Here is a 144,179-nt window from a genome sequence, read left to right as displayed (position 1 = left end):
TATCTGTGAGCCGCCTTGGATCCCTTCTGGGAGACAGGTGGCATACAAATGAAACAAATATATACATGAATAAATTATTAGTCTTCAGGTATGGGAATAACAGGAGTGAATTATAGTGTGTGTGTGCACGCACACATGCATTCAAGTTGCCTGTTGACTCATGGGGACCCCATGAATTTCAGAGGGTTTTCTTAGGCAAGGAATACTTAGGCAAGTGGTGGTTTTGCCAGTTCCTTCCTCTGAAATATAGCCTACAGCACCTGATATGAAAGTAGAAGCCCATTATATTTTCATCAACTATAAACAGGTCATATCCAAGTGTATTTAACTTACCTCTTTTTCTACTGATTTAGCTTTAGTTTCCAGTAGCTGTTGACTGGTCAACAAGTTACTTCCACTTACACAAGTCATATTTTCATCCAATTTCTCTTGTGGTAAATCTTTTACCTTTGGAGACTTTAATCCAGATGCTGGATTTAACCCTATGTCCACAGGATTATTAAGTATTTTAAAGATCCTACCCAGAGGGAGTATACAAAGAAAAGTGGCACTCAGTTATGAAGCTAACAAATCTAATTCAGTAAAATGTCTGACAGATGTTTTGATTAGCATTTCAAGAAGATATTTTAATGAAAGGTGGGGAAAAGCTCTCAAAATGAACGTTTTGCTAAACCTACATTGAAAATAATCACAGGTGCCCAATTTTCAGTTCTTCAATGATTCATGACATATATATTCCAGAAGCAACTTTCAGTAGGTACACTGCGATGTGGAAAGCATGTACATCACATGCTTATCATAAGAGCACATAGCTTGACTGAGACTGTTCCTAACTTAGGACACTTCCCTCTCCTGAAGACCTATTAACATGCATACACACACACATCTAAAAACTCTCAGGCATTCCTGCTTAAAATCCTTATATAGTCTTGGGCCTTTATCACACTAGGGGAGATCCCGCAGGAAAATAGGAGTTAAACGCAATTATTCGGGGAGTTTATCACACCAGAGACTGCTCAAGTGAAATAATGCAAAGTTAATCCAAATGCAAAGCAGAGAAAACCGGCAGCTTTTGTACTGCCAGTTTTCTCTGCTTTGCATTCAGATTAACTTTGCGTTATTTCACATTAACTGCGACGTCGTGTGATAAACTTTGGGCATTTCCAGGTTTTCTTTGGTTAAAATCTAGTTTAACTGCCATTTTCCCACAGAATCTCGCTAGTGTGATAATCTCCTTGGGCCAAAGGATTTCTTGCCTCCTTGTGAATAGTATGAGGAAATAGCTGTGTGGGTCATCCAAGATGATGTGTGGGTCATCCAGGAGCCTGAATACATATGTCAAATGAATTAGTAAGCACTTATTCTCACAGTTCATAACTTCACTGAACACATACTACACACATTCCAGTAATATTTGAAACTCTGAATGTCATCTATTTAGGCTTCCTTGTTCTCAACCCCACTCAGCTATTTAAAATTACTCTCTATGATCTTTATCACACCACACCATTATACCATCATAGCAGTAGTTTGGTCTCGCTTTTGGCTGACCCTTATGATACATCATGGTTCTCCCAATGCTATTGTGCTATACAGTGATTGGGAAATGTGATTATTTTTCTTATACTGAAAATAATCCGTTATTGACTCTTTTTCTTGATATGATTCCATAACCAGTTTGAATATAATGTCTCTTTCTACTTCATTGTGAGGATGATCAATTAGTGGGTGCAGTGTGGATGTGGTCAGGTTGTCTTCCTTGGGGATGCCCAAGGAAATTTTCAACAGGCAAACCTCAAACTTCTAGTCCCTGAGCGACCTCCCAAGAGAATAGCTGTGGTTTCTGTGGTCTACACGCTTCAAGATCTTTTCAGATTTTTAATGTACATAGTTCGCTCCTATAGTGCAATAACATCTGCAATCCTGACCAATTAAGCTTTATAGATGCATGGGTGTATTTTCCAAAGATTTATCCACAGCTTTTCTGTAGTACCATACACCAGTGTTACCAGCACAGCATTACTTTTAATACATATATATAATATAATTAAAATAATAGCATAACAAAACTATGCCACCATGCTGTAATAGCATTATTAAGACTTAATGAGTACAAGTAAAGAGTTTTTTGAACCAAACAACCTGAAGCAATTGATTAGCATGATGAGCACTTTTGTTTTTCACAGGAGGAGATATCAAAAATGGAGGTGGGGTGTAGTCTGTTTCTCTTCCTGTGGCACCTCTCACAATGAGAGATTTGGGCAGTACTGGATGTGCCATAATGACATCACACCATAACAGTGTTATTATGGATATATATATATAAGCAAATCAATCACAAAGCACAAGGTGACGCCAATGAGATGGTGATCAGAGCACTGGTGCATATGAAAAAAAAAACTATCCAAATCACATTGTTACAGTGCAAGTGTAGCAAGGGTATGTTACACAGCATAACAGTCAGCTAGCGTGGCAAGTACAGCTGAAGCAGTTTTTGAATGGTGTAACTGGCATAACAGTGTAGTGTGATAAGAACCATTTTTAAGCTATGTTTCAAATATATTGGACAAATTACAATGTGTAGATCTTTTTAGAAGTTTAAAATGGGGGATGAAACTACAAAAATATGAATTTGCAGAGTGTTCTAGAGTTATAGAATTTAGATAGTTTAAATGGAAGAAACATTTACCGAGCAGCTTTTTTATGGAAACGACGCTGTCTTAAACTTTTGATATAATGTGCATAGTAATCCTTATTTGCTTGATTTTCCAGTTCTTCATATACTGTGTAAGAAAATTCTGGATCCACATAATTGTATCTGGGGACCTTTGTGAAAATAGTCCTAAATATGTAAAATGAAAAGCAATTTCATTAATTAATGGATTATTTAAGTATGCACTGAACATAGAAGACTTTACTGTTTTTCCTATATGAACAGATTTTTGTACCACTCTCCCCGCCCAGGTTAGACAAAACACTGACATGGATCAATTAAGATATTTAACATTATAGACAATTTACAGCTACAAGTTATACTTATATTACTACCTGTAATCCTTATGTAACTCAGCAGGTCTTATGCTGGCTGCACGATCATTAGGGAGAGCAATTATTGTGTTGCTCATGTTTCTACTGATTTGGTGAGCATGAATTTGGGTCCGATTCGATTTAAGTAGTGCTACTGGTGTGATATCACTGTGTTGATCCACCTTGTTAGCTATAAACACTCCTGTTGCATTGGAAATCAATGGCTTTAAACCTTGGTTAGGTTTTAAAAGGGGGAAAAACACATTACTGTTGTTATCATTTATTCCTTCAGATTATACAATACTTGATCCTTAATTACAACATTATTTTTAATAAGAAGGATAAATCAAATTCTAATGCTAGTTATATAGATATTTTACAGGCCAAGAAAGAATATTCCTCAAAAAAGGTGTTATTATGTGCCTTCAAGTTATTTCCTACTTGCGGTGTCCCTAAGGTGAACTTATCACAGGGGTTTCTTGGTCAAATTTGTTCAGAAGGGTTTTGCCTTTGCCTTTCTTTGGGCTGAGAGTGTGTGACTTGCCCAAGATCCCGAGTGAATGTCCATGGCTGAGCAGAGATTCAAACCCTGGTCTTCAGAGTCACAGTCCAATGTTGAAACTGCTATAGCACACTGGCTTCAAAAAACATGAGAATATATCAAAATGGATCCAGTCTTCAAAAATTTATATAGGAGACCAAATGAAACAAAAACAAAGATAAAAAACACCAAGAATGGAGTATATGAAACAAAATCTAAAAAACACCTGGGCAACCAAAATGCACAGGAAAACTAGATTAAAGTAAATGTAGCTATTATTGCTACAAAACTTGTTGTATTTTGTCTGTATTATAAATTTTATCCCATTTTAACCTCCCAAATAGGGCCCCAAACTACTTGTGGATGTAACATAACCAAGTTTTAATTATTTCATTAAACTGTTTTAAATATAAATTACTTTATATATTCATGTAAAAGTCTAGAAATTTTAGCCAAAAAATTGGCTCAAAAAATCTGAGTTGACTTATCCACGGGTCAATGTAAGTACAGTACCTTAACTCTTATTAAAATAGAAACCATCAACTGGTGAAATGTAATCTGGAAGCACTGACCCCTCTTTCATCCATCCATCCTTAAGTGTGAACACAAACAGTTCACACTTAAATTGCCTCCTGCAATTTATGTTCTTTGACACTGTCTTCCTTTGCTTCATCCTTCAGATCCTTTGTTATATGACCCTAAGTCTTACTCTTGACTTATCCACAGGTCATATCAAAATCCATCTTTTTGGACCCAAAACTTGCCCTCGACTTATATGTGCTAAAGCAGTAAGACCTTCACTTTTCCAAAATGTGCTCTAAATGTTGAGGATAGAGCAGATACTAATTATATTGAATCTACACAGCTCAAATTCCAGACAAAAATATTCAAAGTCTCAGAGCTAATATTAGGCATACCAAACTACAGTCGGGCCCCCAACTTTGCAGGGTTAGCACACAGCTTCCTCCCAACAAAAGTGAAAAAAACGTGAATAGAAATAAAGAGAAATAAAAATAATAAATACTATTTCTTTACCTCAGAGAACAAATGCTATTTCTTTACCTCAAATTGCACTAGAGGACCTAGAGATTCCTAGAGAGAACATATTAATCAACTCTGTGACGCATCAAATCTTGAAAGGGAAATCAGCAAATGTGGTTGGCCAAGTGCAAATATATTACACTGTACAATCTGTTTTCCTACCACAATCTATTCAATCTCAAGGGCTTAATTCTAGTTCCAAGCAAATATAAGCAACAATAAGTGTTTGTTGTTGGACTAGATGTATGTGTTGAACACTGAGAGACCAGGGTTCAAATCCCCCCCCTCAGCCATAGAAACCCACTCAGCCATGACTCTCAGCCTCAGAGGAAAGCACTGGTAAACTTCCTCTGAATAAATTCTACCAAGAAACCCCTGTGATAGGGTCGCCTTAGGGTTGTCATAATTCAGAAATGACTTAAAGTCATATAACAACAAACAACAACAAAATACACATGATCTCAACAGCAAAAATGAACTATGGAAGTAAGACCTTAATCACATCATGTAAAAAATACTTTAAAAAAACCAAGTTCTAATTAAATTGCTTTACCAATACTGAGTACAGTACAGTGCTCTACCTGGTTTAGATTAACTGAGATCCAAAAAAGCATTCTGTGTATACAAAAGCTTTTTCTTCTTAAATTAATTCACCATAACTACAAAATTATTTTTTAAGAGCATCCACATCCAAATTCAAGATACCATTTGGCAATTAAACATTAAAACTTTTCTAACAGGAAATCAGTATGCTGCCTCAGTCACTTGACTTATCTGTAAAACTGTAACATTAATTGCAAAATTCCTTTTTGAACTCAGATGTTCCAATCAAAGTTTGGGTGCTCTTTTCTTTTAAAAAGTGGATCAGAAAAAAAATAATATTAAAAAATGAGAAATAAATAAATATAGTGTGTATTTGTATGGAATATGTACGTGCATCTCTCTGAACACTGGACCAAATTTTACTTTTTGAACAAAAAATAATAATCACGCTCTTTTCAGCATGGATTGCATTCTAAGCTATAAAGGATAACTGAGACCCAAGTAGGGGTTATGCAGCCCTCCACATGTTGTCATGCTAAAACTCAAACAGCTCCAGTAATGCTGAAAACTGCAGAGCAACAACATCTAGAGGACCACAGCTTTACCACTTTTGACTTAGAGAAACTGTTAAATAAGTGAAAACATCACAATTATATATTTGTCCCAGTTACTGTTGTATACTCTATCATGAAACCATGAAAAGACAAGTTAATGTTTGCTGGAAAACCAACTTCAGCTGGAATCCTGTTGGTTAGTTTCAGTTAGAGTAACTCCATTCATTCTATTGTTGAGGTGAGTCAAATGCTGAGACTAATGCTGAGATGCATAATATGTAGGCCCCTTGTATCTCCAAACAGCTAGTGAACCTACCACTTTCTACCATTTTCTGACATCCAAGATAAACATTTTCCTTGGAAACAGACAAGTGGATGGACAGTCAGGGGGACTAGTTTCTCAAACAGTTCAACTGAACATTGAAAAATAAGTCCAAAACGCACTGCAGAAATAATCTAGTTTGAGGCCGCTTTGACTGCCCTGGCTCAATGCTTGGGAATTCTTGGAACTGTAGTTTTGTGAGACATTTAGCCTTCTCTGCCACAATAAACTACAGTTCCCAGGATTCCCTAGCACTGAGCCAAGGCAGTTAAAGTGGTTTCAAACTGGAATATTTCTGCAGTGTGTTTTGGACCTTTCTCTCAAGTGGTACTGATATCTCAGTCACTTACTCAAGGGCCCCAATTAATTTTTATGGTGAGTACAAGCTTATATCTGCAATTTCTCCCCAAAAAGATAAAAATATTGTTTCAGAGACATTAAACGTTTCTTTTTCTCAATAACTTACCAGGGTTGGTTTTGAGTACAACTTTATTAGCTATAGACTTGCAATGACCAAAAAAGGATAATTGTATCTGATGAAAAGGCTGCATTTTCAGAGTGAACAAGTTGTCTTTCATTACCACTGGACCAATGATATCTACCACCTGCTTTACTGAAAAGGGTCCTACGTGATGTGGGACAAATGAAAATATCACATCCTAAAAACAAAAACACAGAAATTCATTAAGATACTTCAGGCAAGGAAATGGAAGGCATTAACAGATTACTGACATTTTTAAAAGTGATATCATGCTTTTTCTGTTGTTTCTTTAAATCATCAGATGTGTAATTCCTATCTTTCAAATAATGGCTTTTATTTTAAGAAGTGAAAACCTACCATGTAGTTTAACCATTTACAATATGTAAGCAAATAACGTTATACATTTTAATCCCACTGTTCAGCCTCACAGGCTGCTGACTGTCATATACAATATATACAAATATGGACCCTTACAATTATAGTAAGGAGAAGCTAATATTGAAGACAATGATTACTCAGAAGTAATAGGAATAAGACGACAAAAATTCAGATGGCTGTAGGAATGGTAGACAGTGCTGCTTAGATGTTCAGTAAAAGCATTCTAAAAAGGTGGACTCTGGTGAAAGAAATCTACAGCACAATATATATATATAGAGAGAGAGAAAAATTCAGAGATGTGGGAAAGCAATGAAGAAAACATAATTGGGAAATGAGGGTGGTAGAAGATAAGCTGAATAGGACTGGAGGGAGAAGAAGAAATACAAACAGAAGCACTCAACTTTGTAAGCAACGTTTGATGTGAAGCTTAACAAGGAACAACATAAGGAAAAGAATAATGACCAGTACACCATAAACAAGTTATACTAGAGGTATTATCTTAATAAGTACTAATAAATATAGTAAAGGGTAGTCAGCACAGGTGTAAAAAAAGAATAAAATACTGCTCACTTATTGTGAATGTTCAGAAGACAAACCCACACAGCATGGATTTTCCTAAATACCCCTCAGAGAAAGACAGGAGTCACATGACCTAGCAGATTTCCCCCCCCTAAAGTCACCTTAGACCTTGGTTTCTGGTTCTTTAATGGCAGGACATAAGAACAAGATGCCTACAACTTATTGAGAATGTACAATGAAAGAAAAACACAGCAATGTCAGATCAAATGTAAAAATTCTCCAGCAATCACCTTCATGGGCAAATGTGGATTGCTCCTCTCTATCTTACAAGAACAGACATTAATGGCAAGTGACCAATATTCCATTCTCTGATTAATGCAAAAGACCAATCTACACAGATTGGATGTGTCCAATCCCAGAAACCTTATAGCTGAGATGGTTCCTATGCACTCAGTAATTACACCTTTCTTCCAAAAACTGTCTCTGCTGACTTCAACTTGTCTAATCTGTAACAACTGAGAAAGATGGCTAGGGTACTCCAGACCAGATCCCGACAGACCGAATGCAAAATGGCATTAGTTGAAAAAGTCACTGTAAATCCAGCCAAATGTTAATGCTGAGTGCCCTTGTAATTTTCACCTACCCCATGCCATCAAAATTCAGACACTAATTCATTGTGCCGATGCAGATTTTATTTAGTTGTTTCCTTTAATTAATTTTGTTTATAATTTTTCATATACATACATTATGTATGTGCCAATACAGATTTTGACAACAGCTTATCTAAAGAAACTGAAACAAGGACAGCATCTGAATGTCCAAACTCTCAAGTCCTTCTGTGCAAGACAGGAATAGGACAAAAGAAAATCAAACTACTATGAGAGAAGTGAAAAGGAGAAAAGACTTTAAGAAAAAACAACAAGTCTGACCTCAGCATCAAATGGTCTTTGAAGAAAATCCAAAGATTGCACCTAAGAAGCCAATCTCTCAGATAATCTTCTAGCAGAGGTTATTGTCTCTAAAATCTTAAATGTCAAAAATTTGAGAAGAAAGTATTTATAAGCTTAAAAGATTCCAAGAAGGAAGTCAATGCTGTCACAGGATTCAAAAGAAAGCCCTTCATAGAAAACACGTGATATGCTGATAGAAGGCGAAGGAAGCTTTTCTGGTACACAAAATCAACAAAAGAGCTACAGCCTGCCTCCTTAAGGTGTTGAGACACAGGAGATTATCACACCAAGGCCAATTCAGCAAAAAGTACTCAAATGAAAAGAAAAAGGAACAGCAGTGCTATAGCGCTCAATAGTTTCACACACTCTCACTTTTGCACGATTCTGAAACTTAAAAGCCAAAGAATAGCACAATTGCTTTTCGTGCATACTCATGAATGAATCATTAGTACACTGATGATTTTGCATATGCAGCCTTGCCTCCTGCAATCCATTTAATCCTGGTTTGCTTCCTGCAGTCCCTTTGAAGTTTAAAGATCTCAGGTTGCTTGTTTATTACCGTTCCTTTCTAACTGTGATAAACGTGTTGTAAACATGCTGCGTCTCAAAAATCAGCTTCACAAAAATCATCTTTTGCTTTTGCTTTAACAAATCTCCCCTTCCATTCCTCCCCCCACCTTCATTGCCCCCAGTCAAATAGAAGGGAAGGGGAGAAATCAAGGCAGTGGCAGAAAATATATAAGAGGAAAGACTGTAAATAAAAGGGACATTGTAACAAATTGTAACACTGCAACAAAAGAGGCATTTAAAAGTAAAAGTGAACAGTCACTTTAGTCTAAAGATCCCTGGTTGCTTCCTGCAGCCCATTTAAATTTTAAAGATTGCTTCCCCAATCGCACTTCAATCACACTAATGAGAAGCCATTCACAGGAATTCCCAATGAATGGTTTGTTGCTTGAGCATTGCTGGTTATTCCTGGGAGAAGCCTCGATTGAGCACATTGTCATCTGAAACTCTTTTGTGCGACTGTGCAATTATCACGGCATTTTGCCTTTTCCATCCCCTTTTTCCCCGTTGTGATAATCTCCAAAATCCCAAATCTGGTCCAGCCAAAAAGAAAAAGTAAAAAAAATAATAAAAATGAATCCCCTGAAGTGTACCAGTACTGCTATAAAATCTTGGAACAGACCATGGGAACTGAGGCAAGGACAAATGAAAGAACTCTGCACTGTAAATGCCTATTATTAATAGGTGCATCTCAGGGACCTTCAGAAGTTTGGAGATGTTAGAAAGTGGAGCTAAAAGATAAGCATCTGTTAAATGTGTTGAAGCTAAACTGTCATTCCGGTGGAGAGCCATTTGAACGTCATGAAGGGTTTCCATATGAAGATAGAACAAAAGCATTCAGGAAATAAAGATCTAGAATGGAATAAAAACCTCATGCATGTTCATAAACAATAAAAAAAGACTGAATAGACTACAAAGAATAGTTCTGGAGAGGCCAATATGTCAATGGATTAGATGAGCAGAAGGGGCTGTACTGCTTGCTCCACTATACTTTTCTTCACTTTTGACTTGGAGACTGAGGGGGAAAGAAATGTTTTGGTTGGTGCCTGACTATTTTAAATCATATACACATCAGTGAAAACCTGAAATACCCACTAATTTGTTGTTTTTGTGCTCCAGACACAAGCAAACAATACAGGCCCACGTCCCACAGATGGAGTCTCACTATCAATATTGTTACATGCCATGCCTTAAAGATTGACTGGGACCCCTTCTAACTGAAGGTAAATTGCATTGTCTATAATGGAACCTGGATCTATTTTGGATTAAATGATCTTAAATTTCTTGATATTCCAAATCCTTTTGATGAACAAAACAAAGAGGAAAGCAAGTCAAAGTGCTTGTTTTCTTTGCCTTCCTTTTTAATTGCCACTGACATGGTTGTCTTTTTATCCTTTGTTTCTACTAATATTTTTGCAAGGTATCATCCGTAAAGAAGAGACTACCCTTTAGGTGTGCTATAATCAGATTAGCCCTGGTGTTTTGTCCAGGTGTTTAGCTCATAAAGATCTGAGAACCACAGTGGATGCTGTTACAAAACAGGATAGAAGTGAAACAGAATCTTGAGTAACATCAGGTACAAACAACCAAGACGATTCAAAATGTTTTGGACGACAACAGCTCTAGCAAGGAACAATCATAGAATCATAGAGTTGGAAGAGACCACAAGGGCCATCCAGTCCAACCCCCTGCCATGCATACTGATGTTCCTGCACTAACTACCAAAGCTAAAGCTTCAAGAGACCTCTCAAAAAGTTTTCCAGCTTTCTGTTCTGAATCTCTACAAAAATGATCCTCCTCTCCTGTGACAAAGAATTATCCTCATCTTTTATTTACCACAAGAAACTTAAAGTCATCTGTGGTTTTTTGTTCAATGTATACAAAGCTCCTGCACAGCTATATGCAATTTTCCACCATGAAGGGGTTTGCCCATTCTGATGATAGCAACATTTGGATAATCGTAGGAAAAGATACCTCTTCAGTAGAGAACAGAGTTTTTCTGAAGACTAAAGGTTCTCTCTTACTGGCATCCTATAGAACTGAATCAGGCTGTTTGTAATCCTGCTTAAGCCTGGATGAGCAATAACTTTAGACAGAACAGGAACAAAATGACTATTATTAAATAGTCTATCAGAAGATGCATTCACATTTCCCAGAATCTAAGCCTTCATCCTCTTCTTTTTTTCTGGCTCAGAAGAGTGCAGAAGGCTATGCTGCCTTAACATTTCCCATCAGTATCCTCAGAGGAATTAATCCTCACAGACTTCCAAAAATAAGCAAGGGTGAAAGAGCTTTATGCTTCCTTTTCAATAAAAATAAAACCCTCTCCTGTATACTTCAACATTTTTAATTCAAAAACATACATTTTCACCATATCTTGAGGAGAAGCAGATGCCAAAAAATGAACATTAAATACCAAGGCTATCTCTTTTTGAATATTTAATACAAGTAAAGACTGCTGTTCTCCCTGCTACTGGGAGCCTTGCCCCATTTGTGATTAAAACTGTACTGCTAGTTCTGACACTATAGCCTCCTAAATGTTTTCTTTCAAAAAATCAACATCCATAGAACATTTATAAGCCAACTTGTCACGTATAATTGAGGGAAAATCTAGCAAACAAATTGCATGCAAATTGGTTAGGAACACCTGACCTTTGGGGCTGTCTAACTTATCATCCCATTTGGAGTTAGAACATACTGTATATTCAACGAAAAATGTTGAAAATTAGGTTATACGTAATTCATTAGGAACTAGGGGGAAAAGCCCTCTGTAAAACAACATTAACAAATTGTTTGTCATACCTGAATAGAATACAAATGTGTTGTTTGATGCAACCCTATTAGAAACCATTGTATTAGTTTGCTGAGACAGAAAGAATAGAAAAGGTAGAAATAGCAGATTGACTCTGTTCAAAATAGTATCTGTGCCAAAATCCTGAAGGAAATTCTAATGGTAGGTGTTATGCCCGCCAAGGAAACCAAGACTGCAAATTTGTCCTTTTTTGAGGAAGACTTAAGATGTATATACACTGCACAAATAATGTAGTTCAACACTTTAACTGTGATGGCTCCACCCTACAGAATCCTGGGATTTTGTGGTTTTGTGAGGCACCAGCATTCTTTGGCAGAGAAGGCTTAAAGACTCCATAAAACTACAATTCCCAGGATTCCACAGGATGGAGCTACAGCACTTAACATGGTGTCAAACTGCATTATTTCTACAGTGCAGATGCACCCCTAGGAGGAAGAAGGGAAGAGATCTGGATTACTGAAAACATGATACTTCTTTTTTTAGTTAAACTTTTCAGTAGTTTCATTTCTTATTCCAGCTCTTGCTCATACTACTGTTCGTTCCTTGACTCTACTGGATGTGTTGAATTTCCTCTGCTGTTATCACTGTTGCTAATGAAAATACTCTTTTTATTGCACCCACTTAAGATATAGGGAAGACTGCACAGGTGGACATTTGAATGCTTCTGAATGCTCATCACTAGTCTGACAATGAAACTGTAGAACTCATATCTTCTCAAGAGTAGAACCATTTGTTTTCACATTAGTCAACTGATCAGACTGACTTCTTTGCTTTAGTAGGATCATGCATTTGTTCTTACCCAGATCCAGAGTCAAAAAGAACAAGGAATAAAATGAGTGTACACAGTAAACCAAGTGGGGTATTTTAAACAATTGAAAAAATATCAGTGGAGCAAAGTATAGAGATAAGAACAGAAGGAAAACTACAACAGTAACAGCAGCAACTTGGGACTAGATAGATTTTTTTTAAAAAAGATCTGCATTCTGAGCAAGGAAAGAGATAAAAAACTGAAAAGCAGAGAAATTAGTCTTGCGGGAGAAGAAACAATCTGTCAGGTTGTGTGACTCCTACATGAGTTATTCAGGCTTTGGCTTATAGACCATACACTCTGACCCTGAACTACACATTATATTACTCTGAAAGAAAAGGAAAACACAAATGTGGCTAATGCTATGTGCATCTGTGACAGAAAATAAATTCTCAGTTATGAAGGGATGGATGGGTGAAGGAAAAACAATATTTAGAAACTGTCTTCATCACATTCTGCTTAAGACATGTAAGATATTTGTGCATTAAGAAACAAGATGCAAAGTATCCTGTACTGAGCAAAATAATTCTCTCCATTTTGTTTTTATAAGTGCCCCCCATTAATTCACTTTAACATTGTTATAGTAATATTACTTTAAATCAGTAGTTAATTTATAATATAACATTGCACAATTGTTCCTAAGTACCACATATACTGGTGTACAAGCTTAGACGTTTTAATCAAAAAACAACCCCAAAATACTGGGTCAATTTATCCATGAGTTAATGTAAGTACAGTAGGCTCACTGTATCCACAGGCTCAGGATTCCCAGATTTAATCAACCGCAGATTCAAGGCAGAGGCATCCCCACCTCAGCCTCTTCTTGTGTCTAGCATGGCTTGGTGAGTGCCTGTTCCCTTCCTCATGGGGAGCCTTTCTCTTTTTGGGTCCCTGCAGCTTAGAGGCGACAAACCCCTGCCCACTTCTGCCTTGCAATGGAATCAACATAAGCACTGCATCTGGGCGGCTGATACACTCCCCAGAGGTGAGGCAGAAATGGTGCCTCCCACCATCCCAGCACTGCTCTGCATTGCCTATGACAAAGGCAGCCCAGGTTCCCTCTTTGGGAAGGATTCAGCAGTCACAATGACAGCAAGGGATGTCTTTCCCCTCAACCCTGCTCAAGCTCTTAGAGTTCTCTGTTTGTTTTGTCGAGCAAACTGGATTTTAATTTTTTTTACCCTCCCCACACCCAAAAAGAGAAAGGCTTCTCAGGACGAGAGGAGCAGGTACCCACTAGGATGTTCCATTCCCAGTCTGCCTCCCCCCTGCACATTCTTTTCTCTGGTCACCCCCACTTTTGTTACATGCCTATAAGTTTAACTCTTGATTTATCCATGAGTTATGTCAAAATCTATCATTTTGGTCTGAAAACCTGCCCTTGGTTTATACATGAGGTCAACTTATACACGAGTGTATACAATAAGTATCTGACAAATTCTACATAGAATGGAAGAAAAATATATAGTACCTGGGTAGATTTTGGTTTTATTTTTCCCTTTTCAGGACAAATATTAAAATGTGCAATCTTACGGAAAATATATGACACTGGAAGAGCACCACATTCATTTTTGAGTGAACAAACAATATCTGTATGTTCACCCATGTAACACTCCATAAAATTAACAACAGGTCCTGGGATGAACGTCAGCATCACTGGAAGTCCTGAGCCTCTCAAACCCAATTCAATTTGATGAGGATTATTGGCTGCAAAAGAGATTGAGACAAAAGAATATTGTCATGTCCTATGGGAAGCATGTGACCATGTGTACACATTACTATATACATAGAAAATGATAGTCTGTATACATCTTTCCTCTTATAAATGATTATCTATACAGAGAGTACATTAATATAAGCCTGTTACTTCCAGAAGGCTTAAAGCAGATAACAATGAATTATAATTCATGATTGCACATAAAATCCCCAATTATGATTTTTTCATACAATAATGTTTTTGTAACACCCCAGCTGCTGGATCATAAGCATAAACCTAGCATCTAAAAATGATCCAGACAAACAGATAATATACCACATGCAAAAAGGAAATTGAGAAAAGTCCTCAAAAGGACTTCTAGCAGTGACCAAACATTAGAAATAGATGAAACTCTGGATAAAGGCATATTTTATTGCTGTTGTTGTTAAATGCCCTTGAGTTGACCTAGCCTCAAGACAACCCTGTGAATGAGACATCTCCAAGACCTTCTATCCTTGCAGGCTCAGACCTGTGGCCTCTCTAATTGAGTCTAACCATCTGACATGCAGTTTCCTTTCTTTCCACTGCCTTCCACCTTTCCTAGCATCATTGCCTTTTCTAAAGAGTCATGTTTTTGCATGATGTGGCCAAAGTACTACAGCCTCAATTTAGTCATCCTGGCTTCCAGGGAAGAGTTCAAGCTTGATCTGCTCTAGGACCCATTTGTTTATCTTTATGGTTATCCATGGCATCTTTAGCACTCTTCTCTAGCATCACATCTCAAATGAGTTGATTTTCTTTCTATTGACTTTCTTCACTGTCCAGCTCTCACATCCATATTAATATAGATATTAATATCAATAGACCCCAAATTCTCAGCCAAATACCTGCAGAATTATAAAACTTCCAGCCAGATTAGCCAGAAAATAGTGGCACAAAAAATAAGAAAGGGAGAAATTTACCATACTCTAGAAGTCTGCCTTGTCATTATGAGCATGACCAGAAGACCTTAGATATTAGAAAGAACCAACGATATCCGCAAAACATGCAGATATTAAGCTGCCACTCAGAATGGCATAAATTATGCTCTTTTAGTTATTTGTAAACAACCAAGGGGGAAGATACAATGGCTCTATTTACACATCACTTTAAACCAAGAAACCACAATGGGACTCTCCTCTTCTTTTCTTCCACTTGCAAGTAGCCAAAGCATGTACAAGGAACCACACGAACATCTGAAATGGGGATTACAGCTTACTGTACGAAAACAAGCAAAGATACCTGATTTAAATCTAATTTGTAACCCCAGTTTGTAAACCATAATCCTGGCTTCAGCAATAACACTAAATTATCCATACTTGATCTGTTTATCAGCATACATGTGTAAGCAGGATGTATTACACAGAATTTCTCATTTAAAGTGATGTAAAAATAGGGCCAGTACAAACAGCCTCATAATTGACACATTGGTCTAAAGTGTGCACACTGTAACTGCAGTTATGATATATAGGCATATCTTAGTTAACAAAGCATCTAAGAAAGATATTCCTTTTTACAAAGTGTTTTTATCCTTTCCCACCCCTCTCCCAGCTTTTTCCTTGTTGATACATTTGGGAGAATCATTAAAGAGGCCTGGAGAAACATAGCAGCATGTCCTCAGTAAACAATTCAATAAAGCTTGAGCTGAGAAAGAATGGGATTCTATTATAGTCAATGCTGCTGTTGGCTGTTTGCCTACCTACAACAGGCATGCAAACGGCAGGTGGCTCTGGAAGCCCTTACTGAATATGGGTGAACAGCAAAAACATAGAAAAGGGACAGCAGTTAAGCCTGCTTCACAAGCTACCCCGAGCAAGTTTAAAGGCACAGATCTGTAAATTTGGCAACCAAAATGGAAATCATAAAAAAGTGCAGGGTGCTGAAAGAAAGAAAAAGCAGCCAGGAATCATTGTTGCAGAAGATTTCAAGTGATCTCTAGAAGGTTTAAAATGTTTTTGTTTATTTATGCAAGACTTATATGATCTGGACTGGGTCCACATGAATCAGAATACTCTGGGAGCAGCACCACTGTCTGGAGTATTCTGGCCCCAGAACTGCCCTGACAATCCTCCATTACCTGGGGCTCTCTGTAACAGTGTCGGATGGCATAGCAGGACATGTGTGCAAATTGCCACCCAGTGCTAGAACTGCCTGGCTGGGCACCTTGTTTTGATCTCAGAGTGAGTGATTTGTTGCCACAGCTGCAACATCAGATGGCACAGTGAGGTGCATTATAAACAGCCTCCTGGCATCACAAGGGAGGGCTCTGAATCTTCCAGGATGATCCAGAGCAAAAGGTGAATTTTAAAAAAAAACATTATAAAGGTGACATAGAGCAAGTTTGATGCTGAACCAGTCAGACGTTGTGCAGACAGTTTGATCCAGAACCAGCATGCTGGCCTTGCATCATCTGGAATCATCAACACAGTGGGAACAGGGGGAGATTATTTTGTTTGCAGACAGGACCCTGGTTGTTTCATTTCACATGTTAGTTTTGGGGGGACAGGGGGAATTTTGCTGATAGATGTTAAATTGTTTTTCTTTGTCATGGTGTAGGAACCTATTCATAATCTCTCTGTGTTATTTCTGCTTCTGATATCAAATTTTCTGTTAAAGAAGTAACTCCCAGGAACACATCTACTTTGGAATGAAACAGAAAGGCAGGACAGAGCGGCCAGAAGCTGCTCCTGGCCAATTGCCCTGGGGCCACAGCAGCCACACACCATAGCCCCAAGGGCATCCACTGCCACTCGGGAAAGAAGCAGAAATCAGCCCCAAGGTGGTTTCAGCACAGTTTGCAGGCATGCGTAATCTAAGCACCACGCCCCCAAACCTTGCGGAAGGTGCCTTTTTTTGCCTGCCTGTTTTAGGCCTCAGTTACAACAGGTATACCTGTACTGACTAAGACTTGTACATCTGGCTATTTGTGTTTCTGTGCCACCACTCCAACTTTGGAGTAGAATTATTTAATTCAAAGACAACAATTTTATTTTATATGATTCCAGCAAATCTCAAAAATAGGGATATAAAACAGCTTCCCCAGTCATAATTTTTCACCTTTTAAAGTCTCTCCTACAAGACAGTGCTCTGTTTGTTTCTTTGGTCTGGCATAAATTTTCAGATTAATTGTTACTTCATACAAGTATTTGTGACTGAGGTGCACCTCCAAGGAGTTCAACAGGGAAAAGTAATAAGAATTAACTGTATGTATATGTCTTTTGTTAAAATATTTTTCAACTATATCAGAAGCCTAAGATTTTTGCCAAACTATAATCAGAAGTCTGCATTTTCCTATTATTGATATGTTCATAATATAGTGTTTTTATATACATCTTATTCAAATTTCATTATTTTTCCTTAAAAATTCAAAGGCAGTTGTAATATCTTTATTTTTATGTCATATTTAACAATACCATACCTTTAGTGGGTATATCTTCACTAGACACTGCTTTTAAGAAGTCATCTTTACTTCCCACCATTTCAAACCTCAGAAAGATAGCATAATCCTGTCTTGGTGGCACTCTCTCAATATCCTGCTCCCTTTTCAGCTGCCTGTAAAATTCACAATTTTATCTTCCTATGGGTGAAAATACTCACAGACATATACCTTAACAATGTCCAAGAAGTATAACATAAAAATGTTATAAAATGTCATAATTAAGGTTTCCACATCTATGAGTTTTTCTCATAGAATCATAGAGTTGGAAGAGACTTCAAGGGCCATCCAGTCCAACCCCCTGACATGCAGGAACTCACAATCAAAGCAACCCTGACAGATGGCCATGCAGCCTCTGTTTAAAAACCTCCAAAGGAGACTCCACCACACTCCTAGGAAGCGTGTTCCACTGTTGAACAGCCCTTAAGGTCAGGAAGTTCTTCCTAATACTGAGGTGGAATCTCTTTTCCTGCAGTTTGCATTCATTGCTCCGGGTTCTATTCTCTAGAGCAACAGAAAACAAGCTTTCTCCATCCTCAATATGACACCCCTTCAAATATTTAAACAGGGCTATCATATCACCTCTTAACCTTCTCTTCTCCATGCTAAACATAGCCAGCTCCCTAAATCTCTCTTCATAGAGCATGGTTACCAGATCCTTCACCATTTTGGTCGTCCTCCTCTGGACATGCTCATGTGTCAACACTACCTTTATTTATGAAACCATGAGCTCATATCTGGTTCTGCATAGTCATTTTTGTCATTCACTGGATACATTTCAAGTGTCTCCAAGTATAACAAAATCTGACCATCACACGGCTGCCAACGCTTTCTTTTTCTTTCTTACTTGCATTCTTTTAGGCTTTCCAGGCTAAAAACAGGCTATAAGGCTAGGACATTTTAGGCCCCTTCACATTTGCATCATGGAACATGAGCTACAGCTCAGGGGGGAAAGATCCATGCTGTGGCCCTCACAGCCAGCTGCTTAGCCTCTATTGTTGGATTACTGTAGGACTGGACACAAAGGCACAGTCAGACATTTAAGGATTTGACTCCTGGACATGGTGGGGTGACTCTAGACTGTACTGTTCTTTCTAGTCAGTTGTTATATGATCTGGCTCACAAACTGACCAAGTAACCACATGATAATGTCCCAGCTGGAGGATGTGGTATGGCTGGATCAGGCCCCAAGGGTTGTCTTTGAGAAGTGAGCCAGCAAAGAGTAAACACTGATGCAGTACCAGGCTCAGACACAGCAGGAGTAAGCTGCTGCTCCAGTATATCCATCCTGGTTTTAAAGGTAGCCTGATAGGATTCCTTTTTTGGGGCTGTATTTGCCTCCAAGGAAATGAAGTGACCTATTTGGCCAAAGTCTGACTGTCCAACCTTTACCCTATCAAGTTGCCCTATGAGTGATGGGCCTATCTCCTGTTTGATCTCTCTTCTATTATAGGGAGGGAGAAGGGCTGGTAAACTCCTCCAGGCTTTGGCTTGTCTGCTGCCTTTCCAGGCCTCCCAATCCTCTTCCCAGAGGCACTTAACTGCCTGGTGTTTGGGCTACAGTGGAAGAATCCTCATTAACTCCATTACCTAGTTGCACCACTGTCTATCACAACCCTTGAGTCTGCATGGTCCTCAGTATTTTTAACTGCAGCAGACATCATTTTGAGCTTACTAATAGCAGGCTCTGGCTTCAGCCAGGTAACCAAAGGAAACAGGGTTCTTCCTCTTCCTCTCTCCTCCTGTGGCTTGGGATGTATTGGAGGATGCTTGCCTATGCCATTAGTTTTTGAATACCAAATTTCCCTATAATCTTGAGAGAAATAACAAGTTCATTACAAAGGTTACTTTCTACGAAGATAACAAAAGCTGTTTTGAGGCATAAACCTTTAGGATTGTTTTAAAATAATTTATATCACATTTTATTACACTGATCATTGTAGCTGAATTTACATTATCCACTTACTTTGGACTAAAACAAAGAGTTACGACAATTTTTTGATAAGGTTGTAGTGTTCCTTCATTAGGAAAACAGGCAATCAAAGTGGAAATATCAACTCCGGATTTTCCATCAGTGCGATGCAAGTCTTTCAAAACAGCATCTGTACTTTTCTGAATATCTGTACCCTATAAGATATTATAAAATTTAAAATATGCTGAAATTTTGATATTTCACCCAAAGGTAAACAAACAAATGGAAACACAAATAAAGCTACAATTACGTTACATACAAAAACAGCAAACAAAGAATAAAAAAGATTCCAGTATTGAAAGAATGGCTAAAGACTATAAAAAAGTTAGATAAAACATGCCCCTACAACTAGACTCCATCTAGTCTTGTGTACTTTTAGGGTCATTTTAAAATAAGTCTTGTACTGGCATATCTATTTTAAAAAATAAGAACTTTCCACAGTATATTCCACAGCAAAGCATATCCAATGGGGAAACCCATGTACTGTATTACAAGAACCCAGGGGCTGAGGTTGCAATATGTGCCCTGTATACAGAGATGTATTAAGGCTTCCAATTGATTTTTGGTACAAGCCAGGCCACAAAACACCAAAGCAATGATCAGACTTTAGTTCCACCACAACTTTTTGCCCAGCTGTAAAGCTTCTTTTTCCTTCTACCAAGAGTGGATGCTATCTACTCACTTATTTGGGGGGAACAGAATTGCACTTGCACATTAGAGAGCTAAATATTCTCTCTAAATCTGTTCTGAGCTCAAACCCAGTAAAATCTGCACTTCAGGTTCAATTTCTGGTTCACACTAGAATGTGACAGAAAACTAGGGTGGCAGCTGGCATTTAGGCAGTAACTTAGTATGTGAACCCAATGGGGAAAATCCAAATATCTCTTTACTTTTGGACTACCCTCCAAGTATGCTATACATGAGGAAGGAAAACCCTTCTTATGGATAAATATGTATCAAAATGCAGGATTAAATTAAACAAATCCAATCAAAAATCCAGATTTTAAGATACAGTACTACAATATAGCCACAACAGGGGAATCCTAGAGAGTGAGCCAGTGGACTGGGACCTTCCTACTTGAGGTTTCAACCTCCAACAAAGGTAAAACGTTTTTGTCTTCTTAAATTTGGACTGGATTGGTATGTTTTACCTCAACACCACCTACAGTTTTCCTGATGCAAAAGCATGAAGGCTTCTTGAGAAATCAAGTGTCCTTTGCCTACAAAGGGGCCCATGGCCTCACAAAGGATGGAGACATATTAGATTGCAAAGGAAGTATCTTTTTTGAGTTGCAAATGAATGTTAAATTTCCTGGACTTTGATCTCCCAGTTGCCCCAAGGCCAGAAGGAGGGGGGTGCCAACCTACAAGATATGCCCCTCCATACCATCTTAACTAAGAAGAGAAAAAGCAAAATGCAGACCTATGACTATGGCCTAGAAACAGCAAAATGCAGGCCTATGACCCTCCTGTTTGGTTTGTAACACCTTGCGTGATGAAGAAAACAGTGAAGCTTCAAAAGTCTTCAACATGTATATTGTGCATTTTGGTTGGCCAATGAAAATATCACTGGTGGATTTTTGACTAGATTTGCTATATGGTGAACATGGCTACCCCTGGATGTTTTCTGGATATAAAGTAAACAGAGGTTTCCTTACCATCTCTGTGCCAACAGCATTATCCTGAAGAATGGCCACCCAGTCCATGGGCTCTGGGCTTTTATTGTGAAGAATAACTTCTTCAGTCTTGGAGGTTCCAAAATAGACATATCCAAAATCCACACAATGTATTGTGTCTGAATGAGGTACACCCAAAAGCTCAAGAATTTGCTCCACTATGTTAGCTTTAATCATTACTTCAACACTGGGTTGCCCCTGCAATTCCACACTTGGGTAAAAGCAAGGGATAAGACATTAGAGTACAGTAGTAAACGTACAGAATTCTGTGCTTCATTGCAGCACCTAAATGATAAACAAATGTCTAGCTGAAATTTATGAAAGTTGCCTACTTCAAGCATTCCACAGCAAGAATGAAAAAGAAAAATTATTAGTGAAGAAGCACACCAGTGGTCAGATGTGCCGTGTGTGTGTGTGTGTCTGTGACATTTAGGGTGTATCTGCACTTGTAGAAATAATGCAGTTTGACTCCAGTTTCAGTGCTCTAGCTCCATGCTACAAAATCCTGGGATTTATAATTTTACAAGGTTTTTAGCCATCTCTGCCAAAGAATACTTCTGTCTCACAAAACTAAAGTACAGGAGAAGTCCAGATCAGGTATGGGATGCCATGATAGGGTGCAAATTAGAAAGCTCCTTTTTGCCATTATTTCTCCCATACCACCATAAGCTCCTTGGTCCAATCAGTCAGTCTGTCCCAAAATGAGGCTACTCCAAGCCATAGAAGTTATGCCCCATGCCCAAGCCTCGCAAGAGTTTCCCAAACTCCACCGCTGCTACTACTACTACTACTACTACTACTACTACCAAAAGATGTAACTAAGGTAGCTAGGTCATGAGGGCAGGCAAAGAGCAGGAGACACCACCTCACAAAGTGTTCAGAAAAGTTGTGTGATGGTTTTAAGGGACCCTGAAAAGAAGATTTATGCAACCCTCATCCCCACCATGGTCCCAAAGGCCACTGGTTCCTCATGTCTTTTTTGCACACCAATACTTTGACTGAAAGCCCCCCCCCCCGCCACACTCTTTCCCCTTCACCACCCCCCTGCCACCCCTTTCTTCCTCACTGCCCCCTTGGATCTTTTCCTTGACCCACAGGGAGGGGTGTACTGCCCACTTTGGGAATCACTGATCTAGAATGATCAAGAAAGTAAATTTTAAAAATAATAATATGAAAACTAAATTGTAGAAACAATAGACTTACATGGCTGGTTGGTTAATTATTCTGGGTATATCTGTACAAATCTCCATTTTAACCACTTGTACTGCTTGAGGTTTCACCACTCCATTGGTTGGTTCTATAGTAATGGGAATGCTTCCTTTATAATTTATGGCAAATGTACCTTTAAAAGAAGACATTTGATGCACATCATAATTGAAACAACTAGTTCCAGCATTATCTCACATTCCACCCATGAGCAGCTCAAAGTCAAAGTTGCACAGCTCTTCTTCCAAGTAGGTCTGCTCCATAAGGACTCAATCCCCATCTGTCTTCTCGTAATGGAGTTTATCACACAGGAGGAATTCTTCTTAATTTCGAAGGAAAATAAAGTGGGGCCAGAACGCATTCATGTGAATTTGCTAGTTCAGTGAATTTACATGACTTCGAATTGCATTTGAACTGACTCCCCATTGTCCGAAAATAGCTTGTCATTGCCCGAAATTGTGTGTGGTAGGCTATCACACAATAACGTGAAACCCCATGATTGTGTTCAGATAGCCATTGGATTATACTTCCAATTTCCCTTGTCTGATAAACTCCAATGAAGGGTATTGTGAAGAAGGACGAGCCCTCCCTCCAATCCATCTGCCTTGGTCCAGGCCTTAGAGGGAGAGAAGAACCACTGGACCTCATCCCCTTTCTCTCCATCATTCCCTTCTCCTTTTGTTTCGTGTCTTTTAGATTGTAAGCCTGAGGGCAGGGAACTGTCTGATTAAAAATAATATTGGCCTGTTACAGACTGCCAAAATAAAGCTGCTTCGGGTCTCTTTGGAGGTGTGCTGTTTAAATGATGCATGCATCCTAAGAATCCAGAAGCTGCACAAAAGCTGCACTCCAGTGCTTAGGAATGGGGTGTGGCTTTGGCGCGACCTCCGGACTCTTAGGACCCATGCATCATTTAAATAGCATACCTCCAAAGAGACCCGAAGCAGCTTTATTTTGGCAGTCTGTAACAGGCCATTGTAAGCCGCCCTGAGAGCCATTAAGGCTGAAGGGCGGGATATAAATACCTAAATAAATAAATAAATATTTGAATACAGTGGTACCCCGGGATACGAATTACCCAGGTTACGAATTTTTCGGGTTACGAAAAAATCCCATAGGGATTTATTGTTTCGGCTTACGAAGGTTTCTTCGGGTTACGAAAAAACCTCGGCGCTATTTTCCGCCACCGGAGGGCAGCAGAGAGCTATTTTTCCATTAGCGCCTATGGCAATTCGGCTTACGAAGGTTTTTCGGGTTACGAAATTAGCCGCGGAACGAATTAATTTCGTAACCCGAGGTACCACTGTATTGCATATGTCAAAAATGAAGAGGAGGAAAGAAACATAGACTATTGTAGAAAGGTTGTCAATTCTAAACTAAAGGGCGGCTTCCAGCCACCCCTTTTTCAGCCAGATTGGGGCTGTGGCAACTACACGCCACGGCCCTGATCTGGAAATGGCACCGGGACCAGACCACATGGCCCTTACATAGGCCCTGGCCCCGGGCCAATCATGTGCTCCTTCTCCAAGGCAGCCCAGCCAATGGGCTGCCCTGGAGGACCAGAGTCATCGCCATAGAGCGGTCCTCCGCCCCCCTCCCAGAGCAGTGCGGAGCGGAAAGACTGCCCCTTCCTCTCTGCACCACCAATCAGGGTGGAGGGATCGCCCCAGCAGAGCGCACTGGGGCGAAATGTTTGTCGGGCTCCCGCCGGCAAAGCAGCTTGCCTGGTGAGGCGGGCGGCCGCTTGTTTTTGCAGCCTGGAAAGGGCGCAATAGCTACAGCTATTTAGCGCTCTTTCGGCGCTGTATTGTCCAGATGCAGCATGGAGGAGCACCATGACACTGCACACTGTGTGGCATGGTGCATGGTGTCATGGCACCCTGGGGGTGGAGCCAGGGCATGCATCGTGTAGACGCTACACCCCGACTCTATCCCCAGGCTGGTCCAAAGTGCCAGTCTTCACAGGACCTAACTGAGCACATATTTATTAAATTGATTCTCCATAGAATCATAGATTCATAGAGTTGGAAGAGACCGCAAGGGCCATCCAGTCCAACCCCCTGCCATGCAGGAAATCTAAATCAAAGCATTCCCGACAGATGGCCATCCAGCCTCTGCTTAAAGACCTCCAAGGAAGGAGACTCCACTACACTCCGAGGGAGTGTGTTCCACTGTCAAACAGCCCTTACTGTCTGGGAGTTCCTCCTAATGTTGAGGTGGAATCTCTTTTCCTATAGCTTGCATCCATTGCTCCGGGTCCTAGTCTCTGGAGCAGCAGAAAACAAGCTTGCTCCCTCCTCAATATGACATCCTTTCAAGTATTTAAACAGGGCTATCATATCACCTCTTAACCTTCTCTTCTCCAGGCTAAACATCCCCAGCTCCCTAAGTCGTTCCTCATAGGGCATGGTTTCCAGACCCTTCACCATTTTAGTTCCCCTCCTTTGGACACACTCCAGTTTTTCAACATCCTTTTTAAATTGTGGTGCCCAGAACTGGTCACAATATTCCACATGGAATAAAATATCAGAATTTTGTAAGTATGCTTTTTTTCCATTTGGTCATGAGAATTTAAAATCAATCTTTGACATTTCTGATACCATGTTCTTTCACATCCTCTGGCACTTGCCAAGCAAACATGGCCCCACACCAACAAAGATAATCAGAACACAACCCAGACTCCAACTGTACTTTCAAACATTATTGTTCGTTTCAATTTATTCTGTTTCTTTTTAATGTATTTGATAGTCTTTGTTATTACGTAAAAGTTGGCTTCTAAGGACTATGCCCTAAAAGTCAATCTTCAAATTCATAAATAAATTGGAAACAAGTAGGTAAGCAGCTTCAGAGTGCTCATCAAATCATGTGCATAGCCACAGACACATAGCATATTATTAAGGAATGGAGCATGTAGAAACACTCTAGGAAAAATGGTGTCATTTGACAGATGCAAAACTGCAAAGGGGGGGGGGGGACACACAGCTAATCCACTGCAGACAATTAAAAATGTAACAAATACAAGAAAGTGAGTTCAAGTCATTTCATAATAGGGAGGTCCAAGCTAGGAGAAAATGGCCATCTACAGAAATGTGAATTGTGTCCAGGGATAAAGACACATACTCACTTTTGGGTTTTTCCTTCCACAGTAAACATGCATATACAATTATACAATTCCCATATTTTGAAAGCTAGTATTGGGGGAAAAACATAGAGAGAGGAAATAACTGGTTTTGACTGCTGGTCAATGACCGAATAAAATTTTAAGATAAGATAACTGGTTTTGCTTTTCTTGCCTATCAATGTACAAAGCGAGGAAGGCCCAATAACCATAAGATAAATAAGAAGTTCATTACATATATAGCAATCACAAAATACATCAGTATACTAGATAAGTTTCAAATCAAATTCAGACTCATTCACTATGAGTTCTGACTATCATCACACAGGCCATTTACAGATGAATGCTTTACATATGTGCCAGAACAAATCAGGAAACAACAGTTAAGCATGGTTTCGCAAGGCCTGTGAACTATGGTTCCAACCAAGCTAAAACAGAAAGCCAGCTTTATGCCATTTTAAGTTAGCTTCCCAATCCAGGCTTAGCCATGAACCTTAGTTCTCAAGTTGCAACTGGTTAACTATAGCTTCTTGGCTTTTTCATGCATGTTAACTTAACAAAGGAGTGCAGCAGCAGCAGCAAAGGGGCAGAGTGTAGATCCACAGAACTCATGGTTTAGTAAATCAGGATTTTTCATTAAAACGTTTTATAAAAAACAAACTCTTGCTCAGTCAAAGCCAGCCAAGAAGCATCCTTGGCCTGTTACAGACTGCCAAAATAAAGCTGCTTGGGGTCTCTTTGGAGGTATGCTGTTTAAATGATGCATGCGTCCTATGAGTCTGGAAGCTGCACCAAAGCTGCACTCCAGTGCTTAGGAACGGAGTGTGGCTTTGCTGTGGCTTCTGGACTCTTAGGATGCATGTATCATTGAAATACCATACCTCCAAAGTGACTTGAAGCAGCTTTATTTTGGCCTGTCTGTATAGGGCCCTTGTGTAAGTATGACTAAAAAGGGACCACAGTTTCTCTTGGGCCCAAAAAAGAAGCTTCCTTCTCATCCAAACCAGGCCAATACTGTACATCAAAAAATTAAATCTCATATAACTAACCACATAGGGAGTATTTACCTGGAGATGATCCACAGTTAGTAATTTTAAACTCTGTATTAATTACTTTACTGTTAGCAATCACTGTGCCAAAATTTATCTCCGGTTCAACTTCTAGGCAGCAGCATGGGATTAGTCTATAATAAACCACAACTTTAATTAGTTTTATGTCATTTATTTTTGGATTTATTTATTTATAAATGTTTTAGATATGAAAAAAATGCTTCCCTCCTATTTTAAACAAATGCACAATTTAATTATGTAAGCTAATTTAGCAGGAACGTCTGCAAATGGAAGAGGTTTATTAAAATGTCACTATGTTTTTGTCATTATGGTAACTTAAGGACAATTTAATCACACTAGATTAAAAATCACATTGGACTATAACTATATTTTTAATTAGCTTGAAAAAAGTTTACATCAAAAATAAATTATTAAAATACAGCTGATCTACTTGTGCTCAAAGTTCAACACAACATTCAATACATGGTCAACATAATTTTATATAATATAAGCAAACTGGAATTTGCTTATATTATAATGGCCATTATACAACTTTCAATAAAATATTACTTCATGAGATCCAAGAAATTCTAAGTACAATACAGGCAGCTGCTATACTGCAGAAATAAAGCAGAGTACTATCACTTTAACATCCATGGCTCAATGCTATGGAATTCTTGGACTTGTAGTTTGGCAGAAAACTAGAGCTCTCTGACAGGGAAGGAAATATTTCACCAAACTACAAATCCTAGAATTCTATTGCATTGCATCATGGAAGTCAAAGTAGTGTTAAACTGGTTTATTTCTGCAGTGTGGATACACCCATAGTCAGGGTGAGACTACAGTTAAACCTCAAAATGATTTAGGCTACAGTCTAGTACAGTACACTGATGTGGAAACTGTGTGGCACTGCAGATTTTGCTGAACTTCAACACCCAGGAGCTTCATTTAACATCAGCTAAAGAACACTGGAGATGCAGTTCCACAACTCATGAGGGGCACTCAATTTCCATTCCACTGTTATACACATTTATCTGAGAGTAAGACCAACTATAAGATTGATTTCCTTCAGTGCATTTTAATCCTCAATGGAGCTTACCTCTAAGCACTTGCACTAAGTCCTAGAATGATAATCTAAGAACAAAACATCACTTTGAGGTACAGGTTTCTCCTCTAGCACAAACACCTTCCAACAGTTTAAGCCAGTTCCAACACTGGACTTTATCACACGAGGAAAATTGGGGCTTTAAACAATGATTATCCCATGAAAAGCCTACGATTACAATTAAGATTTTCACATGACTTCGCAATTAAAGAGCCATTATCCCAGGAATAAACAGGCAATAAACAGCAATAAATCAATCATGGGGAAATGCCGTGAATTATTTGTTGCTGTTTACTGCCTGTCCATTCCTGGAATAATGGCTCTTTAATTGCGATGTGTGTGAAAATCTTAATCGCGATTGTGAAATTTTCATGGGATATTCACTGTTTAGAGCCCCAATTTCCCCCCAATTTTCCTCATGTGATAAATTCTACTGTCTCTGTACCTCAAGGCAAATGGGCAGGGGACAAATTTTATCCCCATGACCCTCCTACCAGCTACACAGATGCAGCTGGGCACACCTGAAATCACTTCTGGTTGATTTTCTTGGCTAGTTTTGGGGCAAAAAAAAATGGTATGAAGTGATTTCAGCAAGGGAGGGCAAGCTAAGTGCTGCATTTGCTAGAGGTTTTATTGTTATGTGGAGATATTGGGGGGCAAAATATCACTCAAAGGTCAGCCTGATTTTTATATATATGCATGCACTATGTGTAGGGCTCCATTCAGAGGTTATACCTAGTTCAGAATATGGCTGCAGGACTGCTACCTGATCAAGCATTATGAGCATCTCATATTAATAATAAATAAAACGCTTTATTTCTAGCCCGCCTTTCCAAAGATCTAGGCGGGTTACAATGGTGGATTTTGCAATCCAACAACATACAATTTACAATAAAAACATTGTCAGAAATTTACAATTACATTATATAAAACATTATATAAAACAACAACAATAACAATTCCAAGCTAGCAACAATTGTAACAACGGTGAGGGGGAGAGGGATCACAACAGGGCTGTTGGGGGTATGCCTGTTTGAAAAGATACGTTTTCAGCCCTTTTTTAAATTGGGCTAGGGAGGGGGTCGGGTTCCAGAGCTTAGGGGCCGAGGTGGAAAAGGCCCTTTGTGTAGTGATGGCTCGTCTAGCATCTGGAACTCTTAGGAGACGTTTATCACCCGATCTGAGAGTGCGGGGCGGATTATATGGAGAGAGGCGGTCCTCTAAGTACCCTGGGCCTAAGCCATTTAGGGCTTTATAGGTGATAACCAACACCTTGTATTGTGCCCGGAAGCGAATAGGCAGCCAATGTAGATCTTTAAGTACCGGTGTTATATGGCTGGCCCTGGAAGATCCGGTGACCAGCCTTGCTGCCATATTCTGGACCAGTTGAAGCTTCCGGGTTTGGTACAAGGGTTGCCCCATGTAAAGCGCATTGCAGAAATCCAAACGAGAGGTTACCAGAGCATGTACCACTGTTTCAAGGTCCCCCCGGCCCAGGTAGGGTCGCAGCTGGCGTATCAACCGAAGCTGATAACAGGTACTCCTGACCGTCGCATCCACCTGAGATGTAAGGTGAAGCGACGAGTCCAGGAGCACCCCCCAAACTGCGAATAGAGTCCTTCAGGGGAAGCGTGACCCCGTCTAGGACAGGTGGACAAATCTCCAAACCTGGACCTGGGGAACCTATCACAAGTACTTCCGTTTTCTCTGGATTCAAACTGAGTCTGTTTTCCCTCATCCAGCCCATTACCGACTCTAGACAGGCATCCAGAAGAGAGATGCCATCCCTGGTCACTGCATCAGTCGGAGACACAGAGAAATATATTTGTGTGTCATCAGCGTACTGATAACACCGCGCCCCGTGTCTCCGGATGATCTCTCCCAGCGGTTTCATGTAAATGTTAAATAGCATGGGAGACAGAATGGCTCCTTGAGAGATACCAGATGTAAGTGCCCTCTTATCGGAGCACACGTCTCCCAGCTGCACCATCTGGAACCTGCCCGAGAGGTAGGAACGGAACCACTGGAGCGCAGTGCCCCCAATTCCTAACTCTCTCAGGCGTTCCAGAAGGATACCATGGTCGATGGTATCAAAAGCCGCTGAGATGTCCAAGAGCACACACACTATTGTGTGTGACCCAGAGGCACTCTGGGGAAATGACTATGGCAAATACATTTTGAATTATGTCTGGCTTTGTAAAATGTAAAGAAAGCAAAGGGAGAAATAAGGTGTCCCCATACCACATCCTAATGAGGCTAATGAGCAGGAAAAGAAATGTTTAGCCACCTTTTCTTTTTCTTTTAAAACTTTTACAGAGTCCTTATGCATATCCAACAGAGAAGAAATCTGGGCACCTATGAGCCAAGAATAGAGGGCAGGGAATGTGATGCTCTGGACTTATGTAAAATTTTGTTAGAGATATTAAGGTAAGGTATGGACATGTATGTGATATATAAATTAAATTAAAAAGGAAAAATCTGTTGGGAAGGGATGAGAGTATGGAATGTATGCAATCACTGGTGGATGGTTGAATAACCATAAAATGTCTTGTTTCAAATCAGGTCGGAACTCGTGCAGCCCTCCAGATGTTACTGGACTGCAGCTGCCAGTATTCCTCACCTTTGGCTGTACTACCTAGGACTACTGGGAGCTGCAGTCCAACAATATCTAGAGGCACATATGACTCCCACTCATTTTAAATCATAATACTATGTGATGCCTTTTCAATTCCTGCCTAGTCTTATAAGCCAATACTTCTTTTTTAAAAAGTATTATTATCAGTAGAGATGGCCAGAAGCAAACCAAGAAAATTATATCTTTCAGTGCCATACCCTGTTATAGGAATCTCAATTATCTTTTTTCCTACATGAAGAAGTAGCCTATCCTGAAGGTCTTCCTCACTGTCGGGATGATATTCCACCATGGCTGTTATGTGAAGACCAGAAGCGACAGGTTTCTTTGGATTTTCCACAATCAATTTGAACTACAAAACAGACAATGAACAAATCAAATCATTCAGTTCTCAGTTCAACAAACAAAATTCAGTTTCATTTAACGAGGATAACATCGACTGTGTGTCTGATCAATAACAAAGAGCTATGAACTTTGACGGACACTGCTGCTCTGCAACTCTGTAACTGTGGTAAATAATCATATTCTCTTAAAAGAAATAATTGTTTCAGGTGTAGAGTTTGGCCAACAAATGAAGAAGAAAAGGAAAGTGGAGGAAGAAGGAACTGCACTGGGATCACAACACCATGAAGAGTAATAACAGGAGAGATAGGCAAAATGGGGGCACTGCCTCTGCTAACAAGAATGCTGGACATCTGTGAAATTCTCCTTCAGTTTCTAAATTTCTAGCCCTGCAGTAACCTAGTATTTAGAAATTTAGTCCAGTATTTAGAAACACAATTTAGGCATTCAAAGAAAAGAGGCAGGCAAAATTACTAAGGAAATGCAAACACCACAAATGCAAGTGTTCTCGGTTTGAACAATTTTTCAGTGTCTCACTCTGTGGAATGCTAGAAATTTTGAGACTGAAGGAAAATTGTGGGGGAGGAGGTTCTTATTTAGAGGTAATGCCCTCACTTGGCCCTAAGTCTTTTTATTTTCCATCACCATGTACAGATGTGAGATCCAGACAGTGAAGAAAGTGGACAGAAAGAAAATCAGCCCATTGGAGATGATGATGATGATGATGATTTATTTATTTATTTATTTATTTATTTATGTATATCCCGTCTCTCCACCAAGATCGAGGCAGCTTACAGGAAAAGTAAAAATACAGCAATATAGAATAAAATCCATTATCCCTCCCACCAGCACAACAATTAAAATACCCTCATAAAAATAAAGTGGCATCCAATTTTTAAAACAATCATTTTTAAAAAAAGCTGTCAAGACTGGTAATGTTTCAGATCTCTGTATTACTGTATTTATACCCCACTCTTCAGATGGAAAGGCTCTCAGGCCGGCTGACAGATAGTTTATTAGACATTTCCTTTTGTAATCAATGTTTTAGCTTTGTCTTTTTTAAAATATTGTAACCTGCCTTGAATCCCATGGTGGAGAAATAAAGAAAATAAATGATTTATTTATTTCATTTTTATGCTGCTTTTCTCCCAAAAAAGGGACCCTAAGCGGCTCACAAGAAGGAAACACTTTTAAAACAAGTTTAGAAAAAACAATTAAAACAACCTAGTTAAAACAATATGAAATAAAGATTAAAACATACAAAAGTTTTTAAAAAACACCATAATCTAAAACGCGTCCTTCAATTAAAAGTCACCCTGTTGTGATTTTAAAAAGCCTGCCTGAATAAAAACACTTTTATATACCCATTCTAACATTTTATATACTCTTTCCAACATTTCAAGTATGAAAACTGAGATGTATGTTCTCCATTTTGACTAAGAAGCATGATTTTGCATGTACATGAGTGCTTTTAGCCTCGATTTGGTCACATCCTCCTTTTTCCTCGATTGTCCTCTGTTTTACGGTGCCTTGTCCTCTATTGTGGTTAGGAGGACCTCTGAGCACAGGGCACCCAAAGGGTGGCAAGGGTGTTAAGGAGCTTCTTTGGACACCTTAAAAGGTTAACAAGCCGCTCCTCAGTTCATCTGAACCATTTCATTTTATAGGGTTTTTTTGGGCCATGTGGCCATGTTCCAGAAGAGTCCCCCAGATGTGTGCTGGAGAGGACTGCTGAGGATACTATGGATGGCCAAAAAAGAAAAGCAAACGGATCCTTCATCAGATCAAGCCTGGATTCTCCCTGGAAGCCAAGATGACTGAATTGGGGCTGTCATACTCTGGCCACATCATGAGACGGCAGGACTCCTTAGAAAAGATGATAATGCTAGGAAATAGTTTCTGTGGGTTTTTCAGGCTATGTGGCCATGTTCTAGAAGAGTTCTTATAGAGCATGGCCACATAGCTCGGAAAACCCACAAAAAATTATGGACGCTGGCCATGAAAGCCTTCGACTTCACAATGCTAGGAAAGGTGGAAGGTAGTCAAAAGAGAGGAAGGTGGAACAGTGGCACACATTGCCTTACAAAGTTCTTTCCAACTTACGGCAACTCTAAAGCAACCGTATCATGGGGTTTTCTTGGCAAGATTTGTTCAGAGGAGTGTGCCTTTGCCTTCTTCCCGAGGCTGAGAGAGTGTGACTTCTTGCCCGCAGTCGCCCAGTGGGTTTCATGGCAGAGCAGGAACTCAAATCCTGGTCTCCAGAGTCATAGTCCAACACTGAAACCACTAGGTCAAGCTGGTTCTCACAGGCGCATCTACACTGTAGAAATAACAGCAACAGCAAGTACATAATAATGCAGTGTGACACCACTTTCAGTGCTGTGGCTCCATCCTATGGAATCCTGGGATTTGTTGTTTTACAAGGTCTTAGGCTGCATCCGCAGAGCAGAAATAACCCTGTTTGACGGGATCTGTAGTCTTGGGAGACATTTAGCCTTCTCCACCACAGAGCTCTGTCACCACAACAGACTACAGATCCCAGGATTCCACAGCATTCAGCCATGGCAGTTAAACCGGCGTTGAACTGGATTATCTCTGCAGTGTGTATGCAGCCTTAGCCTTCTCTATCAGAGAGAGCTCTAGTGATGTCACAAACTACAAATCCCAGAATACTCTAGCACCGAACTGGGGCAGTTAAATTGATGTCGAACCGGATTATCTCTCCAATGCGGATGCAGCCTTAGCCTTCTAATAATAATAATAATTTTTATTTATATCTGCCTCTCCCTGCAGATCGAGGCGGGTCACAAAGAGAGAGCTCCCACGAACTACAAATCCCAGAATTCCACAGCATTCAGCCACGGCAGTTAAAGCAGTATTGAAATGGATTATCTCTGCAGTGCAGATGCAGCCTTAGCCTTCTGTGTCAGAGGAGGAGACTACAAATCCCAGGATCCCATAGCACTGAGCCAGGCCAGTCCTCCTCCCACCTGAGGCCGCTGCGGGGGCGAAAGGTGGAGCCAGCAGCTGCGGGTCTGCAGGTTCTGGACGCTCAGCTGGGCCCGGTAGCAGCCCCCGGGCTCGGCGTCCACGAAGCGGAGCTGGGGAGGCGTGACTCGGACCCCGGCCACCTCCAAGGAGGACTCTGGGGTCTCCACTCCTCGCTCCTTCGTCCTCAGAGGGGAAGCCATGGCCCAGGACTAGCCTCAGCTGCAGCAGCAGCGTCCCCGTCGCCATGGAGACGCAGGCTCCTCCCCCTCCCGGGCACGGTCGCCAGGCAACGGAGCTTCCGGCCTCCTGATTGGAGGAGACGCTCCCCGCGAAGGGGACGTTCGGAGCGCGAGAGCGCAGCCTCTCTCTGCAGGGAGGAGCCTTCAGCCTTTTCTGTCCAGGAGGCATCCATCCCCAAAGGACCTTTGGACCAGGATGGCTAAGAAAAAATGTTACTATTATTTCTTTATATTATTATTGTTGTTGTTATTTTATTATGTTATTATTATGTTTATTTTATGTTATTATTTTATTATTATATTTGATTATTATTTTATGTTATTATTTTGTTATTATTTTTATTATCATTTTATTTTTATAATTTATTTTTATAATTTATTTTATTAAATAATAATAATAATAATAATTTTTATTATCATTATTTCTTCCCCAAAGGGACCCAAGGAGACTCACAACAACATATTGCAATTGAAAATAAAACAAAAGATCAACTAAAAACAATGCAACATTACAAATATTAAAACCACGAGACGAGGCCATAAGAAGCATTTATACAATACATGGATATTGAGCTTTAAAAAACAAAAGGACTTTTACAGTTGCTATTGGGGTCAGGCTAGAGAGCCCCATGAGACCCTAAACAAGTATTATTATTATTATTATTATTTTCTCTGGCTATCCTTCATCAGCTTAGAAATTGCAGTCTTGTGAAACTAGGAGGAAGGAGGGGAAACCGCTTCATGAATATGTGAAACCTTTTTTTAAAAAAAGCCTTCGGTATCTGAGACTCAGATTTGAAAAGTTTTTTTAAAAGTTATTTTCCTGCTGGTATTACTTTGCAATAAAGAAACTCATTTTCCGAGTCTGAGAGGTCTCTCTCATCCCCGATTTCTGCTACTACAACTTGAGTGTTTTAAGCTTTTTGTTTTGGAATGCCCCACATTTTTCTTACTCCTACGTTCAGGGTGACCCATTGTCCTCCTTTTCCAGGACGTGTCCTCCATCTCAGCCTTCTGTCCAAGGTCCTCCATTTTGAGCATGACTGAGAAGAAGCATGGGTTTACATCTATAGGTGTGTTTTCAAGCTTTTAGTTTGTCATGTCCTACTTTTTTCTCAAATGTCCTACGTTTTGCAGTGGCTCGTCCTCCTTTGCGGTTAGGACATCTGGTCACCCTGTTTGAAGAGGATACTTGCCTGGAGGTAAGCCCTATTGAATTCAGCAGGAATGCCTTGTAAGAAATATCCTAAAGGCACTAGATCTTGGAAGCCAAGCAGGGCCATGCCTGGTTAGTATTTGGATGGGAGTATCACCAAGGAATAACAGATGCTGTAGACTATATCTTGGAGGAAGCCAATGGCAAACTACCTCTGTGTATTCCTTACCTAAGGAAACCTTATCCAGTTCATGGGGTCAAGCTAAGTCAAGGCACCTACTACTAATACTTCTACTATTCCTACTAGATACATAAAGGATGGCTGAGAGAAGTAGACGTAGAAAGCCAGCATGGTATAGTGGTTTGAGCAACTCGAGTCAGGGTTCAAATCTCGACTTGGCTGTGTAAAGCACTCAGCTGACCTTAGGCCTCTCTCAGCCTCAGGGCACGGCAAGAAGAAACTTGCCAAGAGAACCCCATGACTGGGATCACCATAGGTCAGAAACGATTTGAAGGTACACCAATAACACCAGGCTACAACTGTTCTGCATTCTGCTCGTTCGATCTCCCCCATCTTAATTCTCACCTCCCTCACAAAAGCTTGAAGAAATCAAATGTCTGATCAAAACACTGTGCTGTGTGTGTTATAGCACCTGTACCTTTAACAGTTGTGTAGAAGAGGTTGTTTTGGCAGGTGTTGCTTCTTGTTACCTAGTTGCATGACAAGTAACACCTGCTGAAATTCCTTCTTCTACTCAACCATTAAAGATACAGGAGCTGTCTTCAGTTTTTACTCTAGCAACCATATCTGTTAGTAACAAAAACAGGCATGCTTGGAAGTATGATTTTTCTCCTTTTAAGAGAATATAATGCTGTGTTTAGGATTAAATCTGGATTTAGGATTAAATTTGTTCAAGCACAACTAATCTGACGGGGGCACCATGTTGTGAGAGATCTGCGTAATCCTGTGGTTCTCAACCTGTGGGTCGCAACCCCTTTGGAGGCAGAACAACCCTTTCACAGGGGCTGCCTAAGACCATTGGAAAACACATATTTCTGATGGTCTTAGAAACCAAGACAAAAATAATTTTGTGGTTGGGGTCACCACAACATGAGGAACTGTATTAAGGGGTCGCGGCATTAGGAAGGTTGAGAACCACTGCTTTTGGACCAAGGAGATACTCAACCCACCCTACTCCATGGGGTTATTGTAGTGGTAAAATACGTGGTGTGGTGGCTTGGACGTTGGACTATTGACTCTGGAGACCAGGATTTAGATCCCTGCTCTGCTATGGAAGTCCTTGGGCAAGTTACACTCTCTCAGCCTCAGGATGGCAGTGGAAAGCTCCCTCTGAAGAAACTTGCCAAGAAAACCCTATGATATGGCCTTAGGGTCACCTTAAGTAAAAAAAATGACTGGGAGACACACAACAACAAAATACGTTGCACCCGCCCCTTTCCCCGCTGGATTGGGGCTTGAGCTGCCAGAACGGCAGCCGCTGAGGCCCCGATCCGCCGCTTTTCAGGCTGCGGGGAAGCAGCAAAACACCGCTTCCCCGCAGCCTGAAAAGGGGTGTCCTTGGATTTCCCCCCCTCCTCAGTAATGTCTCCAAAGCCCCCTTTTCTTTAGAACTGAAGTTGCAGTGGTTTATTGGTTGGTATTATTTTGTTTAATTTATTGTTATTTTAACTAGTTATTGTGGTTTTAAATTAGATATGTTGTTTAGTAACTTTTTAAGAAGGGAGGGAAATATATTGTTTTTATGCTGTATGTTATTTTAATGTTGTAAACCGCCCGGATTGGTTCGCCACAGGGCGGTATATAAATAAAAATTTATTATTATTATTATTATTATTATATTGGGGCTTCAAGCCCCAAGGATACCCTGCGGCGGCGGGGAGGGGGAGAAAGGGGCCGCTTGGCCCCTTTCTCCCTTGCTTCGCTGGGCGCAGCTGTCTGAAGGCTGCGCCCAGCAAAGCAGAGCAGTGCCGCGGACCAGGAAGGAGCTCCGAAACGGAGCTCCTTCCTGGTCTGCGGAAGGGGCGCCCTAGGCGCCCTGCTGCGGATTGAGGACATCACATCCACGCCGCCCCATCTAGAGGTGGCGCGGCCGTCACGTCCTCACGGCAGCGGCCGTATGGAAGGGCCACCGCCGTTTAGTGCATGACGAGCACGTACTAGGGTTAGGGCGGTGCAGAAGCACCGCCCTTTTGTAACCCTAGTGCGTGCTCGTCACGCACTAAAGTGCCAGTGTGTAACCGGCCAAAGAAAAGGATATATGGCCCATAAAGCTTCTTGGTGGAACAAGGTAAAAAAAACAGTTTAGTGGTCTGAGTACTAGGACTTTGGGAGACAAGGGTTCACATTCCTGCTCAGCTCTGGAAACTCACTGGGCGACTGTGAGCAAGTCATATTCTGTAAGAGAAAGGCAATAACAAGCCTTCCCTGAATAAATCTTTTCAAGAAGAGTCAACTAAAAGGCACATAACAAGAACAAAAATGGATAATTGCTGGTTGCATTCAAGAAGAGTCATACTTCAATGGAAGAATGCATGTTCTGCAAGCAAAAAGGTCCAGGTTTAATGCTGCCAGTTCCGGACAGGTCTGGGAAAAATCCCTGGAGACCCTAGAGAGCTGCTGCCCATCAATGTAGGCCATGGGCCTATTCGCATTACAAAATAATAGTGCTATTGTTCCCCTTTAATTGCAGTGGTTCCATCCTTGGGAAACCTGGTGAGGCACTAGAGCCCTGTGGCTGAGAATTTTATGTACTTCAACTGTATATCCCAGGTTTCCAATGGACTGGAATAATATCACTTGAAGTGGAATGATAGCATTATGATTGTGTGGTGTGAATGGGCCCATGGCAGGGCAAAATACATCCCCTGTTTGTTTCCCTAGAGGTCCCAGGGTCCCACCGCCAGGACTGATTTTGTCATCAGGCCACTTTTTAAAAAAAAAATATTTCACATGTGCAGGGACTGCACATTTTGGTTTACAGAAGACTTGTGCAAAGCTGCACATACACCTTGCTTTAGCATGACATGCAGAGGAAGAAGGTTTAGGAGAAACCTGGTTGCTGACAGAAACTGATAGCTAGAGGTATGGTCTGCAGTGAGGATGTGAAGAGGGCTAACTTTGTCCCTGGACTTGTCAGAGTTGCCCTCTCCTACAAATGGACCAGCAATCTGATTTGTTGTAAGTCAGGTTCCCACAGTCATGCATTTTCATGTGAAAATATTCCTTTTGTTGTGTGGTTTCAGTCCCATATAGATGCGAAAGTATAAATCTACAAGGAGAAAAAGATGCAGAATGTGTGTATAACAGTGCCACCTGCTGACTTCTGTCTGTCATGCAATTGTTGTGTATTATGGCAGTGTGGGACTATAAACCGTTGATTCTCAGACAGTACCTCTGAAAAATTATTGGTTTCAGAGGTTTTAGAAATAGGTCTTTGCAAAGAATATTTTTCAACTGTATATAACAGGAAATGATCCTTCAAGCCCAAGAGAGAGTTGAACCATCTGAAGTAATTCATCTGGTTCACAATGAAACCTATATGGAAGATGCTGGCAAAGCATCAGGAAGAAACTCTTCTAGAACATGGCCACATAGCCTGGAAAACCTACAAAAAACAACAAAAGGATGCAGTTTTCAGGAGGAGCTGTACAGCTTATGGAAAACTGTTCAGTTTTGTGAGAAAGCTGCAGAGCTCTGGTGACATCTGTCGGGACTTGGACAAATTGAATTGTATCATCCCTAACACATACACATGCACAGATGATTTTGCATGTTTTAGTTTGTACCGGTTTTAATAATTAGTTAGCCAGCATGGTATAGTGGTCTGAGCATTGAACTATGATTCAAATCCTCAGTCAGCCATGCAAACCCATTAGGTAACGTTGGCTAGATCACACACTCTCAGCTTCAGAAGAAAGCAAAGGCACCCCTCCCCCCCCCCAAATAAATCTTGCCAAGAATCCTCCATGATAGTGTTGCCTTAGTGTCACCATAAGCTGGTAATGACTTGAAGGCACACAACAAGAAGTCTCTTTGAGTCCCAGAATTGGGGGAAAGGTGGGATAGAAATGATAAAATATAGTAATAATAGTAATAATAATGAGTATAGCATAATACCTAGCAGCTTAATGTCCTTACAGCTTCTCCTGGGATTTGTACCTATAGCCATCCTTAACCAAAGCATATGCAGGCACTGAGTGATTTTTACTAGTGAACAGAGATAGGTGAAATATAGAGCTAATTTGAGGAGCACCATGGCTTCTGTGTTAACTCATTGCAAAGCAATCAGCTGCAGGAATGGGCTACCTGGTCTTTGGCATTTCAGCAGAAGGAAAGATGGATTCATCCAAGTCTTGGGGGCTCAACAGACAGGCGGCCAAAAGCCGCCCCTTTTAGCCCTGGATCGTTGCCGCGGCAACTGCATGCCATGGCAATGATCTGTTCCCTCTTGGGACCAAAAAGAAGCTGCTCAAAGCAGCTTGCTGGAAGGGGTGCCATAATGGTGCTTGTGTGCCATAATGACACCCTTTCCGCAGAGCGCCATTTGGACGAGCACATGCCGACATGGCGCACAGATGGTGAAGGTAGGGCTGGGTGCATGTGGACGCCCAGCCGTGCCAGTCTGTTTAAGGTCTTTCTTTGTTTTTGCCAGTTGCATATATTGAGCTAGTATTCACTGCATGGAGAACTTTAAGTTTTCCTGTGGTACTATGATATATGCTCAGCCAGCCAAATGTTCAGAGTATGTTGAGGAATGCAAGTTTTGCACCACGAACCTGATATTCTGAAGATGAGATTTAGCACCAATCACAGAGAATCCCAGTGCAAACATAAATAATAATAATAACAACAACAACATGGTTAACAGATGTTGAGAGGAGATGTGGGGAAGAAAGCCTGATTCCTTGGCCTCATTCTCACTACCTTTTAAACTGGATCACAATTTAGTTCGAACTGGTTCAAACGTTCCTGGTTCCCACTTAAATCAATTTGCTGAAGCAATTCGGTGAGGAAGGCCATGCACCAGACCCATTTAACCTGTGTCTTTTTTGCTGACTTTTTCACCAAATTGATTCAACGCAAGTGTAAACCAGAAGCGGATCGGAATGGATTCAAATTTGCTCTTCGGCCGGCTGGAGCCAAATCATTTTGAATTGATTCATTTGTGAATGCAAACCACAAGTAGGTTATTTTGATGACAGAAAATGACAGAAAATGCGATCGGGGCAAGTGTAGTATAAACCACGATCTGATGTCGAATTCATCCACCGATTTGGATCACCCACCGATTTATCTGTAAGTGGGAATGAGGCCCTTGACTCACTCCTGATAGTTTAAATGTGGTTAGTAACTGGTTAGTGTTCCAGCTATGTTGTCCCATAGTCTGAGTGAAACAAGATTAAAATCCATAACTGAGCAACATACATATGAAGGAAGATAACAACCTTTTGGTGATGTTTATTGTGTAGGAGTTCTCCTTTGTTTACAGCCATATAATAGTCCGTTAGATTTAAATTTCATGTTTATGGGAACATCTGAATTAAAATGGTGATTAGCCATCTTATTTGGGCTGTAAAAGTGTAATGCCTCTATACCTAAACCAAAATAACTAGTTTGCCAGCTTCCATAGTGATTTTACCACATCATAATCTAATTTCTTTTTATTATTCAAATACTGTAAGCAGCTGTAATGAGCAGGTAGCACAGGAAGAGCCTTTATATATATGCATATGACATTTCCTAGTAGAGGATCTATTATTTTTATTTTTATTTCAGCAAGATTAAACTGTTTTTCATCTTTATTCAGCCCTTCTCATTTAAGGCCATGCTTCAGGGCAGTACTCTCTGAATACTAAACATGTAATGTTAGTTTCACCTTCCATTATCAGTCTCCAACACTTGTGGTCTATAGGATATATCCCTTAATTGACCATAAATCCTAAGGGAGTGAACTTAATCCTTGGGAGTATGTAATAGGCCATATATATATATATATATATATATATATATATATATATATATATTCTTGTAATAATGATTCATTCTCGCATGGGAAGATGCTGCTTAGTATAATAATTACCTGATGATTGGGAGATTAACCAATAATGGGAAAGCATCCAGAAAATACAAAAAATAAAACTGCAGAAATATGTAACATGCAGAATGGGTTCAAATTAATTTATGGGAGAGATTGTAAAATGAGTTGATGACAAGCTAGTGATTATGGAAAAGAATATAAATATTCCAGTTGCAACACAAACAAAGTGAGAGGAAAGAATAATCTTATAAGGTTCAACGGTAAAATCTTATGAATTTAACTAAGGTCCTAAATACACTGCAGAAATAATCCAGTCGGAGACTGCTTTAACTGCCCTGGCTCAATGCTAGGGAATTCTGTGAGCTGTAGTTTTGTGAGATATTTAGCCTTCTTTATCAGAGAGGTGTGATGCCACAATAAACCACAATTCCCAGTTTTCCCTAGCACTAAGCCAGGTCAGTTAAAGCTGTCTCAAACTATTTCTGCAGTGTGTTTTGGACCAAAGTTGACTTGGAACATGGGTATAAACACATCTACATTAGACTGATTAGTACAGTATGCTCAATACAACAATAAAAAGTGAATACCACAGATCTTCTGTGCATATGCTGTTGTTATAGGCATCTACAAAAACACAGAGAGATTTACGGAAACAAAGATATAGCAAAAAAGTAAGACATTTCACAATCATTGTTTTCAGAGCATAGTGTCATTTGCTTTAGAAATATGATGATCAAGATTACAAATGCCAAAATCCAGAAACACCCTCTTGGACCTCAAGTAGATTCCAACCCCAGAAAAAGCTACTTTTGAATTTTGGACCATTTTAACATATCTGAGGCCCGTTACAGACGGGCCTGAAAATACAGACTGGGTAAAATACAGACTGGGTCACTTCCTGACGCCCCTAACCCTAATATGGACCCAGTCCGTACAAAATGGTGGCGGCCGTTCCACACGGCTGCCGCCATCTTGACGTAGGGGACGCGCTGCGTCCGCACGTCACGCCCTGGAAATGACGCCACGAGTGCGTGCTTTGGCACTTGCGGCGTCTCTTCTGGGGTGCAAGAAGGAGTGCGATTTTCGCACTCCTTCTTTGCAGCGTTCGGGAACCACGCTGTTTGGCTGCTGCGGTTCCCGGATGTTGTAACCAGCGGCGGCAGCAGACCGCCGCTTTTCGGCAGTCTGTAACCCGCCTCAGTCAGAAAAATGAGCTTGACATCAGGAAGTTCTCTTTAAAAGGGAATATCTTAAAACAAAGAGTGACCATCTAGACTAACTGAGACATTAGTCAATACTTTGTTTGTTGTTATTGTTATTGTTGTGTGCCTTCAAATCATTTCTGACTTATGGTAACCCTAAGGCTTTTATTATGGGGTTTTCTTGACAAGATTTGTTCAGAGGAGGTTTGTCATTGCCTTTCCCTGAAGCTGGGAGTATGTGACTTGTCCAAGGTCACCCAGTGGGTTTCATGGCCAAACTGAGAATAGAATTTTGATCTCCAGAGTCATTGTCCAACATTCAAACCACTATGCCACACTATCTCAGACAACCACCCACTTAAGAATTGTTGAGGTGATCACCTTGCCCCACGTATGACATTCCTTATCCCATGTCCTGTTTGCACTGCATTGTTTTCCAACTTGAGGATAACATGCTGGGAAAGAAAGGCTGGGGCTATTCAATTGTTGTCCAGTAATTCAATCAGTAGTCTTGACACATTTGATGTTGCTAAATAATGGAGCCACTTTCTTTCTGAAATGTATGCAGGCTATAAGATGTGACTAGGTTTCTCAGCTAGCACTTTTCTATGCTTAACCAGACAATCAAAAGTGATTCTATTTTAGAACATGCACATGTACATCATGGCAGAGATGTTGTACAAATATGGCCATATCACAACAGTATGTACATGAAAATGTAATGTGTGTGAGTTCGAGCTCTGTAGTGGAGAGGATGGCCATTATAGCTTCCTGATAGAAGGTTTCTCATAGTCTTGGCCCTGTTCTCCACAGCAGAGCTTTTAAAATTCTTTTTCATTAAGGATCTACTACTGTGCCATTTTATTGTACTCACTCTCTCTCTCTCTCTCTCTCTCACACACACACACACACACACACACAATTGTTTGTGCATTTATAACTTAGATTGTTTGGTCTTAGAACTTCAGAAAAAGTATCAGTACAGTTATAAGACTGCAGGTGTAGTTGTTGTTTTCCCTAACTTCCAAATAGCAGTTTGCACTACCCGACAAACCTCTTTATAAATATGGTGGACCACTTTGGATACAACAGGTAAGCCAAGCTTGGAAAGTTACCCTTAAGAAGAATGAACATGATGATACCCTGAAAACAACCATATCAGAATAGTGGTGGGTGCTGCTCTGGACACAGTATATTATCCCACCAGTCCTCAGTTACAGATGGCATCACTATGTTGTTATATCCATTCTTCTTAATGGATTCTTAAATAATCATATATATATATATATATATATATATATATATATATATATTTCTTAAATAATCTTAAATAACACTCCAAACTCTGCAGAACGTTCTGCCACATCATGCAATGAGCCAGGTGCATTGAGGGGTACACAAGTCCATGGGATGTGCTTACAGGGGATTTCTGAATTGCAGCTAATATGATTATTTAAATGATTGTTTTCTGTATTTACACATTTTTGAAACACATAGCAGGTAAATGATTACTTATATGTATGCATAAATGGCATTAATATCATTTATTAATTGATTTTATCAAATAATAAATTTATCAAATTTATCAAATAAATACATAGAGATAATGTAAGTTTATTAATTAGTTTAATAAAGAATCACATGAATGCCTTCCATGTGCACACAGCCTGTTCTTGTTGGAATAGAATTTCTCATGTGATCCACAGACTTCCAATTTGTACAAGTGCCAAGTGGCTATTGACTGCAGCTCTTGCAACTAGATCTCTTAAGCTGGCTCATATAGAAGAAAATTCTAGTGATGGTTGGCTGCTAAATGCATTTAGTTCACCGTTTTATCAATCTTGCAGCAGCTTAGAATCTTATATTGGGCAGAAAGTCAACCCAGAGGTGACCTGAGAGGGTAAGCTGTACATTTTGGAGGCTACATGTACATCTTGTACTTCTGAAATTGTAGAGAGGTGTAATTTTTTTAAAAAAAACCCAAATCAGTCAAAGAGATCCTACTTTCTCTGAGTTAGCAACATGACATTTTACAGACCAAAATATTTCCAAAACAATGAAGCTGTATAGCTATTCAGATTATGAAAGATGATCCAAATATATTAAAATCAGTACAGTCAGCCCTCCATACCAGCGTGGGTTCAGTTTTAGACCCCCAGCCCCACCCTGTGGATGCCAAAGAATGTAGGACCTCCTGTCCCATTACCTTCAATGGATGAAATGTGCATGGCCATGTTGGCATGGTTGCGCGCATACACCACTGTTAACAATAATGAAGTGGATCAGTACAAGTCAAACAATATTCAATTCTATAGCACTGTATTCAGTTGAATTTACACCATATCTGCCACATGTTGTTCATGGCCTGCTTAATGAGGATCTAGTACAACCACATTAAAGCATCAGAATCCATGTACTGGCAAACTACAGCTGGGAATAATATATACCTTTAGCTCAAATGTTGTTGGACCCAAGCCACTTGTGATCACTATGCCGACATCTTTTAAGAGTTTCACAGATTTGTTGGAGTACTCTAGTGAAAGATAATCCCTGAGAATTTGTTTAGAGAACTGACAGTCTAATTAACTCAATTAATTTGGCAAGCTATGGCAATTCAAATTACTGTTGAGTTGAAACCACAGACCACCTTCAAAGGGGAAAATTATGTAATTAATTACTCACACATGATTTGGGTTCCTTGAAGTGAAATAGTCTGAAGGATGGATGTTGTTACATTCATGAACAAGTATTCCAATGTACGAAAGTCATAACCAAATTTAGCACTTACACTTATATGGAAGACCAGTGATGTCCCTAGGGTTTGTGTCACCTGGTGCAATCAGTCATGGCAGGAAACAGGACTTATGGGAATGGGACTTCCAGTGTGGGATTTACAGTGCGTGTGACAGCGCACATGCACAGACAGAGATCCCGCATGCACCCCCAGGGAGCAGCCGCACATCCCCAGGAAGGGCCATGGAAAAGGGCTGCAGATGCCCCACGCCCCCAGGAAAGTCTCGGGAGAAGGCACCAGGCCCTGGGGAGGGCTGCAGATGCCCTGCGCGATCATGGGAAAGGCTGGGGAAAAGGCACCGGGCCCCAGGGAGGGCAGGGGACTGACCAGGTGTCATCCTCCTCTTTTGGGGTGTTACCCCCTTCTGGGGTGTCACCTGGTGCAGTCTGAACCCCCTGCATCCTCCCACTGACACTACTGCAGAAGACCATTTTGAACTTAACTCAGTGATGTTGTATATGTCCATTGCCACATTTAAACTGGGCCATCATTCATTCATTCATTCATTCATTCATTCCCCATTTTCCCCCAAAATTGGGACTCAAATCAGCTTACAAATTAGTAAAGCTAGTAGAGAATTTGAAAAATATGAAAACATAAGTATATGTGTGTTTGTGTGTGTTTAAGTTATTTTAAAAAACAAACCATCTATAGAGTTAAAACCATTTAAAATGAATTATATGATATATAAAAAGTCAACAAAGTAGTATGCTATTAAACACGCATCCCAGTCATTTTCTAAAGGCTTGGTAGATTGGGAAAGTTTTCACTTGCCAGTAGAAGGAGAACAAGGTTGGAGCCTTGTCCCTACCAAATTTGCCTAGGTCTCTAGACATTATCACATGGGAGGAATGTCTCCCAATTTCGAAAGAAAAGCAAGTAGGGCCAATTCGGAAATGAACACAAGTATGGTGATGGTTATCACACCACAGAAGAACACAGCGTCCATCCCAAAGCCAAAGTAGTGCAAATGCAAAAGAAATTATCATATGAATACTTACCCTTCATAGTCTAGAATTCGAATTAGCATCCCTGCACATGCGCAGTGAGGGCAGAATCGGATTGTGACCTTTTTACACTTCCGGAAGGGCTTGCCTCCAGTTCCCGTTATTGTGTCTTTCTTCATTCATTACCCTTTATTTCACATTATTACGCAATTCACCAATTCAAAACCAGTCGAAAGCAATCTTGTACTTGGTTTGAGCATTGGAATATGGCTCTAGAAAGCAGGGATCAAATGCAACTGGGTGACCTGGTGCAAGTCACACTTTCTCAGCCTCCTCAGAAAATGGCAATGGCAAACCCCATCTGAATAAACCTGCCAAGAAAACCCAAAAAGTGGGGTGGGGTCTCCAGATGGTTGTGTGTGTGAGAGAGAGACTGTGTCTGTGCCTTGAGGTCCCAAGCTATGGGGGGAATGGGGGAGTGAAGGAGTCCCTCCCATTTGGAAGTGAGGTTGTGGGGGGCCTGGATCCTCTCTGTTTCTAACCTGGCCCCTTGGGAGTCCCATTGAAGGCAATGGCACTGCCTTGCCGTGAGTCGGAAGAAGGGAAAAGGGGAGGGGAAGCTGTGCAGGAACCAGAGCTGGAGACTAAGGCTACATCCACACTGGAGAAATAACCCAGTTTGGCACCCCTTTAACTCTTTGTGGCTCAAGGCTATGGAATTCTGGGAGTTGGAATTTGTTGTGAGCCCAGAGCGATGTCCCTTAGGGGAGGAAAAGAGATCCACATTCCCCAGGCTGCCCCACTCCATCCTCCCCCAAAAGAGGAGGAATGAGGGAAGAAGAAGAACTCTTTGGGGCTAATCAAAAGGGGGGGGGAGTTTTCTCTCTCTTTTTGAAGCCCCTTGGCCCTGGAGGAAGGAAAGAAGGAAGGCAAAAAGATCCCTGAGGGGCACAAGGGGCCAGGAGCAGGGCAAGCCCCAAGCCCTTCATTTTGGGCAGAGAGAGAGCTTGAAGGACGCCTAATGGAGAGCCTCCCCACCACCACCACCACTCTTTCATGTCAAAAACAGCTGCTTCTCCTCCCAGCTGCCGGGGAAGACCAAGGAGCCCCAGAAGCCAAAACAAAAACGGAGGATCATGGGAACTGATGCGGGGGAATACCACGGCCACAGCAGACATGCATATCACACCAAACAACACCACATTGAATGTGAAGTAGCCTGAGAATAGGATTTGTGAATTTGCTAGTTCACCGAATTTACTTAATTTTGGATTGATATGGAATTGTATTCAGAATGTGTTCCCATTGCCAGCAATTTCATGAGATACCCATGATTACGTTCAGGATGACATTGGATTATACTTCCAGATTCCATCATGTGATCATGACCTCTAAGACAGGGAGAAGGGCCTCTCCCAAAGATCTTAGGGCTTGAACTTTACACTGAATATATACAGTAATGTTAGCAGCTTCCCCCTTGGTCAAAGACAGAGAATATTGGAGCATCCAGATGTGCTGGGCTACAACTTTCATAATACTTTGCCATTGGCCATGATGTCTGAGACTTGAGAATTTGTCCAACATATCTGAAAGTCAAAAATTCCCCATCTAAGACCTATATTATGGGTAATAATAATAATAATAATAATAATAATAATAATAATAAACTGTTTATTTTTATACCGCTTTTCCTTGAGATCAATGCGGTGTACATCTACAAGAGCTATCACATACAATATAAAAACAGTTAAAAACATTTCAATAATAATCACAATTATTCAATAAAATTATCTAAAAACAGCTATAAAATATCGATTAATCTAATTGGGGAATAAGTTCTCTACAGTGAGTCGGGAGGGTATGCTTGCCAGAAGAGATAAGTTTTTAACACCTTTTTGAAGGCTTCCAGTGTACTGCTGAGGCGGATCTCTTCACGAAGTGCATTCCAAAGAGTAGGAGCTATCGCTGAGTAAGCTCTTTGATGGGTTGTTGCCAGTCGTACCTTAGGGTGTTCGAGTAGCAATTTCCCCGATGTTCTCAAAGTGTGGGGCAGACTGTGTAGGGAGAGGCGTTCCCTCAAGTAACTTGGGCCTAAGCCATGTAGGGCTTTAAACGTAATAACCAACACTTTGTACTGGGACCGGAAGAGAATTGGCAGCCAGTGGAGAGATTTTAATACGGGAGTTATATGATCTGATCTAGATGTGCCCGTGACCAGTCTGGCTGCAGCATTTTGAATCAGCTAAAGCTTCCGAACCTGGTACAAAGGTAGTCCCATGTAGAGCGCGTTACAGAAATCCAAACGAGAGGTTACCAATGCATGTACTACCGTTTCTAGGTCTTTTCGATCCAGTCAGGGTACCTGGTATATTAGACACTGAGTATATGCAGTTTCACATGTGGAAATTTCTAGTGCAGTTGCTCATTTAAATACCTTATGAAAAAGCTTAATTTGCTAGCCAGACTGCTATCTGGTGTGCACACAAATCATCAGTCTTTTGCCAATTGCACTACCTTTTGATCTCAATTTGAGGTGTTGATTTTGACCTACAAAGCTCTAAGGAGCTTGGGGACATGTTATCTAAAAGACTGTATCCTCTGATATGAGCCTTCCTAGGACTGAGATTCTCAATTAGAGGCCCTGTTGTATGTCCAACCAGCCCATGGGTCTATGTTTTTTCAGCTGCAAATGCAAGGCTTTTTGTCTACAGCATTTCAGCTGTAAAACTACCTGCCGGAGAAGTCAGGCTGCCCACATTACTACTGAGCTTCCCATAGACAACCAATGTTTCACAAAGTCTTTGGTCCTTAAAATCATAATTGCCTTTAGGGGACTGTTTTAATTGGGTTTTTCAAGCTTTTTTTGTGTTAATTATTTTTAAACACAATTCTTGCCTGTTTTTCTATATATCCTGCATTGGTTCAGGAGTCACGATGGGATGAGATGCAAATAATTGTAATTAATACTAATTAAATAATATGGTTCACTGTTTCCATTAAATATAGTTCTAAGTATTTATCAACTTTTTGCTTCAACAATATTTCTAGGTAATATTTTAACAGTGTGCTATATTCCTGCAATAAACAATCATGGAGGGTTTTTCTTCTATATTTGCTCACTGGGTAGCTCCAGTTTGTGTGGGGGCATACCATGCGTTACTAAAAAAGATAATTCATACCAGCATTTTGCTCAGTTTCTGCAAATGACTACTATTATTTTGGCTTTTTCCAATGCATATTCAGGACAGTTATTTTATCTGAAGATATGCCCTTGTTTGTCTCAGTATTTACATATGTGCTGGTAAACTGGCTTTTGGTTTCTTTTATTGCTGAGATACATAAGGTACATTAAAAAATGGTACAAAGAGGTACATAATAAAAATGGGAAGCTAATATTTAAAGGAGACTATCAAACAGGTGGTGGTAAATGAAATACTGAATGTTACAAAATAGGGTTCTGTTTGAGTATGACATTGTTCAAGAGGAGTTGAATTATGATTTTTGCATTCAGGGATGCAGAACCACTGTAAGTCTGTAGTATACGTGCTTCTCATGCACAACTTCTTCAGATACTGACTACAAATAATAATATATTGAAAACACTACACAAATATATAAAATCAGCTGAAATGTATAACAATAGTAGAGAAAACTCTATTTGCATCTTGTTGAACCCACTTCACCCACCCCACTCAGATACAGTGTCACTAAATGAATGGAGCTCAGAAACGATTATTAAGGGGTTGTTAAACTGAATAGCATTTAGCTCTCATTGTAATAGAGGCGAAGAAGGAAAGGCATGTGTGTCAAGTAACAGGAATATTGCTGGCTGGTTTAGTTGTCATGGTGATTCCTTTGAGACTAGGATAGTACAGTAAATGGTGTTCGCTTAAGCTGCAAACCTAAATGTGGATCTAAAGTTCCATTGAGTCCACTGGGACTTACTTCTGAGTACACATTCCAGTGGCCTGGATTACTAGAGAGTTGTGCTTTGGAGATAACAGCAACATGGAGCTATAACAAGCTGTGTGCTGTTGTGCAGCTGATGCTTTCTCTTTTCTATTTGCATCAGAAAGCTTTGCAGAAAACAGCATTTGGAGCCAAATCTTGTGTAAAATCTTCTATAATGGTTAGCTAGTGTTTGTGAAATTAAAAACTAAGGCTGTAATCCTATATGTTTGCAATCCTAGCTAACACTGCAGCATTCCTGCAGTTGTCCCTGAAATAAAGAAGAGATCAGAAAGCGGGGTGGGAGTCTTCAGATGGTCGTGTGTGTGTTTGATCTTGGATTTCCCCATACCTTTCCTTATAGATTACTCTCATTTCTCAGACCTCTGACCTCCAATAGTGTTAGAGAAGGGGGATATGAAGCTGTTGTGTGTCCAGAGCAGGGAAGAGGTCTGGATGTACCACACTGTTGTTGTTGTTGTTGTTGTTGTTGTTATATTTAAGTTATTTTGCAAAATTTGAAATTTCCTAGGGGAAAGGTGGGCAACTTGTGGCCTCCAGATGTTATTCGGTTGTAATTCCCATGAACTCTAGCAAACATGGTAAGTTGTGCCCAAGAACATATAGAGGGCCAAAATGATATTAAACACAAATCCATATATGATTAATTTTAAATAATTTATAATTATATGATACTAACGGGTCAGTAGCTTTTAAAGTACATGCCAGTTTATCAAGTGTAAAAAAAAATGTACTATAAAATATAGTTAAAATACTCCAATACATTTAAAATATTATACAATATGAACAGGTCTCTCTGGCCATAACATCATAAGAACAACATTAAATATGAATACCTTTCTTAATGTATAAAACACAGATTTTGCAAAGTGATCTATTCTTTTGAAATATTGTCTTGTCTTTTAAAAAAAATATTCTTCTTCTGGGCACCAACATCTGGGCACAATGAAAGTATACTACTTCAGGTGGAACATGTGCAAACATAAATAAGAATTTTTACATGCAAATTCTGTGCATTTTGATTACTTCAGCTTAATTTAATTCAGACACACTGACCTATGCTGAAGCTTTTGTGTAAATTCTAGTTGTGATCAACAGCAAAAAAATTAGCCCAATCTACCAGATATCTAAAGACTGAGGGTTTTTTAAAAAAAAAAAAAAAAAGAGGGGCAAATTTATTATAATTCTAATATTTTATTGAACTATGCTTGGAGTTAATTTGATTAGAAAAGAGCGATTTTACCTGTCAAAAACGGGCCACATGATCTACAGAGTATCTGCAGTGAAACTCTTCAATGTAAGCTAATTCTAAATGGCTGACATTGCTCAGGAGGGATTTAAAATACTTGCTAGCAAATATCTTGTAAGGAAATTAGACTCCTATATTGGACAGAATCAAAGGCCAGAGGGGGAGGGAGGGAGAGGAGAAGCAGCAGCAGCAGCACCACCACCACCACCACCACTGCCACCTTTTGCTTCCTTTGAACTTGTATCTACAGCACAGGAGTTGCAAACATTCCTTTTAAAAATTAAGTACATGTATAGTACAAAGCCCAAAACATAATTGGTTGCCATTATTATTTCCAGTTTCATAAACTAACTTTACTTTCCCATTTTTAAAAGGAACCAAGCTAGGTATTTTAGCTACTTTTTAAAAAAAAAAAATACTATAAATCGACTCTAAGGTGTGCCTGTGGCACAAAGCACACACACCATTGTCACCTCAGCCAGTGGTGTCTGTCCATGAGGTTGGTGTCACCTAGTGGCTGTGGAGAGCCATTTGGCCTCTGTTGCTTGAGGGGGCGGTACTATAGCCTCCAGAGGGCCGTTTGAAATCCACCGTGGCTACTTGGCAAGCAAGAAGAGGACAGGATGCCCCTTCTCATTCGCCCAACAATCACGCTAGTACTACTGGGTGAATCACTGGGGGTGTCACCCAGTGCGTTCTATATCCTCTGTATCCACTAGTCCACTGCATAATCCACTGCATTATCACTCCTGATAATCGACTATTACTAGGTAGTCTAGGGACAAATTTGCACTACACAATTATAGAGTTATTATGCCAGTTTAACTGTCATGGTTCCATTCTATAGACTCCTGGCACTGGCCATGCAGGCAACAGCATTTGCAATTCTCAGCAAGAGCTCCCCAGTGCCTTTCCAAACTACAAACCTCATGATTCCATAGGATTGAACCATGACCGTTAAAGTAGAATAATAATTCTAAAACTGTGTGGTGTGAATGGGCCCCAAATCACAGAGTGCTGGCTGAAGTCTCTGGAATCTTTATACTTCCCCAGGGTAGAAGGAGATGAAGCTCAGGACCAGTGGTATTGGATGAGGATAAAGACTGATTTTGGTCAGTGTTTTAAATCTTCAGCATGAATCTCACCTATTCTCAGCAGAGACCATTGTACTTTGACTCAGTGTAAAAGCTGTTTGTTTGTATGTTATGCTCAAACACACCTTGGTGCACCCAAAAACCAGAAGCAAGGAGAAGCAACGGGACAAAAAATTGGTGGTTGTCTGCATTTAGGTTAGTAGCAATAGCAATACCATTTACATTTCTATACCACTTAATAGTGAACTCAGCACACTCTAAGAGTTTACAAGTTGTAGGCCAATTATACTATTTGGAGCAAGGCAGAGAGTGGTGGGTCAAAATTCATGAATTTTCCTGTATGTACAAGATCTGGGAGCAGCATCAAACAGAGAGGAAAAATTATACTCCATGGACTGGCACTGAACCTTCCATTAAAGGGCCTAGAAAAACTATTCATCTTCCATGTATTTTGTAGGGTAAGTCTGTTTAGGATGCAAACCCTCAAGGGTCTGTTAACAACTGCTTGACCTTTTGGGTTGCCACATTGCCTGGTTATTTCCTAGATTCTCTGGGCTCATTTACCCAGATTCTCTTTGTTCCCATTTGCATGGTCAGCTGGCTCTGCTGCCAACTTTCTCAACTCTTACTTCTTAATTTCTGGACATCACAAAGTCCCAAAAGGGTCTCAAGGGCTGGGCCCAGAATTTAGGTGAATCCTCATGCAGGCGACCAGAGAAACCAACCCACAATAGAGTTTCAAGATGCAGCACAAGGCACAGCATGAACCAACAACTGAGCCATTAATTTTAAAAGTAAAATTATCCCTCATTAATTTACAGTCATCATGTAACCAGCATTAATAGAGAAATCAGTTGCAAGTAATGTGCTATCCATGACTTTTAACTTCCAAACTGTAATACAGCACCTCTTCTGCTTCTCTCTTCTCCTTATCTGTAGGCTTTGGCTGTGTAGGTATGCACTGTCTGATCTAAAGAGACCCTGTGTGTAAAGTTGCAATCTTATGTACATTTACTTTTCAGTAAACACCATTGAACATCATAGGAATGATGTCCAAGTCGATGTGAATAGGAGCAGATGGCACATCTTTCTTTTCTTGTGAAGTTAAGTTTTGACAGTGTCACTCTGTTAACATTTCATTGTCAAGCCATGTATTTGTAAAAATAATATCTAGCCTGAAACAGTCAGGTCAGGTTAACAGATAGTAGCCCTAGAAACTGAAATTATAATGACAACTGCAGCAAGAGCGGCAGGAGCAGAGTAACATAAAGCACTCAACCAATGTCCTTGAGCACAGTTTAAGAGGGATTATACTTAGGCAAGATAAGGTCAGGGTCAGCAGAGAAGGCTCTAGTGTCAGAAGTGGAGCAGCAAACTCCTCAGCTTCTCCCCCATCAGAAGGTATCTAAAGCCAGCCAGTGGCATGTGAAGCAAAAAACAAAACAAAAAAACATGCTCAAACCTCCATACCCACTTCACAATACAGTGACATGTTGGAATAGTAAGAATATGATGTGCCCTTTCATGACACTGAAATCCACTGTTCATATCACCTAGGAGCTGTTTACACAGACCAAAAAAAAATCAGCCTCACATCTAATTTTCCTGGCCTGCAACCACTCTGCAGCAACCCTCAATGCCACATACTGTCAAACACATTGAGGTGACATCAGGCATAAGCAGCCACACATTAGCTCCACTGCTGTTTTGCTTTTGCTCCAATGTTTTTTGCCTTTTCAATATGCATCAGCCTATTAACCAGCAGCTATTATTGCTTGCCTGTCAATCTAGATCACCTTACATTCTGATTGGACACTTCCCTTCCAAGCCCCTTTCCCCTTTTTTCCAGGGAGGGAATTTTAAACACACACACACACACACACACCACTATATTTTATTTATCTTTTATTTATAGAAATGTCCAGCCATGAGATCAGCAGTCAGAGATCATCTCCCTGCCACTCATGTGTCATATCTGTTTTTACTCTTTGTAGGGCCCATTCCCACTTACATTTAAACCAGTTTGCAAATCGTATTGACACCGGGTTGTGGATTTGATTGAGGCCAATACCTAGTTCCCACTATAGAAGTGAATTATTTCAATAATTCTTTGCATTTGTGTCTTTTTTGACATGCTTGTAGTTTACACCAGCTGGTCTTTATATGTCAATTATATGACACGCATGTACACGCCATCTGTGCCAACCTGGGCTGCTTCCTGGGGCTCCAGAGCTCCCAAGCCTCCTAGGGAGCAGGCAATCCAGACGCTCCATGATGGGGGGGGGCGATGCCCAACACCCCCAGTGGAGAGGAAGCTGAGGCAGTTTTTTTGGACAGTTTCCTCAGAGCAGACTTTGCCATTGCCGTTCTCCGAGGCTGAGAGAGTGGGTCTTGCCCAAGGTTACCCAGTGGTTTGCATGGCTCAGTGTGGGGATTCAAATTCTCTTTCCCCCAGGCATTCTCTAATTCCAGGGGGATTATACCACCACCACTGCCACCACCTCCCAGAGATTTTGGGGCTCTCCTCCCCTCCCCCACCTCCCCACCCCCACTATGCATGCACACCATCCCCCACCCCCACCTACCCGACGCAGGGAAGCCTGGCCAGGAGGTCACCCTTCCTCCTCCTTCTGTGATGCCTTCAGGAGTCTCCAGCCAGGGGAGGCTCAGCCATTGCCTCTTGGGGGAACCAAGCCTCCAACAGCAGTGGAAATTCAATGGCTCCAGGATAGGGTGGGGGCATGCCCAACATCCCTGATGGAGAGGAAGCCAGAATGGATGGCATTTTGGAATTCCTCCTGGAGTAAAAGTTGGAATGTAGGATGGGTCCCCAAAGACTTGTGAGGTATGGGATGCACCAGTGTACCAACCCACTGCCCCAGTAATCCCTCTCCTCTAGTTTGATGTGATTCAGGTCCATTGTTCCCACTTGCTTGCTAGTCGTTTCTTTTCAAAAGAACTGCCAAAAAACTAGTGTCAGGAAAGAGTGTGGTTTTTTTTTTTCATTTGTCTCGCTTCAAAGTGAGACAGAATGATTACAGTCGCATCTGAAACCATTTCCAATGGGAACGAGGCACAAATAAAGCAAACAGCCAGTCGACGTAAATCATTGTGGGAATGGCCCCATAGTCTTCCCCTCACTTTGATCCTCTCCCCAACTTATCAGCATTGTGTAGTCTTTGTTTTTACTTCAGAGATGGTGTGCATGCATTCCCTCCCTCTGATCATTCACTTGCTTGTTTGCTCATGCAGAGATCTCATGCACTCCTTTCCCCACACCTCCCATACATATATAGGGTTGCCATAATTCCGGACCTACAAAACGGGGAAAATGTAGGACAAAATTTTCAATTGTAGGACACCGAAAAATGTGTCCTACGTTTGAAAATTTTGCCCTACATTTTTCCGCGGAGGGGAGCGGAGGCCAAGCGGCGAGGGAAAGCCTCCACTTAAGGAGGCTTTTCCCTCCCCGTCCCTGGGCCCTGGGCTCGCCGCGATCGGGGCCTCTCTTCCTTCCCCAGCCTCCCAGAGGCCGCGGAGGAAGCGCGAGGCCGCGGGCGATCGCCGAGGCCTCCCTTCCTTTCCTGGCCTCCGCAGAGGCCGCGGAGGAAGGGCCAGGCCTCGCGCGATCGCGGGGCCTCCCTTCCTTCCCCGGCCTCCCGCAGAGGCCGCGGAGGAAGGGCCAGGCCTCGCGCGATCGCCGGGGCCTCCCTTCCTTCCCCGGCCTCCAAGAGGCTGAGGAGGAAGGCGCGAGGCTGCCGGTGATCGCCGGGGCCTCGCCTCTTCCTGCCTCCGCGGAGGCCAGGAAGGTGAGGAGGCCTCCGCGGAGGCCAGGAAGGAGTGAGGAGGCTGCAGGGAGACGGGGAGGTTGGCACGGCTTGCGCGCAGGAAGTGCCACCTCCCTGCAGCCTCCTCCGCCCCGGCCTTGCTGCCCTCCTCTTCCTCCGCGCACGGCCATGCGCGGTGGAGGAGGAGGAGGCAGCGAGACCCCCCGGGTTGCTCCGCAACCCCGCTGCAACCGGGCTTTTCCCGGTTTGGGCGGCACCCGTGCAGTGAACGGGCAGGTGCCGCCAAAACCGGGAAAAACCCGGTTGCAGCCGGTTATGGCAACCCTACTATAATGCAGATCTCCATATGTGTGAGCAAGCAATTGGGGGGGGTTGAGAATGCATGAGATCTCTGCACAAGTGAATGAGCAAATGATTAGGGAAGGCAGAAGGCATACACATGCTCCTTTCACAAATAAAAACTCGATGCTGATCGCATGGGGGATGGATTGGAGTGAGGGAAGATTACAAAGAATAAAAGCCAACTTGACCCTTGGGCAGGGGGGAGAGAGGAAGGGGTAGCCTGATCTAGACCCTCACCATTAATGTCATGGCTGAACAGGCATTAAGGCAGAAAAACATGGCAGCACATATCAGGTTTGCCAGACCCAACCAGTCCCTTCCACAAAACCCCCTCCCAACCCGGTCTCCCTACTGAAGCTGCCTTGGAGCACCAGCCACAAACAGGAAAATCTGGATTTTTAGAAGTAGTAGTTCAGAGTAAAAGGTGACTTTTTAGAAACTGGATTAAAGCCACATTCCCTGCAAATTCACTTCCCTGTGAATCATCGAGAACATTGTGTGCTCATCTTGTGGCCACTGCAAAGTTTGTCAGGTTTTTTCACCTGTGTAGACAAGCCCTAAGTCCTCATCTATCTGCAGTACATCTACAAATATCAAAATGCTAACCTGTGAAAGTTAATAGGTCATTTGCCATTGACTCCAGTATCTGTTGTGACAAAGCTGCCTTGCTGAGATTGCCCAGGATGGTAAGCAAGCCAGAGCCGCTGTCTTCTTTGCATTCACGTTCCCCCTATATCCTATATTTCAACCTTCATGCCAGGAAGAATTTCAAAACATCCTCAGTTTGGAACCTGGCTAATAAACATGAATTTCTATTTCTGTTTTTAGCTTTTTTGTTTGTTTGTTTGGTAATGTCTCCATTTTTGCTTGCCCTGCTTCAATGGCCATGGCTCAATGCTACAGAATTCTGGGAGTTGTAGTTTGTTGGGGCACCAGAGCCTCTCTGATATCTCACAAATCCACAAATCCTAAGGATCATTTGCATGACGCGCCATAATGTGAATCATTGCATTCATGCATTCTGGGTTTGTTATTCACACTGTGGAACTGCATCTATGTGCATCTCTGCAAATTCGATTGTTCACATGTGCAAGCATTCGCATAAAGATGGAGCTGATTATATGAATGCATTCAGAACCCCTTTTTTGGTATGCAGCATTTTATCCTGGGTCTATTCAGGTCTATTTGTATCTGTTTTTCACACTAGTGTTATTATTATTATTAACCTTTATTTATAAAGCGCTGTAAATTTACTAATGATGCTGATCTTTTTTAAAAACTCGAAAATCCCAGTATCGATTATCCCAGATTAAGTGGTTTTTTTGGCAGCTCTCCCCCCCCCCCCATAACTTAATTGTGTGCATTTGGGATGTGTGTGAACAGAGATTTAATCTGGATTTATCCTGGATTATTTTCCCAGTGTGAACGATTCTGGTATTGAGTCATGGTTCAAAACACACTGCAGAAACAATCCAGTTTGAGACTAGTTTAACTGCCCTGGCTCAGTGCTAGGCAATCCTAGGAATGGCAGTTTACTGTGGCACCAGAACAGAGGAAGAAAGCTAAATGCCTCACAAAACCACAAACCCCAGAATTCCATTGCATTGAGCCAGGGCAGTTAAAGTAGTGGCAAAAGTGGAATTCTTTCTGCAGTGCGGATGCAGCTTGGATGGTCACAATAATGAGTGGCATAACCATTTTTTAGGCTCTCCATTCCTGAGAATAGTACACTTGCCCCTCTGCATTTGCTGAAGTTAGGGGCACAGGACCCCCATGAATGTAGGAAAACTGCAAACAACAAAAATACTGTGTTTTTACCTGAGAGAACAGCTTTCTAGGCATCTCTAGGTGCTCCAATGCCTCTCTGTGGTCAATATCTGCCAGAGCCTGACCATCGAATTGCCCTGGAGGGGCTCAAAAGGCCTAGTAGAGTGGTGTCTCTAGGACTCTCTAGGTCCTTGAGTGTGACTTTTGGCTCAAGTTGGCCCCAGAGCTGCTCTGGAGGAGCTAGAGATTCCTAAAGAGAATAAAGTAATCAAATCTGTGTGAAGCAGCAAATGTGGAGGAGGCAGGAGCAAACACACACAGGCTGCTGGCCTCTTCTTAGGAGGAGGAGGAGGCCTGAGGGCTGGAAAGGAGGAGTCCCCCAGCTTTGTGGGGCGGCGCCTTCCTTTCCTGCTGAGCTTGGGCATTCCACTCCCGCCTTCCCTTCCCTCTGTTTTGGGTTTCCCTCCCCTCCAGCTTTCAGGAATCACAGGAGGAGGAGGAGGAGGAGGGACGGGGAGGCAAGGCAAGGCAAGCGCAGCGCCTGCGTAAAAGCGCGCGGCAGGGAGTGCGGCGGCGGCGGCGGCAGACTGGCGCTAGACTGCAGGAGCCAGGGCCAGGTAAGGCAAGCTCCGGGGGTGCTCTAGTTGGCCTTCTTTATCCACGGGTTCAAGCATCCACGGCATGGAAATGTTTTTTAAAAGCTCCCAACCAACAAAGCTTGCTTTGGGCGTTTTATCGAAGGGACGGCGCGGGGCTCGTGCAGCCACAGATTTGGAGGGTCCTGGAAAGGGGTGGGTGGGAGCCCAGCAAGTCCTCCTTTTCCAGGGCCCGCCCTACATTTCCGCTCCCTGCCCAGGAAGGGCTTTCCGAATGGTCCTCCATTTGGAGCCTGACTAAAAGAAGGAGGGTTTGGAGGTTTGAGTGAGGCAGGCGTCTCCTGTAGTCTTTGGGGAGGGCCTCCGCTTGCTGCTGTTGTTTTTTCTGGGGGCTGGTCCTCTGGATGGGAGGGAGTCGCCCGGAGTGGAAGAAGGGGAGGGGGTCTCCCCTTCAGTGCAGAACTCAAGCGGACCTTGGCCCTGCTGCTGGGGCTTCTAGCTTGCAGACTCTTGGGCTGGGGAGTTTCGGGGTTGGAGGGCTGGACTGTTCGATGAAACTCATGAAGCCCACTGGGTGCACCTTGGGCAAGGCTCAGGCTCTCTGGGGAGGGGAATAGACCTCAGATAAATAAATCTTAAATAAATACACCCCCCCCCTTGAATCAGTCTTGCCAAGGACCCTGTGAGGTTGTCCAAGTCACACTCTCTCAGCCTCAGAGAAAGAAAAGTGACAAGACAACCCCGTGATAGGTTCGCCTCAGGGGCGCCATAAGTCAGAAAGGACCAGCAGGCACACAACAACAATGAGGCCCCAAAGCTCTTTGACAGACTTTGAAGCAAACTACAAACCCCATGCCCAAACTGCCCACTCTGGGCCCCACAACAAACTCCAACCCCCAGAATTCCATGGCCTTGAGCCAGGGCAGCTGTGGATGCAGGATTCCCAGGGGAGACTGATCAGGAACCCTTTTCCTGTGGCTGCCACATTGTTAGCTGTGGAAGAGAAAGAATGTATCTGGAGCCGATGCTGCCACTTGGCTCCCTCTGCTTGGGATGGAGCCTGGGCACCCAAGGAATGCCAATGATATTGAAATGAACCCAGAAATGGCAAGGTTTAAGGCAGACACTTGTCTTGAGTCCCAATTTTGGTACAAATAACTATGAAATAATAGTAATTGGCTTTAGTTCATTTTCTAATCTTTCCACTGGAAGGACTCCTCTGAAAGAAGTGACTTTAAAGCAAGCCCTGTTCTTTCCTGGACTTTCACAATGTTGAGAAGGACTCTCCTTGCAAAAGCCCAGCCCTGTTGAGTTTACCAGGAAATTGGCCTCCATTGTGTCTGGTACTTGGAGCCTTGACCTCTTCCAGCCCTTTCTGTGTGTTGTCTTTGCCCTGAGCCCTCCCAGGGGGAAAAAAGAAGGCATTGTACTTCTGTGTTTGCTGCAGAAAACATTTCCCTTGCCAAGTGGCAGCGGCGTTCAATTACTTAGTGTCTGATATATCTCTCTGCTGACGATGCCTGGGCAAAATCAAGTCTGCTTTTCAAATGCTTTCAGCAGCCACCATGAGATTTCTTATTTGACGTGTGGAGGCACCTCGACGTATTTGTGTGAACATCAGAAAACAGATTAATCCACCGCATCAGACAGTAAAGGCATGTATTTACATTCCTTCCTCATAAAAAAATACACAAAAGTATGCAGTTTGAGCTGGTTAGCACATTTATTTATTTCCAGGATTTATATCCCACCTTTCCCCCACAATGGGATTCATATTTTAGCTTCAGATGGGGCTGAAATAAACAGATAATGTCTGTGACATGTACACAGCTCTAGGTATGTTACTGTCGTGTGCCTTCAAGGTGTTTCCAACTTATGGTGACCCTAAGGTGACCCTATTGGGGTTTTCTTGGCAAGATTTGTTCAGAGGAGGTTTGCCATTGTCTTCTCTTGGGGGTGAGAGTATGTGACTTGCCAAGGACGCCCAGTGGGTTTCATGACTGAGCAGGGAATCAGACCCTGGTCTCCAAAGTTGTAGTCCAACACTCAAACCACTATGGTTTTCATGCAAGTACACAAATACTTGTGTACCAACCCTCATATCAGATGCAACTGCCAAAAATGTGTCTGAATGAATTTGAGTAAGACCTGTTTTTATAATGGTGTAGTTCTTTTTTTAAAAAGTAGTGACTCCTATGATTAACTGATGTGATAACCCAATCCATATCACTGATGTGATAACCAGAACCATATCAGTGGTGTTCTTAGGTTTTCTCTTATAAATCCCAGTGGGGAAGGGGCTTTCAGAAAAGGTAGTTGAAAACTGAGACATTCCTTCACCTGACTAAACCTGCTGCAGTGCCCCCCTGAACAGGTAACCTGGCTGTGCACTTGGCGTTCTTAGGCCTTTCAAGCTATTCAGAGATAATATACCTCTCAAAAATATTTTTAGATATTTTAAATATTTTTAAAATAATTTAAAAAAAAGGTAAGATAATAAAACCCGTTTACAGATTACTAGAAGATCAGGACATCTGAGCAGCTATGTCACTGTAAGAATTTCAGTAGTAGCAGTAAAAGGTGAGCACACTGCCTCTTCAGCATCATCTCTGTTTTGTTTTTGCAAATGAAAATTCTCAGCTAACACAACACGCAATCTACTTATCCAGACAACATATAGATCTCTGAACATATTGAAAAATACATTGGAATCTTCTAAAACATACATTGTTGTTGTTGTGTGCCTTCAAGTCATTTCCAGTTGATGAGATTTTTTTGGCCAGATTTGTTCAGAGGAATCAAAGGCTTTCATGGCTTTTTGTGAGTTTTTCAGGCTATGTGGCCATGTTCTAGAAGAGTTTCTTCCTGACATTTCACCAGCATCTGTGGCTGGCATCTTCAGAGAATGCTTGCCTGGAAAGGACTTGGGCATGTATATTGTGTAACCTGGAAAGGCAGGAGTGATTTGCATGTGTATAGTTTTGTTGCTAATGGCAGGCCTCAGGCTGGGAGGGTCTGCAAAAGAGGATTAGTGGTGGGATCCAGACCACCCCTTTGAGGTGGCCTGCACCCGCCCCTTTCCCCTCTGGATTGGGGCCTGGGCATCTGCAGCAGCAGCCCCAGAGGCCCCAATCCACCACATCTCCAGGCCTTGGGGAAGCGGCAAAATGCCACTTCTCCAAGGCCTGGTAAAGTGTGTTCTTAGGACTTCATGCCCCAAGGACACCCTGACAGCTGCTGGGAAGGGGAGAAAGGGGCCACTCGGCCCCTTTCTCTTCCGCATCGCTGGCGTGGCTGTATAAAGGCCGTGCCAGTGATGTGTGCGGCAAAAAGGAGCTCTGTTTCACCCTGCAGCATCGCAGGGATGTTACGCCTGCGCTGTGCCATTTGGCTGCAGCACAGCCGTGACATAATGGCGGTGCTTGTGTATACAGGGCGCCGCCATTATCATGCTGCCGCAACGTGCTAAGGTTGCAGGGCGTGCGGTGGCACCACCCTTGGGCAACCCTAGCATGTATCCAGGCCGGCGCAAAGCACCAGTCTGGAAAGCCCCAGTGTCTGCTTGATAGTGTTCATTGTCTGCTGGGAGATTTCTCATTTGCATTTGTTGAATCTTTATCTTGCTATTTTTCAGGACTGGTAGCCAAACCTTGTTTACTTTAAGGGTTTCCTCTTTTCTGTTGAAATTGTCCAGGTGTTTGTGGATTTCAATGGCTTCCCTCTGCATCCTGACATGGTAGTGGTTGGCATGGCCTAGAATTTCAGATTTTCAAACAGTATTTAATGCCCAGGATGGTTTGTGGCATGTTCTGACTTTTAAGAATCAATTTACCAGGTAAAAATTAAATTATATTTTCAGCCACATTCATTCACATGGGAGTAATCCTACTCTGCTAAAACTGAAAAAGCTTTTTTCCCTCCTGAAATGTATATACTTTGTAATTGGGATATTACAATCTAAAGATGGCTGCCAGCCAGGAAACACCTGACAGATGAAGGGGTTTATCACACTGAAGGCTAAGTGCCTAAATCCTGTGCAGAAATGGGATTTAAATCCTGGAAAAATCCTGCAAAACGGGATCATTTTCAATTATACAATTGTCTCCATCAGCATTGGGTATTGAGCATTAATGCAAAAATTGCCTGCATAGAAAGTGGACAAAATCGGCCGCTTTTTACTTTCAGGAGAATCCCAAAAGTAAAAAGTGCCTGATTTTGTCCACTTTCTGTGTGGATTAATGCCTGATTGAAGTTGTGAAAAAACAATCCCACTTCTGTGGGATTTTCCCATTTTAAATCCTGTCTCTGCAAACTTCTGCATAAATCCTGTGTGATAAACTCCTAAATCAGTACTCAGATCCCAAGTGACATTTCTAGCCAGCCTGTTGCCTGTTTGTTTAAACCACCCTTCCTTAATACAGGGCCTTCCAAGGATGTTGACTACAACTCCCTGCCAGCATAGCTGGGTCATTCTGGAAATTGTAGCCCAACACATCTGGCAAGCACCAGGTTGAGGGAGACTGGTATAAAATTAGATCACATATTTTATTCTAAAAGGTCAAGAAGGCTAGCAAATAATCAGAAACAATTTTTTAAAAAAGCACTAAAAGTAACAGAATAAAAGTTTTCCTTGAAACAAGTAAGTATCTACTAGGAGTAACAACAATAAAGATACAAATTGATGCACAGTCTTCCCATTCATGTCCCAAATAGCCTCCTATAGTGTGTGTCTAGGAGCTATGAAATGTGTTGGATTCTGCCTCTCATAGTTGACAGTAGGCATCAGTTTTCCTATCAGCCATTTTAATATTCTGGTTTCTTGTTAGTCATTCCTAATAGAGACTGTCTTGCCCTTTAAAAAAAGTATAAAAAATGTTTGCTGCTCTTGACATAAAGGGTTAGACTGAATAGCAGCAGTGAAATTAGTTGGGCCTTTTCACTCTGCTCTCCATGGCTGGGATTTACAGCCACAAAAATGTATTCATTGGAATCCCATTTGAAACTCTTCCTGGCAACTTCAGATTGAAAAGTGGAGGAGATGAACTGAAAGGCTATATAGAGAACTTTGGAAACTTTGGCTCAGTAATTCGCAAACCTAAGCCAAGTTTGATTTTTTTCAAATGCTTGTAGCTTTTTGCAGATGCGTGGATCCAATAAGGAGAAGGGGGCACAAGTAGACAAGGAGACAATCCCCTTACTTCTTAAGCCCAGAAGTGGTTTTTTTAAAATTCAAAACCAAACAAATAGCAACAAAAACTCATTAAGTTTATTGCATATGACTTTAATCCCGTGACTAGTTACCTGGGAATAAATATCATCAAACTGAGAGATGCTACATTTAATTTTTGAACGTAAATGTTAATTAAAATTAATTATTAATTTTTTATTTAGTTTTTATATTATATTACTTTTTTTCTTTCAAGGAATGCAGCCCTCCAAGATATCTTGAGGGGCCAGTTCACTCCTAGTCTGTCACTCATCCCTGATCTAAGTAGTTGTTTTACTATAGTAAGGGTGGGCTTATTTTCTGGAGTAGCAAAAAAGGGTAGGGGAGATTGCAGCAGCCATTTTTACTTTGTGTTCTAGAGAAAAATCAGAAGGGAAAAAAAGCATATTACACTGTTGTGACTCTATCAGTGTATTCTGTTTTCATTATTTCATAAAAATGTACATGGGATTGTCTTGGACAGACAGTAGTTGTTGAACAAAATGTATTTTTAGTTAGCTTGGAGCAGGAAATATCTGTTTCCTCAGACTAACTATGGCCTTAACACTATGCCGAGTTAGCTATTTTTGCAATTCGATCTATAGACCTAAATGCAAAGAAGGAATGCTAAAGAAGGAATAGAACATTCTGAAATGGCTGCAGTAAAGAAAAATGCAGTAACCATGTTGGCATATTGTGATAATCTACTGACTGTGGCTTAATAAACCAAGACATTTGGTCTGTGTAAAAATAAGATTCCCTTATGTACTTAGCTTATGTACTCTTCAGGTTTTTGTTTTGTTTTGTTGGACAAAAGCAAATGTGTTTTTAAAAAAACACCCGCTGTCTACTTCAGTACTGTACAATACATCATGGGGCATAGTGTACTGGGTGTGGTTCTAGATAGACAGATACGATTGAGGGTCACCATGTACATCATGGATTTTCCACTATAGTAGATATGCCAGACATGCAGTTTCCTGTACAAAAGCAGTATTGTTTAGTAAATTCCTAATGTGGAGTTGTGAAGTTTCCTAGTCCTCCACTTCCCTCTAACAGTCAATTTTTCCTATGATCCGTGAATGAAGAGATATTTTACAGTGCTCCTGTTCATATCTGCAGGCATGTAGCTTTTCCAATTTCCTGGTGGGTGGGGGACATGGCCTGGGACAAATGTAGAGAAAAGTTGGTGCTGGCAAGTGTTTATAGCAGTATCTCAGCTGTAGTGGTATCTCCCACTGCAACCCCATTTTTAAAGTTTGCTTTTGGGATGATATAATATCTGTAGCTATAAACAGAACACACTTCTCTAGAGAGAAGATTAAATGGACACAAACTTGACATTAAGGAAGAGAAGACAGAAAAGCATATAGAGGAGCATTTTAATTTTCCAGGCCATTCAATTGTAGGAGTCTTGTTTCTATTTAATTTAGAAGAGTGACTTCAGAATATGAAACTGACTAAGTTATTTGGTGAAGACATGATTATTGTCTTTGAGCCGTTGCAAAATGTGAAACAGTTGTGCACTAACTCAGTTTCTGAGCCATGTAAAGAGTTCACAGTAATAGCAATCTTCTTTTACTTCAGAGTTCTAAGCAAGTGCCCTACAAGCTAGGGCAAGGTGCAGTTCCTAACATGACGAAGGGCATTATGTAAACCCCCCTAGCCATGCCCCAAGAGAAATCCAGAGTCACACCATGGGCATTGTATATATATTACTTTTCTAACAGACTGCTTTAAAAACTCCATTTAAAAGCTCACAGGGATTCAGAAGTACTTCAGTTCCTACACCATAACAGGCAGGGGAAATTATGGACTGTTCCAGACTGCCAAAATAAAGCTGCTTCGGGTCTCTTTGGAGGTATGCTATTTAAATGATGCATGCATCCTAAGAATCCGGAAGCTGCACCAAAGCTGCACTCCAGTGCTTAGGAATGGAGTGTGGCTTTGGCGCGACCTCCGGACTCTTAGGACCCATGCATCATTTAAATAGCATACCTCCAAAGAGACCTGAAGCAGCTTTATTTTGGCAGTCTGTAACAGGCCTATGTGCTAGCCACTTAGCAAGCATTGCAATGATCATTTTGTACTTTAAACTAGATCCTAAGAAACAAACTCCAGCTGAAACACAGAAATAATGCTGGTTGCTGATATGTTGCCATTGACCTTTCCATGTTTTGCTGCAGCAAGTAAAAACTGATGTTCATGTCAGTAAATCATGAACAATGATAAAAAAAAGACAAAAGATTGTAAGCCTGAGGGCAGGGAACCATCTAACTAAAAGATTGTACGTATGTACAGCGCTGTGTAAATTTACAGCACTATAGATAAATAAAGGTTAATAATAATAATAATAATAATAATAATAATAACCTCCACTTTAAAAACAGACATTCAAAACAAAACAAATACTAACAAAATCACATGAAGTTTATTGTGCATAACTGCAGTCTAGTGACTAGTTACCTGTAAATAAACACCATCAAACTGAGAGATGTTTATTTCTGCTGAGCTGGTTTCAACTTGTAATACATGTTTGGTATATTGTTACTGTCATTCTGATGCCTGAGTCACAGTAGGAGCTCTAAACTTTGAAGACTCTCCCTTCCCCTTAGCTAAGCTTCTTGCCAAGGAAGAATTAGTGGCAATTCCTCCTTCAGGTCTTCACTGAAATGTACTTTCGCAAAGGGTAGGAAGCTTGGCCTTTGCTACCAGATGGGTTTGGGAGTCATTGTTAACATTATGTCCAAGTGTTGACAATTGCACAGTGGCATGGACAGGATTTTTTATAGTTAATGAGCAGTATTAATAGCTTTTACTTTCTCTTGGTCATTAAAGGTTTACCATTGACTTTCTTTTAGCAACCTGCTGGGACAGATTTCATAGCTATTGGGATGGGACATGGGTCATGCCACTGTACATTTCAAACACAGTGTTTGCTTCCACACTATTATGAGCTTTCAGAAACTATCTTCCATAGGACTCACCTTTGGAAGGAAGGATACATCCCACTTCAGGCCCTGTTTAACCAGCAACAGGCAACTAGAGTGCCAGCTGGATAGAATTAAATGTTTAGGGGGCTACTACTCCCAATTGCTGCAAGGAGATGCTGGGTTTCATCAATTACTAACCACCTGCTACTTGATTTACCACCAGTGGAGCTTTTCTTTTAATCTTGATATATGTCAGTTATGCTGTAGGAACTGAAGTACTTCTGACTCTCTGTGAGTTTTTAGTACCAAATGAAATACTGAGGTTACTTAGATCTACAGTCAATCCCAGTGGGGATCCAACAGCAAGTGTCACCCACTGTGGGGGTGGGACTACTTGGGGTGAGACTTCCAGGTGGGACCTCTGGGGCCAGGGAAGCATTCACTCAGGCCTAGATAGTGCTGCATAGGCCGCTGAAATGGCTGCCTGCCCCCCCCCGGGCAGGAGACCCCCCCATGGCTCAGAGTGGCACCCGCACAGTCCCAAGTTATGCCTGTGGGGGAGAGCAGTGACCGGTTGTCGCCCCCTTTTCTGGGGTGTCACCACCACCACCACCCATGATGCCACTGGTCAATTCCAGTTTCACAAACAGTGGAAGCCTCAGTCTCAGAATTAGCTTTCATTTTTTAATAGCAAATATATCCGTGGTGAACTGAACACAATTTAAAGGAAGATGTTTTCGTACTTCTACTGACTGGTATCAGAGATCGTCTGGCAAAAGAATTTGCTGGCACAACTGCCTTGCCAGCTTAGATCAACCAGAAGAGCCAAAAATGGAGTGGAGAAGGTTCACAACAAGGGAGGGCCTGAGTTATGCCAGGTCAGCCTCCTCCAGCTAAGTAGTTGCTGATATCTTTAGGCTGATAGTGGTTTGAAGTCAACACAGCTTCACCTAGCCAAGGGTTGGTTCTTCCAGCCCTCTCATGAGGTGCAGTTGTTAGATACCTAACAGATACATTTATCACCTTATGTGTCATTCATAGATAACTAACAGATTTATATATTTTTCTCTTTAGATTCTAAACAGTATGTTGATGGTAAAATCAGTTTACTTCACTGTAAACTCAAATTTAGAGTAATGGTTTAACAAATAAATAATATGTGAAATTATAGTACCTTAGTAAGTTGTGTTTTGTTCTTAACAATTTGGTCCAAATCCAGAAATAGTCATGCTTCTGTCCTGCTGAAATTATGAGTTGAAAGAAAATTTATGTCCTATTAATTTCTATCAGTATTTCAAGAAGCTGATAATGAAGCTCTTGTATTGGCAAAGAAAGTTTAGAATATGTGCAGTTTTAAACACTTTAATAAAGCCTTTGTTTAATGAAAGTTTTTTTTTAAAGTCTGGTTGTTTTTGAATGGTGTAAATCAAGGTAAATAAATAATCTTCGGTCAGAAAAGGAAACCGAATGTAAAATATTTGTTTAGTTTATTGTTCTCCCTCAGCAGTACTTTGAAACTTTTTTGGTGTTAAATTAAGAATGTATTTGCTGTTCCTGATTTTTTTAAATTGCTGTCCCTGAAACAGGGAGAGGAGGAGAAAACAAAAAAGAATAATTTTGATATCCCACAAGAATGTAAAGCAGTCATCTAAACACCCTCAGTTTGCTTCAAAAGAATTACACGTCTTCTATGTGAACAAAAGCCCATCTGTTGTGTTGGTTGAAAACATGTACCTTATCAGACAGCGAAAAAATGTTATGGGCTTCTGCTTTACATTTTAACAAAATTCTCATGAGGGTGGGAGTGGGATCTAACTGCCTTTTTGATACATTGTAATTGTAATGCACTTAGTAAGAGTCCTTATGCTCTTTCACACATCTTTCTAACGCTTAATGTGTACTTACCTAGGTTATAACCCCCTGATAAGTAACACAAACTTTGTACAAAGGGCTAGGTGTAGGAAAGAGTGTACACAGTATCTTATTTAGCTGTGATTGTGTTTGGTGCTACTCCCATTTACGCTTTGTATGTTATGATATGTAACAGTGAGTTGAAAGATACATTGCTGGCTTGGTGGTAGCAATATAATGACTGTCACTTATCTACACATCAGTTGACACCATATAGTGTAATAGTATTATTGGGCGTAGTAATAATGTTCCCAGGAGGGATATACCGTATATATTCAACTATAAATCAAGAAATCTATGCCCAAATATTGACCCTAAAATCTGGGGTCGAATTATACAAGGGTCAATGCAGTTACCATGGCTTGAGATTGACTGGAGAACAGTTAACACCACCAACAACAAACAGTAATAATGGTCATAAAGATCCTTTAAAAAGTAGCCCTGATGTCCCACTCTCCGTGCCTCGGCAGCACTTGTTGAAAGAGCTGCGATGCACCAGTGTGAGTGTGCATGGAGTGATTCCCTTCTCAATCCTATCTCCAAACTTTTCTTTTTCCTCTTTGCATTTCCCCATTTTCCCTCTGTTTGCAAGCCGATCTCCAAACCTTGCCTCTTCTTTGCATTTCCCCATTTTCCCTCCGTTTGCAAACTGATCTCCAAACCTTGCCACTTTGTATTTCAGACCGCTTGCAAGCTGATCTCCAAACCTTTGCTTCTCTTCCTCCTCCTTGTGTTTCCTCTGAAAACCAAGCTTCTCTTTTCGCCCCTCCAATTCCACTTGGAAACCAACCTTAAAATCTGTCTCCTAAATTCTGCCCTAGACTTATCCAGGGGGCATTTCAAAATCCAAGATTTTGATCCTAAAACCTTCCCTCGACTTATACGTGAGGTCGACTTGTACACGAGTATATACAGTAGTTGATACTAGATCTGTCTCTTGTTGAATAGTAAGTGGTTAATGGCGTATAGCAGTGATATGGGGCCAAAGAATTTGCAGTGATTTAGTTTCAGTACTCATGACTTCTAAAAGGGAGGGGAACATAAATCCATCAAGCTGTAATCCAGAACTTCCACAGCCCCTGTTGAGAATGAGAGATAGCTCTAGATGACAGCAATAGTCTGCTGAGATTTTGGCCCAGGTTCCCTGATAAGCTCACCCATGTAAATACTGAAAAAACATAGGGGAGAGAGTGGAACCTTATGAACACCATAGAACAGTTTACTTGCTGCTAAGCAAAAGTACTCAGTGTCTGCCTCTGGAAAATATCCTGGAGCTGCCAAAGGAAACTTGTTTTACTAGTCTCATATTCCGTCCAGTAAGATACCATAACCAGTGGGATCAAAAGCTGGTGAGAGGTCTAGGAGCATCAATGGTACTACACTTTCCCTCTCTCCTGCATCAGATATCATGTAGTAAGATGATCAACTCGGTTTCCACACCAAACCTGGGTATGAAGCCAGATTGAAGTGAATTTAGATGTTGCACAAAATTGGATGAAAATCTATTGAAGCCATCAGGAAGTTTTCCAGTTAAAATTTTCAGGGAAATCCACATCACTGGTGACTAGCCAGTTTCAGTTTCTCTCTTAGCAGGGAAAGACAGTTGCTTATACATAGTTTATTGCTACCCTTGGAGTGTGTTACTTGCAAGAGGTCAACTGGCACAGTAGGGCAGAGCATAAATGATGCCTGCACTACACAGTTCCATCTGAATGCTCCACTGGGTAAAGTTAAGCTACATTCCTCAGCTTCTTGCTCCCTCTCATTGCTAGCTATTATGTCTGTAAATGCCATCTGGAAATGACTGATAACAAGTAGCTCAGAGAAAGTTATACATAGTTTTCTTTAAACAGAAACAGCTCTTCATAAAACTAGTTTTTTAAGATAGATCTGTGGTCCTTACAGTGTGTAAACCACCCTAGAGTTCTTTGTTGTCTAATCAGCCATATTAAATTAGTAATCCTGGAAGATAGTATTCACCAAAACCATTTAATTTTCAATGTAAACATGTCCCTACCACAACACCCCCAAAAAGGAATCTCATAAAAAAGGCTAACTAGCAAAACACAATATGCAAAGAGATTTTGTAGCACCTTTGAGACTAACTGAAAGAGAGGGCACACATCTAAGTAAGTAGATTCAAGTCTATGAAAGCTCAGGCTACCAACTTCTCCCTTTCTGTTAATCTTAAAGGTGCAAACAAGATCTCTTTGTATACTGATATTCCAGACTAATATGGCTATGTCTTTAAATAACTACACCAAGAATAACATTCATGCTAAAAGCCAACTTAAAAAGTTAAGCATGCAGTGGCTAATGAACATCCCTACCTATTACAGAGTTTCTGAATGACAGTTAACTGTAATTCATAGACTGCACTTCATTAAATGATTGGCCATAGTCAGTTCTGGCAAATACTGATGTGTTTTTGTTTGTTTGTTTTTAAAAGATTGTTGCACTTTTCACTGCTGATCCTACCCAATATCTTAAGCAACAGAACTCCTTCTTCAGTATGTTTTGGAGGCAAAAACAACCTTGGCAGTAGCATGGTTACACTGGTGCTCTCACAAATGCCTCCCTTTTTAGGTAGGCCAATGTTGGCCCCCACCCCTCTAAAACTATGAAAAGGTATTTAAAACAGTGTTTTTTAAAATTATTTATCTATTTATCATATGCCCTCGATGGACTTCCAAGTACAATTTTGCCACATGGAGAGGAGCTCGCCCCTTGTGGGATGAGTAGGCCTTTTTGTGGGTCTAAAGCAGATTAAGAGGCCCTGGAAACATGGAACAATTGCTAGTCACCTCCCAGAGTATGTGTGGGCTCTATCATCAAAAACAAATTTAGCCTTTCCAATTCTGGTAAGGTGTGCTTGCTGCCCCCAAGCCTGGATTGTCACCCCCAGCTGTACAGTATATGATTGTCCTAGTTAACTTATCACACTAGGAAGATCCCGCAGGAAAATGGGAGTTAGAGATTTAAAGCACAGAAAACCTGGAAATGCCCAAGGTTTATCACACAATGTCACAGTTAACATGAAATAATGCAAAGTTAATCTGAATGCAAAACAGAAAAAAAGGCAGCTTTTTACTTTCAGAACAACCTGAAAGTAAAAAAGCTGCTGGTTTTCTCTGCTTTGCGTTCGGATTAACTTTGCATTATTATACTTGGGCAGTCCCTAGTGTGATAAACTCCCCAAATTTGTAAGTTTTGTTTAAATTAAAATGTACTTTCAATCCTGTTTAACTACCGTTTTCCTGCAGGATCTCGCTAGTGCGATAAACTCCTAGGACATTTCTTTAGAATAGCTTAGCTATATTGATTGTATTTAGTGATTGCTATTTTAATGTATATTTGCTGTGTTTTTATCTTGTAATGGCACTTTCTGTAACCCGCCTTGATCTGAGGAAAGGCGGGCTATAAATAAATATTTTATTATTATTATTAGCTTGTAATTTAATAACACTTACACAATCTTTAATATGCACCCTGACTGGGAGGTTTCCTCATATTGATACTAGCTTACTTCCTTCTTCTGTTCCAGGAAACTCCAGGAGACAGTGCTAAATATGGATAATGGTAAGTCTTTGTATGTATCTGTATATGCTTCATAGAGATTTCACTCAGTTTAGAGAATGTGCAATGCTAGACCAATGCTTTTGTTCCAAATGCACGTGTACTTTTTCCCTCCACCCCAGCCGATAATCTTGTTTGCCTAGCTGGAATGAAGTTGTTTCTCCAGTACTAGTGTAATAGCAAAGTATCTGTGATGAGAAATTGCAAGCATGCCTCCCCAAATCTGGCACTAAGTTGCCCTCAGTATATCAAGTTGCCAGAAGCCAGTGATGTCCAGCTGGCACAGATGCCCTTCTCCAAATTGTCCACAAATTGCAGAGGATGCAGGAAAGCACTGCTGAACACACTAACTTTGGCACCAACAGAAGCTTTTGCTATGTCAGAAAGTCAGCATGTGATATATTTCTCTCCTAACTTTTAGGAGGAAAACAGAAAAAGAAAGAAAGATAATTTCAGGGTGCAAAAATATCTTGGAGAATAATGGCTATGAATAAATGAGTGTGCCACTGGCCACATTCTGGACCATGTCTTCTGTACTGGATGAGATTATGGTGATCCAAGAGTAAAAAGACTTTCTATAATTTGGTTGTCATAGACAGATCACTGCCTGTTGTGGTTTATACTTGCTGGGACTCAGAACTTGCATAAGAGTGGGGGACATATTAAAACAGTCCACCTCACAAAGCTTATGGATCAAGATGGATTCCTGATGGTTCTTGGGGAGTTCTTCCTAGACAGGTGACCCTGCTGAATCCCTGGCTGACCCCTAGGATGCATAAATAACTAGGACAATGGACACAATTGTGCCCAAGTGTACCTTCTCCCAGGGTGAAGCCAAACCAGCCCCCTGTTTTTCCAGGGAGCTGGTGGCAATGAAACAAGTGAGAGAGCAACTAGAATGATGTTGGCAGAAAACTCAGAGCAGGTCCGATCCAACACAGGATAAAGCTTATTTGAGGGCCTCCTCTGGAACAATACAGGCAGCAAAGGCAAATTTCTTCTCTGCTGCTATTGCATCGTGTGTATGTTAACTCCTTCTCTGCAAGAAGCTGGCCAACAGAGCTGTTTCATGAAGAGCTGTTTCAAGTGGTCAGCATCTTTTACTCACAGGCCCAAGAAAGAAAAATCCGAACCACTTCACAGTCCACTGTGAACATTTTGCAGAAAAAATTACTCAGATCTGCTCTGTCCTGGGTGCTATACAGTCCTAACTTGCAGGGGATCTGTTTCAGACACCACCACCCCCATGAGTTAGGAGACTCACAGATAATCAAGCCCCATTGAAATGAATTGTGCAAGAATAGGGCACACACCGCGGGAGCCTACCTCATTCACCTCAGTGGCGGGTTGCCCTTCCCTGGATTGTCAAGTCTGCCATTTTCAAGTCAGCAGACTTGGAGGGGTGACTGTAATTGATACAAATCTAGGGGATGTAATTTTGACCTCTCCTTGTCTGATGATAAAGAGTACTTCTCAGTTTGTACAACCTGAGCATGTGCACAGGATTCTTGAGGAAGTGAGAACCACTACAGGAAAGTTAGATCCTAGCCCTTCCTGGCTTATAAAAGGTAGAAGGAGACTGGCTGAGTGAGTAGAGGGAGTGATTAATCCCTCGCTGAAACAAGGTAGAGTTCCAGCTTGCTTGAAGGAGGGTGTTATAAAGGCATTATTTAAAAAAATAATCCCTGGATCCCATCATTCTGGATAATTATCGTCCAGTCTCTAACATTCCCTTTTTGTGGCAAGGTTGTGGAGCATGTGGTGGCCTCCCGCCTCCAGAAGTTTCTGGGTGAGATGAATGATCTAGATCCATTTCAGTTTTGTTTTAGGCCTGTTTATGGGACAAACACAGCTTTGGCCATCTTGGTGGATGACCTATGTCAGGAGTGGTGTTCTTGCTAGTTCTGCTGAATCTTTTGGTGGCTGTCAATAACGTTGGCCATGGTTTTCTTCTGATCTCCTTGCTTGATGGGACTTGAGGCACTGTTTTATAGTGGCTCCATTTCTTCCTGGAGGTGCAAAAGGCAGTGCTCACTGCCTCAGCCTTGGTTCTTTACCCCATGCTATTTAGCATATACATGGAACTGCTGGAAGAACTTGTCTGGAGTTTTGAGGTTCAGTACAACCAGTATGCACATGACACATAAATGTATTATTCCTTTCCACCACAAACCAAGACAGTTGATTTGGTTCTAAGTTGGTGCCTGACATCAGTAATGGACTGAATAAGAACAAATAAATTGAAACTTAATCCAGACAAAACAGATGTGCCCCTGGTCAGTCAAAAGGCAGATCAGGGAACAGGGATTTAGCCTGTACTGGATGGGGTTATCCTCTAATTGAAGATGCTATTCTGCAGCTTGGGTGTGATCCTCAATTCAGCTCTGGGCCTAGAAGTCTAGGTTTCAGCAGTGGCTAGGAGTGCATTTGCACAGTTAAAGCTTGTGTTCCTGCTGCAACCATTCCTTGAAATGCCAGATTGGCCATTTTGACATTAGTTACATCCTGGTTAAATTACTATAACACTCTATGTGGGGCTGCCTTTCAAGAGTGTTTGGAAACTACAACTGCTCCAGAGAATTGTGCCACATTGCTAACTGGAGACTGGCTGCAGGAAACACATAACTCAGTTGTGGCAACAGCTCCACTGGCTCCTGGTCCATTTCCATTTCAAAGTACTAGCTTTGACCAGCACGGCAGGGGATGGATTGGATAGCCCTTCCAACTCTATAATTCTAAGACCTATAAAGCCTTATATAGCTCAGGTCCAGGTTATTTGAAGAACTGTATTCTCCCTTATGAACCAACTTTGAGACTATTGAAGAGGTGCTTCTCTCTGTCTCACACCTTCACAGGTACATCTGGTGGGAACACAGGAGAGGGCCTTCTCACTGGCTGCCCCCAGGTTCTGGAACTCCCTTTCCAGAGAAATTAGACTGGTACCCTCCCTACTTTCTTTTCACAGTCAAGTCAAGACAGTTTAGACAGACATTTGATGATTGAATATATAAGGCCCATCCCACCAAATAATGCGCAGAATCTTGCTAATTGTTGTACTATGGTGTGTGTGTGTTTTAATTTTATATGCTATATGTCTGGTTTAAGTCTCTGGTTGTTTAATCTCATTTTAACTTTCATATCTTGTAGATTTTTAACACTACATTTTTTTAATTTGTTGTAAGCCTGTTTCAGTCCTGAACAGGGGGAAAGGCAGGATAGAAATAATAATAGTAGCAGTAGTTAATTAATTGTCGCAAGTAATTAACTGAGTAGTAGTTAGTTAATTAATTGTCCATGTGAAAGTCATTCATGGTATAGTTCAGTGATGGCAAATGTTTTAGAGACTGAGGCGGGTTATAAACCGCCAGAAAGTACGCGCGGAGCGCATACTAGGGTTAAGAAGGGGCGGTGCTTCCGCACCCCCCTAACCCTAGTGCACGCTCTGCATGCACAAAATGGCGGCGGCCATTCCACACGGCCACCGCCATGATTACATCACAACCACGCCGCCTCCATATGAGGCAGTGCAGTTGTGACGTATTGAGGCCGTGCCACGGCGCATAGTGCGCCTTTTCGCCGGCCCTGGAAGGAGTGCGATTTCCGCGCTCCTTCCTCTGAGCATCTGGGAGCCCCGCGGTGTGGCAGCCGCGGCTCCCGGACGCCGCAAGTGGCGGCGGCAGGACAGCACTGCTTCTCGGTGGTATGTAACCCGCCTGAGTGCCCAAATTGCAACCCAAAACACACTATTTATCTCAAAGTGCCATGTCCTTTTGGCTTTCTAGTAACAAAGTCTGACAAACTCTGTGCTAGGGCGACAGGGTGTGTGCCCACAGAAAGGGTTCCCTATAGTTATATAAAGAGTTAATCAGAATTTAGTTTGGTAATCTCTTGATTAATGGTAATGGAATAATATTGATGCAAAGAGAGATAATTACCAACATCTTAAATAGATATGATGTGTTTTCTTGGTTGAGAAAGCATCACATTTTTTAGCTTTGCGCAATGCTTGAAGCTGTAGGAATCCTGTGTTTGAGGAGTAGCCATTTCTTCATAACAGAAGTTCCTGTTATTGAAGAAATGGCTGCTCTGCAAATGCTTTCAGTACAGAACAGGCAAATGGACGCTTCAGTGACACTTTAGAACAGGGGTTCCCAACCTGGGGGTCGCCAGGTTGGGATTCCCCCCTGCCTCCCCCTCCTCTCTTTTTCCCTGCGAGTGCTGGCGCTAGCACCGGCAACCACAAGGAGAAGGGGCCGGGGCCGCCTCCTCTTCCCTTCTCCTCGCGGGTGCCATCGAAGGCACCCGCAAGGAGAAGGGGAAAGGGCCGGGGCCGCCTTCTCCTCTCAGCTTCTCCCCGCGGGTGCCATTAAAGGCACCCATGAGGGGAAGGGGAAAGGGCCGGGGCTGCCGCCTCCTCTTCCGTTTCTCCCCACGGAAGCCAGGCACCCGCAGGTAGAAGGGGACAAGGACAGGGCTACAAGCCCCAGCGGCCTTTGCGGCTGGAAGTCCCACCCCTTCTTCGCCAGTGGCCTCCCTGATTAGTTGGGAGGCCAGGTAGGGGCGGGACTTCTGGCCGCAAAGGCTGCTGGGGCTTGTAGGCGGTTGAAAGTCCCACCCCTACCTGGCCTCCCAACCAATGAGGGAGGTCGCGGGCAGGACTTTTGCCCACAATGGGGGTTGTGGCCCAACAAAGGTTGGGAACCGCTGCTTTAGAAGTATGACTGGCTATCACACCTTCATGCTTCTGGAGTGATTTGCGCTAAGCCTCCCTTTTAGTTAATGTCACCAAAATAAATAATCTATACTTTATAAAATTCAGTAATTTGGTTCCTGGAGGAAAGACATGAGAGGAGACCACCAGTAGAGACAACTTCATAGGGTGAATAAAATTAAGGCATATATTTAAGAAATAATGGAATCATGGGCGGAATAGATTAAATGCACCTAAACGTGTGTACCAGAGAATTTTTTCCAGCTTTCAATAGCTTTTCCTCTAACCAAATGTCTCTAACGTGTATCCCAGCCAGCCTTTCGCAGTCATGAGTGTTCATCTGCTCCTGACTCTTCTTGTTGCTTCTAAGATGTTTCAAAAAAGGTCCTACTTTCTGAAGATCCTTTTTGAATCCCTCTAGCACTGGGCTATTCTTAAAATTTCAACATAAACTTACAGCATGGCTTCATGTTCTCCAAAATTACTGGCTGTGGTTTTCTAATCTTCCAGTAGAGTGGTCTCAAACTGGAAGGGTTGTTACTTTCTGAGCCCTTCTCCTTCTATCCAGTGGCTCTCTTCCAAATGACTATGCCAACCAGTTCCAAATGAAACCAAATATTCATTTAAAAAAAAATCCACTGTGTTAACCTCTGACCAGTCATCTCTTTACAATTCTTTACAGTTTTATAGGCCTCTATCCAATTGTAAGTCCCAGCTAGAGTGGGTTCACTGAATCAATGGGATTTACATAACTGCTGCCTTGTACCATTTAGTAATTGATTAATTGGGTTTGTTCTAGTTGCAAATAGCAATTGGATTTAGGCCTTTGTTTTGCCTCATAGTCTGTCCTGGAATGGTTTTCAGTGTTGCTGCATTCTCCAGACAGTTCCAGTAGCGGTAGTTAAAAATGATAAACAAAACCAGTTCATTTTAACTACTGGTGGTAGGTTACTCAATAGACTCAAACTTATTTTGGAATAAAATATTTATTTTCTTGCTCCAGAATATTAGTTTTATGCTGAACTCCTTGAAAATTTCAATATTACACCTGTAAGGTACAACTATTTCCTTGTTTTCTGCAGTGTTCCTCACAGAGGCTAATGCCAATTCTGTCTTAAAAAGATACCCACGGGCTAATGGGCTTTTGGAAGAATTTAAGCAGGGAAACATTGAGCGTGAATGCTATGAGGAACGCTGTGATAAAGAAGAGGCAAGAGAAGCTTTTGAAAATGATGAGAAGACGGTAAGTTAGCTACTGCAAATTAAAAAGTGTGTTAACATTTCACATGAGATTTTACAAGTATGGTACAAGTAGAGTCTGATTCATCCAACATGTTGTTGGACTTTAATAACCAAACTTTAATAACATACTTTAATAACCAAAGATTTACTACAGAAACAGGGGAGCTTAATATTTTGGGTGTGGATGATATTTGCTCTGAGTCAGATGCTTTCTGCTAAACTGATAATCCACTGGTATAAATGTATTTCTATTACCCTTGCATGTATGCACATTTGGTTAATATTCAACTGTCAAAACATGTGGCTATAAATGCAAGTTGCAACAAATGTGATTTCAAATGAGAATATTTGGGAATGTCCAAGCTGAGAGGCAACCATGCCAAGATGTTTGCTATGTGGAAACATTCCTTTTCTGAGATATTTTCCACAGCACCAAATAATCTGTAACAAATGCAATCTGTTGGTGTAAATGGCAGTATAAATTAACTTTATCTTTTAATTTGAAGGTGAAGAAAACAAATTTCTTTCTTTTCACTTGTTTTTAGATGGAGTTTTGGAAAGAGTACACACATGGACTCCATGGAGAAAGTAGCACAGGACATAACTGGTATCCATTTTACCTTGTCTTCCCATTAATCATTGGCCTTTTCATCATTCTTCTGATAATATTTCTCACATGGAGATGTCTGTTCAAAAAGAAAATGCGTCGACGGTCCATGTATGCACATAGCAGAACCACTGGCGATACATCCATTGGTGATGATAGAAGTTCCCTTCCTCAGCCACTCAGCATACTTCATTCTCCCCAGGAAGAAATGTTTGAAGGTAATGGACACTCTCCGGGATATCTTAGCTATGTGGATGGGCATACAGATTCATTATCAATAAGGCTTTCAACTTGTGACCCACCACCATCATATGAAGAAGTTGCTGGTGAAAATGGCATAAGAAGAAGCGAAACTGCAAATCCCTTGGATCCACCACCTCAATATGAAGACATTGTGAATAGCATTTCAGTACCTCCAGTTATCACCAAGTGAAGCAGGAGGAATACCTTAAGAGGGTTTTAAAAAAACAAACAAACCTTAGGACTTGAGCATCTTATTGCAGCTTGATGTTTATATCTATAACAGTTCTTAATTCATTACACTACTTCCTCTTCTACTACCCCAGATTTGATTTGCCTTGTGGAATTTTTCACCACTACCCCCCTCAAAAAAGAAAGCAGTCTGCAATAATAATTGTATATAGTTCCAGAGATGCCATTTCAATCAGTTGGTATTTCTTTCGGTATTCCTGAAAGTAGCTCTGTAGCAGACATAAAGGGCTGAGTAATAACTAAGGTACAAAAAAGGAATTTGAATCAAAAAGGCTAATTGGGGGGGGGGGGCGCTCAAAGGATGATATTGGTCTTAGCCAGAGAGCCAATGGCTATAAGTAAGGCTGATAAGTTAAAAAAAATAGGAAATGGTCTCCATTGTTGTGAAAAATACAGTATATATGGATCACTCAATTGTATGTTCAGGCACAAAGTCTGTTTCTTGGGAAAATGCTAAACATTTCAAACCTTAGGATGTGGGAAACGCATACTGACAAGTCACAATTAATGTTGTTGTTCTCTTCCCTGCAGCTAGAGCCTGACTTGAATACTGTAAGAGTAGTTAAGAATACATAAATTAATAGAACTGAGAGCAGGGAAATGTAACCATATGTGATTGCTACACAAAGAAATCATCACTGCACACAGGTTCCTATTTTTATTTTTTTGTAATGGATAAAGAATATGCAATGATTAAGTAGTTTCACTGGCTGGCTAAATGTTTTCCTTGATTTTCTGATAGAAACATAGCTCCATATTACTTACCCCAGGATAAAATGGAAGTAAACTGATCCAGTTTTAAGTTGAATCTCAGCAATTTGCCCCAATTCGTATTGGTTTTTTCCGTACAAGTTATGAAATGGCCCACTATCCTGGGCTGCAGTATTGAGTTCTGAGTTGGATGTGCTTTTTTACTTCAACAAAGAGCTTCTTTTAAAGCTGGCTGTTCTCTGTGTTTTTACATGCTAATTTTTAAAGGCAGATAAGACTATACCTGTGGCAAGAAACTGAAAGTGAGCTCTATCAGGATGTATTGATTGGTATCAAGTGTGAATTGTTTTGTAGGTGGATGATACATTTTAAAAGTTACTCCTCACAGAGCACATTAGCTATTCTCTCAGGTGAGATTATTTTGCCCTGGTAAAGAGTTGGAATGACAAATATGTGTCATACTTGAGTTCAAATTGCTTAAGTTTGAATTAAATACATAGCATGGGTGGAAAAAACCATGTTCTCAGGTTTCTTTAGAAAACCATTATAAAATTTTGGTATTTCTTTAAAACTGAGTTTTAAGCTCAGTTTCCAGCCTACTGCTTCATTGTGGAGAGATATTCTTGGAGTGGACACCACCTTACGTTTACCATTTCATGTGATTACTTAGACATTTGAGGAGTAAGGAAATATGATAGTCAGGGAAGAAGCTTGAAGGTAAAAGATGAAACTAATTGAGCTCTTGATCTGCTTGTTTGATTAAATATCATAGTGTGATACTCAGTGAAGCTGTTAGAATGTGACTGTGTTAAATGGGGTCTTTTTCAAGTATATTGTCTTTAAATCTGGAGGCGACTGATTGTGGTGAATATAGGACCAGGTGGTGGTAGTTTTTCCAGGTGTTAATAAATGGAATAAACATATACAATAGTTTTAATTTTTAGCCCCTTATACTCACTTCTCCTCTGCCTTTTTCTTTGACTACCTCTCTACCTCTCACTTGCTGCCTTATGTGTTCCCATTTCTGTTTTCTGCCCTCTACCTAAGTTCTCAATTGCCATACATTGGGATTCAGATCACTGCTAGTACAGCGGGCCCTCAATATCCACGGGCTAGCTATCCACAGACGGATTTAACCATCTACAGACAGCAAGCCCTGTTGCTTTCAATGGTGTGTGTTCATGAAGCCACATTAGTGGCCACATTCATGTCACATCTACCATTGAAATCAGTGGGACTCACGGTCCTGCAATTTTCTTTATCTGTGGGGGAGAGGGTCTGGAACAGATATGAAGGGTGGACTGTAGCTGTGAATACAGAACCAAGAAATAGTCACTTGAATCGATTCATATATTACACAGTACTGTACCACTGAGTGTTAGAGTTCCAACAAGGCACATTAGTTGCTGCCATGAGGGAATGAATAAATTTTATTTTTTATCAGGGGCCAACTGTTCTTCTGAAAAATCATCCTCTCTCTAACAAGGACATGTGTACTTGTCTGATCATGACCACTTATCAATCTTCCCCTTCTCTCACCAAAAAATAAGCCTAAAGAATCATTGCAAGCATCCAAGTACACATAAACAAGGAGGTTCATTCAGGAGATTTAATTCATTTTGGCAGAGTTGTTATTGAGCCAACTGCTTGTGTCAGCTATAAATTAGTGCACATTGATTATTAATTTCTTAAAATTACTACTGCCCCCCAAAAGCTTGTTTTAATATGCACAGGAAAAATATGACAAGTGTGCACAATATGGTGTATGTCAGTGTCTTTTGGGTTACGTTTATCTAAATAACAGGGAAGATGCCAGATCCCATTAGGGGTAATCCAGATGCCTGGGTTTTTAACTTTGACACAACCACTTTAAGGCCCAGCCAGAGTTGGGTCATTCCTCTGCTATGGTGCCTCATATCTATTCTACAAAAATTATTTGTGGTGGAGGAGAGAGATCTAGGGTTCTCACCAATTATGTGGTTGGTTTCTATGTTGCTGCTCATTAAAGAACACAGACAGTGTGAGTTTTTAAATGAACTAAAATAAAAGTATCTGCTTTTACAGAATACTTTGGTTTGTTCCCATCTGTAGATTTTTTTTTCTTGTGTTGCAGTAATTCCAGTTCTATGAACTTTTGAAAGTGAACCTTCCTGTTAGCATATTTTTCTGCTTTGCCATTTTGATTTTATCAAATTTATTAACCCAACATACAGCAATTTATACAGAGCTTTTATTTTTTCATGATATTCTTAACTATTTTTAAATAAAAATATTGCCTTGCAATAAATAATAATATAAGATGCATAACCTCACCTCTCAGTATTCTAGATGTTTGAGTGTGTTGTTTTTGGTTGACTATTAAAAATGCATACATAGATTTTAAAAATGTCATTATCTTGTGAAGTTCTAAATATATCTAAGTTACTAAAGACCAGTAAGAATGTAGAAGTCATTGTTTTGTCAATAACTGTTGACTCATGTGATAATTTGTTCAGTCTTCAAAGTACATAAATAACCTAAATTTGACTGCAGTATTAAATATTTTTATGTATGGTTTACACTTAAATTATGCTGTTTTAAAAATAATTCAGGGGCTCTTATGTTAAATAAAACTGTTTTTTTAATTAGTTCCTCTGGGTGTTTATTTTAGTCTTGTTTTATTGTCTCAAATAAAAGGATATTGTAGGTTTGCTATGTCAGTAGTATAATATTAAAAAGAACCTTTAAATGTTTATCAGACTGCATATTTATCAGAACTTCTTTCAGAATATAATGATACACTGCATTGTTCAAATAACTTTCAAAATAACACTTTTAATTTCTTGCTGGGACTTGTACATTAATCTTTGTTAAATTTTAAAATACCACAGAATTATTGCTGACTTTGCAAGAACAGAGTGATCAGATAACATTACTTGTTAGTCTCTCACCCAAAAGCCAAAGAGTTTATTGACTGAAATAGAGTTGAGGGGGCATGACTCTTTATTAAACTGAAATTACTTCAGGGTTTTGAGCTGGTAATTATAAGGCAATTAATTTAATGGTTATCCATTTCAGTACAGCATCTTTGATAAAGTGAAAATTGAAAACCTACTTGGAGGACAATATATTTCTTAAAGAGGTGGAATGATTATGCATAAGGAAGCATAAAACATTTTTTTTAGGTTTACAGTAAGATCTACAACTCCAGTATGTTTAAAACAAGAGTTACATCTAGATTAAGGCATGTTCAGCTGGGTTAGTGGATACTGAATTCGCTGAGCATCCCTTTGAGCCCAAACTTCTGTAGTAATTTTTTTTTAATTTAGGCCTCTTAGATTCACATTCACTACTCCATTGTAGCTTCTCAACAAGCTATTGAGATGGCTGGAATCATTATTTACACAGTATGCTGATTTTATACTTGGGCTTTAGCCTGAGGAGATGCAACATCTTCCATAGTCTATGATTTAATCTGTTTTTATTTTGTGCCATTCATTTTGCCATTCCTCAGCAGATACAGTGGGCTGGGATTTGATTTCAGGATCCCCCATGGATACCAACATCTGTGGATACTCAGGTCCCATTAAATGCAATGACACAGTACAATGTTCCTTATATAAAAAGGCAGAATCATAGAATCATAGAGTTGGAAGAGACTGCAAAGGCCACCCAGTCCAACCCGCTACCATGCAGGAAATCCAAATCAAAGCATCCCCGACAGATGGCCATTCAGCCTCTGTTTAAAGACCTCCAAGGAAGGAGATTCCACTACACTCCAAGGGAGTGTGTTCCACTGTCGAACAGCCCTTACTGCTATTTGGAATTTATATTTTTTTAATATATGCTTGAATCCATGGATAAAGAATCCATGGATATACAGGGCCAACTGTATTTTGCTCCAAGTCAAAATCCAGAGAGATGTTTTACTTCTATGGGACCGTTGCTCACATGACTAGACAGTGTATGTTGAGGAGATCCAACTAATTATATGTGCTATTCTGGTGTAAATTACAAAAAGGGTAAAAGTGTGTTGGTCAAGGCCCTGGTAGTTTTATTTTCTGGAATCACAGAATCATAGAGTTGGAAGAGACCACAAGGACCATCCAGTCCAACCTCATGCTATACAGGAACCCCCCTGCTATACAGGAATACACAAACAAAGCATTTTCGACAGATGGTCATCCAGACTCTGCTTTAAAACATTCAAAGAAGAAACTGTAGAGGAAGTGGTTGTTCTTGCCATGTTGGATAAATTGACTAATTTATTAAATGCAAATGTATTTACAGACCTGGAATATTTTATAGAATATGCATTTTGTATGCATTATATACAGTGTGTGTGTGTGTTATAAAAAAAAAGACCAGGAGATAATTTAATTATTAGATTTGAATTGTAAATGATCCTTTTTCTGTGTTATGGAGAAGGTTGTTTATATAACTGAATAATATTTAGCGAGGAAGTATTATATGTCAGAGTAGAAGCCTGGAGGCAAAGAAAAGTAGCGCAATATAAGATTTATGGGTGGGGAGTTGGTTGGGAAAGTAAAAGACAGATGGTTAGGGCTGTTTGTTTGTTTTGCTTTGTTTACATGTGTGTTTATTCTCTGGGAGGGGTTGTTTGTTTGTTTAACCTTTTGTTGGATTCTGTCCACTAGCTGTCATGTGTGAGTCTTTTTAATGTTCTTTACATTTTTTCTTAATTAAGAATTATCAATAAAAATATTTTACAAACAAAACAAAACAAAATAATTCTCCAAAGAAGGAGACCACCCCACTCCAAGGCAATAGATTCCATTGTCAAACAGCTCTTATCATCAGGAACCTCTTCCTAATGTTTAGACAGTATCTCTTTTCCTGTAGTTTGAATCCAAAGGAGGAGGGCATCATTATGTGCCCCACTACCCTATTTTCCTTGTGCCTCCTAGTTTCATCTCTTAATTGTTCACCATACTATTATAGCATTGAAGCAAGGTACCATGTCTGCCCTTCCTAGTTTTAGCACGATGATTTGCCACTTTTCTATTTGTTTCAGGCAGGTGTAGTACCACCACAATACATGGCATTGTAGGAACCCTACACTTTATTGTAAGGTGCATTACTCTGGCAAAGTACTGTACTGTTGACCATCATCAAGGTACCACTGCCATCTGGACTGCTCTGTGTATAACAGATTATTTATGGCCCTTGTCAAAATACTTTGACCCAAGCCTGAAAGGTCTGAAAGTGAACAATTGTGACCTGCATTTCTCTTGTAAATTGGATGAATGATGTGTCATTACTAAAAATAGTATCCCTTTCAGTGGGAGAAGCACATGAGATATGAGTCATGGCTTTTAATTCATCAGGACTGCTGCTGCATTAGTATATGCTGAGAAGTTGTGCCCTTCATTGTTGTTTTTGCCACCAGCTATTGTCTTCTCATATAAAGAATCCCATGAACAGCTTCCCACATTGTCATTCAGCAGTGAGTAAAAGCATGGTCTATCTACCTGACTGAAAGTCCTGTTGTTATTTTTTTGTTATGATCCATAATATGTGAAAGCTGGGTAGTTTTCAAATGTTTATAAAAATAACAATGCTGATCATGGCTAACACTGAACAAGAATATGGGTATTATGAAAGCAGCTATAGCTATATATTATACTTTTGACTACATTTGCTGCTCTTTGATACTTTAATGCTGCAACAATTAACCCAAGAGTCTTATGCAAGAGCACACTCACTTCTTAAGCCATAACTGCTTGGCTTGTGATTAAAACCAATCAATATGATTTCCTTAGCAACAGCTATTAAGAGATTGGTCTTAAATTTCTAAACAGGATTGTGACTTCTCAGAAACACTGGGAAGCCTAACAGCTTTCAAAGAAAGCAGTCGGCTATTCCATGCATATTTTAAAATCCATCATACATTTGATCTTCGAAAAGAAATTACTCTCTTCAGCTGTAAGATACTAGGAAATAACATTAAGTAGGTTCATGCATCCAAATATACCATAATGGCTTCTCTAACTGAAACTGATGTAGGCTCACTGTTGTTATATAGCAGGGGTAGGCAACCTTTTTGAGCCGGGGGCCGAGTTGCTGTCCCTCAGACAACTGGGGGGCCACAGGCAAAAAATAAATAATTAAATAAATTTTTTTACAATTAAATAAATAAACCGGGACAAATGGAGGACATAATTTTCAAATGGAGGACACTTTTTTATAAAAAATGGAGGGCACGTGCAAAAATTTGTTGATTTTTTTAAAAAAAATGTTAATATAAATGCATGTTTAGAAGGAAGAGCCCTCCCTCCAATCCATCTGCCTTGGTCCAGGCCTCAGAGAGAGAGAAGAACCACTGGACCTCATCCCCTTTCCCTCCACCATTCCCTTCTTCTTTTGTTTCGTGTCTCTTAGATTGTAAGCCTGAGGGCAGGGAACTGTCTGATTAAAAATAATAATTGTAAGCTGCCCTGAGAGCCATTAGGGCTGAAGGGCGGGATATAAATACCTAAATAAATAAATAAATGTTTCTGAGGCTTCTATAGACAATTGCCCCCCGCGCGAGAGGCCAAAGGCCCCGGCGGCAATCGGCGGCAGGACCGGGCTGGGGCTGATCCCAAGGCCTCGCCAGGCCGGGTTGCCTACCCCTGTTATATAGAAAGTACAGCATGTGATTAGGGGATGCGGTGGCTTAGTGGTTAAGATGCCAATTCTAATGACCAGAAGATCAGAAGGTTGGTAGTTCAAGACCCACGTTCTGCATGATAGGGTGAGCTCCTGTCACTAGTCCTAGCTTCTGCCAACCTAGCAGTTCAAAAGCATGCACATGCAAGTAGATAAATAGGCACCACTTCAGTGGGAAATTAACAGCGTTTGGTGCAGTCATGCTGGCCACATGGCCCCCAGAGCAGTCCTCGGACAACACTAGCTCTTTGGCTTAATAACAGAGATGAGCACCATCCCCTACCATCGGTTGCAACTAAACATTCATGTCAAGGGACTACCTTTAGCTTTACCTTTACAGCATGTGGAATAACTAGCTATAATTGGAACTCGTTACTTTTGGGGAGTTATAAGAGTGTAATGAAACTACATTTGAAAAATAACATAAGAAAAGCAAAATTGCTAGTAACTAGCAATTGCTTCTACTAACTTATATAATTACTTTAAAGGGTATCTTAAGAGGTATTGTGGCAGAATTTTTAAAGATTTATGCAACTATCTGTTCACTCCTAAGCATCTCCTTTCACACACACACACACACACACACACAAAATAGAAAACAGAAAAACTAATGCGCAGCATTACAAGTAAAGTGAAGGTTGATTTTTCAGCATTATAATGAGTACTTGTAATGGGCTACCTCTGAAACACTATTGACTAGCAACCAGAATGAATTATTTTTAAAAAGTAACCTTACAGGTTCAGAGAAGAAAAAGGGAGAATGAAAATTCATCAGGATAACACTAGAAAAAGTGATCCAAAATGGAGACAGGGAAGCTGGAGTAGCTCTCCTGTGGTGAAATGTGCCATGTCCCAATGCAAAGAAAAGTGATATGTGTCCAATCTTCCTTGCAGTATATAGAGCTAGCCACAAGTGAGCCACTAAAAACCTGTGGGTGTCGTGAATACAAATTACTGAAGTAAAATACAAGACAGTGCACAAAAAGAGAACCAAACCATTGTTTCCATGTTTAAAAAAAAAGGGGGGGGGGATCCAAATAACTGAACATGAATGAATTGCTTTGTTACAGGAACCCACTTGAGCTCACTAGAAAAAACTGGATCATTTATTGACATCTTTTATCTTTCTGGCTAATAGTTGCTATTCTTTTTTTTTAATTACATGTTTAAATACTACATGTTACGCTTTTATTATTATGCTTTAGTTATGTAGCGCTGTAGATTTGCACATGGAAATAAAATAGGCTGGAGCAGATATAATATACCGGTTCTTGGGTATGTTGTCTGCTCATGAAATGCTGAATGAAAATAAATGTACGATTTTTGATAAAATGTCTGAAAAAGGATATGCACACATACAAACTGAGCCCCTCTAACCAGTCATGTGAAGATCTGGCATCTTGGTCCACATAAAAACAGTCCCTCTCCTAGTTCTAATTGTTCCAATTGAGAACAAACATTTTCCTTTTATTTTCTTTATATGAATCCATCTGACACACAGATATTGTGTAAAATATTGGTACTGTAATATTGTAGCTATTTCCTGTCTACACATTACAGCACAGTACAAGCAGGTGCAGAAAATAGTCTGCAACTGTTTCCTATCAGTTGCTTTGCTGAACTATGAAGTGTTTTGTAATTGTCATCTCTGCTCAGATAATGAAGTTCTCTATGAGAAACTGAAAACAGGAATGTTCTTAGGATACCAAAGGCCCTGTACAGATGGGCCCTTTGTGGCACGTCCACGACATGCTAGGGTTGCCTCAGGGCGGTGTGTGCACATGCCCCACAACCCTAGCACGTCGTGGACGTACCACCATTACGCAGTGCCATACAGACGGCGTGCGTAATGATGATGTCACAGCTGCACCATAACCGCACTGTCTCTGGTGCTTTTTGCCGCTGCAAAAAGGAGCTGCTTTTTGGAGCTGCTTTTTTGCTGCACAGCAGCACCGCACAATTTGTATGCTGCGATGCTCCTGCGCAGCAAAGAGAAGTGCCGAGGAGGCGCCTCTTTTTGGTGCCCTGTACCCCACCAAAGTTTCCCTGTTTTTATCTGTGAAATGTTGGATATGCAAAAGATGTGTTTGCAGTTCACAGTTATATTACTTTCATTCTACTTTAGTTCTCATGACTCCATTTTAGCAGGCTGCTGCCTAGAAGCATCCATAGTCTTCACCTAAAAAAATCCCAGGATTCCTTAACATGGGGCCATGACAGTTAAAGTGGCATCAAACTGCTGTAACTGTATCACATCAAAAGACACCCAACAAAGACTAAAGATATTTCTAGACAGTAGCCTGCTAGTGCTTTCAAACTAAATTTGTATACCTATTTTTTTTCCTTCCTGTTTTTTTTTTTCCTGATAAGGAAGAAGAGATAGAAGAAGCAGTGGGAAAACCTAGAGGGCTACAAGGTAATGGTGACACTGTCAGAACACCTCATAAAATTCTATGTATTGTGTGATTGCATGATACAAACCTTTCCCAGAGTCATCTTAATACATTTACTGACAAATATGTTGTTTGTCAGTTCAGCCCATTCAGTGATACTGCAAATGTAGGCCTAAATCCAATGCTAGCATCAGGTAGAGCAGACCTATTGAATTTGGATTTATTTAACAGTTGAACTCGTCACTTAAGAATTAACTCAATGGATCTGCTCTAGTTTGAACTAACAATTGGATTTAGGCCAGGCATGGAAATAATGTAGCTCTCTGAATGATGATAGTCTGCAAGTCCCAATGACCTAAGACACATAGGCAATGGTGAGGAATGCTGGAAATTGCAATCCAACATCTGGAGGGCTCTTTCATTCACACTAGGGGATGAAACCCTAGGTGTAGGGTTGCTAGGTCTGGTCCTGAGTCTTCAGTTTTCATGGGTCATTTTCAGGTGGTAGATATGGGTACAAATTCTCCAGTTTTGCTGGGCTCATGTCCAGACAAGAGGAAAGGACTGTGTTTCAGCTCAGTTAATAAGGTAGCAACTTGCTACAATATGTAAGGCTTCATTGATTTGTTGCAGCAGCTTGTGTTACCCCAAGGTCTAGCCCTCTGCACCTCTCTTCTGTGCCAATATCAAAGTGATATCAAAAAGGATGTTAACAGCATGTAGCCATGGGGGTGCCCCAGTGCGGGAAATTGCCTGGCCATATAAGCAGATCTGGTAGGCTCAGCCTGAGGGAGCTCAAGAGGACCTAGACAGGATAGATTGATCAAAATTAGAATCTGTTTAATCCCTGCACTGATAGGAGTGAAGGTGGGTGATAGACCTGGTATTTATACATGAACAGAAATCTAAATACGCTCCCCTTGTGAGTGATACTCCTTTTCCCAAGGACATTTACACTGATTGTCCAACCATTCTCAACTTTCTTGCTCATTCTTCCCTCCTGGAAATCCTTTCACATCCCAAAGCCTGCCCTGGGATTTGTTTTGCCGTATGAATATGCCTGCCCAGACACCTCCAATTCAGTCTTGTCTGAAGGCAGACAGACACTCTATCTCACCTGGCTCCTCAGCATAAACTGGCCACACAATGATTCTGACCCATTTTCCATCTCACAGTGTCCTCACACATCTAGAATCGGTACATATTGCCCTCTGCAAACTTACGTTACTATCTGCTACCACCTTTTATATAGTTTATTCTTGGCTGTGTGCAAAAGTGTCTCTGTGTGGATGGTGAATTTATGTAATTACAATTAAAATAAAAACCTGCACTCTGGAATTCTATTTCTCAGAATTGTTGTACACAGACTTGATCCCCAATTTAGTTGCACAAGCCCTCTCAACTGCTGTCAATTGAGCTAATAAATTTCCCCCATTTGAATATTTATTGTGGGTGCCTTCTCAGGACCCTTGCATTTTGGGTAACACTTGCAAAGAATCTCTGGAATATGTATCTATTTATTTATTTAGCCCCCCTTCCAGTGGTTATGGGACCAGGGTTCACCTTCCATTCTGCTCTATATCTGCCTTCTGATTAAATTGATGCATAACTCTTCATTATATCACCAAGGGCCATTCCTAGGTCTCAGATTTAGACCCAGAAACCTTGGAGCTGGGGACAGTCCTGAACCAATAACTCCATTCCTGCTTTAGGCCACAGTTTGCAGCAAATGGATTGTTGTGGTTTGCCAGCAAGTCATTTCCAACTTATGGAACCCTTAAGGTGATTTTATCACAGGGTTTTCTTAGCAAGATTTGTTCAGAGAGGGTTTGCCTATGCCTTACTCTGAAGCTGAGGGAGTGTGACTTACCCAAGGTCACCTGGTGGGTTTCTACAGCTAAGCAGGGATTCGAACCTTGGTCTCTAGAGTCAAAGACCAGCATTCATACCACTAATCTTGCTGGGTCTCTCAGCAAAAATCTAGTACCCATTTATTAATGAATTAGCTCCACATAAGTCACTGGGCTTTACTGCACTAATAAATAGACTTGTGTTGTTGGTAACATTACTTTCTCCTGTCACCAGATGTCTCTCTTGCATTTTCTAGGCATTTCACAAGTTTTGACTTTCCCTAATTGAGACAAAGAATTGAAACACTCTTCTTCCTGCTTGCAAGTTAAAAAGATGTGTTTGACTCCTCAAATGATGCAACAGTCATTCTTTGATTGCAAAGGCTGGTCTGAAGAACAGAATTTTCCATTTTTATGCTAACATTGTCACTAAAGTTAACCTGTATTCTGTTACTAGATATATCTGTTTGTTTAATAATTTTAAATAATTTTAATATCTTAAAAGTGTTGATTGCATACCTCCCAATTATATTGCTTACAATATTTTCAACAACATTGTACAATTTGCTCAAAAGCATTCACACATTTTAAACTGAGTTGAATACTGAGTTAAACACATGCTGGAGGGAAAAAAAGATATATTATTAATTCTGTTCCAGATTTTTAAAGCCAATAGGGGAAGTGGAGGGATTCACTAAGGTTATGGTGGAGTTTAAAAGAACAAAAAACACCACCCTTTAACAAACACATTTACATTTTCCCCCTTCTTTCCTACCCTCTCCTTGAAACCACCATTGAAAACCAAATGTACTAGTTGTCTAGCTGAATATATAATAATAATAATAATAATAATAATAATAATAATAATAGGTTTTATTTATATACCGCCCAATCACTGGGAATCCGAGCGGTTTACAATAGAGGGGATAACAGACAGTTCCCCGCCCACAGGCTTACAATCTAAAAGACAGGACACAAAAGGAGAAGGGAATGGTGAGGGGGGGAGGGAATCAGGTCCAGCATTCTTCTCTCCCTCTGAGGCCTGGACCAAGGCAGATGGACCGGAGGGAGGGCTCTTCTTCTTTAGGCTAGCCCCTGATGGTACTGGGCCAGCCTTCTCTCTCCCTCAGAGGCCGAAAGATGACAGTTAGGGAGGGAGGAGCCTCCTTCTTCAGGCTATCTTTGTTTGTATCTATTAAAAAGAAGTCTAATCTGATAGGGTAAGCAAGTGAGAAGTGAGGAGACCTCACTGTACAACTAAGTAGCTCAGTTATGGATGAATTCCCAATCAGTATTGTTGTTGTTTCAGTTCAGACTAGCAATAGATGAAAATCCTGCACTTTTTCAGCTGGAAGTCAAATGTCGGGATGTGTTAAAGAATAACAAGGCTTGATTCATCTCACTTTAGGTGGTCCCTAAATATGTGCCTATTTTTCTTTAACCAGCTGGAGATTTTTAAAACAACAACAACAACAACACACCTGATAGCAATTAAATGACCACACAAAACTTAATTAGTCTAAAGCTTAAGCGTAAACTATAGCTTTCATAGTCATACACAAAAATGAAAAACATGATATTGATGATCTTGACTTTGGTATTCAGTGATGCATCTTTCTACTTGAGGATTTCATCTAGTTCTTTCTTAGATGCCTTTCCAAGTCTTATGCTTCATTTACACTTATGTTTTTGCACTACAAAGATCTGAACCGTATCACTGATGTGAAACAGAATCAAAGTTCCCACTACATTTGCACAATCAAAGCTGTCTGTGGCAATTTAACACACTTCACATTCATATTTCCCTTTGAATCAATTCAAAATGGATTATCCACATGTTTTATCGATGCCAGGTTGTTGTTTTTAGCTGTCACACCATTAGGGTGACGTTTTTCTGGTTGTTCAACATTAAACACCATTCTCTCGGGGGGGGGGATTCCCCCTTTTTATCAGCTTCAGAGGATGACAATAGCAAGTCTCTCTGAAGAACCCTTGGGGAGAAACCCCCATGATAAGTCTGCCCCTCTGCACATAAGCTCTCCCTCCTGAGTGCTCTGAATGGGATCGACAGCACATTCCTATTGACAGCTCCCTCCAAAAAACACAGTTCTTTTTAAAAAGATGTGCTGGAACCCCCTGTTCTAAAAGAACCAGGGCAAGTGGGCATTTTGCTCACCAGCCACTGCAAACTGTGCTGAGTGTGCTCGGCATGAGTATGATTGACACCCCCCCTTAACCCAGTTTCCACACCGAGTTATTTCATACTACGTATCTTTTTCTGATTCTTGAACAGTGGTTTTGCTTAATGCTGATAAATGTAATTAGTTACTTATTGGAAGGTTTGTTATGATATATTACTGGTTTAACATATTTTTTTATAATTTGACTCTTACGATGTTACCATAAGAGCCCCATTTTTGCCACAATTGTGCCAGTTAATAAAAATGGAAACATACCGGTTTCAGAGCAGCCATTATTGCATATCTTTGCAATCACACAACCGGGGGCTGTTTCTGCCATTGCGCCTTCTTCCACACTCCCCCTTAACCCTGCTACCCTGCCCTATGTCCTACCCAGCATGCCCTTGGTGGTTTTTATTTTATTTTTGTTTCACTTTTTTCTCACAATTCTGGAACTCTGTTAATGTGATTTAACTTTTTAAAAAAGAAAGAAAAGGAACAGAGAAAAATTAAAGGCAATTGGGCTGCTTGGGAATAGTGAAGGGGAAGGGACACAGGAGAAGAAGAAGAGACACTGACACCACATGACTGTCAATTTTTCAGTTGTTCCAGCAGTGACATTTCACACCCCAGGACCTGTGCGATTGCAAGCTCATAATGAAAAGGGATTCCTTGTGCTTTGGGGACACATAGGCTGGAGGTGTTGCCATGCAATAAGTATTTTTTGGTTCTAATTGCAATTTAAAAGCCATGTGTAATAATCTCCTTAGATGCATTTGAGGGCTCAATAATCAAGACATACATATTTTAATATATAGTGGCATAAATCTTACATAAGAAGTCTGTAACATTTCAGCTGGGATTACCTCTCACCTGCCAACAAACAACTGTGGAGGAAGAGGGTGCCATTCCTTCCTGTGCTCCCCCGCAGGCTGCATGGTTGTTCCAAGTACAACCAGAAGTGACAACATGACATTTTCTATTATGAGAATTGTCTGAAAAATGGCTGATTACCATCATTTGAGAGAGGTAGAGGGCCAGTGAGGGTAACAGGAGTCAAACCACCATGATTTTGTGATGGTTTATTGAAGTTTGGGTATTTTGAGGGGGAGATTTGGTCATTTGAAAAATGGGGGAACTAGAATATGCAGAATGGTCTCAGGGGCAGTAAAATGGGACCCCACGGGTTGTATGAGGCCTGCAGGTTGTATGTATGATATAAAGAGTGGCTTTTTCATTCCATGAAGATAATGATGCATTAAATTACTTACTAACCATTCTGTAAAGCGTTCAAGGTGGCAGACATGTTTGACACCTATTTTACCTTCACAACCAGTGGAAGCTAGTGCCTCCAATATCATTAGGGCAGTTAATCTGCTGGTTGTTAATAGAGATATCTGACTAGCTGAACCTTTTTCCTAAAATAAGTTTGGGATCTTGAATAGCTTGTTTAAAGCTTGGGCTAGAACCCATTACATATTCACTGTCCCATTGACATTAGTGTTTCGAACTACTGCTATTCACTTACAGAAGATGATTGGTCAGATGTCTGTGTTTCTTGAGTCATAACTGAGTGGAGACAACTACTGGATCTAGTGTGACTCTGCAAGCACTAGCTTAAATAAATGCTACTCCTGCTTGCTACATTCCTGCATTTCTTACACCTGACCATGGGATAAGAGTAGGATACAGTTGCCCTGGACCCTATCAAGGTGATACAATTCCCTGTGAAAACTGGCAGAACTTAAAACACCAGACAGAAAGCTGAAGGGGGAAAAAGCAAATAAAGGCCGGGTGGGGGGAGCGGGGCAAGAAATTTATAAAACTGCATAGTTTTATAAATTTTCTTCAAACAGATAATACTAAAACCCGAATGCCAGAAGATTAAGGACAGAAAAAGAGGAAATACTGTATATCTTTACCCAGTTTAACCAATTGTACTGCCACAAGATGTAGTGATGGTCACCGACTTGGATAGCTCTAGAAAAAAAGGATTGGACAAATTAATGGAGAATAAGGTTATCGATTTTTATTGTATTGTGTATAGTATCATTGATAAGGCATACTGGGAGAAAATGGAAAAGCAGTATAACATTGTGAATTCTCCTGCCTTAACTTGACTTGGGGCTAATGAATTTTTATTTTTTTATTTTTTTGGTAGATAGTATCAGAGGCACTGTATTTCTCAGTTTCTGGGAGTAAGGCATTTGAGCATGCTCTCACACTTGTGTTCTGCCTGCCGGCTTACTACTGTATAGGCAATCAGTTGGCCATTGTGTAAACAGATAGCTCTACAAGATAGACCTTGGGTCTGATTCAGCATGATCCTTCCTTTGTTGTTGCTGTGTGCTTTCAAGTAATTTCCAACTTATGACAACCCTAAGGTGAACTTATCATGGGGAATTCTGGGGCTGAGAGTATGTAACTCAACCAAAGCCATTCAGTGGGTTTCCATGGCTGAACAAGGAATTGAACCCTGGTCTCTAGAATCATAGCCCAACACTCAAATCACTACACCATGTTGGCTCGCATTAACTTTTCTATATACCTTTTTAAAATTTATTACTTCTAAACTGCAATACAAGAAGTACAACTATTTTGCTTTGTTTGTTTGTTTGATAAGGAAGGATAACATAAAGTTGATAAGATGCATTGTAGCTAGACTTAGCAAACACTACTTATTTACAGTATGCAATAAAAAGATAGAGAAATATATTCCATAATTTAAGATTCTCACTGGGTTGTCTCCATATGAGTCATATACAATATATGAACACCATTTTGTATGTGGTTAAAGCTTTAGAACTTCCATAACATGTGCCTTTTTTCATGAACATCTTTGTGATGTGCCCATCTGAAATCATTCTGACAAGCTGCTTGGCGTGGCAGTCCAGCAATATCTGCAGCATCTTTCGTAGCAAACTCTTAAAGTATTCTCATTTTGGTCAGATGTATCATAGTATATCAATTTTACATTGGAAAAAGCTTTGGCATTTTTAGACACATATGTTCTCTTACATTATATCAATGAAACATGGAACTGAAGTAATGCCCAATATGATCGGCAAGGTGCTATACCCTTCTTACCAAGTAAGTGATATACTCCTAGATAAGCAGACCCTCGACTGGAAGTGTAGGTATCACAATTTTGAAAAATGCTTTGTTAGGGTATGAATCACATGGACTGACTTAAGTGTTTTACTGGAAGGCAGCCTGTCTGTACAAAGATTTCTTTAAATATCATATCTATAGCTTTAAGTCACAATCTGTGAACACATTGTTGTAGTAATGAAGAACAAGAAGTTTTCTTAAATAATTCATGATGTTCTCTGAGTTATTTTTATTTTACCCTTTGACTTTGAAGGTATTAAAAAACAGAGCAGTGCACTTAGAAATGAAAAGGTACAATACTTATTTTTATACCATCTGAAGCCCAGATGATATTTATATACCATCTGCCGTATTCCAGCCCACTACTGAGATGGAACTCACAACTATAGATATACTGGCACAGTGATTGAATTCAAAATAACGTACCCAAGAATGCAATTTATTGTGAACAAAGCAAAGAAATACAAGACAGACTTGACAATGTCTGCCAAAAAAGATTGTAAGCCCGAGGGCAGGGAACTGTCTAATTAAAAAGATTGTATGTACAGCGCTGTGTAAATTTACAGCACTTCATAAATAAAGGTTAATAATAATAATAATAATAATAATAATAACTTAATTATGCTATTTATTTATATACATATATATTTATATTTGTCAAACTTAAAATGCTAATAAAAGCATCCATTGTCATTGCAAAGTATGTTGCACAGTAAGAGTGGTGTTCGGTTTCCTTTGAACATTGAATAAATGAAACAAACAACATGAACTGTCATCATTACATGCTAGTCAGTTCCCAGTCCTTGAAAATTTCTATACACAATTTTGACTTACAACAATAAAGCATCTAAGTGCTAAATACAAGAATAGAAATTGAATATGAATAACAATTGGTTTGGAAATGCTTTTGACATATATCCAGATACAGTGTGCCCACGTCATATGCGGATGCACCATACGTGGCTTTCAACATACACCGAAAGCCGCCAGGGAGCCCGTGGGAGCCTGTGGGGCGGCATGTCCCATTAAGAGTAATGGGGTGCATGCCTGTGGTGCACGTGTGCCACCACACCACCGCACACAGCGTCATGCATGAGCCCCATTATTTTCAATGGGGCTCGAGCATACACTTTTTTTTATGCGGGGGGCTCCGGAACGGATCCCCTGCGTAAAAAAAGGGTGCACTGTACATACTTTTTAAAACCTCAAATAGACTATGTTTAAAGGGTTTTTTTTAGATATGTATAATTTAAGGATCAAATATTGATAAGAATGAGGATTGCAGCTAGGAAATCAGAAGATAAAGAATAGGGAGAGCAGCTATGAAAGAATTAGAAAAAAAATCTTAAAATGCAAACATATACAACTGAGCACAAAAGTTAGAATCATACAAGCCATTGCATTCCCTATTACCATGGATGGATATGTGACCTGTACAGTTAAGAAACTGTTAAGAAAAAAGATATGAAGAAAATCAATTCATTTGAGATGGGGTGCTGGAGAAGCGTGTTGAGGATTCTTTGGATAGCCAAAAAGACAAATGAATGGGTCCTAGAATAGATCAAGATGAAATCAGAAAGCTAAGATGAGGAGGGAGCTAGCTTGTTTTCTGATGCTCCAGAGAACAGACCTGGAACAATGGATGCAAGCTACAGGAAAAGAAATTCCACCTCAACATTAGGAGGAACTTCCTGACAGTAAGGGCTGTTCAACAGTGGAACACACTCCCTCGGAGAGTGGTGGAGTCTCCTTCCTTAGAGGTCTTTAAACAGGCTGGATGGCCATCTGTCGGTTGTGCTTTGATTGTGAGTTCCTGCATGGCAGGGGGTTGGACTGGATGGTCTCTTCCAACTCTATGATTCTATGAAAACTGAGGCTGTTATACTTCAGACACATCATGAGAAGGTACGACTCACTGGGGAAAAACAATAATGCTAGGAAAGATGGAGGGAAGTAGAAAGTGAGGAAGGCTACATACTAGATGGATGGATTCTGTTAAGGAGGTCACTTGTATGAGTTTTCAGGAACCAAGCAGAACAGTGGAGGACAGGAAGTCTTGAAGATGTCTCATCCACAGGGTTGCCAAGGGTTGAGATTGCCTTGAGGACAGTTAACAACAACAACAACAAATAATAATAATAATAATAATAATTCAAGGAGACCCAAGACAATGCTATCTTTTCAAGATACTGTGTTTTACCATATATAATGTTGATGGAAAAAGTCCTATGGGCTCCTCAACCTTTCCAATCATAGCAACATTTAGATTTTGGATCTGTGTTAACATTCTGGATTTTTATTAACTAAGTCATAGTCCCACAGCTTCACTTTGATGTGAAAGTTTAGACATACTTCTGCAAATCCCGTCATTCCTCTGAGCTTAAACATAGATGGCACCATATGCAGCGATGTAGACTTAAGTTGATTGACTTTGATTCACACTAGACTCGTCACTTCAGTGACTCAATTTGCATTTGACTCAACTTGGCAATAATTGATGCACTGATTTGCCTCAACTCGAGACTTTAATATTTTTAGCAACCAACTTGCTGGTCTAACTTCATCCAGAAACAACAAACTTGTTAGGCAATGGGCTTGAGGTGGGGCTTGAGGTCTACTCATCAGCCTGTCCTAACTGCACAATCTGAGAAGCCTTCTAAAGCTTTTGAAAACTTTAAAAGGATTCTTCCTCCTCAAGACCATTGCCTAACAGGTTTGTTGTTCTCTTCTGAGAATTTTGTTTACCTAACTTTATGTACACCTTCTGGATTTGCTAGTTATTGAAATCTACACACCTCCCACATCACCACCACCTTCTTTTTTCAGTTAAAGTTGGTTCCCAGACTTGAGACATGACTTGAGACTTGATTTGAAAGTATCTTGCAAGGACTTGAGATTTGAAGGTAGAGACGTGACTTGAGACTTGGAGGAAAAGACTTGAACACATCACTGTTTGGGTCAGTGATACAGTAGTTCCATGGCTGCTTCTCTTATGGGTATTTTCAAAGGGATTGGTCCTGCCAGATGTAGTTATGATACTATGTAGTTATTCCATCTTTCCCTCCTTCATTTTGCCCCCCCCAAAAAAAAAATAAAAATAAAAAGAGAGGCGTGACTGAAGACAACTACATCTGGACACCTTGTAAAATTCCATGAACAAACTAGGATAATTGTGCAATAAAAGCCAGAAGAACCTTACAGTTCAAATAATGGCACTATTTATTAGAGGGTCTTTAGTTAAGCATCTATATACACTTTTTTCAAGAGCCAGTATGCTATAATGGTTCCCGTGTTGAACTCAAAGTTCAAATGCCCTCTGGCTGACCTTGGGCAGATCACATTCTCCCAGACTATGAAGAAAGCAATGGTAACCCTTCTCTAAATAAATCTTGCCCATGGTAGAGTTGCTGTAAGTCAGAATTGACTTGAAGGCACATGATAACAATACAGTTTTCTTCTTCCTCCAAACACGCATATACACAACCAGTCCCTACCCTACCCATCCCTGTTTCTAAAACCAAACAAGATCTTTTTTCCAGTGGGTTTGGACAAAGGAGTTTTCCCTGTTAAGAAAATGTATTGAGTGGACATTTAGAAAGGTTTGCACTTAAGACTCTAAATACCAAATGTCTTAACACCTGTAGGAGATTCAGTGTTGTCTGATTTCAGACGAAGGAGAATGCCCAACAGGAAGCTCATTTGAAATTAATCACTAATGTCAGATTCAGTGCTCTGAATGCAGAAAAGATGTAGGGAGGAAAAAATAATATATATCTGTCCCAATATATGACTATTTTAAACAGAGCTTGCTTTACTGCCAGAACAGGAACAATAATTTAATAATCTGTTTAATAATTCTGCATATAAAATGGGAAAATATGTTAGATTAGTACATTTTCTGCCCACTCTAGTCTATTTTTAGTGCCAGTTCCATATCAGTTTGCTTGAGATAAGCATATTAGCTCTGAATTCCACTAGATTTTGTAAAATGGGACTTACAAGATCACTGTTTCTTTAGATGATGTTCAAAGACACTATGTAAGATATATAGACTATTTTAACAGCCTGACATTCCCTATGCTGGTTGTGATACTAGCAAAGGCAGATGGTGCAGAGGAGGAGGAGGAGGAGGAGGATCAAGGTAAACATTTGAAATAAAAAGGCCTTCCTTCTCAATTATGATTAATTTGAAATGTCTCAAAAATGATGAAAAATTAAAAAAAATAAAAGATTTAAAGAAGTAATAGCATATAGGTATATTGTGGTGAGGCAAGCTTTTGTATTTAAGATTTATCATCATATTGCTGCAAAAATAAAGTGACGAATCAATTTAAATTGCAAAGCTGCATAGATATGTTAACCATTTGTTAATAATTTCATTTAAAAGTAAAATAAATATCAAAGTCAGAATGTAGAATTTTAACTTTTTCCACATTTTATATCACAGTGAGGAAGCATAGACTACCCAAGGGGCAATTTTTGTTCCTTTGTCGGTCCCCGCTGTGGCATTTTACAGCTAAAAACCAGAACAAACAAAACAAAGCAGTCAAATATTGCAATCAGAAATCATTTCTCATTGCAATTTCTAGGTTAATTGTTATGTGCCATTCCATCCAATTGGATGCAGTATGCCATTGGCATTCCTGGAAATGTCACAACCAATTTGGGGGTGGAAAACAAAGACTTGTGGCTGAACAAATGGTTTTGGGGCCATGTGCAGGCCACATGGTTACCCTGTTTTATATGAATCAGTGAGTCAACCATGTAAATTATCATTGCTGAAACTGATTTAGGTCACATGTTCACTAATTGCCTCATCCTCTCCAAATGTATTATGCTGTCTTTTTATCTTGTTTGCATCAGACCTAGCTGTTCTGATACAGCTCAGAATTTTACTTCCTTTAGTAAAACTATTAATTGTTAATATTTGTATAGGTGTATCTACTTTAACATAACACCCACTCTTCCCATAACATCCTGGATAAACTTAGTTGACTTTGTAATCAGGATTGTTTCCTGAGAGAGTGCCCAAGGACACCGTGTAAAATATATTGTTGTTGTGTGCGTTCAAGTTGTTTCCATCTTCTCCTGACTCTAAGGTGAACCTATCATGGGATTTTCTTGGCAAGCTATGTAAGTATTTAAAAGCCTGACATTTCCTATGCCAGGGACTGCTGGTTGTGATGCCAGCAGACAAAGGCAGATGATGCAGTGGAGAAAAGATCAAGGTAAACATTTAAAATAAAAAAGTACTTCCTTCTCAGTTCTGATTAATTTGAAATGCCTCCAAAAGCAACAAAACTAAATAAATGAGAGTATTTATTTTAAAAGTTGTTTTATCAAAAGAAGAAATAGCATTTAGGTATATTCTAGTGAAGCAAGTCCTGTACCTGTAAGGGAAAGATTTATTTTGTTGTAGAAATAAAGTGAAAAATCAATTTAAATAACAAAACTGCATAGATATTTTAATTTTTCATGTAAAAGTAAAATAGATATCAATGTCAGAATATAGAATGTATCTTTTTCAGTCTATATACAAACACCAAAGTAGAAAAGGTCTCATAAAGATGAAGTGATTGTCTTACCATATATCCACAAACAGTATAAGTTAAAACAGTGACCACAGAGCATCTCTTCAAAACACTGAGTGAAAGTGAATTCACACCACCATTTTAACAATGGTCTGCATCCAATGTGAAGGATAAGGCATGTTTAACTCTGTTGTTTTCAGTGTGCTAAAACAGTCCTGTGCTGGCTTGAGATAGTGGTAATGATAAGGTAAGATCAGCATAAGTTAGTATCTTTGTTGTGTAGTGCTTTCTTTTACTGCAGTCAACCAAAAATCAAAACAATCAATTTGTACTGATACAAATTTCTAAGCTCATGGCTCAGTCAGTCCCAGATTTTACACTTTTCCAGGATAAGTAAAAGACATACCACTCACAGGATTGGAGAAACAAACACATTCTTGGGTAAACCTATGGTTGATTTGTACTGCATCATGACAATAACTCAATTTGTTCTGGTAGAAACTGGTGGGGTATTCTTTGGCTGTCATCAAGGCCCATCCAAATTGTGATTGGAACATTTGAGAACACTAGCTAATCATTACAACAACTATTTAGATGTGTAGGGGGCACAGGCCTAGAAAACAGTATAGTATACAACAATCGGAACAAAAAGTTCTGTACAGTACTTTCTGTATTCAAGCAAATGAAAAGGACCCAGAATCATACCAGTCAGAGCTGAGTTTTACTTTGGAGATGATTTGTACTGACATTCTTGGTGAACGAATGAATACCACGAAATAATGGTCCAGGTTGATGCAAATCTTTCCTAAGCAAGACATTTGGCTTGCCCTTCATGGACTGTCTGTTTGTTTTCTGCCTTGAAGTGTGCCCAAAATTGTTTCTGTAGTGATTTTGAGTAACACCTTTTCTGCTATGTATGGAATTTTTAGAGAAGCACAGTTAAGCACCTCTCCAATACATTTTGAATTGGTTCACTTGCATAACAATTTTTAAAATCAAATTCATAATAGTTTTTAAATGAAATATGAACTTCCCATTAATTTACAGGATTTCCTCCAACACTTTTACAGCCATTACAAGAACAAGAACAACATTCAGTGGATGGCTTTCTTATTCTTTTTAAGTTATTTGAATTTGTTATCGTTTTTCATTTCAATTAATATATTCAAAAATACAGCACGTAAAATGCTATGTTAAATACATTTTGTCATGACTTGCCATGGCTCAGCTTATGGCACAGCTTAAGGTGAGAAGGATTAGCAAAAGCATTTGGACACAAAAATTATCATTTATACTGAATTATTCATGTTCTTCATGTTAATAATGTGTTTAAAATTAGTGACTGAGCCACAACTGCATTTAATTACAACACAGGGTTGTGGGTTTTTTGTTTGTTTGTTAGTTAGTTTTTGCATTAAATAAAATCTTCTGGCCATAAAGCAGCAAAGAGTCCTGTGGTACCTCAAAGACTAACAAATTTATTAGAGCATGAGCTTTAAAGCTATACGGCAGCTGGTGGTTTTCATTCAGTGGAGTGGTCAATCTGCTCTGGATTTCAGTCTGAAATTTAAAAGAGTTGTCTTAGATGCTCCATCTCATTTCCAAAGTAAATCCTTCAATAGCTTCTTTAAAAATTGAACTAAAACGAAGAGTCCAACCAAAATGGAAATATGAAAATTCAGTAGCGGAGCTTGAGGGGGGCAAAGGGCTGCTTCAGTGACATGGACCTGTTGCCCAAAGAAAAGTGAGGAGACTGTGGGGTCCCCACCAACTGTGTCAGCTTCATGTTAAATTTTGGGAGAATTACCTTAGCTTGTAAACATCTGGGTAACTTCAGGATCATTGGCACCTGTGTATACCAGTACTCACTGAGAAGGGCTCCACATTTGGATGAATTAAAAATTCAAACATAAATATGCAAGAGTGCAATCAAACACAAAATAGTAATTCAAACAGACAGAACATTCAGAGTTAATCAAAATGGAAATTCAGTATCTTGAGTGGGGCAAAGGGTTGTTAATTACCTGTCTGAAAAGTAGACCACAGAAAGCAGGAGTGGCTCTGACTGGGGTCTGAGGATGACAAAGTTCATATACTGAGGACAGAGGGGCGACTAACTGTACATGTCCTATGTGTGCATATTCTGGGTGCCGGCTGTGTGCAAATATTCATTTTGGGGACCAATATTTACATCTCAAATTCTAGCCTCAAAGGGTGTGCTATCTTGTAAGGTAACAAAGACATGACATTCTTCCCAGGAAGCAACAATAAGATTCTGGTCTGGCTGATGGCTTTAACTTTAGGGTTACAATAATGGGGATTGGATGTAAATCTACAGCACAATATAAATAAAGTATGATGATGATAATAATAATAATGATGATGATGATGACAAGCCCAGGTTGAAGGGATACGGAAAAGAAGAAGAGGAGGATAGGGGACATAGCAGGGGATAGGTAGAAAGTGCTGATTCAGTGCAATAAGAACTCCTTTGTCTCTGGGTACAAGAGTAAATACAAAAGGGCCTGGGATGAGGAAGTATTCAGTAGACTCATTTAGCTGTGATTGCAGCATTACCGGGGTCTTACACATATCCTTGGGTCTGCACTCCTTATGAGAAATCCAGCTGGTGTTCCAAAGGTCATTGTGACCTCTTAAGAATATGCTGGCTCCCAATATGAAAACATGGAGACCCCAAATATAATGTGGGTTATGCAGGATGTATTAACAGATGACATGGCTACTACTTCAAAAGTTCCTTTGAGCATTGTCATTGCTTCACAGAAGTGGGTATGTTTCTATCTGTATGAAGTTACAGTACATAGGAATGGTTCTGTTAAAGACTACTCTGGGAGAAATGAGTTATCCACAAACCATTCAGTGAACCAAATAAATATCTCCTGTTTGCTTATTTGAGTTATTCCACTTTTGCAGAAATCAGATTGATGATTCCTTTTTGAAAACAGACTAATTCAGATTCTTATCATGGAATCAAGAGGGAGTAAGCATTTTGCAAGTAAAAAAGTTCACATGAGCATGCAAATAGAAAACCAAGACTGAAATCCTAAATAAGGATTAGGGAATAAGCCTCACTGAATGTAGTGAGTCCCACTACTGGATATACAGGAATAATATTGCTCTGTGAAACATTCCCAAGGAGAGGATTTTAGGACCTGAAAAGCCCTAAATTAGAAAATTAATTTAGAAAACTAAATAAGAGTGCCAAGTAACTAATAAGGCTCAGAACTGAGGGACAGTTTTCAGAATTCAGAATATTTCAGAAATGCAAATAACATATATTCTCAAGGTATCTATAATAATGCACAGACCAGATAATTCCGGTAGCAACTGCAAATATATGATCTATATAGTACATCAAGTAGATTTTTTGGGGGGAGGGGGCAGTTAGGAACATCAAAAGGCACTTGATGCCAGATCAGCTTCTTTGTCCATCTGGCTTAGTACAGTATTGTCAACTCAGACTGCTAATAGCAAGCCAGGGTCTCAAACAAAAGTATTTCTTATCACCTGCTCCAAACCCCTTTTAACTGGAGATGACAAGGACCAAATCTGGGATGTCCTCCTCTCACCTTTGAAGGACATCATTGGCCTATAATTCTGTATCACCGATTCCCTCTTTTATTACAGGGCAATATAAGACTTTCAGTAAATTGATCTCTAGGAAATTTAGTTCCTACCATCATGAGTTTTAAAGATCTGATTCCACTTCAGTAGTATCGCGGCACTTTGCCGTGACACCTGGATATCTACCTCAGCAAGAAAAGAGTCAGATGATTTTCAAAAATATTGATAATCATATTACTGCCAGCTGGCTGAAGGTCAAATGTTAGTAGCACTGTGTTTTACTTATAATGCCGTTGTGTAATAACTAGGGGGAAAACACAATGCAAACAAATATCGTGTGAGTCTGTGGCACCACCTAGTTACAAACAAGCCATCTAAAATGGATTTAATGGATTTATAATGGATGACTAGCATTGTCGACTATAAGATTCAGCATGGCATAGTGATCTGAGTGTTGGACTAGGATACTGGGAGAACAGGGTCTGAACCCTTGCTTGGCCTTGAAAACCTACTGGATGACCTTGGGCAAATCACACTCTCTCAGCCTTAGAGAATTGCAAGGGCAAACCCAATCTGAACAAATTCTTCCAGGAAAATCCCATTATCAGTCAACTTTAGGGTCACCATAAGTCAGAAATGTCTTGAAGACATACAACAGCATCAACATTGTTGACTATCAGCAGTGAAAAGTTTACTCTGACTTTATTGTTCTTTAAAACAGGATTGAGGCCATGTGCAGCAGTTTGCCAAGGAAAAGCCCATATGGTAGATGACAGGACTTCTCTGTGTCACCTTGATGCATCACTCAAGGCAAACAGGGCAAGGAGTTACAACTATGTAATGTGCTTTCAGCCTCAGGGGAAGGCAATGTCAAACCTCTAAACTCTTGCCAAGAAAGCCCCACAATAGGTTCACTTTAGGATTGTCATAAGCTGGAAACAACTTGAAGGCACACAACAACAAACTGTGCCTTACCAGAAATGGAGATGCAAGGCAGCACAACTAGCAGCCTCAGAAGAGCTTTGTTCATCATTCATGACCTTTAGCAAAATTTTAAAGTAATTTTTTTAAATCTCAAAATATTCTCTATTTTTTAAAAAAAAACAACAACCACCCATCCTAAAAACTATTGATGATTTCTATATGCATTGAACATAGAGAGAGAGAGAGAGAGAGAGAGAGATCTTGATGTAAGAGATTTGTGTTATAACTCTATAGTGGGAATGTGGATCCCATGAAGTGATTATCCACATTGATGCAAATCTGTCCTAAAGAGGACTCTTGGCTTGCCCTTCATGGAATGTCTCTTTCTTTCTTTTTCTGCCTTGAAGTGTGCCCAAAATAGTTTCTGCAAATCTTTTCAATGGCATACATCTCATACCAAGAGAACCAATGTGGCACAGCAGTTGGGGTGTGGGACCATGACTCTGGAGATCAGGGTTTGAATCCCTGCTTGGACATGAAACCCACTGGGTGGCCTTGGGCAAGCCACACTCTCTCAGCTTCAGGAGATGCCAATGAACAATGTGAAGTTGAAGGTGTTCACAGCCAGCATTCAAAGTCTATTTGTGGGTTATGTGGCCATGTTCTGGAAGACTTTATTCCTGACGTTTCCCCAGCATCTGTGGCTGGTGTCTTAACAGATGCCACGTTTCTGAAGGTGCCAGCCACAGATGCTGGTGAAACGTGAGGAATAAAGTCTTCCGGAACATGGCCACACAGCCCAAAAACCCTCAAAAAAGTCCTCTGAACAAATCTTGCCAAGAAAACCCCACAATGGGGTCACTGTAAGTTGGAAACACAACAACAAATATATCTCATCTCTCTCTCTCTCTCTCTCTGTGTATCTCATATATAGATAGGTTTATATCACACACATAATATCTATATATGTATGAGAGATGAGGTATGAGATATGTTCGTTGTTTGTGTGCCATATATATATATATATATATATGAATGAGTGATGGCTCCTCATCTTCTCTGCTCAAGGTGTCCATTTTCTCTTTTGTTTCTTTTCTTTTCATGATAATGAACCAGACAGTGTCTCTCATCCCAGAGGAGAGTGATTTGAGCTAACCTCAGCCCGCCCTTGAAAAAAGGGGACCCTGTATTCAGGCCCCTGCAATAGACTCTCTGGAGGAGGCCAGAATGAAGAAGCCAAGCTTGAGCCTCTCGTCCTCCCTCCTCCTCCGGCCAAGCGGGGCCACAGCCGGGGCCTTCCCCTCCGAGGAGGCAGCCCCGAAGGGGGGCATTCCAAAATGTGACGCTAAAAGACACCCTGCTCCTGGGCAGGCAGCCCCTTGGGAGTCCTCCTTTAGGCATTCCTCCTGGACCAAAAGGAGGGGAACATACAAAGTGAACCCAGAGCCATCTATGCTAAGCCCCTGCGCCGGAGCCCTCCTGGAAAAGAAGGCTGGGGAAGGGGGGGGCGTGGGCTCAGTCCCTGCTGCTCCCGAGGAGCAACACAAGAAGAGCGGACGCCCTTCCTCCTCCTCCTCCTCCTGCTGCTGCTGCTGCTGGGGCTGCCGGCGTGACAGCTGCTGCTCCGTCTCCCCAGAAGGAGGAGGGAGAGGAAGGAGTGTTGCCCCGGGGCTCCTTCTGCAGCCCTTCCTTCTTTCCTTCTCCTGCGAGCCTTTCCAGCGGAGGAGGAGCCCAGGCGATGCCAAGGGAAGAAGGCGCCAGACCCCAGCGGGGCCCGCGAGCTCCTGGCCCTGCTCTGCTCCGCGCCATTCCCTCGGCCTGAGAGAGAGGGCAAAGGAGGGAGCCCCTTCTTCTGCTGCTGCTGCTGCTGCCTCTCTGCTTCCTTCGGGGACTAGGAGCCAAGAAGAGCCTCTCCTCCTCCTCCTCCTCCTCCTCCTCTTCTCCCGCCAGGCGCCCAGGGGCCGAGGGCTCCTTCCCTTCCTGAGGAGCCCTGGCGATGGAGAGCCAGCGCTGCTTCCCCAACCGCTTCGCCGACTACAAGGGCAGCCTCTTGGCCGGACAGGGCCAGGAGGCGGTGGCGCCCTTGGTCCAGGCCACCATCGCCCGCATCCTCCGGGAGGTGCCCGGCTTAGAGCCGGAGCCGGAGGGGTCGCCCTCTGGCCGGGGCCTGGGCGAGGAGGGGGGCCTGTACGGGGGCCCTGCGGGGGTGGCCTACATGCTCTTCCACGTGGCCCAGTGCCCGCTCTTCGCCCCCGAGAGGGAGGCCTACCTGGGGGCGGCCAAGAGGCTGGTGGAGGCCTCCCTCCGGCGCCAGGAGCAGCAAGAGGGCCAGGAGGAGGCCGAGCAGGAGGAGGCCAGGGCCACCCGGGCGGCCTTCCTCCTAGGCGGGGCCGGCCTCTACACGGCGGCCGCCCTGGTCTACCACGCCCTGGGCCTCCGAGACCAGTGCCGCCGCGCCCTCGAGCGCCTCCGACGCCTCTGCCCCCCCTGCGCCCCCGACGCCTGCCTCCCGGGAGGATCCGACGAGCTCTTCGCCGGCAGAGCCGGCTACCTCTGCGCCGCCCTCCTCCTCAAGCAGAAGCTGGGACTCCAGGTGGGAGACACCGCCAGCCTTCCCACGCCCACTCCTCCCTCACCCATCATCCTCATCATCATCATCCTCATCATTCAGAGACAGAGCTGTCTTAGTCTGGAAAATCAGTCAGCGGAAGGGCCTGGTCGCACCTTGGAGGCTAACAAGAGAACAAAGCTGGTAGCATGTGCTTTGGCAGAGGAGAGTCCAGAGCCTTGGTAGACGTGAGCCTACTTTCTGAGGTGCATGAAGGGGAGAGAGTGCGCTGGGGCTGCAGTGGTGCGGCCCACACTAGGTGGCAGCCCAGAACTCTCCTGGGCATGCTACCCCCATGCACCATCCCCACACTTCTCTGCACACCGTCCCCTTGCTTCCCCCCATGCAGTGCCCCCATGTGCAATCCCTGCACTTTGCCTCCTGCATCCCCCACATACTGCTCACACGTGCCATCCCTTACACCACCCCATGCTTCCCACATGCATCATCCCCTTGCTTCCCCTGTGCACCATCCCCATCTTCCCTTGTGTGGCATCCCCTCACATGCCATCTCCATGCTGCCCTGTATAACATGCCCATGCATGCTCCCTCTGTCTACCATCCCACTCTTTCCCCATCACACACAGGGGAGAGTGTGCACCACCCTGAAGCCCCACACCCTGCACTGGGTGACATCCAGTGTGGGATGGCAGTGGTGGAGAGTCCAGAGCTTTCCTTGACTTAAGCCTACTTCCTCAGATGCATGAGATGGAGGGGAGAGTCCAGAACATTGGTAGAGTTGAGCTTACTTCCTCAGATGCATAAATGGAGAGTCCAGAACTTTGGAAGACTTGATCCTTCTTCCTCAGATGCATGAACTGGAATTGAGAGTCCAGAGCTTTGGTAGACTTGAGCCACTTTCTCAGATGATGAGGTGGAGTGGAAAGTCCAGAAGTTTCTAGGACTTGAGCCTACCTCCTCAGATGCATAGGAGTGGAGGGTCCAGAGCTTTGGTAGACTTAAGCCTACTTCCTCAAATACATGAAGTGGAGTCGAAAGTCCAGAGACAAATTATAACTCCAGTCCACTTCATGCATCCGATAAAGTAGACTCAAGTCTACCAAAGTTCATGCTACCAGCTTTTTTCTTTCATTTCATCTCAAAGGTACTACAAGATCCCTTTGAAAACTTAGCATCATTCTTACTTTGCTTCCTTCAGCTGGTCACATTTTTCTCTTCTCCCCTCGCTCCCATCCATCCTCCCTAACCCCAGATCCCAGGATTCCATTGGACTGAACCATGGCAGTTAAACTGGAATAATCTATTTCATTAAGAAGTTTGCAAGTAGGTAGTTTGGTGTGTTCAAGCTTAAAACCACTTCCCTTCCCTAAGTTTTGCTTCTGTCCCCTTATTTTACATTCAAGGAAGCAGCAGCTGTTTTCTTTTTGAGGCAACCTTCAAGGATTTGAAAAAGCATGCACAGTGGCAGCTGGTGGCTCTGATCTTGGCAAGACAGTAAATCCTCCTGTGTGTGAGTGGCTGTGCCTTCAAGTCACCTGTTGATTTACAGCAACCCCGTGAATTTCATATGCTTTTCTAAGGCAAGGAATACTCAGAAGTGGTTTTGCCAGTTCTTTTCTCTGAAATATAACTCACAGGACCTGGTCTTCTTTGGCAATTTCCCATCCAAGTACTAACCTGCTTAGCTTCCAAGATCAGACGGGATCTGATGACTTTTAGGGTATTTAGGCTTAGTGAATTCTCCAGGTTTTTTTAATCTTGAAGGTTCTGAATCTTTTTTAAGGATAGGGCTCAGAATCTTGGATAGAAACCCCCCCCCCCGACATACACACACACACACACACACACAAACACACTAACAGTGGATTAATCTCTCTCCCACTCACATGGGAAACCACCAGCTGAAGGAGCAAGGGACAAGAGGCTGGAATTGGGGTCACTAAATGGTATAGTTGCCCTCTTAGGTCACACAATCAATTATTAATCTGTTGTTGAAAAAAATCAAAGTGATTTTTTTAAAGAATCAACATATCTTATAAGTTGGGGATTTATTTAACCAATATGTACAGAAACACATAATCACAGAGTTGGAAGAGACCACAAGGGCCATCCAGTCCAACTCTGCCATGGAGGAACTCACAATTAAAGCACCCCTGACATATGGCCATTCAGCCTCTGTCTAAAGACCTAGAATCGTAGAGTTGGAAGAGACCACAAGGGCCAATCACTCCAACCCCCTGCCATGCAGGAAATCACAATCAAAGCATCCCCGACATATGGCCATCTCTATGATTCTATGATTCTAGTGCAAATCAGTGCAAATCTAAACTCAATGGAAGTGTGGACTGGGGGATTTTAAGAGTTATACTCCCAAAACTTTCCTGAGTTCTGGTTTTGACAATATGGTTACATTATAAGGATATTGACCCCTTGTTCTTTATATAGAATCAGACAGTAGGATTTTCTCAGGTACATATTGATGTGTGATTTTACAGTATAAGAAGCATACATAGGGAGTGATCGACACAGCTTATTATACGTTTTCTTTATTTTACACATGTATGTATTTTCACACACATATATGTATATACACATATATAAAATCATGATAGCACTGGTATATTAGACATACCACTCAAGCATACAGGGCACAGTGGGAGGTCCAAATAACAGTATAGTATTCCCATGATTTCAATCCCCTCACCTCTGACTTTTCGTTTTTTTTTTTTTTACATGCACTGAAGGTATTGGAATTATTGTTTGAGATGGTAGACTGAGGTAGGAAAGAAGACTTTCCTAAACCCTTCTGTCCATGTTTGCCTCATAGGGAAGGATTTTACCTGTGTTACTTTGGTAGTTCTGTCTCTTTGTGTATGTGTAAGTGTACAAGTGGAGGATTAGGAGAGGCTCAAGAGTGTATAAATTACAAGTATATAAAAATATTATCCACCACCACCGCTAGTGCAACCATTCAATTTATTCTAGATTCTCTTTATGCATTAACAAAGACATTTGTTAAGAATACAATAACCAGAGTAAGCCAGATTATTGGCTGCTGATTATTCGCATGAGATGGCCTTTTCAAGCTGGTGGTGGGGATGGAAAGTGGCAGCAAGGTTATAGGGGCCAAAGCTATGTGTGCTGTAAGGCCTGCCTTGCCACCTCTTATCTAGCCTGCTGATCTCAGGTGGGATGGAGGACGCTCTCCCACATAGCAAGCACTTGCTAGAGCCTCCGGAGGAAATGTACAACAGATAAAAGCATTTTTAAAACACACACATACAAAAGCAATTAAAAAGTTTTCAAACATACACAAAACAAATTGTACCAAAAGCCAATTGTGGTTTTAATGACCAAAGTTTATATGAAACAATACAGTCCGTGTTGCCTGCCAGACTTTAGCACATCACACTCTCTCAGCCTAAGAGGAAGACCATGGCATAATCTTGCAAATAAAATCCCATAGTAAGGTTGTCATAAATTGTACTTGACTTTAAGGCACATAACAACTGAATGGCTGCCATGATGAGCAGACTCTTGTCCTGGATGGATCCGTGGTCTGAATAAGTAGGATTCTTACATTCTTGTGTGAGTTGAACACATGCTTATTACAGGGATAGTGGGAGATTAAGCACTACTTTGCTTTCTGGATCCAGAGCTTGGGAAAGTTCCTATAAGAGTTGTAAGAGAACATTAAGAAGATACCTGCTAGACCAGACTATCTAGTTAGCATTCTCTTAGTAGTGTGGCCAACCAGTGAGCTATATAGGATGCCCACCAGCAAGACATGAGTACAACAGCATATTTCCTCTCCTTAAATTGCAGCTTCTTTCATCACTGCAGCTCTGTTGTGTGTAAAAATGCAGCTCCATTATTTTGCAAGGTACAGCAATCCTTCACAAGGCCTGAATCTGAAAATTTCTGGTGCTGTAGCACAGGTGAATCAAACATCCAGTTCAGGTTCCTGACAATTAAACCTGTAGAGGTTTGAGTGATAGAAATTTAAATGTTTTATCATGCCCATCTCACAAGGTGTAGGTTATTAACTAATATTACTATGCAGCCTTACATATAAAAGTATTAAAATACTGCTTTACTTTATTGAACCCTTTCCTGTATTGTTTTGTATTATTTATATGTATTATGCTATTATTTCTTAAATTGTATGCCATGGGCAGGTTTACTTTATCCATTTTATTGTTTGTACTGTATGTACAGTGCTGTGTTAATCTAAAGCACAATAATAATAATAATAATGATGATGATGATGATGATGATGAAAGAGCTGTTTGGGGGGTGTCATGTACTTTTATAATTCATACCAGACTTTCATGTTCTTATGAAAAGTACTTTGCACTCTCTATGCTTTTTGAACTGTGGTACTTAATCTTCTCTGTTCTTTACTTTAAAATGTCTTGGTATCACCACACCAATACATTAGCACCTCTCTAACTGGGACATTTATAATGATGCCTCTATATTGAAGGCATAGGGTTCAGAGTGCTGGATTGCAACTACTCTCTTTCAGTAGCATCCAAGTCTCTACTCTTATTTCTTTAGGCTCTTCTCTTATGATGCAAATCAGGATCGCTGGGGTTATCTTTGAGGGAAGGTGCACAGTTAATCTTTCAATCTGATGCTCAGTTAAGTGGAATATAAGAGGTGCTTCAGCATTATAGAAAGTGGTTGGCTGGTGCTGCACACATCATTAAGGAACTTTGAAATGGTAATATTTTAAGCTGTACTGACTACAGTAGTTTTCATGTAGTTACTAACAAAAATTAAATTTTTTATCCATTGTCATCTTCTGGAATAGCAGGCCTTCATTTAAAAGCCTCAAGTCATCTATTTTGACTAGTGTTTTGAAATTTATTATCCTTTTTTAATCTGGACTTCAGTAATTTCCTGCACAGGGAAATGTGGGTGGTGTTTGTTTTGAGGGAGAAAGCCTTTCTACTCTGTTCTCATGCAAGGAACTTACAGACTAGGAGGCACTGTAGTGGCTGTACCACTGGGATGTGGTGGCTCGAGTGGTTAAGATGTTGACTGTTGATTGCAAGGTTGGCTGGCTGACAGTTCACGGCCCAGGTGCCATATGATGGGATGAGCTCCCATCACTAGGCCCAGCTTCTGCCAACCTAGCAGTTCAAAAGCATGCAAATGCAAGTTGATAAATAGGTGCCACTTTGGTGGGAAGGTACACAGTGTTCTGTGCAGTCATGCTGGCCACATGACCACAGAGTATTCTCTGACAACTCTGGCTCTTCGGCTTAGTAACAGAGATGAGCACCGCCCCCTATAGTCAGACATGACTTGACAACCTTGTCAACGGGAATACCTTTACCTTTTTTACCTTTAGATACTGCAGTAGTGGCTGGATTTGTCTTCATTTTGCTCTATCATTCTCTCTCTGTCACACGCACACACCACCTCACTGCCTTGGTATTCCATTCTCATTCCTCAAGAAGCAAAAAACACATCTTGGTAGGCATAAAATAGAGAATAGGTAGATAAGTAAAATAGAGAACCACCACACACCCCAGTTGGTTTTCAGCTCTGCTCTTTTCAAGATAAACATTTGTATGGGAAACCTAGGGAGGAGGGTAGCATGCACATGTGTACATGACTAAGAGTCTGCAGCTTTCCACAGTCTAGCTCAACTTAATCCAGACAATTTAATCCAGACAAGACAGAGGTGCTCCTGGTCAGTCAAAAGGCAGATCAGGGAATAGAGATACAGCCAGTGTTATATGGGGTTAAACTCCCCCTGAAGACATGGGTTCACAGTTTGGGGGGTACTCCTGCACTCATCTTTGAACCTGGAGGCCCAGGTTTTGCAGTGACCCAGAGTGCTTTTGCACATTTAAAGCTTGTGCGCCAACTGCACCCATTCCTTGAGACATCAGACATGGCCACAGTGGTATATGCCTTGGTTACATCTACTGTAACATGATCTACTTGGGTCTGCCTTTGAAGAATGTTTGGAACCTTAAGCTGGTCTAAAGAGTTGCAGCCAGGCTGTTAATGGGGGCAGGTTACAGAGACCACACAATGTCCTGTTGAAACAGCTCCACTGGGTACCAGTTTGTTTCTGGGCACAATTCAAAGTGCTGACTATGGCCTATAAATCCCTATATGGCTCAGGTCCAAGCTGTTTGGCAAACCATATCTCCATATATGAGCTGGCCTTGGGTTATGAGATCATCAGGAGAGGTCCTTCTCTCAGTCCAATCCCCATCACAAGTATGGTTGGTGGGGACACGAGAGGGCCTTTTCTATGGCTTTTCTATGGCTGCCCTTAGACTGTGGAACTCCCTTCCAAGGGAGGGCAGAATGGCCCCTTTCTTGTTGGCCTTCAATCAGACATTTGAAACAGAAAGTTTTTAAAGAATGGCCCAATGTTTTAAACTTTTTTAAACATTTTACCTTATTATTATTATTATGCTTTATTTAGATTTACACAGCACTGTACATACAAACAATAAATTACATGAAAGTAAAGCTGCCCATGGCATACATTCTAAGAAATACAGTGGTACCTCGGGATACGAAATACCCAGGTTACGAAATTTTCGGGATACGAAAAAATCCCATAGGGAATCATTGTTCCGGGTTACGAATGTTTTTTCGGGTTACGAAAAAACTTTTGGTGCTTTTTTCGGCTTTTTCGCACGGAATCGCGGCTTTTCCCCATTAGCGCCTATGGCAATTCGGCTTACGAAGGCTTTTCGGGTTACGAAAGCGGCCGCGGAACGAATTAATTTCGTAACCCGAGGCACCACTGTAATAGAATGATACAAATAAATACTGTGGGACCTTGTTATGCACTGGGGTTTGGTTCCAGGATCCCCCATGAATAGGGTTGCCATAACCCGGCTGCAACCGGGTTTTTCCCGGTTTTGGCGGCACCTGCCTGGTCACGGCACGGGTGCTGCCAAAAACCGGGAAAAGCCCAGTTGCTGTGGGGTTGCTAGGCAACCCTCGGGGCCTCGCTGCCCTCCTCCTCCTCCACCGCGCATGGCCGCGCGGAGGAAAAGGAGGGCAGCGAGGCCTGGGGTGGAGGAGGCTGCAGGGAGGCAGCACCTCTTGGGTGCAGCCACGCCAACCTCCTCGCCTCCCTGCAGCCTCCTCACCTCCTTCCTGGTCCCTGAGGGGGCCAGGAAGGAAGCGAAGCCCCGGCGATGGCCGATGGCCTGCTCGCCTCCTTCCTGGTACCTGAGGGGGCCAGGAACAAGGCGAAGCCCCGGCAATGGCCGGCGCTCTCCTCGCCTCCTTCCTGGTCCCTGCGGGGGCCAGGAAGGAAGCGAAGCCCTGGGGATCACCAGCACTCTCCTCGCCTCCTTCCTGGTCCCTGAGGGGGCCAGGAACGAGGCGAGGCCCCTTGATAGTACAGTTGATGTTATTTGGTCTAATCATAGTGTTGCCTAAACCGATAAAAGAACAGTAAAGGAGCCTTCACTTAGTGTGGATTCAGAATATTTCTGACTCAGAAGATATCTGTATAAGAGGCCAAAATTATATTTCCTTCTTTTTAATGAATTAACATCCCTGAATCCTCAGTATGAATATATTAATATATTTTGCTGAGGCCTAATACATTGTGAATAAGATTAACTGAATGTCAGCAAGCATTTAGATGACCAACAACAATGAAAATAATTTTATCACAGCTGAATTTTAAATATACCTCCTAGCTACTGAAGACATTTGGCTGATTCTTCTTCAAAACTTTTAATATTCCACAAGGAGACTAGATTTGCATTATCACACTAAAACATTTAGCATGTATAGTTTTTTGTGGGTTTTTCAGGCTATGTGGCCATGTTCTAGAAGAGTTTATTTCTGATGTTTTGCCAGCATCTGTGGCTGGCATCTTCAGAGAATGCTGACCTGGAAGAGGGTGGGCATATATATACTGTGTGACCCTGGCTGAGGAGGAGTGATTCCCATGTTAATCTGTATATTGTTCTGTTGTTGATAGCAGGGCCTCAGGATGGGAGGATATGCAAAAGAGGATTAGTGCCTGTTAATTGGTGATCATTATGTGCTGGGAAAGCCGCTGACCCTGGGTCGTTTCTCATTTGCATTTGCTGAGTGCTGATTTTGCTATTTTGCGGGACTGGTAGTGAAACTTTGTTTACAACAACAACAACAACAACAACACTGTTTATTTATAGCCCACTTTTCCAAAGGAGATCAAAGGATTTCTTCTTTCCTGTTGAAGTTGTCCAAGTGTTTGTGGATTTCAGTGGCTTCCGTATACATTCTAACCTGATAGTTGTTGGCATAGTCCAGAATTTCAATGTTTTCAAATAGCATTTTGTGCCCAGGATGGTTTATAATGTGTTCTGCTACTACTGATTTTTCTGGCCAGTGGAAATAATGGACTACAACATCTGGAATCTCCAGACCAGGTGGCCAGCAGGATTATGGGAACTGTAGTCCAACAAAAATATATTTCTAAACTCTGGAGTACTGGCATTGTAAAACCTGTCTTCATATAGCCAGTGGCTCAAGAACTGGTACTGGTCAAAGGAATACCACTTTGTGTTGCATTTTTTTAAGGCTCATAGTAACCAGAAGAATCCTGTTCCAGTCTACAAAATTGCAACAGCAATTTCCCATGTACTCAAAAAGTAGCATTTCAGATATGCTCGCTAATCTTTCTTCCTCCCTATAATTGCCTGCAGGCTAATTTTTCATGCAGGCATGATTAGCTTGATCAAAACTGTTACTTCATGACAATGTCCATCATGCTTATTCAGTCCTGACCCTGTTTGCTTGGCATGGGTGGGACCATACATCTTTTTTGAAACACTGATTTTGCTTTTAACATTGCTACCAGAAGCAGGTGTCAGAAATGTACCCTGGTTGCTATGCTATCAGAACTTCCACCCATTCTTAATGTTTGGAAATCTCAAATAACCTTGCAGTTTGGCAGGTCTGTCTTTTGGGAGAATACACAGCTGGGCTTTCAAGTGATTTCTGTGCTCCTACCTCCAGCAACTATATTTAAATGACAGGTGGACATTTTAAATGGAAATCTCTCTCTCTCTCTCTCTCTCTCTCTCTCTCTCTCTCTCTCTCTCAGCCCAACACTCATGTACTCAGGCACACCTACAACATTTTCAAAGTTGTAATAGAACTGATTCAGGAAATTCAGCTACATTGAAACAGTTTTATAAGAGAGTAGCTAAATGAGGGTCATAAAGAGCCAGATATTTACAGATGGAAACATTACTTAGACTAAGAGCTAATAGCAGGAGTAACATGTATTTGAGAGGATAATGGCATGTCCTTGTCAGTCATGGAACTGATGTCTGGGAATTCCAGATGTCCATTTGTCTTCCTTCTATTCATTTATTTTTTACACCTTTGCCTAAGACAGTAATTTTGTAAGGAGGCTTTGGTTATTCTTTTATTATGCATTTGTTGTACTTTATTACATTTTCTAAGTGTTGCAATTTATATTTGTAAAGGTTAATTTGTAAATTGACCTGTAGAGCCATTTGGCTGTGGACAAAAAGGCACAATAAAAAGTATTTCAATAAAGACATCAGTTATTAAAAAGCCTGATCCAGGCTTTTGTCCCATCAGCTAAGTAATGTGGGGAAATGTTTTTTGTTTCCTCTTGTTTTTTGCAAGAGGAAATGGAGGGAGAGGGCAGAATATAAAATGTCAGTTAGGGAAAAATACAGTCAGTAAGTTGATTGTTGCTGCTGTATGCCTTCAAGACCTTCCGACGTACGGCGACTCTAAGGTAAACCAATCATGGAGTTTTCTTGGCCAGAGAAGGTTTGCCATTGCCTTCTCATAAGGCTAAGAGCATGTGACTTGCCAAAACTGGGTTTTGTAGCCAGATCAGTAAAAGTGTAGTCAAATAACATTTGGACTAGGAAAAAAATGATGGGAGGTGGGATACAGCTTGATTTACTTTGTGAGTGTTACTGATTCATATTCTCAACCATTAGCTCATTCTAAGTTCAACAATAACTAGTTATTTCCTCTTCAGTCAAGGAAATCAGATTATTTCATTTGCTCTTGTTTTAATGTTAAATCATCCCACATGCAATAAAATATCGTTAAATGAATTCGTTTTTTTATTCTTCAGTACTCTGCATATTTCCTGGTAAGTTTACTGGTAAATGACTGGGAAAATGAGGATAAATAGGCTTTAGCAAAAGTGATTTGTTCTTCAGATGCGCCAGTAAAAGGGCTGAGACACAAGGCCTCTTTCGCAGAGTCTTCATTGTGATAAAAAGGTAAAGGTTTCCCCTTGACATGAATGGCTAGTCGTGACTGACTTTAGGGAATGGTGCTCATCTCTTGTTACTAAGCCGAAGAGCCAACATTGTCCAAAGATGACTCCAGTAGTCATGTGGCCCACCTATTTATTTACTTGTACTTTTACATACTTTCAAACTGCTATGTTGGCAGAAGCTGAGACTAGTGATGGGAGCTCACCCCATCACGCAGCAATCAAACTGCCAATCCCTGACCTTCCGATCATCAGAATAGGCATCTTAACCACTAAGCCAGCATGTTCATCATGCTACATCCTTCAAAAGCAAATAATACTAACAGCAATGAAAATCAGTTATTTGCTGATAATGCTCTGGTGAGAATGAGGTGTGTCAGAATTGTTTGAGCATATGGGATTATTTTTGTGATTTATAAACTGGCCATGATGAATAATGAAATTAAAATTAAATTAATGATTTACCAAAGATACTTGGTCGATGAGTGAATATTAGAGTATTCCATCCGTTATTGCTTGCATCATAAAAACTTAAGAATTACAGGAAAAAGTCACCCTTCACCAAACTTCTGACACCCGGTTACTTCAACATGATTACAGCAATACACAAATTTAAATTATGCACATTTATAATAGTGCAGAGGTAACTGCCTCTTAGATTTTGTGCCATCTTAGCACATGATCCAACCAAGGTCAAACTCTTTTAGTTTCACTACTTGCAATGAGCATAGTTTGCTTAATTCACTATTAGAGACTGATGCTGCTGTTGTTGTTTTAAAAAACATCTTTGGGTGAATCATTCCCTTGTTTATTTGGATTAAATTAGTTCAGGCCATATGTTTGGCTTCAGTGGGCTGAGAATATTTCAGCTATATGTTAGTGAGTATCTAAGTAAGTATGACAAAAAGGGAGAGCTGAGATACTATGACTAATCTTTGAGGAGGTAAGCCTTCTGGTGATGTGAAAAACAGTTGTTGTCAAATGAACTGGTTTCTTTTTGTTTTGCTAAAATTGCCCAAATATGTTCTGGTTCAAATTTTCTTTTATTTTGTCAATGCAACTGTTATCCTTAAACGTACGTGATTACATTCTTCTGCTTTTCTACAGCATTTGCTTTCCAGTTCTTTCTGGTTTTATCCTGTTGTGTCTATATTTGCTCTATATTCTCCCCCACCCCTTGCTGCATCATCTTTCCTTCTTGTTCTCTTCTAGCTTTCCTTGTCAAGTGCCCGGGGCATCACCCATCTGGTATCATCTCAGTGTGCCTCCTTTCCATTTACAATCAATTTTCACATCCTGTTTTTCCATACAGCTTTAGTGTTATGCTGACAAGTCCTGCACAGTGAAATTGAGCAGGCTCTTTTGTAAATGTCTCTTTGTAGATACATAAAACAATAATATATATGCAGAAGAGGAAAAGCAGATCACTAGACAAATTATCTATGAGGTTTCCTTCTCCTCCTCCTTCCTTGATCTACTCATGAGCTACCTTTCACAAAGTGAAAGTGGATATTTCTAGAAATTGTTTATCAAAATGTGGAATTAGATTCCACTCTCATTATTGCATAAAGCACTAATAAGGTATTTTCATTTACCAATTGACAGCTTACCTCTTGAAGAGCAACAGGCATGCTTACATCTAGAATCTGCCTTTTGGAATACAGTGTAACATGGTAATTGTTGAACAGGTTTCTATTATGTAACTCACTCCTTTCTTGGGTGATTGTCCCAATTCTCTATTTTTGCCAGAGCTTATAAGTTGAGATAGACCATTGATGATCCTTTAACATGAGCAGAGGGTAAACTGGAGTAATTGCTTGAGGTGTACATCCAGTTATGTATGAAATATATGGACAGCAACTAACACTGCAGTAAAAGTTACATCTCAAACTGGCAAATTAACTCTTTAATAAAAGCATAGTAATTGAAAGTAAGTACTGTCAATTTCAGTGGAACATACTTTCAAGTAACTCCTTTGTAATCTGAGTGCCAGAAGTGAAATGTTGTTGAATTAATTCTCCCTCAACCATGTGGCAAGCATGAAACAGATGATTTACGTGGAAGCACAATAATTTTGCCCTGTTGTTGATCTCAGTGCCTAAATCCAATAGAAAGGAACATAATGCACTTACACTTAGAATCAAACAACTGCTTTAGATGGGAATAATCTTTGTCCTTTGATCCATGCCTTAAAATACTGCTTAGAAACTCAGGGGCTAACAAACAGCCTGACAGGAGTGGCTCTATGCCACCCCTGAAAGTGCTGGGTTGGGGACGTAGCCAACCGCACACTATGCCCTCAACCTGGTGTAAAAAGGAGCAGTGAAATGCAGCTCCTATTTGCGCTGTAGAAGGGGCTCCATAAGTGCCCCAGCGTGGTGTTATGACACCCTTTGTGCACAGCGCCATTTGGGAGCTGCGCACAAGAGATGTTATGGCGCGTGCCATGATGGTGGCCAGGTGGTGATAGTAGGGCTTTGAGCGTGTAAACGCTCAGTCCTACCAGAGCCCTAGTTCAGATGCAGGCTGACATAAAGGCCAGTCTGTACACCCTCTCAGTTTTCAAAGAAGTTTGATCCTGTTGATCCTCTTCAGCCAGTGTCCTTCTAACTGCTGTATTTCCTAGATAAGTAGGAAATGGATGTCTGTCTTTATAACATGTAGTTCTGAACTTTGTCCCTTCTTATTTCATTCTCTTTCTCTCTTTAGCCTTATTCCTGTCCTTTCTTTACTTTCTGTGACCTCTATCACCAGATCATTACCCTTTAATACTCCTCCAGTTCCCTGTCCCTGAAACAGCTCCCCACAGTAAATCATATTCCATCTATCAGTTTTCACTTCAGAGATCTCTTGCACAAAGATTTCATGTACCACCATTTCTGCATCTCCCTGTACGATCTTGTTTCCAGATACTTGAGGACAAACTCATGTGTTCCATAAAAGACAAATGCCTGTGTTATCAATCAGTCTTGCCCTTTCTGTAATGTTTTAAAAACACATCTTGGACAGTGTTCAGCTCACAGCTGAGGTATCATATGCGTGCTCACCACACAGCCCTGAATATTAGAAGTATGGACTTTTAAATGTCTGATATGGAAGAAAAGAACTCTTCTCCTGCTTTATGATATGGTGGTGGCTCTTAATTCCCGTGTGACTGGAGTGGTGAATCCACTCTAAAGTTTAGCCTGAAGGAGATCTCCAATGTGCTGAAACCCATCCTCTGTTTAAAATTCAGACTGGCAATCAGAGTTGATTCACTGTCCTACTGATATCATGCAATGTTTTAAAGAGAATCTGAGCTGCCATTACTAGAACAATCTTAACGTTTCACACTTAGATGCAGATGGGATTAAAGCATCATGGTAATTATTAAAAATCTAAAACCTAATAGCAGTGGTTGCTTTCCTACTGAAGATTGGCTGTTTTGGCTTCTAGTATTGCTCAGGGCTGTCTTTTATATGGAAGAAATGTTTTCTTCTCCACTGAGATTTTTTTATACACACACACACACACACACACACACACACACATATAGTGCACTGAATCATATTTTCTGGGAAAGTGGCATCTTTTTCCCCCAAGGAATGCTTGTTTTATATGCAGTGATGGCTGAGAAGGAGGTGCAGGAAGACAAGATTAACATAGCTTTAACCTTGTCAGTATCTAAGACTCAAATGTTAAATGTTTAATGAGGAGAATTTACCTTCCTGCTCTTTCCCAGCATTTTAAAGGAGAGGAATATGTTGCTTACTTCCAGTGTTCTTCTACAGTACTTTGACTTACTATCTCTCTCCCTCTCCTGTTTGTCCTTGGGACATGGCAATATCAAGCTATATGTGACCTTGCATTCAAAATATGATTTGAGATGTACTTAGATTTATGAGCTTAGTTCCAGGCAATGACTAGCACTATCTAGTCTCTTTATGCCTCAGGAGATTCTCTTATTTTCCTTTATGGTTGGGGAGGGTGGGAGTTGTAAGTGAAAGCATCTTATACAATTGATGATGATGATGATGATGATGATGATGATGATGATGATGACACAGGGGCTACTAGGGCAAAATTATTGTTGTTTTTTAGGACTGATGACATGGAATTAAATTCAGGTGCCTTAGCAAATTTCATCATCTTCATTTGCTCTTTCTGTCTTTCACCTGTCAGCATCTTTTGTTGCCTGATCTAGTGCTTCCATTCGTTGAACAGTGTACACACCACAAATTGCAAATCAGTAGGCAAAATAAAAATGGCTGTTTGCCAGGCTGGAGATCCTACACTTACTTGTTAGCACCCATGGAAGTTTAAGAATGCTGACAGTATGTAGAAATAGATCAGTGTAGGGGTTTTTTTTAATAGCATTTTGTAAGTGAGACATTTATATAAGTTGCTTCATTTAATCATAGATTTTCTACCCATGTGTTTTAATGAGTAGACTTCTCCAGTAGTCAGAGCTACTTTTGGATGTCACATATTCTCTGACTCTTCTGTCCTATTTTTAGATTCAAAAGAACATGCTGATTTTAAGCTCCAAAGCCCCAAAAGGCTTGGGGACTCAGGGTTAACTCTTCCCACACCTCCCAGGTTTCCATCTTCAAAACTCTTGTGCACGTTCCTGAATCATTTATCGCATTATGAAGTGTGATCCAGGATAGGGCCTTTTCTGTTGTGGTGCCCTGCCTTGGTACTCAGGGTTAAGCTACATCTTACTTTAAAAACAAATAGCCATGCCTTGCTTTCCTTACTGAAAGATAAGCATGAGGTAATTATCAGGATCAGAAATATAACATAGAGTAGGATGGGCTGAAAATTGAAATTGACTGAAAATCATATGATTTCCCAATCTGGAAGTGATCAATTCAATATCTGTGTTTTGGAAGAGAGGACTGGCATTTGGTGGTTTGGTGGGTTTTTAAAAGTAATCTGCTACTCCTGAAGGCATTCAGTATCAGAAACCTATATTTTGATTATTATTTTTACTCCAATTTATTTTGGGGGGAAATTGAATTCAATGAGGTTTAGAGGAGATGGGGAAAAGAGATGCTTGAGGACCACAGGCCATAGTTTCTCCAGGTTTGCCTTACATTGTAAGATGAAACAAGAAGTCTGTGCTAGGAAAGTCAAGAAAATGAAGGCCAAGAAGAAGGAGCTGTAACCAGAGTTAAAAACTTGGGAATGATGATTAAAACCATACCCAAATCACACAGTGGATTTCTTTGGAAGATAAATGCCTTGTTGACAAAGTTGTGATACGTGTGAGGTATTAATAATCAGATTCCACTTTCATCTTTGATTACCAGAGCTTACTTTTAGCCTCAATTTTCCCCATTTTTAAAAGTCACTGTTTTCCTTTCTCTACTTATGATTCAAGACTTGCACCAAGAAGTTCAGGTCATTATCTGGTGCTTCTTGGGAGACAAAACCAATCATTCAAGATAATCATCATTCAAGGTTATATATCATTCAAGCTCATGTTAATTCTCTATTTCATAGCTCCATTTTGTTTTTAATTGTTGCATCTATTTTCTTCACGTTTATTGAACTAAAGGGAAGCCAAACCTCTATCCCTTCACGTCTATATCCAACCACTCCCAGAAAGCATTCATTCTCATTGTGTGTGATATTTTATTAGCATTTTAAAATATATACCAAGGTTCTAATGATCTGTGAAATTCTTGTTCAGGACATCTTTGTTGTAACAGATCCTCTGGCTAAAATCACAGCAAAGAAAGCACTGTTGAAAGGATGTGTGTGCTTTAAATCACTACATACTGGCAAAATAATCATTATTCTCTCTTGGTGTGGCTCTTTTGATATGTGCCTTGCACCTTATAAAACAAATAGAATGAATATTGGTTGGTGCTTCCCATACTAACCATTTAGAATTATTGAATTCATAGAATCATAGAGTTGGAAGAGACCACAAAGGCCATCCAGTCCAAACCTGTGCCATGTAGGAACTCACAATCAATGTACTCCCAACAGATGGCCATCCAGCCTCTGTTTTAAAAATTCCAAAAAGAGATTCCACCATTCAACGAGGGAACTTGTTCCACTGTCAAACAGCTCTTACTATCAGGAAGTTCTTCCTACTGTTCAGGTGGAATCTCTTTTCCAGTAGTTTGCATCCATTGCTCTATGTCCTAGTCTCCAGAGCAGCAGAAAACAAGCCTGCTCCATCCTCAATATGACAATCCTACAAATATTTAAACAGGGCTATCATATCACCTGCTAACCATTTCCTCTCAGCTCCTTAAGTCACTCTTCATAGAGCACTGGTGCTGAAACAGGCCAGTATAAGATTGAACCCATCTATTGTGTTAATTATATCAACTACAGCTGCATCCACACTGCAGAAATAATCCAGTTTGACACCAGTTTAACTGTCATAGCTCAATGCTATGGAATTCTGAGAACTGTAATTTTGTGAGACAATTAGCCTTCTCTGTCAGAGAGCTCTAGTGCCAAAACAAACAATAAACTCCAGAATTCCATAGCACTGAGGTATGGCAGTTAAAGTGGTTTCAAACTGGATTATTTCTCCAATGTGGGTGCAGTTTACTTAAATTAAAAATGGGTCAGACATATTCAGAAGAAACACTAGCATCGAAATCAAATAATGTCCAGTTCTGTGGGAAAGGAACTGAGCGCCCCAGTATTTGTGATATTTCTATAACATGACAGTTATATTGCATGTGAAGTGAAAATAGTCATCAGGCTAGTTTTCAGTCTTGAGAGGTGGGATACTTGTTAACTCAGTCATATAGATAATATCTTCTTTTTTTTCTCAGTCTCACCTGTTTAGCATCTCCTTACCAAACTATCAAATAGATATTTTTTAATGGAAGGGAAGAAAATGTAGTTGAGGAATAATGATGGTTGTGATGCAGTGCATTTGTTTAAAGATTAATCCAGAATCAAATAGCTAACATACTTGTTGCAATTCTTGTTTTCCCTTCAGAAACAGAAAACATCATGTACAATAATAAACAATCAACAAATCACAACCAGTCGGCTCCATTGAGGAAAAAAAGGTGGTATTTGAAACTCATTCTGTGGTGTGCTGCAGTGCAGCAGACTGATAGACATCCAAGCCCCTTTGTATGCTGGTGGAAGTTAGCCTGTTGAATACAAACTACTGTATGTTACTCTCTTTATACTGTATACACACTGCAGTTGCTGATAAAGCTCCCTCTGCTGTTCTTTCGTAGAAGCTACAGTATGCAACATAAATGTTTTTTGTCATTGTTAAAAAGCATCCTTTCTGAATTTCCTGACGTGTTGGACTCCAGTTCATATGCTGGCTGGTGATAATGGAAGCTGCAGACCAGCATATCTGGAGGCCATCGGGCTTAGGAAAGCAGATTGTGTCATTCTTCCAGCACACACATGGTTGATGATTGTAACTGTAAGAAATATATTTTGTGTATTACTTAAATATGATTGTGAAAAAATATAAATATAAAATTCAAAATATTTCATTGGAATACAGTGAAACTAGTTTGACAGTAGGCAAGACTGGCTGGATAACATAAGTGCTACCTTTTTCCTAGAAATTTCTATATATTTTTTTAAAAAATTACTGGAAGTTAATATTTCAGAATTTCATTCTGTCAATCAGTTTCTTATTGGCTATAAGCTATAAACCCAGAGGACACAGAGCAATGGATGCAAACTACAGGAAAAGAGATTCGACCTCAGCACTAGGAATAGTGTCCTGACAGAAGAGATGCTCGACAGTGGAACACACTCCCTTGGAGTGTGGTGGAGCAGGCGTAACCAGGATTTGGGAAGGGGGGGTCCAGACTAAGTGCCACCATTATAATGGGGCTTGAGTGCAGCGGTGTGGCAGCACCACACCATTCATTTTATCTAACGGAAGGGGTGGGGTCCGGACCCCAAGAACCCCCCCTGGTTAAAACACAGCACACAGGAAAATGATTGATGTGTGTGTGTTTGGCCATGAGCATTCAGCAGAGTGGCAAGGCTGATCAAGCTCAGCTGAAGCTCATTGGTTCAAGGACACTTCAGTGCCCAAGTGCACGTAGCCATGGATGAAACCATGTGTCTGGATTGCACAGGAGACACATGACATGGTTACACACTTGAACTCACTGGGTTTGGGAGACCACATGGTCTGGAACTATATAAACCCAGTGGTTGCAAGGGATAGCTTGTGGGTTTGTAGAAGGAGTTGGATTGGTATGGTTTGGAGTTTTAGAGATCTAGTTTTGTATTATAGCATTGTGAATAAAGAGCACTTTGAGGACTTAGTTTCTCTGGTGGTTTATCAGAAGAAGCTACAGCATCGATTTGCTGTGTGTCCCCGGAGGTTCCTGCATTGCTGCAGTTCCTGGAAGACATCCAGTTGCTGTCATCCCAATTGGACTTAGGAGCCACGCTTCGGCTTCTGGAAATTTGCCAGCTCTGCTCCAAGGGTCTGATTTAACCCCAGGACTTGTTTGAGTTGCTGACAGTGGTTGTTGGACCCCAGCAGTTGCGCTGACACGTCCCTGGGTGGAGTTTCCTTCCTTGTCTTTAAACAGAGGCTGGGTGTTGGGGGTGCTTTGATTGTAAGTTCCTTCATGGCAGTGGGTTGGACTATTGGGCCCTTGTGATTTCTTCCAACTCTATGATTCTGTGACAGCCTACAGTTGCAGAAGCATCACTAGGGGGAGCAGATGGTACCAGCTGGACACCCGAGAGGGGGTGTCACTCAATGGGGTGATACCCCAGAGCAACTGACATGGCTACCGGGCAAGTGAGAAGGTTGCTTTCCTGCTCGCTCAGCAGCCACACTGGACCCTAAACTGGCCTTCAGGAGGTCACAGTGCAGCCTCCCTCAGTAGAAACAACTGCTGGGAAGAGTCATGCCTTCAGGGATCATCTGCTCGGCTGGAGGCTGTTTTGACCCTAAAGCAGACCTGCAGAACTTGGCAGTAGGAAGGGGCCAAAATAGGTCAAACTTATCTGGGCTGCAGATAGGTTGTTGTCGTCATCATCATCATCATCATCATCATCATCATCATCATCATCATCTATTAGTAATTAATAATAATGCATATTATTAATATTAATTCCATCCTCATCCTCCTCTGCCTGGCCCTCTCAGGAGAAAGCCAAGCAGTGGAGGAACCTTGCAGGGCCAGTGTTTGCCCTTCCTTCTCCTCTACATGTCCCTACATGTCCCTCAAGAGAATCTGAGCAGCAGAGGAGCCTTGAAGTCTTCACGGGCTGCCCAAAATTCTTTGGCAGGCTGTATGTGGCCCCAGGGCCATATGTTGTGCAGGCCTGCCCTAAAAGCTTTGCAGGGGGCTGTATTGGTCCAGGTGGGTGGGGGGAAGGGCAAGGCAGTTTGTCCCCTCCCCCTACAATGGGTGACACCAACCTCAGGGATGCCACTGTACATTTGTATCTGTTTAACATATACCTTGGTGTTTGAGACCATTATATGTGTTCACTTATTGTAAATATTGACCTAAATCTTGTTAGTCCTGACTAGATTAGACCTACTGAATCCTTGGGATTTATATATTTGTCTACTCACCATTCAAGAATTTATTAAATGGGTCTAGTCTTGTTGTGACTGACCAACAGAATTATCATTTTTAACAATAATATAACCCACTTTATTTCTTTCACACATTTCAATAATATCGTGTGTATGTAGTTGTTTTCTCACTCTTGTAGTGGGTCAAGTCACAGGTGATGACCGAAAGTTCCAAAAGTAAAAAGGTGTCGTTTTTCTCCCCTTTATGTTCACTTTATTTTTGTGTTATATCAGGTTTGCAGAAACGTTGTGTGTTATATCAGGTTTGCAGAAACATCGCATTTGCAGGTTTTTTCTACTTTAAATCCCATTTCTGAGCTAGTGTAATAAGGTCGCAAGTGATGTACTGCTTTGTTCCTGATGGATACATTCCATCAACAAACTAGAATGCTAGTTCATGTACTTTTCCTTCTCTGCTCCTATCTTAGTCAAGAGGGTGAATTTGTCTTACTAGAATTAACACTTCCTCACATTCATCTATTTGGGATCTTGGGAAAAAAATGGGAATTGTAATTTTCTAGGGCACTGGGTTTACTTCTGTAAAGGAGAAAATGAAGTTATGAGTCAAATGGTAGATTTAATTCCATTTCTGTCTTGTCTTTTCTTTTTGTCTGCCTCCAAGTGGAAAAAAATAACCTAATTCTGTCACTTTTTAAAAAAATCTTAGAGTATATAAGTTCAGCCCAGAGCATTGCAGATGTAAAAAGAAAGGATTTCATTCTGTTCAAAAAAAATTATTATTCATAAATCAAGTCCTTATCTAATCCCTTGGATTTTGTCTGGATTCAGAAATGCTCCAAACATGCTGAGCTAACTTATTTTTCTGAAGACTTATTCCATACCATGAGACACATGTCCTTAAGCATTAACTCATGGTGTCAAAAAGCATTCTCATCTGCGGTTCTGAGTGGCATATGTTTGCACGATACCAAATGTTTAAATAGACATAATAGACACTTTAAAAAAAATGTAGACTCAGCCTAATAAATCACTGTTTCTCCTGATATAAGACTGCCTGAGTTTTAAGATCCTCGGGGAAAGCTTTCTTTCAATCCCACCACTATGACAGGTCCAGTTGAGAAAGCTTTTTCAGTGGCTGCCCTCAGTCTATGAAATTCCCTCCCATAGGAAACCTGGGTCACTAGGCGGCATGCAGGGTGAGGACCACACTGAGTAACTTCATAAGTGCGGTGACACCAGGACCACCACCTTAGCAATGCCACTGTTGCTTCCTAAATTCTGCCTTTTGCAAGAAATGGGGCGTAGCATTAGCATAGCTTGTAAGACACAAAGAGCTCAATGGAAGTAAAGGTGTGTCCAGAAAGTGCAACAAACAAGGCCTCTTCTTTCTCCAACCATGGAGCTTCAAACACCATCTGGGACAGGGCAGGACTTTCTGGGTTCCTCCCTCCTCCTGGTATGGCCCCATCTGTGAGACAGGGAGAAGCAGGCAGAAGCAGGGAGCCAATGTGAGGAAGGTTGCTGTCTGCCATTGATATAAGAGCCTCAAGATTCGGGAGTGAGATGCAGAAGGAATCCAGGGATTTTTCCTCCTCCTAACTCCCAAAAGAGAAGGCTGTTGTTAGAATGGGAGACAGCAGCCTCCAACTCCAGGAATGGGGTGCAAGAGGAATCCAGGGATTCTGCTACAGGAGTCAGTCTGTATCAAAATGACATTACCCCAAGCCACAGAAGTGATGTTCTGAATCCAAGCCACATGAGACTTTCCCAACCACCACTACTAGAATTCACGGCTAAGGGAGTGAATTCATGTGGGGAGGTGAAGAGCAGGAGATACTGCCACATGAAGCAAACATCATAGCTGTGTGGTGATTAAAAGAACCCCCTTTGCCCTCACTGGCCCCTTTTCCCCTCACAACTCCCTGGATCTTTCCACCATCCCCAGGGGGGCATACCACCCACTTTGGGAACCACTGGTTTAAACAGTTGAGATGTAAATGTTTAAATTCAGGTGCTCTAAAAGGCAGCCAGTTATGGTGATCTATATTTTTCTCTTTGTATAGAAAAATATAGGTCACAGTACACTCAGCTTTCTACATTCACTGGGGTTAGGGGCGCAAGACCCCCATGAATGTGGAAAAACTGAATAACTCCCCCATAGAAGCCAATTAAAGGGAGAGGTGGGTGGGAGAAGAGGAGCAGATGCATGCACTCCTCTCCCCCCCCCCCATCCTTTTAACTGGCTTTCCTGGGTGGATGGGTGCCTGCCTTCCCCAGGCACTGATTTGCCTGCAAAGGGGAGGGGAGGGGATGGATTCATCCCTCCAATCCTCTTTCCTGGGCAGATGGGTGCCTGGAGAAGGCAGCAATCCACCCAGGAAAGGAGCAGGGTTGGCACATACACCCTTCCCGGCTTCTCCCTCTTGGCCTTCCCTCCCCCAAGTGGAAAAGCCCAGGAGGGAGGAGGAGGAGGAGTGTGCATGCACTCAACCTTGACCTTGCAAATAATCAAAACCACAAGTGTCAAAGCCGCAAATGTGGCAGGCCAAGTGTATGGTGTTTATTATTATTATTATTATTTTGTCACAGTGTAGTCCACAGTAGATTGTTGCTAGGAAGTTTAACCTAACCTAACAGAACTAACTCAAAAACTGGTGGTAGTGGCATGTAGCATCAATCTTCTTGCTAATTAAAAAGTCATAGCACTTTGATCTTGTGAGCCTTGGCTTCACCACAACAACTTGCCAAATGTTAAATGTGTAATAGTTTCCATGGAAAAGTCCACATCACACACATCTATAGTAAGCAGGTCTGCCTATATGGATTTGAAGAATCATTTATGTTACAAAGGGTAACTCAGGAGGAAAGATAAGACGTTAAAATAAATGCCTATCAGCTTTGATGTCTTTTCACCCCCACATTAGGTACTGACTGCAACACAAATCAAGTCAATTTGTCATGCAATGTTAGAATCCGGGAAACAGTATGCATTGAGGAAGAGGAAGCCAGTTCCCCTCATGTACTCTTACTATGGAACAGAATATCTTGGTGAGTACGATTTAAAGTCTAAGGACTTCCATCTGATTTACGCTCATATTTTTGTTATCATGAAATGGTTCAGGATCAAGGAGTAGCTATAACCCCTTATCATGAAACAACATGACTCATCACAAAAGACCATGGTACTTCAGAAAGTTGAAAGTAATAGGAACAAATGAAGACCACATTACAGGTGGATTGACTCAGTCGAGGAAGTCCTGGTCCTATGTTTGCAAGAACACGGCCATTAATAATAGGGTCTCTTGGAGGTTTTTCCTTGATATGGTCACCATAAGTCAAAACTTACTTAATACACATAACCATGGCAAAGAAGTGCACTTGATTCCATAATTGGACCATCCCAGATCCTGATTGGACAGTTAGAATGTCTGTCCTTTGGGTTGTCTACACTGTTTAAATACTCCTCATTCTATATGAATAGAATGTGATCCCTCTACAAAGAATTTGGAGGAATTTAGAGGTTTTGTGCTCTCCTTGAAAAACTCCTCAAGCTCCACAGAAAAGGGAATCTCTGGGGCCTACTGACTAGCACTTTGTGCTGGCCTGTAGGCGGAGCCACAGCGCTTTGTCCACCCTCTGGATGCTGTGATTCCGCCCCATCATGTCATGATGCCACACGCAATTCTAGACAGCATGCAGCATCATGGCGCGGACCTGACACAGCATCTAGGTGATGCAGCACCAAAAGGACATCAAAAAGCCATGCTGCTGTGGCTATGACGCCCTTTAGGGGGTACAAAAAGGAGCCGTTTTTTCCGGCTCCTTTTTTGTGCTCTCTAGAGGCAGGATCTGTGCCGCAGCATGCGGTTGTTGCAGCACCAATCTGGCCATTAAAGGGGCGGGTGGATGCCGCCCATCTGTCCAGCCTCTCTGTTGTTACTGGAGTATCCACGAGTAACTGCATGGACGTGCATTATTGAGCAAGTAGCCATCTGTTCACTCACATTTATTTGCATGACTGTGCATTTTAATTAAAGATGGCTGATGAACAAAGAGCTCTCTCTTTTTCCCCCTTCCCTCCTCCTTTTTTAGGTTAAACAAAGAATCACTCTTAAATTTTGGTACTGTTTATTTTGCAAACTGATTAACACTGCTCTTGCCTTCCCACACCCCCTCCTCTACCAAACTAACAAAACAAAACCCATCTTGAAGACTCTGGATGTTCTTTTCAGTTGGTTACATATCTTTAAGGGAGAGAAAACCATTTAAAACTTTCCAGTGACAGTACTGCATTTCAAGGGTAATTGTTTTTATTTGGTCAAGTCTAAAATGCACGGTTTCTTAACAACTATGTTGGACAATATATCATCCATTTTTGGATTCTCTCACTGCTTTTCTCCTTCCTGCTGTGACAGATTAGAGATCATCTTAAAGCAGTTTTAAGGGGTGCTATTCCATGTATCAACCATAATGTTTGTAATGTGCTTAACATGTAGATCTATCTGAGCATTTGAAGAGTCTCTACAAATGTATTCAGGTTCACATTTAAAGGCAATAGTTTTGAGCCAGTGTGGCATAGTGGTTTGAGTGTTGGACTAGGCCTATGGAGACCACAGTTCAGTTCCCAGCTCAGCCATGAAACCCACTGATTGACCTTGGGCTAATCACACTGTCTTGGCCTCGGGAAATGGCAAGGTCAAACAGATGAGGAAATATTTGTGCCATTTGAGAGAGAGGTTGTTTTCAGCATAATCCATAGCCTTTGGTCTTCTGATTTCCCAGATGAAAGGGGCAGAGAAATATGTGCATTGACTGTCACAAGAAGATGTTGTTGGACTACAATTCCCAGAAGCTCTATTCAATGAAGACAGTGGTGAGGAATAGTTTTTTGTGGGTTTTTCAGGCTAAGTGGCCCTGTTCTAAAAGAGTTTATTCCTGATGTTTTTTCAGCATCTGTGGCTGGCATCTTCAGAGAACGCTGAATTCAAATCCTGGCAAAACATCAGGAATAAACTCTTCTAGAACATGGCCACATATCCTGAAAACCCTACCAAAAAAACAAACAAAAAAAAACAACCTATGGATGCTGGTCATGAAAGCCCTCAACTTCACATGGTGAAGAATACTGGAGATTGGAGTCCAACAGCTTGTGGAGGACTTCATTATTCCCTCTTAGAGCATAATAAGAATGAGCCTGAGCCTGCCTGAACTCTTAAGATCTTCAGAGAAAGCCCACTCTCTCAATCCCACCACCTTCACAGGCATGTTTGGTGGGAACACAGAAGAGGGCATTCTCCATGGTTGCTTCCACATTCTGAAACTCCTTTAGGGAAGTTAGCCTGGCTTCCTTCTTGCTGTTTTTTCACCATCAAGTAAAGACATTTCTATTCCAGCTGATGTTTGGGTACTAACTTGTTTTATATAATGGATTTTCTGCATTCATTAAATCCTGTTTTTATTCTATGACTTTCAGGTATTATCTGATATGGTTTTACTATTATAGACATCTTAATATTATTTTAAACTTAATTTTTATATGTTTTCAGTAATATGTTGTTTTACTTGTACAGTGAACCCGCACTATACGCAGGTGCACTATATGTCAGGTTTATGCTGGAACCATGCAACAATTAAAGAAATGGTGTGCATACCTATGGTGAGCATGCTGCCCCATGCCACAAGCACCTATCCCATTGTTTGCAATGAGGAGTGAGCATACACAGATTTCCCCTTACGTGGGGGGATCCAGAATGAATTTGCCGTGTAAGGGAAGGGCCCACTGTACTCTGTAATCCACCTTGGTTCTCACTCTTGGGATATAAATAAGTGACTGATTGGTTGGTTAGTTCAGCCCACCATCTTCTTTTCCACTATAGCCACCTAAATGCCTGGGAGGATGGGGGTCCACTAGTACATGGCTCATGAGTAGAGTAATATCCTCCCCTTGTTGTTTTCAAGAAATTGGTAATCAGAGGCATGCTGAGCCTGTGGGTTTTACAGAGCTATCATGACTAGTAGCCAGCTGCTGATAACCCTTATCCTCCATGAATGTATATATACAAAGGAATCTTGTAGCATCTAACCCTTATCCTCCATGAATTTATATATACAAAGGAATCTTGTAGCATCTTTACAGCTAACTGTGTGAAAGAAGTTATGCCATGCATCTGAGCAAGTAGGCTAAGTCTATGAAAGCTTATTAGTCTCAAAGATGCTGCAAGATCCACTGATTTTCCATACTAAGATAGCTATGTCTCTGAATTCTAACTCCATGAATTTGTTCACTCTTTTTAAAAAAATTGTGGCTACCAAGACATCTTTTGATAGCAAAGTATATAATTCAGCTACACGTTGTGAAGAATTCCTCCTCCTCCTCCTCTTCCTCCTCCTCCTTTTTGGTCTATCTTAACTATTTACCTTTATTGTACAATCCTGAACTCTAGTATTATAGTCCATTACATAGCAACATCCCTTCAAAAACAGCAGAAAATCCAATGCAGCATTTCTAAATTTCAATTATTTCTGTTCTTCACAGGGGCTGCTCATGGACTTTCATCCATCTTACAGATGCTGCTCTCCTATTATGAATACCTCCCAACCACTGATCAGGAACTAGTATGGCAGAGTGTTGACTTTCTCATGGATCAAGAGCAGGATTGCAACTGGCCTCCAGAACTAGGAGAGATGATTGAGCGGGAAAATGAACTTGTACACTGGTGTCATGGAGCTCCAGGTTCTTCTCATGTAGATGCTGTAAAGTAAAGCCAGGAATTAGTAAATAAAACAGCTTGTCAAACAGTATCACTTTGCTGATGAAAAGGGCTTAATTTTATCTGCTCTACATATCATGTCAGGCTGCCATATTTCTCTTCTTATGCTTTTACCTTCAATATTTGTGTTACTACTTGAAACGAATAAAAGATTAGGTAGTGGGCAGTTGTTGGAGGTACCACTACTACCCCGATCATTAAAAATCCAAATGCACCACACTGTGGCCTGCTCATAAGATAGCTTCCTTGCATAACACCAATCCAAAGCTGGCCTGAAAAGACTTTTTTCTCATACTAATCCAATGATAATAATGATTCTGATCCAGTTATCATAATTACAGTGTGCCCACGTTATACGCAGCTTTGAGCATACGGTCAAAGCCGCGTGGGAATGTGCGAGGTGCAAGGGGCAGCGCGTCCCATTCGCATGAATGGGGTGTGCTCCCGTTTGAATGCGGCTTAAGCATCCTCATTTTTTCTCTTGGGGGGGGGGGGAGGGTCCCGGAACGGATCCCCCGCATAAGAGAAAGACGGACTGTATTTTGCTCAGATGCTACAGTTCACATCTACTTGTGAAGAAGAAAGTAAATCTACCAGCTTTTACAAGCAGATCTCATTGGTTTCTCACAACATCCTTGTGTGTAAAGTATATAAAATTGTTCCATGACCTAATCATTCAGCAACAACTCTAGACATTTTGGGACTGGAGAGCAGGACCTGTCTCTCATACACTCAAACAAATACTTTGCACAGTATGTGCCTATGTGTGCATAATATGTAAACAGAATACACATATTTGCATATAAAGCTTGCCAAGAAAACCTCATGATAGTGTCACCTTACGGTCATCATAAGTCAAAAATTACATGAAGGTACAACAACAACAATATGTTCATACAAACAATAAAGATACTACTAATCAGCAATGAACAGTTTAATTGTCCTTTCATGACTCCCAAAGACATCTCAGGCAACTCTGTCTAATGGCTTACACAAACTTCACACTGCTATATGAAAGGAGCACAATGATTTTCGGCATATTTGAAATTCCACTTTCTACAAGGTTTCTGCAAGCGTCCATTTCCTCTTATCTCATTTAGTTTCACTTTTTACATGTTCACATTCTGCAGGAGTAATCATAAGAGTCTTTAATTTAATAGGCAACAAGGGACTGAACTAAGAAGAATTCAGTGAGAATAGCGGGGTCATTGGAATGCTTGGATTATCACATTACTGTACTGTAAGGGGTTTGCAAAAGGATTAATAGTCTTTTTCAGTTTTAGCAGCCTGTTAACTTTCTCATCACACCACAAATATAAAAGGAAGAATTTTTTAATCTTTTTATGGGCCAATTGTTCGGTACTTTATTACTTTGAAGATATTTAGACAATTTCTATGCTCTTTCCACAGGCATTGCATATATGTTTGCAAAGGCATACTTAGTTTCAAAGAAGCCCCAGTATCTAGATAGTTGTATTCGCTGTGGAGAACTAACTTGGCAGAAGGGACTACTGAAGAAAGGACCTGGGATATGTCATGGAGTGGCTGGCAGTGCTTATGTGTTCCTGCTCCTCTACAGACTTACAGGAAATTCTAAATACATATACAGAGCGCAAAGGTTAGTACTAGTAGTTATTAAAAAAACAGCATGTGAAGTACATAGCATATTACAGGAAAATTCCAATTGCAGAGCAAAAAGCTTAGTATTATGGCAGACTTAACTAATACTAATACTGGCCCAGTCCAGATGGGCCAAATGCGCCATGCTGGCGGCGTACTAGGCAACTGCACGGTCCCTAACCCTAATACGGCACGGCGCCATAACAATGGCGGCGCCCCGTGTATACGGGTGCCAGCATTGTGACGTGATGGACACATAGTGTCCGCACATCACGCCATGCCGGTTACATCATGTGAGCCATTGGCGCACTCGGGTGTAACTGTCACGACACAAAACGAACCTGCTTTTCGTGGATTCTTTTTTCTCCGCAGGGAAGCCGTACGGTTTGGTGGCTGAGGCTTCCCTGCGGGGGGAAAGACGCCGGCAGGCCTCCCTTTTTGGGAGGTCTGTAGCGGGCCATAATCACTACCTAAAAATCAAGTACTTGTTTAAACCAGCCTCAGAACATCCTGCAGAAATACTTCTGAATTTTGTATTTATGATTTCTTTTGGTAACCAGATATGAAAATGAACTGTTGATATTTGTTAGGCTACTTTATGAAGCATCTAGCTTTGTTTTTCCTTTTTTACTCTCTTGATTCATCAGGAAGAAGAAGACGAGAAAGCCAGTCAGTTCATAAAATAAAAATACTACAAATTAACTTGTTTATATTTTCCCTCTTGTAGCAAAAATTATTCAGTTACCTACGACTGCAGCCACTTGCGAATATTTTATTCACACTCCTTATACAACATCCAATTTATTATATTTCTGAGGAAGTTTAAAATTGAAAAATAGATACTGAGTCATTTGTGGAATTATGGATGCCCAATAAATTGTGTCAAATAGAATTTGAAAAGGAACCAAAGACCTAGTTTTGATGGGAAGCTTGCCATGTAGAACCAAGATAGAGTCCAGTAAGAAATGGAGCCATGAAGAACTAAAGCCAGTAATGTAAGATGGAGAAAACCTGGGACCAGACCCGGAAAAGTCGCAATAATATGTATGGTAAGAGATGAAAAAAGATTTTGGACCAAAGCTGGGCTCATCACAAGCACATCAGTGGGGGAAAAAACTGTAGCACTCTTAGTGATCAGCTTCTTTCTGATATGGCTGTAGGCAGTTTGGAGCCAATTAGAGCTGGACAGCAATGAGACCACTTTTGATAGTAGACTACAGAGATATAGTAGAGCAGGGCTATGCTGAAGCCAGTCAGAGAAGAACACAAACTGGTACAAATGTGTAGGGGCTGAATACTGAACCTATGCATAAAAGTATATTTTCTGTTAAGAAAATAGCTTGAGATAGGAACTAGTCAATAATTGCTTTCTTTGTCTATCTTCCAGGTTTGCTGAATTTTTGTTTACTGAAGAATTCAAGGCTGGATCCAAAGAACTGGAAAGTTTTTATAGCCTTTTTGAAGGTTTCTCAGGGACTGTGTGTTTCCTTGTTGATTTACTGCAGCCTAACCAGGCTGAGTTCCCACTTTTTAGTGTCTTTGTGTAAAATGGAATATGTTCCAGAGCTGTGCAAGGACAGCCATTCTAGAGGTACAATTCATGCTCATGATAAAGGAAGGCTATTTTAAAATAATAATCCATTTCAGCATTACCACTAGTGAGATAGCCTTAATGTTCCAGGACAGCACGAATGGGTAGAGAGAAGCCTTATGCATACATATATAAATACTTATACGTATACATACATACACATACGTACATATACACATGCACACATTAGGATTTAGGCAAAGGAGTATGTGGTTTCTAATAGTAGATAGCAATTCTAAACAAAGAAACAAGAAGTGTCCATATTTTTCCCAAACTGATAAGAAAAGTTATAACGATTGCTTCAGAAGAGTCAACAGCTGTTTGCCTTTAAAGTTTGCTTCATGAAAGGACAAAATAGACATGTGAATTTTAGGAATGTGCAAATGGGGAACAGCTTGTTAATTGTTAACGAGTATATACAAAGATAAAAAATTTTGGTAAGCGCTTTTGAAAGGGCAGACAATACAAATTTGAAATATCAAACGTGTAATATACAACTCTTCTGTATGTTTTGATTGGATTAAAAAAGTTCTTACACCATGACTAGGGAACTTTACACTTTCTAGATGTTTGACTGCACTCCCACAGTCTTTTCTTGTTAATGCTTGGTGAGTTTGTTGGAAACTGTACACCATAACATTTGGAAGTTCAAAAGCCCCCCACTTATTTTATATGATGTTTATATGGATTTTGGAACCATGTAGCTGAGCCTTATCATTTCCATTGACATACATAAATACATCAGTGCCATATACAATCTTGTAGAAACAAGGCTTACCTTCAGCATGATGGTTCTCAGTACGTGAAATGGGCTCATCTGGAAAAGATGCAAGCAAACACTGAATTGAAATCTCTGTCCTTTCTTGCTTCCTTTCTCTTCCAAGATCCATGAGAAAAAAACATTTGGATGTTGATAATTAGGAGTTAGCAGATGCTAAACTATTTACAAGCTCAAGATACACATGCATAAATTAGAACTTGGAATGTTGCTTTAAAAATAAATCAGGTAGAAAGCTACAAATCCCACCATTCAGAACAATTAGTTACCATCATTACTTCCTGACAGTAAGATCTTTTTGACAGTGGAATACCCTCCCTTGGAGTGCAGTGGGGTCTCCTTTGGAGGTTTCTAAACAGAGGCTGAATGGCCATCTGCCAGGGGTGCTATGATTGTGATTTGATTTGATTTCAGTTTGTGGGGGTGGAATCCTGAATGCCACAACCACTACCTTCTAGTACTAAACACACACTCTTCCTGTCTTCCTTGTTGTCACCGCAACAGCACGTAGCAGCACAAAGCACAGAACTTGACCCAAGTGGTGTTTCTTATCCACCATTTTGTGAGGCCACATGCCTGTGACTATATAAATAGATCAAAAGCTAGTTATACCCTGTGAATTTACTCTTAGTTAGAGAAGACGGGCACACCAACATGGAGATAAGATTAACTAAATGTGTAGTTAGGCATTCAGTGGTGCTTATTCCCAGGTTAATGAGTATAGCATTACAGCCTTAATCCTGGAAAACCCAGTATGACAAAATATGAGTGCAGGTATTTAATATATATCATCCTCAGCTCTATGAGACTTCATATACCATATAACTATATGTGAATTTGGCCCAAAGAGCACTTAAAAATTAAAAATATTTTTAAAAGCTCTACCAAACCAATATTTGGGTGCAATGAGAATATGAAGAATCAGTTATCCTTTCCACATTATTTAATAAAATAATGTAAGCAAATATGTGGCAGTGATAAAAAAATAGTATTGGAAAGGCATAGTGCTATTAATACATAACAACCTGCTTAAATCAACAAAAATATACATGTTATTTTTAAAACATAGTCTGAATGGTATCCAAACATTTTAAATAAATATTACTATGCAGAGAGGTACTAAATGAACTAAGAAATATCTGCTATCAAGATAAAACCTCCTCTGTGGTGAACAAGATAATGCTTTTAACTATAATAACCTAAGCATTATTTGACTACTCTTGTAAGTGACATTTGTGGTCTAGCCTGAAGATTGCTTTAGTACTTTAGTGTGATCTTCTCTCTCCCTCCTGCATTCATTCACTCTTTCTCTCTCATACATGCTACTTGTAAAATCAACTTGTCACCAGATATAAAATAGTAATATAGGGGCACACACACTTACAAAATGGCAGCAGGTGTGATGGGAGTTGTAGCTCTTCACCTCTGGCTCAAACTCACCACCTGGTTGTGCACCGCGCTGACCAGTTTTGGCCAGTGGTTGTAGCTTAGCAAGAGTTACAGAGAACAGGCTGAAGACCCCGACAAACTCTCCAAGCCTTCTCACTCTTGCTTCCACAGAAGTCTTCACCCTTCTTCAGGATCCAGCTGGTTCTTGTAGCTTCACTCAAGACACCAGACAACTCAGTACAGTAGTCTTAAATAAAAGATCTACTTTATTCTACTATATACAGCTCCAATATTATCCAATACTCTACTCCTCTACAACCCACACAATACATTGGGATGCATAGTCATTATTATAGTCAATGCATGATACCACCCACTGTTGTCTGTTTCCACCCAGTAGGCGTGTACATCATTCTCATTGGATCTCTTGGTTCATCCTACAATTAATGATTTCATCATCTCAGCCTTGACTACTTAACAATTGTCAGGTGTGTCCAATTATCCACTTTACATTTCTTGTCCTTGGCATTCAGGACTTGTTAATTGTATTACCATTTACACCTGTGTGGTTCTCAATTGGCTTCTGCTGAGTCACCCTGACTCTCACATACATGTTTTATTTCATATACTGTATATCCCAGGTTGCTTTTTTCTTAACAGCAGGTGGAATAGGAATTATGCTAACTGCTGATACAACATAGTATTATTGCCTAATCCCTCTTTGGAAATTGCTTTCCCTAAAGTTAAGTACAGACATTGGCTCTTGAGGTCTCATGATTCATCCTCCCTATTTTAAACTGAATTTACTGACAGAGTCCAACTAGAGAGGGCTTTTCCTTTGTACTGTATGCTTCCCAAATTATTTTAATTCATCCCTTCTGATTTCTTCTTCCTGGCTCATTCATCACATACTTCACTTCTGTTCCACCTGTTTCTTTCTCCTTTTCCCTGCTCAGCTTATTCATGTATACACCACTGACTTTGAGTAAGTCACAAAGTCCTTCAGATTTAGGAGCTTATTGCTCAGCATTTAAATTGGTTCCAGCCTCCCAGTCTGGAACTGGGATGTGGGATGGAGGTGGGGATTATTGGACACTAAATCGCTGCCAAACCACTGGCTGTCATCAGCCCAGGTCCCAGCCGGGTCCAAGCCATGCTCACTAGCACTTTTTAGAAGTTGGAAAGCTTTCCGACTTCTAAAAAGTGCTGGCAGAGCACGACTGGGACCCAGGCTGATAGTGGCTGGCATTTCAGCAGTGATTTAGTGTGTGATAATCCCCACCTCCATTCTGCATCCCGGCTCCAGCCCAGGAGACTGCAGCTGGTTTAAAATGCTGAGTTATAAGCTCCTTAGTTTTGTACTGATCACAGAGCCACTATGGTGTTACAACAGGGTAGAGTGTTAGAACCCCTGTTCAGAAACATTGGGACAAAATTTTCTGTAAAACAGACAGCACAATTTCATATATGTATGTCTACTCAGAAGTAAGCCCTAGTAAGTTCAATTGTATTTTTTTCCAGTTCAGGTTTTAGGTTTGTAGCTGAAATCATAGTAATAATCCACCTAAAGAATCTAAAATTATACATTCCCTTGACAGTTACCATTACTTTCTCTTCAGTAAAACTCATTGATTTGAACACACTGGGACAATGTGAGACATTAATAGCACTTTATCTGAGTACTCAATAGTTTTCATGGAGTTGTGCTGTAATCTGCTGCTTCCACTTTTAAAAAATGAGGCAGATTTTGCTACTAATTCTTAAATAAACAAGATCAAACTGCCAGTTAATTGCACTGTGACAGATATTCAGATACAGCTGTTTTTATTTTAGTACTTCAGCTATATACTTTATAAATGCTTTTGTTTTGATGGTACATGTTTTCCAGTCCACTTTACAAATAAAACTGGTGATTCAAAAGAAGAAATTCACTGTTGTCTGCTTTAGAGTTGTACATACGAAACAGTAAGACAGTTACATAATTTTACATTAAAGGCTTTCTCATTACTGATAAACTTAGTAAATGGTCTTGGTATTAAATGATTTTATAACATCTTCCATTAGATGCTATCCAGTAGTTCTTCCAGTTGTAAAACACACTTTCTTTAAAGGGAACTCTGTTGATTTCCATGTATGTTACTCATATAATTTGCTCTGAACTGTCAAATTTTGGGGCCTGTTGATCATTGATTTGTAATGGATCTTTTAGAGATCTCTTTAGGTCAAAGAGGGAATTCCATCTTTCCTTCCACTACTTTCCTTCCAGTATGCAAAGGGATCTTGTAGCACCTTTGAGACTACCTAAAAGAAAGAAGCTAGTATCATGAGCTTTTGTACACTTGAGCCTACTTCTCAGATGGAAGATGTCATGAGATGTCCCCATGTATCTGAGGAAGTAAGCTCAAGTCTACAAAAACTCATGCTACCAGCTTCTTTCTTTCAGTTAGGGTAAAGGTACTACAAAATCCCTTTGCGTGCTCATTTTTTTTGACTTACACTGCTATGTCTTTCAATTGTACAGTACTTTCCTTCCACTAAAAGAAATCTCATCAAAATTACTGCACATCTGTTGTTATATAGACATGATATTGTCAACTCTGTTCCCTGATTTCTGATGTGAAAACTGTCTTTATTTTTTGAAGATCTAGAGCATCGCTGTTAGAAACAATTTAGCATATAGATATATTATGCTTGGCTACTATTTTAGTTTAGTAGGACTCACTTTCAAGGAAGTGTGTTTAGGACTGCAGTTTAGATTAAATTCTTAAATGTGGTAGGTGGCTTATATGTGTAGTTAAATAGCAATTTCACTAGTGGAGTGGAGTCTTAGTTATGCTTTCTTAAAGAAAAATTATTAATCTTTTTGCCATACATTGTGTGCCTATTTGTGATGTACAGTACATGGCTTCTGTGCTAGTATGTTAGACATTAGATTTCACCTTAAGTGGCTATTACTACTTGTGACTCATGAGCAGAAATATTCAAATCACAGTAAAGTTAGTTCAACTAGAGCTGTACAGAAAAATATTGAAGTTCAATAATGGTACTATTATTATTTGTATTATTATTGTATTACTA

General features: G+C 40.9%; 3 protein-coding genes and 1 long non-coding RNA gene across 7 annotated transcripts in view; 3 read left to right on the top strand and 1 right to left on the bottom strand.

Moving 5' to 3' along the window:
- The window catches only part of CFAP47 (cilia and flagella associated protein 47), a 350,299-nt gene extending 316,294 nt beyond the window's left edge, over nucleotides 1-34,005 (bottom strand). Inside the window, exons 1-12 of the mRNA XM_042458393.1 lie at nucleotides 33,805-34,005; nucleotides 30,673-30,824; nucleotides 26,754-26,869; nucleotides 22,566-22,704; nucleotides 21,345-21,573; nucleotides 19,681-19,841; nucleotides 17,697-17,830; nucleotides 14,015-14,250; nucleotides 6,495-6,687; nucleotides 3,049-3,259; nucleotides 2,690-2,842; nucleotides 334-517 (exon numbers count right to left, since the gene is read on the bottom strand). Of these exons, the coding sequence (XP_042314327.1) occupies nucleotides 334-517; nucleotides 2,690-2,842; nucleotides 3,049-3,259; nucleotides 6,495-6,687; nucleotides 14,015-14,250; nucleotides 17,697-17,830; nucleotides 19,681-19,841; nucleotides 21,345-21,573; nucleotides 22,566-22,704; nucleotides 26,754-26,869; nucleotides 30,673-30,824; nucleotides 33,805-34,005 (2,109 nt within the window). The remainder of the gene's footprint in view (nucleotides 1-333; nucleotides 518-2,689; nucleotides 2,843-3,048; nucleotides 3,260-6,494; nucleotides 6,688-14,014; nucleotides 14,251-17,696; nucleotides 17,831-19,680; nucleotides 19,842-21,344; nucleotides 21,574-22,565; nucleotides 22,705-26,753; nucleotides 26,870-30,672; nucleotides 30,825-33,804) is intronic.
- A 24,897-nt stretch (nucleotides 34,006-58,902) lies between these two features.
- Nucleotides 58,903-83,024, top strand: PRRG1 (proline rich and Gla domain 1). 3 transcript variants are annotated; one of them, XM_042459315.1, is made up of 4 exons: nucleotides 58,903-59,028; nucleotides 72,602-72,636; nucleotides 78,427-78,587; nucleotides 79,132-83,024. In XM_042459315.1, the coding sequence occupies exons 2-4, from the start codon at nucleotides 72,627-72,629 to the stop codon at nucleotides 79,624-79,626; spliced, it is 666 nt and encodes a 221-aa protein (XP_042315249.1). In that variant the 5' UTR covers nucleotides 58,903-59,028; nucleotides 72,602-72,626; the 3' UTR covers nucleotides 79,627-83,024. The 3 variants fall into 3 exon arrangements, with proteins under 3 accessions (XP_042315249.1, XP_042315250.1, XP_042315251.1); XM_042459316.1 differs by lacking the exon at nucleotides 58,903-59,028 and adding an exon at nucleotides 60,602-60,656; XM_042459317.1 differs by lacking the exon at nucleotides 58,903-59,028 and adding an exon at nucleotides 62,760-62,842.
- Nucleotides 83,025-85,718: 2,694 nt separating this feature from the next.
- LOC121926379 lies at nucleotides 85,719-92,153 on the top strand. Its single transcript, XR_006103004.1, has 3 exons — nucleotides 85,719-85,842; nucleotides 89,418-89,463; nucleotides 91,548-92,153. It is a non-coding gene; the product is annotated as an uncharacterized LOC121926379 (long non-coding RNA).
- Nucleotides 92,154-108,578: 16,425 nt separating this feature from the next.
- LANCL3 (LanC like 3) lies at nucleotides 108,579-139,742 on the top strand. 2 transcript variants are annotated; one of them, XR_006103161.1, is made up of 5 exons: nucleotides 108,579-109,214; nucleotides 131,878-132,001; nucleotides 135,489-135,686; nucleotides 137,134-138,392; nucleotides 138,731-138,817. XR_006103161.1 is itself a non-coding variant. In XM_042460954.1 (5 exons), exons 1-5 carry the CDS (start codon nucleotides 108,618-108,620, stop codon nucleotides 138,888-138,890), a joined length of 1,287 nt encoding a protein of 428 aa, XP_042316888.1. In that variant the 5' UTR covers nucleotides 108,579-108,617; the 3' UTR covers nucleotides 138,891-139,742. The 2 variants fall into 2 exon arrangements, 1 of the variants encoding a protein (XP_042316888.1); XM_042460954.1 differs by having other exon boundaries at nucleotides 137,134-137,341; nucleotides 138,731-139,742.
- The last annotated feature ends 4,437 nt before the right edge of the window (nucleotides 139,743-144,179 follow it).

Source organism: Sceloporus undulatus, chromosome 3, assembly GCF_019175285.1.
Source record: "Sceloporus undulatus isolate JIND9_A2432 ecotype Alabama chromosome 3, SceUnd_v1.1, whole genome shotgun sequence".
NCBI classification, from domain to species: Eukaryota; Metazoa; Chordata; class Lepidosauria; order Squamata; family Phrynosomatidae; genus Sceloporus; species Sceloporus undulatus.
This window is presented reverse-complemented; position numbering and strand designations above follow the sequence as displayed.

What these genes read in the sequence shown, in the direction of transcription:
- PRRG1 (XM_042459315.1), top strand. An exon ending in TTGAAAATGATGAGAAGACG is followed by an intron (nt 78,588 to 79,131) that starts GTAAGTTAGCTA and finishes ACTTGTTTTTAG; the next exon opens with ATGGAGTTTTGGAAAGAGTA.
- LANCL3 (XM_042460954.1), top strand. Translation starts at nt 108,618, where the DNA reads ATGGAGAGCCAGCGCTGCTTCCCCAACCGCTTCGCCGACTACAAGGGC. An exon ending in AGCAGAAGCTGGGACTCCAG is followed by an intron (nt 109,215 to 131,877) that starts GTGGGAGACACC and finishes CCCCCACATTAG; the next exon opens with GTACTGACTGCAACACAAAT. An exon ending in CTGGTGTCATGGAGCTCCAG is followed by an intron (nt 135,687 to 137,133) that starts GTTCTTCTCATG and finishes CTCTTTCCACAG; the next exon opens with GCATTGCATATATGTTTGCA.